Source organism: Anopheles funestus, chromosome 2RL, assembly GCF_943734845.2.
Source record: "Anopheles funestus chromosome 2RL, idAnoFuneDA-416_04, whole genome shotgun sequence".
Classification (NCBI taxonomy): domain Eukaryota; kingdom Metazoa; phylum Arthropoda; class Insecta; order Diptera; family Culicidae; genus Anopheles; species Anopheles funestus.
The window spans coordinates 29,038,985-29,183,163 of NC_064598.1; the positions used below are offsets into that span (position 1 = coordinate 29,038,985).

The following is a 144,179-nucleotide window of genomic DNA, read 5'->3' on the forward strand; positions in this document are numbered from 1 at the left end:
GTACATAAACCTTCCAAGGGACATCGGTGCTAAACGTGGTTTTTTTGTTTTGCACACATTGAACAAGTCAGACACATGTAACGTACTTGGTGGTGCAACAGTAACAACAGTCATTTGTGTAGCAAGTTTAGGACCGAATTTATGTCATCGCTAATGTTGCCTTTGACCTTCTCACACACACACACACATACGATGGGTAGATTTAAAACATACGTAAACTCCTTACAGTATTATTGGACGAAAAAGGGGATAAAGAGAATACTCTATCGCGTCTAACCGTAAGCCTGATAGACACAGATTGCGGGATTAATATATATATTTATATATGTATGTATATATGCATGCACAGTACGGCCCATAGTGTACCACATACGGACACATTTTGTGAGTCGAAAACATAAATTACATTCCGTGCGATCACAGCAATTTTTGCTGATCGCGCTTTGATTTTCAACCAAACAACCCATTTTTTGGGTTTTTTTTTGAATATGTAATTTATAAATCCGAGGGAGTTTAGACTGTTGTGGTGATGCTTCTTTTGCCAAGAAAAAAAAAAATCATTTCTGATTTTGAAGTTCCAGAACTGTCTGATCAAAATTGAATGATCTCTTCTTGTCAGCTGCGTGCTGAGCATGGATCAAACTTTTTTGCAGCAAATGCATATATTCTTAGTGGCCTGAACTGTGTATGTGTGTATTGGATTACGTGACTGTGTGTGTGTGCATGCATGCGTAAACCAATTGTTTTGGATCCTTCATATTACACCATTAGATTAATACAAAATACTCTGGTATGATGATACATATTTATAATAAAAAATAGCTTTTGCTCATTGCTTTACAATCACAGTTCACATTGACGCGTTCGTGTATATGTATGTTTTTTTTGTTGTTGCTTTGTTTTAAGTGTGTAGTTTTTTTTTATTAGTTTGTTTTGTTTGTTTTTTTACTTTTCCTGTCCACTTTCTTTTCCCTCTTGTTGCATTTCAAAAAGTATACCCCCACCCATTACTCATTACAAATATAGCCACACGAACACGAATTTTCAATCTGTATTCCCCTCCCCGTTCACATCCATGCGTACATAATGTACTACGCGAACATACCGACACAAAACACAGTCATGCTTCACACGCGCACTCCAAACCCCGTTCATACGAATTGTCCGATCGATGATAATTCTTCATAGCAAAGCAATCATCTCATATTTGGCCGCCGACAGCCAAAAGACAGCATGTCGAACGGTTCGATTAGAATATTCCAGTCCTGCCTATCATGCTCATTCTCAGTAACAAACGGGAAACTTTCCGTCACAAACACTCTAACCAAACGGGAAGCAAATTTGCATTCCGCACACCCGTTAGAGTTTTTTCTTGGATCAATCAATCTGTCAAGATGAAAACCATAAACAAAATTCAAAATGGCAGTTCGTCGAGAGAAGCAACTGTATGATTTTTTAACAAAATTTGAGTTTTGAAGTCGCAAATCTCATCACCACTGTTGTATTTCGTGTGAATAATGAGTTACAAAAGAAGTGGACACCTCCGTATTCACTTTTTTATAATCAATTATCAAGAAAATTGTACTTTCCGTTGCTTTCGGCTGACGGAAAATTTTCTCTCTAACGGGGTTTCCGTTTGGCACAGGTAATGCAAATTTTTTACTTTCCGTTGAACATCAAGTTATCATTGATTTTTGAAACGTCTGAATGTGCCAAACGGAGAGCCAAACGGAAAGTCATAATACCAAAATGACATTTTCGTGACGTTTGAGAAGACGTTTGTTACTGAGAATGAGCATGTATATCCAGCAAGCGTTCTGTTATGGTAAAGCTCGCCCATCCTTGAGGTTGGACTTGTTGGCGAATGATTTAAAAACAAAAAAAAACAAAAGAAAAGAAACAAAACCGCCAACAGCTCCTCTGCGAGCAGATCCTACGGGTAACTGGAATTTCTTACTTAATCATGCTCATTCTCAGTAACAAACGGGAAACTTTCCGTCACAAACACTCTAACCAAACGGGAAGCAAATTTGCATTCCGCACACCCGTTAGAGTCGATGAAAGCTTCATCGACTTTTTTCTTGGATCAATCAATCTGTCAAGATGAAAACCATAAACAAAATTCAAAATAGCAGTTCGTCGAGAGAAGCAACTGTATGATTTTTTAACAAAATTTGAGTTTTGAACTCGCAAATCTCATCATCACTGTTGTATTTCGTGTGAATAATGAGTTACAAAAGAAGTGGACACCTCCGTATTCACTTTTTTATAATCAATTCTCAAGAAAATTGTACTTTCCGTTGCTTTCGGCTGACGGAAAATTTTCTCTCTAACGGGGTTTCCGTTTGGCACAGGTAATGCAAATTTTTTACTTTCCGTTGAACATCAAGTTATCATTGATTTTTGTAACGTCTGAATGTGCCAAACGGAGAGCCAAACGGAAAGTCATAATACCAAAATGACATTTTCGTGACGTTTGAGAAGACGTTTGTTACTGAGAATGAGCATGAATATAGTTTTATTGTAAAAAGAAAAGAAAGGGACAAAAGCAGTACCATAGTAGCAGCTAGTGTTGAAAGGGCGATAAAAAAGTGATAGATGAGAGTTCAAGACATAAGATTGAGCAAATTGTAATGTGTGTATGTTTCATGTACAGCACCACAGGTCGTGATGCTACGCGTCCCTTTTTTGCTATATAGTCTTTCTTCCCACACATATGCACGATCATACGCTGTTTTTGGATCGACGACTAATGGCGATGTACACCACCCAAAGTGGGGGGTTACAGTCGCATCAGCCGGGTATCGTTTGAGCGTAGCCACGGATAAAACGAAACCCCGAAGGTGAAAATGAAAATGTTTCCCGATCGTGGCGCTTTGCATTTAGCCTCGCTTAAACTTCAGCACCAGCATCGTGATGACAAGGAACAGCGCAATCCAGGCGATCGTGGAAACGAAGCCCATATATACGTCTGGTTCCATTATGCTCCAGCCACGGGCCAGTATCGAGCGCAGGGATGTCGTGGCCAACGTGAGCGGTAGACAGAGCGAAACGTATCGCAACACAAGCGGCATACCTTCGATGGGCCAAATCACACCGGAAAGGAGCAACGTGGGATAGAAAGACCCGAGCGCCAGCTGGATGGCGTTACGTTCAAGCTCACAGATTGCCGAAATGACAAACCCGAAGCACATACCGCACAGACCCTGCAAGATGGTCAGTATGACGATCCAACCGATCTCACCATTGTTCGTTACACCGAATACCACGATCATGAAGATCAGTACCAGTGCCGTTTGGCCGCACATTACCACAAACTGTGTGACGACGTGCGAGAACAGAATTTCGGTCGGTGTAACACCGGCAACCCATGAACGATCGAGCAAACCTTCGGTACGTTCGATGATCAAAGCTGAAGAGGTTAACGCCACTGCCAGGAAGAACACGATACTGTAGACGAAAGGGAAATGCACATTAATGGAGACACTGTACATTATGCTGTGGGTAGAGAAACTTACGTCAAAATGACTCCTGGCGCAACGAAGTCCGTGAACGATGGATCATTTGTGCCGTAGATCGGAGCCTTGAACTGAATCGGTACATCGCCAAGTTTCGGGTTGTTGTCGCACACTCGGAGCAGCTGTTGGGCAAACTCCCGATACGCTACTTGCAGGTCCCGGTTGAGCATGATACCGATCTGCTGGTTAGACATATCGAGCCACACACGAATCTCCGATTGATCCAACGTTTCGTCGTCCGCATCACGTCCTATTAAGGTAAATGGTGTAAACGCATTAAAGAAACAATTTCCAACAATTCTATAATTATTGAATAATACTAACCAAGCGCTATGCGAGCCACAAGTGCGTCGGTAAAGTTGTCCGTAAAGTATAGAGCACCCCAGGCATTTCCATCCCGTACCGCACCGAGCGCCGAATCAAGATCCGTGTAGTACTCTTTCACGATGGTAGTGTTTAGGTGGCTCAGATATCGACAGGACAGATTGGTAAAGCTGCACCCAGGATCGAACGCACAGTCTTCACCGATGGTCGAGTTCATTTCACCGTTTACGATGGCCATCTTCAAGTTGGTTGGGTCACGTCCAATTGCCAAACAGAACAGAATCACCTGCATTACCGGTAGGGCGAAGATGAACAACATCACACCCACGTTTCGCCACATGCGCAGGAAGTTTTTGACGAGCAGTGCTCGGATTTTTCCCTTCGATGTGAACTTTGGAGATGGGAGACAACATAATTTTAAAAATTAATAATAAATTCTCACCAAAAGTGTCATCCAAACGAGTGAACGAATGTGAGGATCAGATGTAACTTACATTGGAACAACCCGAACATTCGGTACAGTTATCGCATTCGACTGCCTGACTGATCGCACCGGGCGCTGACCCATTGAGTCCGTTAATCTGGTGTAAAAAAAATTGGTGGATTAGCTTTCCAACTCCCGCATTTCATGCGAAGGACTTAACTTATTGAAACCGAGGCTCAAAATACTTACAGCAATGGTGGATCCGTTACTGTCACTGATGAGTACTTCCTTGCTCTGGTGGAAGTTTAGTCCGACGACACCACTTTCCTGGCTGACGTAGACTGGGTTATCCTTTTTGTTGCCAAATGCTAGCGCCGACAGTGATATGTTGTTGCTAAACGATAAATGTTCTCTGTTAGCGCTTCATTCGACTCCAGTGTAATGCAATCGCTTGAAGATCTTACCTGATGTTCAACTCAGCTGGTGCCACATTAGCTTGACCCTGTTTGCGTGACAGCTTCAGGAAGACATCTTCCAGGCTGCTGCAGCGATACATCGACAACAGACAGCTGGGTGATTCTTCTGCCAACAGGCGACCAGATCGCATCAAACCGATCTGAAAGGAGGCGAATAACAAGATTTTAAGTAACTGCTTCAAAGAAATTACCGGAATTCTTCCAACATACCGTATGTGCTTGTCGGGCTTCTTCGATGTAGTGCGTCGTAATGATGACAGTTTTCTGGCCGGCCTTGGTGATGTGTACGAGATGATTCCATATACTTTGTCTAAGTAGTGGATCCACACCGACGGTTGGTTCATCGAGAATGAGCAGCTCCGGATCGTGCATCAGGGCAACGGCAAACGAAACTCGACGCTGTTGACCACCACTGGAAGTAGCAAGAAACGTACAAGATTAGTAATGTCTTGACGCAATTTCCTATTCTTTGATATCAACACCCCTTACCTCAAGTTCTTCACCAACCGAGACTCCGATGGCAAATCGAGAAAATTGAGCAAAAACTGTAACCGCTCGACGATTTCTGACGTGTGCATGCCAAAGATCCAGCCGAAGTACATCATCGTTTCGCGGATCGAGAATTCGCCGTATAAAGCTATCTCTTGCGGCATGTAACCTACGCGTGCTCCTGGAACTCCAGATCCTGGATCGGGGGAAAAATGTGATACAATGAAGAAAAGGAGTTTAATGGACGATAATGAGACATCAGCCAAAGAGGTTTTCACTTACCCTTTGTTCCCGGCTTTCCTCCAAGGACCCATATTTCTCCTGAGTTTAGTCGCTTTCTGCCTACTATGCATGATAGAAGTGTCGTTTTACCGCAACCGGATGCTCCTAAAAGTCCATAACTGTAAAGAACGAGCGAAGGTACATCAGAAAAGTGAGAAGATATTCATAATTTGAGACAAATGAAATGTTACACCCCATATTCAACATTCGTCTCGTCCAGTCCCCAATTTGCTAGATAATCACGATTTGGTTCAAGCAGTAACCATTACGTCCAATACGCGGATGCTTGATGGGTACAACGAGAGCTAATTGTTTCCACGGTCTGTTACCGTCAACTACCTTTTTGTTGCGACGAAACAAACAAAATCACACACAAGGGTATCTAAACAGCAATGCTGATCCTCGAAGCGTCACAATACTTTAAGCGCGTTCTGCCGAATTCATTCCGATCACGTGCCAACGATTTATGTACGCCTTTGGACGGTTGGGATGTCCATTTGCGTTAGATGGCCTCCGCTGGTGACTGCTTAAGGCAACGAAATAAATAATCACTCGCCATCACGGCGCAGTGCCAAAGCGAATGGTTCAGATCGCTCTAGACCATTACACGATCTGTAAAATTCCTGTGTGGCTGCTGGTGATATGGCGACGCTTAATGTGTAATAAAAATATTCTACCCGTATGATGGACTCCACTGTAAAGCGGCGTACCGTGGAGGATTTGCAAATAAAACGCCATCAATCAACCAGTTCCCGCCAGTCGATGTTGAGATAGTGTGCGATACGATGCATTTGGGATGCATCAATAGATGCACTTGCTATACGAATATGGTACATGTATGGAAATCATATAGTTGGAAACTGTCCTTTATTCCGGAATGTTTCTTGAGGGTTCACTACACAATGATCATTTCGAACCGTTCGGCTTTGTTTTGTATTGAGGAAGATAGTAGCAATATTGAGCTGATGTTGAACAGAAGTGTAGAATTGTATGATAATTCAAGTTATAGCTCATTGTCCTCACACTTTTTTTGTTGTATGTCTAGAAATCCTATATCTTTCACTTTGTTTCCACCTGTAGCGTGTCATATGTTGTGAAGACGTGGATATAATTATTTGAACATATGCAACACATTACCGTCTATGATTGTTTACACGTAAAAGGTTCTAAAAGTTCCCTTGACCTTTAAAAATGTTGTAACAACTTTTTTGGGGCATCGAAAGGCAAAAAAACCTGATGCTTTGAACGTGTCTTCAATGTGCAACCATTGAACAATGGTCCGGAAGTGGCATAACCAAGGACGATACGGCAGCGAATTGCTAGTGATTGTTCCCTTTCGGGCCAGTGTTTGTTTGGCAGTGTGAAGAAAATATAACCGGAAGACCCTTGCTGTGCAGCGTCTTGGATGATTCCACCTGGACGAATCAAGACCATTGTGTGGTTCGTACGTTGGGTAGGGACTGAGACAAGAGACAATGTACCACTATCGTGCCGTAAGTGAAATGAGCAGGGACGTAAATAAATTGCCCTACAGACGTTACGGTGGTAAGGCCATACAATTGTGGCCATATTGTTATCAAATCATAAAACACGGAAATAAACAAAAAGAAACATCAAGTGTCGTTGAACGTGAATTTACAAGGAAAAAGGAATTCTACCTTCCACAATCTTTGGACATAATTAAGATGATTTGGTCTCAATAATCATGGAACGGAATTTCTGTTTTGACATATTTGTACTTGATCAACATATTTGACATATTTGTGTAATGATCAACTTGTACTTATGATAATATTACATTTTTTGAAATTCTCCTATATGAATTTGGTGGCGGTCTAAATATTTCTAACTACCAACCAATTACTTTTGTGTCCATCCAACCGTTACGGACCGGGTGTACACGTACGTCCGCATTGTATACCCTGGCAAGTCATCATTGCATCGTGCAGCCGGTACAATGGGCTTGAAGAGCATTTCATATTGCATGCTGAAAGTGATGTGTTGCGATCGTTCCTACATTACAGCGTACCGGAACGGGCAGTAAACTTTCGACCTCAGCGAAAGGTTTGTTTCTTTGGGTTAGGATGAGAAATGGTTTAGGGGCCCACAAACAACTCCCACAGCACATCTTGCTTGGGCAGAAAGATCGAAGGTTAATTCTCGCGTGACCCTTACAGATATTTAACTTCACCACAATTCAACACAAACAAAAGAAAAGTACTTTTACATGGTTCGTTGGTTTGAAGGTTTTGTTTTTCACATAGAAAAACACATTTCTCGACCACACGATGGTCACCATAAATTGAGAGTAAAATTGCCACTTTTCATCCGGATGCTGTCGGTTGGAAAAGTGTGTATGTTTGTGTTTGTGTGCCGATCAAATGGTTCAACAGCGGAACACAATGTGTACAGCAGCAACAACAAAAAGGTGTAGAAAAGCATCAGTGGACAAAACGGTAGCAGAAGAGACGTTGGCTGTGGGGCGTTTTTTTTTTGTTTTTTGGAAAAGTTGATGATTAGCAAAGATGAACGCAATCCGTAATTACTTCCGTGATAGTGGCATGGAACGGTTGTTCAAAGTAGTAATGCGAGGGATCGCTTACAGCCACAACAATTCCGTTGACTGTGGCTCGTTTGCGGCGATTGAAAACGTTGAGGAAGAAACGAACGCACGATCGTGCCTTCCCCAAATTGCGTTTTCGGGCAAAAATTAAATGAATGTGAGAATTAGAAAAAAAGTTAAATCTCTTTGATTTCAGTACGAAAAAAAAATATATTGTAGTCATTGCAATTTCAAATTTCTGCAAGTTGTAGTTTCAATTTCTTACTATATTAAGTCTAGTTTTTCCGCCATCTAAAAAGTATTCCTCATCCTCTGATAGTCAAAGTTAATAGAAGAGCATACGCTTGGCACCAAGGGATTATTTACGTATCGTAAAAATTTAAATGAAATTAAATAGATAATTATCAGATGGGAGTAGGGTTTTTAAATTACCAATTGCAATTGCAGATTGCCAAAATATGTTCGAATTAAATAAAATCGAAAACAAAAGCATAATGAGTTTCCCTTTAGTGGGGCGTGTAAAAGTTTTAAAAAAAAAAAAAATCAGGAGGATAAATCAATAAGGATGGATGTATCAAAAGAAATCCATCAAAAATTAAATAACACGCTCTTGATCTTGCTTACGAACAAGTTAATTGGGAACGGTTTCATAAGAAATGATCATTCTCATACTTCATATTACTTTTTTCCATTTATAATATTGGAAATACCTTTCCAATAAGGAACAAAACATACTTCATATCTGTATTGCGAACATTAAGTCTTTTGCCCCGATGACAAATCTGATGAGTAATTCTCATTCACCCAAGAAAAGGCATGATCATCTTTAATGTTTTTTTTGCTGCTCTTTGCAAACACTCATCCATCCATGAAATTAATCGCACCATGAGTAGTAGAAAAAAACAACAACACTTACATAGTTCCTTTGGCTACTGTCATGTTAAGATTCGATAGAACTTGATTTGGTTTCTTCTTGGTGCCGTACGATTTGAACGCATGCCGCACGGAGACGGCATTCTGCTGTCTGCTCCACATCGTCCCTCCATCGTCGATCGTTGCCACACTGGTCTCGCTGCCGCTAAAGGATAAAAAAGATTGGAAGAAGAAAAAAAACATTCACATTATTAATTACTGTTTTTAATCAATGCACAGCTAAAGTAAAAATGGTATGGGGTATAAAAGGTTAAGAAGAGATGTTGATGGCAGTAGTACAGGATGTAGCAAAATTTGATGCATCATAAGTTTGTTGCTCAATACATAAAACGGAATGCAACCGAGTAGAGAAGAGAATACTCACTCTTTTCAGAGAGTTGAAACCAAGTGAAAGAGTGGTTGTAAGGATTTGAAACTTTTACTCATTCACTCATTTGAGAGTCATAAAAATATTACTTTAAACTAATGCTTTAATTACTCCTTGACTTCTCACTCACTCCCTCTGCCGACTAATTACTCACTCCTTGGGGTTTTTACTCACTCACTCTCTGTGCTGACTAATTTTGCGTTTCAACTCACGCAATAAGAGTGAGTAAGTGTTTCGTTACTCTTTTTGAATTTAAATCATTGTACTGCAGTTATTAATTATTTAAATTATTTAAATTTAATTTTTCGAAATTTTGTATTTCATGGCTGGCTGTTGAAACGTACAGAGAGTGAGTGAGTAAAAACGTAAATGAGTAAGTAAATGAGTCATAAAAACTCATTATGGTGAGTTGAAACCATAAACTCCTATGCACGACTAAACTCACTCACTCACTCTTACTCAGTGTGCACATCTTCTACAACCGAGATTGATTTGTTTCGTTAGTACTTTGCAGCTTTGTTTGCTTCATCCGTTACATTCGATGCACTTTTGGTCAGCTTCAAGTCCAAAAAGTAACGAGCGAAATGGTAGATGATTGCTGCATGTTTCATGATGTTTCTTTTTTGCCCTTCTTTTTTTCGCTCCCACCCCGGATCACATCATAGCGAATGAAAAAAAAAAACGGTGGCCGGGTGTATCTCGGTGTACGATTAAATGTGAACCATCACTGACTAATTGTAATTGCACATCTAGCCTTGATCTAACTCTAGCAACAGAGTGTGCCACAGCATCAGCTGCATGCTGGTGTGCTGCAGCGATGTCGTTTAGTGGTTTTGATCCTTCTGATGGTTCACTGTCGCGGATGGACTTTTGATACGCCGAGGAATTTTAACGACCAGCGTACGATGCAGACCGTTTTCGACACCAACTAGGTCTAGGATAGTGGTGTTTTATTGTTGACCCCAGAGTGTTATCTACCCATTTCCAACCAGTGTGTGGTGAAAGGAACTAAAGTATTTTTTACGATTAAAATAGCTGACATTTGGGCGCTCGTTGTGAGTAACATTAGTAACACTAAGTGGGAATGCGTGCTCTTGAAAGATAGACTCTAAGCTAGAGGAAGTATGTTACGTATTAGCTTCATTTCAAGCGTATCGATAAACACCCCAAAACCGATTGATGATATTGGCCTCATTTCAACTTTGTCAAAAAAAAAGTCATCATTTTGACACAAATCGCGAATCGCTGGTCACGCGTGTGCGAAGTTTCCTTTACGCCTAGTCCCTCGTCGGACTTTCCGGGAAGAGAAGGTCATCTTATGCTAATTCCCTGCGTAAGCCAATCATCCTCCAAGCAGCTTCACGGAACGTTTCGAAACACAACCGTACAGTGGATTGAATGCGTAATCGTAAAGCTGTTTTTTTTTATCACGCAATGATCAAACGAACCAATCCCCGTTTTCCACTGGCGTGATCGATACCGCGATGATCGTTGACCACTAAAAATAAACGCAAACGAAAAATACTTCCGCCATTCAATTCGAGAAGTGTACGTTTTGTGGATGAATGAAACGGCGAGGCGGCAGGAATCAATCCCCAACTCGGCTTCACTTTGTACGGCACCAGCACCAGGTTTGAGTGCAACTGCTGCAGTTGCTTTCATTTATGGAAGCTAGCATTTGCTCCGTAAAAGAGCCCGTCCCGAGGCCAGAAGCTTTCGAAAAAAAGAAGAAAAATAAAAACCGCGCCGCGGACCGGTAAGCCTCCGTCGAAGCTTTCCATTCGGCCATTCGGGCGTGCGTGCGAGGTTGAAGAAAACGAGTCGCGCAGAGTGCCAGCAGCAGTGAACTTTCAAGGACACCGGAACGTTGGCCGCATGTTGAATCATCGGCAGTTCGGTTCGCCGAAGGAGCAGTGAAATCATGCCACTACTATCGTGTGCCTATCGTTACTAGAAATGTTGCAAAAGATTGAGGTTTTTTGAGGTCTCGATAGAGGGTCTCGAAAGCTTGTTGTTGGAAATGGATGTTGCACTTCAAGTTGCGTTGAAATCGAAAACTTTGTATTAGAAAAGCATGAACCAAGCAATTTCTAAATCATGCCTAATCATATTGTATTTTAAAGAATCAAAAGATACCACCTGAATAAATCATATTTACTAACGAAACATATCCTGTTTCACACGCAAAATGTTTAAAGGCAAATAATCTGTCTGCAGCGCAAATTTTGTGGAAAAAAAAAACTCAAATTTGCACCAAATCATTGATGTTAGGATTCTGTTTTCCTAACCATAATCAAAGTAAATAGCTTCATTAGCATAGACGGTACGACGACGGCGACACACCGTTGGCAATGGACACGCTTGACGATGCTGATCTTACGTCAGGTCTGGTTACGATCAGGCTTGTTGCAGGTGCGTCCAGAACAAGGAAGTCTCTACAGAATAAAGAAGATGACCGTGAAGCAAACATACGAATCCAATACTGCTGACAACTTTTTGTACGTTGTCCCACCAAATGCCGCCATCTTGTCTGGATCGGTTTTTGTAGTCATATATTTTAGAAGGATATTTCGAAGAAAAGGAACATTCCAAGTTTTTATCAAGTTAATGAAGATTTAACTACTTAATGAAGTTTTTGTCGAGAATTCCAACCGTCTGTACTGCCAGACAAATGGCACTAATTGTGGAATAGATATGAAAACCGTAAATATACATTAAAATGGCACCTGGTTTCGGTATTCAATTAGACACCACATTACGGACAGACACGCTTCGAAAACGGTTCGAATATTAATGGCCGTAAGCTGATGTTAGTATTCTTACCGTGACATGTTTTGATATGGGAGTCTCGGCGTATTTTTTGTTGATCGTTAACTGAAACACACATGCGAAAGAAAAGCGATCCATCAGCACGACGGCACATCACATCACGCGTCCGACGTTCACGGCCCTAAGTACACTCCGGGTGTCTAACCTTGAGGGTTGGCCGCTTATAGTGCGTGGCCATCTCCCACTCACCGTGGTCAAGCCAGTACGAAAAGAGTGAGTGAGTGAGCGCGGGAGAAAAAATATGTACTAAGTGGCGTGATGTGCGTACTTTGTGTCATGAGCCGGAGCCAATCATCAATTGGTTTTACCCGCGATGTGTGCGACCAGCCGTTTTTGTGGACGATAGAAATCTGAAACATTTATTTACCCTTATTACAGCACCGACGCTGCTAATGTGTCCCTTCCACCGCGCCACGCCACCGGTGGGATGTTGGAGGGTCACATTTGCGTTTCGTTAAAACTCCTTCCCACTTCTCCCTTCCTAGCCACCCATGAATTCGGGGCGACCTTTCATGCTCCTCGCTATGCCTCGGTATACCCTAACCGGTTTCTAATCGACCTCTGTACCGTCATTACACCGGCCAGCGCCATCGCCTTGAAGCAATTGGCCCAAGACGGCAAATTTCGCCCCGAAACAGCAGGCTTCAAACATCCCAACTATGAACGATTGCGCACGATACACCCTGTTTGTCGTTTGTGCCACTACACCGCAAATGGTGTACGTAGTTTGAATACAGATTTGATGAAATGTAAAGATTAAAGTACATTTTCATACACATTTAAAGTAATACGCACACACAATTTGTATGTGTATGCGATGAAAAATAAAATCTCGCATGAAAAATGAATTCGAATGATTTGATGTTGCGTCGTCGATCGATCGAAATGGATCGCAGAATTGTGGTACACACACAAATACAGTGACAACCACTGGACTCTGGACACAACCAAACGTCTATTGACGTGCGCACTAATGGGCGCACACGCATATAGCAAAGAGGCTTTCTCTCGCAATCCCATCCGTTTTCCATCAACCCCACCGTGATACGCCACCCGAACGACCGTTGGGGGGTGGGGCCCGGGGGGGGTAGTGAATGTGTGAGAAAAGATTGAATTGAGAAAGAAAAAAAGCGTATGCGCGCGTACGGCTGTATGTGTGCGTGTGTATAAATCCATTGCGGACACTCGCACACACTCTCACACGCCACTTGTGGGGTGCAACGCGAACGAAACTGAATTGACCTTCGGAAATGTAGGCCGTCTCGTTTGTTGTATAACATCGCGATCGCACGCCACCGTACCCGTCGCCTTCGTATGGTGCGGTTCGTCGCCACCACGGCCATTGCAGTCTTTCGTTCGACCGTCTTGAGCCGGTTACTTTAAGCGCGCGCGCGACGATTATTTGGTTGTTTATGTGCACCAATGTGCAAATGATGCGTTTGCCGGTATCCTCGAGAAACATTTTAATTTTTAAAGAACAGCACAAAACAACGGTTTCCACACCCTTTATCAACGTTGGTTTTTGCTTTAGAACTAAATCTACAAAAAAACAACCGTATACAGTGTCAACCTTGCGGGTTTGTTTTTGAACAACCACGCATTAGCTTTCCGCTTACAACTGTAAACTACCAAAAACCTTTTTATGATGCTCTAAGCCTTGCTAGAGATACTCTCGATTTTTTTGCTTAGCGCGTATCTTTTACCGTACAGCTGACGTCACTTCACAAAAAGGAGAGACTTACAGAGAGAAGAAGAGTGATCGCTCTCGCGGTGTCGTGCCGGAATGTTTCTTGTGATCATTTTATTGTTGTGTTACAAGCGATTCACAATTTCATCGCCCGCCGGAGGGTTGTGGCGCAATGGGCACGCGAATAATCACCACCATATCCCATGCGGTCGAACCAAAAACCTCCCCGTGTTTTGTTTGCCCTTTTGCTACACGCCGTCACTTAATGTGGCGCAATTAAGCTAAGAAAGGTGAAAAAGCAGCAATAGCAGTGCCGGTACATGCGCGATGGTGCAAAAGGGCAACGCAGAAGACGAAGCAAACATTACAAACAAAACAATTACTTACAAACCCGTGTATACGGGATTGATACAGCGCTTGGTAAAGTATTATTTAGCATCCGTGAAACAGCGATCAGTTTGGATCGGTGGGTATGGATGAGAGACAAGAAAGAAAAAAATTAACGTTGTAAAACATCGGCAAACGATCGCATTAGCCATCCAGCTGAATGGTTGATGATGGCTCAATTACACAATTGCATTCAATGTACCATCCGGGAGGCCACCAAATGTGCACGATCAATCATGTTTACCGCAATTTCAATGGCATGAGGGCAATGGGGCGAAACAGATTTGGTTGATAAAGTTATTCAAAATCATAATACATTTGTATAAAAAAGCGTAATTCTGGTAGAAGATCGATGAAAATCGGGTGATTTGTCGCGTTCATCGATCGCGATCACTTCAGGGGTCCTGAAGTTTCATTTCTTTTCTTTTATCGTTATCTTTTCTTTAATATTTTTTTTGTATATTTTATATCTTTATTACAGTTCAGATATACAGTAGACATTGTCAAAACTATGGAGAAAAAATTCTTGTTGTATTTTTTTTAGCGTTTTTTACTGTACAGCACTTTAAAACCGGGGCTCAAAACTTTTAAACTATCAATGTTAAGGTTGACGTGAAATTTTCACTTTCCTAGAGCTGGTTTATACATATTTGTTTTATGTTTATGTTATGTTTTATTTGCCTTTGTTCCATAGTCAAAGTACTAATCAATGTTCAGTCAAAAATCTCTTTAATATTTTATAAATATATATTAAAAAATAGAAAATTAATAGAATCACTCTGTGGTAAATAAAAAAAAAGTGTGTACATATGGGTAGAGCAACAATTCTATCAAATCAGTAGCTAGACAATCGTTGCAAAGATAAAGTCTTGTAAAGTTTTGTTGTTTTTTTTAATTTTTTTTGTTAAATGTTTTTTTGCCATTTTTTTTTTGCTAAATGTTTATATTTTTATATTTATATTTATTTTACACTTTTGGATTAGTAAGATTTTTCACTAAATTCCTGTCAGTTTCGCCAATTCAGTTTAATGAGTAAAGCATGCTTGCAGTTAATTAAAATTTGAAAAAAAAAATGTTCAAACATTTTTTTTACTCGTTCTTGATCGTAAATAATTTCACGTGGAGAAAATAAAAACTGAAATTTTATTAGATCAAAAAAATGATCTGTGTTTTAAAACTTTACTCTCAAACCTACAATCACCCTTTCGAAAGATTCACGAATATTTTGTGAAAATAACAGAACATTATTAGAAAAAAAGATCCAGCCAATCATCAAGCTCTTTCCAAAAACGCTTACCAGTGAAAACATTACCCATTTTCATCGAAATAAACAACCACACAAAAAAACGATCTGATCTGTTTTTGACACCGATCGTCGAACAGTATTCGCAACAAACAATAATAGTCTGCTGATTGCTTCCGGTCTACTTACGTTATCAACATTTTATCATGTATTTCTGTGCGTCGGTTCGTGGGTACTGCTGTCGTAACAGTCGTCGGGGTGCTGTTTTTCGGTTGTTTGTGAGCGCACTTCCGTTCCGTTGAAAACCGGGCGCGCAAAGCTAATTGGTTCGCTGCGGCGTATTGCACCACTGGATGGTGGACGCGAAGTAGTGGTGAGTGTTGTCTACAAAAATTTGGACGCACAAAAACGCCACCAAAACTAAACACCTAGGCCACGAACGGGTCGTGAAGCCTATCGTCCCCGTTGCCGTGCTTCGGCAACCACCGACAGTGACACAGTGTTTTGGGCAGCAGCTCTGCCGCTACTGTTTTGCGTAAAAGTTCACCACCGAACAAGTTGCTTTTGTGCTTTAATAATATCACTTTTTCACCATGGATACATACACGCACTCACACACAAAACAACTATTAAGGCGGGAAAATCGATTACATTGACTAAAATAAAAATAATTGCGAAACAAACAACACCAAACAGAATTAATATTTATACACGAGAACGATGGCACTGGCGTTTGCAAATCACACTTCCGAATCGAGTTCTAGCGCTGAACTAATGCTGAAATCTGAGCGCAAGCGTACAAAGCACACTTCCCGAAGTTACGCTCCCACCATCCGTGGCACGGTGATCACTAATCGACGTGGATGATGACGTTGAAGAAGACAAAGTAGCAGCGGACGAGAAAGCGGGGGTGAAATATTGTGGGGTGCGAACCCTTACAACACTCGGCGTAGATCGCTATCACGAACCGGTAGTGTTAAGAAAGTGAGTAAATCATCTCGGAACGGTGATGCGGATGCAGTGCACCCACTATTCTACCGATTGGGTTTCCGCATTTTCAAATCGATTTCTGTATTTTCCCACCAGCTCAGATCAATTCCCAGAGGGAGGGTGGGAGGGAGGGTGTATTGTGGTTTGCTTCCGATGCTACTACGAAAATTTATCTTCCCAGTTTGCACGAGGCAACCAATGCGGTAAACATCGGTAAGGGCAGAATAACATCACAAGCCAGCAAATCCGCAAACCAAAGCAAACGATCTTAACAAAACCACCCAAATCGTTACGACACGCGATCGCACCCCAAGCGTTCGTTTAAGCGTTCGGCTGGTGTAGCTCAGTTCGCTGCATTCCGCTAATGCTTTACGCTGGGCACAAACATCGATTTCGACATTTTGCATCGACCGCCGGCGCGCGCGTCCCCTCCTTAGCAGAGCCCGTCCCGCGGATTCGTTCGGGCCAGAATTAAGCAACGTAGCTGTTCGACTGGTTTGGTGCACAAAACAACAACATCAACAACAAAAAAGCACTGATGGTGGGCACCCCTGAAGAGGGACATGTGTGCATGTGTGCTCGTTTAGGCGAGTAAGTGCACAGCCGAAGAAGGAGAACCGAGCAATCATGGCTTCACACGCATACACTGCCACAACACACAGCACATCGCACGAAGGATTTCTTGTATAACTGGCATACTAATGGCAAAACACTACGGTCGATCGCAAGTCTACTACAAGTGTACCAAGTACGCAAACATCGCAACAGTTTGAGGTCTTTGTGGCTTGCAATCTTTCGTTCGGCTTCGTCGCATGGTTCGCAAGTTCTTTGTTGGTTTTGGGAGGGGGTAGGACGGAAAAAAGGTGAAATGAGTTTTTTCTTTGAGGTAGGGGTGTGTGCAAAACAAATTAACCAACATGATGTTGCCAAACACCAAGAATCGCCGAACGCCAAGAACGGATCCGCCAAATGGTCAGAAAGGGTGTTCTTCAGTGAAGAGTAAATAGATACTTTTGCACACATACGCAAACACTCGAAACCACACAGACACACACACACCCACAAGGAATTGGAAGATTGGAAAGGGTTGTTAGAATGGCAAAATTCTTCATTCGAAGGTTTTTTTTCTTCATTATTTCTTCTTGCACATGATGAAAAGAAGAGGGAGTCAAACGCAAAACATATTTGCTACACCGTTAGGCTACAACGAATGGCACAACCGGAGATGTTTTGCTGCTGGAATGATGAGATTGAGCAACAGTTTGCTTGTGTTTGAAAAGTTTTGACTTTTTTTTTCTCACATATGTTTTGTTTCACTATTTTCTTGCATTGATTCATCTGCTCAGTGTTTTCCAACATCTCATATTTAGGTGCTAGGGAAATTGAGGCCACTCTCTGGTTGGTAACTTTTGAGTAGCTCAAAGTCGTTTGTTTCAGTTGCAGATTCTGCCCTGTCGTGGGCGACAAGAGCTGACAAGTATTTTGCAGCTCAAAGTTCTTTTATCAGTTCCAAATCTCAATTTCAGCCGTTGGAGATATTCAAGTATTTACAAGAAATCCCAGAAATTACAAACCAAAATCTCTGAGGCTGAAGTACCATAAAGAAGACGAAGTACTTATTGGAGATTGAAACCAAATAATCAAATTTCTCCATTTTAATAGTGAAGTTTCCTTCTCTCTTTCGTTTTCCTTCAATACTAACGTCGTTAGACGTAAGACGTTAGACTTTTTATTTGTTTGCAATCATAATAAAACATTTAAAAAAATCTGCAAACTTTTGATATCCAATCGCGTTGCTACGCTTCACATAAACGAGCATGGAGCTGATATCGGTGAAGATTCACAAGGTTTTATGCAAATTGAATGTTCTTTTTGTTTCGTATGTCACCCAACATGATATCATGCCAATATATGCCGGATGCGCACAAAACCTGTTCCAATGATTTGCAAAATCCAGCTGCCTTTGTCACAAATCGCAAGGTAAAAAGACGAGCCTTTCACGATACGCACTTCCTACTGCCTTAACAACAGTTGCAAATAAAACAGGATCCCCGAACGGTGGGAGACAAACATTTTCGTGAGCTATATGCCGTAAAAAATGCGAATGACAAGATTTATGCCAATATCGGAATCGCATTTGTTCCCGAACCCTTATGGTAGGAGGAGAGGAGAACGATGAAATCCAAATCCACCTTTCACACGCGCTTTTGAGGACCATTGCCCAAGGCTTCAATGGTAGTGTACACGGAAACTTTTAAAAACCTTACTTTAAAGATGTAAAAACCTACGAGGAAATGGTTTCTACCATACCGGTTAACAGTAAATGCCAATATGTTTCACTCCTTTCGATTCTTTGTCCAAAACGTTTCATTGTGGTACCGACACGGAAATATATGTATTGCGAAATTCCGCAAGAGGATCGCTTAACCTGTTTGCTAATGCATATTTCAATCATTAAATCGGATAAAATTTGCATTCTCCAGATATGGGAAGATGGTTAATGACTATAATGAGTAGCTAGCCGTTTCCCTGGGTTGTAGTAACCAGTTTCTCTGCAATGCGATGCGAGATGTATTGGTTGGTGTTGATTTTAAAACTTTTAAGAATTTCCTACTAATGAATTCTGTTGCTGTTTTGTCCGAATCACTTCCTTGCTACGTGCACGCGTTTCCTATTACTGTGGGAGGAGAAAATTACTACTAATTTGTGAGCAAATACACGCTGAACTCATCCGCTGCTCCGCTAGAATTTCCACACGTTTCCAATACGGATTCGGTGGCCATTATAAAACCGCTCAACTTAGCGCGTAACAATGATACCACTCGTGGTTGTACTCATGCGTACGAGTTGTTAGTAACCGGAAATTCTGCCACCGGATTGAGCCTAATACCATGTTTCAGGTGTGGACGGTTTCACTACACTTGTCTAGCAATCTTAGAACAAATCGCTAATCCATCGCAATTACCTCACGCAATGTGCACGCGATGGGTTTTTTCCCTATTCATTTCCTACCCGCTGGTTTACATCATTTTCATCTCATCAGTTCGAGGCCACACATTGCGGGAGTGATAGCGTTGGTTTGGTATCGCTATCATACTAAACCCCGAAACAGGGTAGCCGTGTTTGTCAAGCACAAATTGTGCAGTCATACACGCATGCATCAGCATCAAGAAGCAGGAGTGAAAATTCGCACCAAGGGAACAAAGAAAAACAACAACGAAAGAGCAAAACATTGCCTGCGGCCCTACGGCGGTGGCAAGGTTTTCATGAGGAGGTATGGAGTATGGCTTTTCAGCGAGTAAGCTTATGTTGTGCAATGGTCAGCAGTTCCGTGGCGGATATCGTATGGCGGTCGAGTGGAGCGGTAGCAACGAGCAAAAAAAAAAAAACTTCGTAAAAACAAAAACAAAAACTAGGCAAAATATTCGTCACTTGGGGCAGCGAACAGCTGTTGCCACTAATTGCCAAACGGACTGCTGACTAGTGTTCAGCATTTTTCTGCCGAGCCCATTACATGTCCAGCGGACGAACCTAAAGGTCCCGCTGTAGAAGAGAAACTTGTGCAAAAGAGAAAAAAAGAAACATCAACATCCACTACTAAGGCGAGGTTCTAGGAGAGTGTTGGTTATCGAAAGTGGTGTCCCACATTCCAGCCACGGACGGGTGGGGTGGTGGATTATGCAAAAATGTTTCCCAGCTGTACACCGCAAGGAATCGAGGATCTTGTCTTGGTTCCCTAATCGACCAGCCTTCCAGCTACCGTCAGTCGTGAACTTCAACTGCAGCTCCGATCAGCACGGCGGTGACAGAGCCGTTGGGGAACTAGGCCTGGGGCGGAGCGCGGAGGAGAAGGGTGGCAAAAACCTCATCATGTCGCACCCCTTGTGCGGGCAACGGCGGTGGTGTAGTTGCGCACATATATTCGTTTTGGTGTGTGCAATTATTATTATTATGCACGATATGTTTCGAGCACACTCGCAATGCGCACCCGATGGAAAAGAAGTGTGTGAGAGATGGGCGAGTGAGGAGGGTGCTGTGTGAGGTGCGGTCACGAAAAATGAACGGCCCGGGGAATGGAAGGAGGCCAAACCAAAGAGTGGTAGTGGTGGTACTCGACGATTATCCAATTCGATTTGAAATCGTACTTATCTAATTCTGCCATTTTTGCACACGATCGTCTATTTGGTTTCGCACACGCATATGCACATCGAGCGACACACAAACACGCGTGTGCAAAACGTACCCGTCCTCTACCCATCATGGGCTTCGAGCAGCTAAAGAAAAAGCTGTTCCCAACAGTGTATGTGTGCGCGCGCACACACACGTGGGGCTGCATTGGTTTTGCTGCGCAACACAAACCACATTGCACCGTCAATCTGCGCTGCTCGGTTCCCGAACCACTGCAACTGGTTTTCTTTGCCTACTAAAACCTTCGTCTTGCATGTGTGTGCAGCAGCAGCAGCATAAACCATGCCGGTGTGAGAAATTCAAGAAAAGCGCCAACCGTGAAGGCCTTTTAGCTTTACGCCGAGGCTCCGATGGCTTCAGCTGGTGCGCTCCGTCCACCGCCGTATGCCAGCGTTGCCTTACCACGAAATGAAACTTTCAATTTCTGCCGCGGTGCAGATACGATTGCCTCCTTTCGGTTTGTTCTTCATGCTTGCCCCCCTAAAAAGAACGAGCCGAACCGCCGGCAGCCACCGGTGAGCACAGAATCTCGCGGTTACGGGGTGGGGGTGGGGTACGGTTTTGAAGCGTACGAGTTGAAAGTGAATTACCTTCAAAGTTGGTGGACCTGCACGCAAAAGTTGGATGCACTTGTTCGCGGTCGACCCAACGAAAAAAGGCTCCCAGCACAAAGAATTGAAGCACATAGAAGAAAAAAAAACACACACATCACTCAATTCGATCTCAACTGATCGCTTACGGTCAATCGCTACATAACGGTAAATATGCAATTGCACATAGCTTCGGCCAGAGGTTTGTTTCGCACTCGTCTGACGCCGTGGAGTGGGGATAGTAAGTATCCTTACACAACGATCACGATCGTTTGAATGACTCCGAAATCAGTTCGAAGAGGCTTTCTCAGGGGCAAATGTGGTGCGGTTTCAACAACCATTCCACCAACAGCTGGGCTTTATGGTAAAAAAACGGCAAGAATAGTTTAGCTATCTGCCTTTGGAGGGTTCCGATGTCCGGTTGACATTGAGAGCCCAGCATTGTAGCAAGAGGTCAGCCGCATGGAACGCACAACAGGAACGAGTTTTCTCATCGTATCGAAGCGGGGCGAGTTACGCGGACTTTGGGGATGATCTTTTACATGCGTCCGGTTGGGTTATCGTTCGCTAGGCTGCCAAGAGAAATCGAGCACACTTTCAAGGATCTAACCAATCTTCACCGATAGATTCCATCCCAGCCTAGGCTCTCACGGTTCTATCAAGGTGAACCAATTCAACACGCCATTGGTGAAATTGGTTCGATCGTCGCTCGTAGGAATGTGTTTTTTTTTTAAATGAAATACAACTACTCATCATCCGCTTAATGTCGGGTAGGTAGCGCCCGTACATCGGAACACCATGTTGGGGGATCGGAATCATAGCATTAGTTACCATTTACACCCCCGAGCGCCAAGTGATCGGTTGAAGTGACCTTATGTAACAATTCCTTTTTGCTAAGTTGCTCGTTGGCCACTCAACAACGGCTCAGTGCGTCCTTCAGCCGATAGACGATCCGGTGTGTACCGAACGTGTGCTCGAACGAATTAATCAAAGGGGTAGTGTTCCGATCAGCGCTAAGTCCAAGCATGGCGTTGGCACAATCCTTCCACATTGCCGACGTGATCCGGCTGCAGTAGAACTTCTTGTGCATTATAATTTGCTGCTCGGGAGGTCGTACCGATGTTTACACGGTATCGTAACGAATTCAGTTGGTGCAATCGAAACCTGGGGAACTTAATTGCACCGCACAACATTCAACCCCCTTTTCCAACGCTACTCCAAACTTCCAAAGCCTCTAGCGCCCCCAGTACTGTAGAGCGCGGAGTAGAAGTGTACGACCAGCTCAATTCTCAATCGGTGGTTGTTGTTTTAAACCGGTCACATTATCCTCGCCGATGTATGGTTTGTTGCAACACATCCTCGTCGATCGGTTCCCCCCAAAGGAATGTCTGTTTGGTAGCATACGATATGTTTTTTTTCTCTCTCCGGAGCCAGCCCATTGCTCAAGGGGAGTTCGCTTTATGTTCGAGTTGCATAGAAAAGAAAGGAAAAGTCCAACCTATTCTTGCGGCCTAGTAGTTGGCCGACTAAAAGGGCGCCTGCAGGCGTAGGTTTACGATGATTGGTTATGGTATGCTAGAACCGAACGCTCGATTAAGGCCAATCGGTGGTACATAATGATCTGTGAAATTGACCATATGTCGTTAGAAGGAAAGCGAATGGTTGGACAGCAGCGGTTGATAGGAATGTTTTTTTTCTTGTCCAGTTCAAGCTCTGCCAATCGATTTATGCTTTTTTTTTGGTGCATAAAACCTATCAACGTGCGGATATTGATTGTAAAGGTGAACGAAAGATAGACATAATAATTCATTTCATAACGATGTTGTACACGGTTTTTCTTGCCAATTGAGCAAAAATCGCTTCTATTAGAATGGCAACATTTGCTGAGAAATTTTAGCTGCAGTTTTTCATCATCACTCAGATGCACAATCTCTTCGCCAAGATGTCGAACTCATGCTCGGGTTCGATTTAATCTTCAAATCACCCAACAAGCGAGCGGTGAGATAGGAAAATGGGCAGTGACGCAATGTGGTTAGAAATTTAATAATTTAATAACAAAGCCATACTGCGAAAAAAATAAGCCCTTTTTTACATGACGCATCGCAAACAGCGCCTGCTCGTCAATTGCCGAGACGCATCGTCTCGAACGGCTTTTCATTCATTTGCAGCAAATTTTTCTTTCTCTCTCTGTCGTGCCATTTTCCCTTCCACGTTGCCTCCGCTTGTCGTAACCAAAAATGAAAATTCATTCAAACAACTTTTCCTTTTCATTGAGCGCCACAAACACACGAACACGTGTGTTTATATCTTTTCTTTTCTCCCTTTTGGCAGGTACAGGTTTCCATATTGTGCTCCAACCTTTCATGGTTCCTTTTCGTGTGGCTCAAATCACTACCACCACCTGCTGCCGGATGGAGGATTCTCCACCATTCGTCTTGCTACTCTTTACAGTCAACCAAACCAATTTCCCCAATCCCCCCCTGTTGGACACAATTTGCCATTGCGTAATGACAATTTTCTTTCCTATCCGGTGCTTCTCTGGGGAGTCTTCTTCTTCTTCAATGCATCATCCTTTTTTTGGGTGGGGAGAGGGAGTGTTGAGAGGGGGGTGCTTAGAGGTGGGGGGGTTTGAAAGAGGTTCTTCTTTTCATTTCCCGTTCCGATACGCTTTTAACACCATCTTCTTCCTGCACCATACCGGGTTGTTCACTTTTCATTATCCACACACATAGGCACACACGCGCGCACACTTATAAAAAACCACCCCCCAACCCCAACCAAATAGTGGCTTGCACCCCTCCGGGACAGTGTGATGGAAATGGATCGGTGGCGGTACATAGTTGCACTCATTTGCACAGTGTTTTTTTTGGGTTGCACGACTTTGGAGTTGGTAGCAAGAAAAACAGCAAAGGCAAGCAAGTTTTCCTTCAAACATTTTAACATTTGTTACTCTGGCACTAGCGCAGCACTTCTATGTGTTTTTTTTTGTTATCATCTACAGGAGAGGATTCTTTTCCTGGCCATCAGCATCGAAAAAAACCACCCCAAAACGGGCTGAAGATTGTCTTCAGTTTTGTCACATAATTATTTCACAACTTCACAAAAAGACGGCACTAAGAAGGCACAAGATTATTGGCTAATACCTGTTTCACTCTTGCACTCTTGATTTTTTTTTGCAACAAAACCGCAACTCAACACGTAACGCGAAACACAACCACGAGCACGAACGGTCAACAGTGAACTGACTCTGGGGCCGCGAAACCATCATCCGCGGCCCGTCAACCGACCGTGTTCGGGTTTTCGGGACGGGTAATTACCCCCTCCCCGTTGCCCTCGGCGCTCCGTTCGCCCCGAACGTGTGGTGTGGTGTGGGACGAACAAGCTGCTTCTTGTTTGCTGTCTCTCGCTCTTACCACTCATACCAAGATCGGGCCACGATCATCAACAGTACCGTGCGTGCATGCTGAACGGACGATCATGCGTGAGGGTTGCCTTCGGGCAAGTGAAAAAGACGCATTTTCCGCCACAACTGGTATGGCGCAAGAGGCTTGCACTGGAGACTTCATTTTGGTTTGTTTCCTTCAGCGCAGGTTCGGCTTTTTGGGGGATGGTGAGTGTGAGTAATTTGAGAGTGTTCGGATACTCAAAACGAAACTACTGACAGTTGGCTGTGAGTATACTACGAATGGAGACAGATGATGCAGGGTGCTGTCTTTGGCATCCAAAAACCTAACAGAACAAAGAGTAACCGAATCGAACGAAAAATAAATTTTACAAGCGACATTTTTGCAATCTTATTAAGCAATCGGTTGTATAATGTGTGTCGATCAACATGCTAAAATCAGAACAAATTTGAACAACAATCATTACGATACATTTATCATCATTTGCTGGACATTTTTACGCCATTAGGAATGTTGCCTCTTTTGCTATTTAAAATGCTTCTAAAACACTATGCTTATCGTGACAGTTTGGTTTATTAAACCAGTCCCAATCGGATCGTTTAACGCATGAATACAGTTTCCAGCACGTCGTTTAATTACGATTCCGTCCATCAAAGTGCATGATAATGTAAGGTGACCAACAGGGCTTTAATACACACCTTTGCATTAGGGTTAAATTTTGCCTTTGCCGATTCACGTGTCCCCCGGGGGGGTAAAACCGGTCGACCCGATTCCGTGTCCGTACTCCATCGACAAATCAATCAAATCTCGCGTTGTAACTAGGTGTGCATTACTGCAGCGACTTCTTCGAAACTACGCCAAACCAAACCCAACAAGTCAGGGGCGTACGGATGGTCACATACCACTTAATTGCCCCACCCTCGCGCCCCCGCCCGCCGTCAGAACCTGATGAAACGTGCCCAATAGATTGAAGGTTTACGAGTGGCCACACTTTGTGCCGAGTGAACCGGTTTCGTAGACAGATTCATTCACGAGCACCTCAACCCCAACTCGGGCCGGAGGTTGACCGGTGTGGGACACACTTTTGTTACCAGTGCTGCACGTCCAGAGCAACCGGAAGTAGCAGTGATCTTGATAACAGTGCTCGATGCGATCGGTGCCCTATTATCCGATTAAATGATCTAATCGATTCTCGAATCGGGTGAGTGCAACTATGCAACACGGCGACATTGGATATGAGATGTAAAATTTTGCCCACAGAAAAGGGACGACGTGTCTGGAGGTTAGCGGAGATATCACGGTGTTGTCTGAAAGGGTCACCAAGCTACTCGAAAAATGCATCACCGACACGAGCTTCCGCTCGAATAAATTTATCCATAAAACATACAATTCCGATGACGGTGATGAGAAGCACACGTGAACGGCAAACCTTGATGCTTTGATCTTCGCCTGTTTGCAGTAGTTGTTGACCCAATCTTCCTATCTGTTCTCAGGTGGCGTCAGGAAGGTATTCAACTTGACAAAAAATTCCAGAGTTAAGTCATTCGGAAAACTAAGAACTGAACGAAAGCGTATACAGAGGGAAAAACCGGGCCCCACGCGGACATTAGCCGTATCCTTCACACGTTCACCGAGTACACTCATCGATTTGATGGATAAGTAATCTAAATAATAGAGTACTGGCGACAGTCTCTAGTAACCGTGTGCCAAACTATCGACCCTACACACTTCCCGATTGCGGAACTCCGACACCCGTGCTACAACCTCCTCCACAGGCGAACGAATGACGAACGGCATGCATGTTTTTTGTATGTGTGTGGTGGCGCACTTCAATCACGAGAACGCTTGACGCAGAAGGTTCACCAGGTTGTAGGCAAGGTGTAGTACTCAATGCTCCAAGTTCAGCACTAAGCATCAATCCCATCCATCGTCCGAAAGGTGTTAAGTGTAGCGCAAACAGCACAGTACTGTTTGTGGGCAACTGTAGTACGGTTGACGTAGTGTAATGAAAGGTTTTTCATGCTTCTTCCACGCCACGGCAAGACACGGTGCCACCAGCTACGATCGGGATTTAATGGGAGTCTGGGAATCACCACCGGTTCCGGCATAGAGATGGCACTTAAGTCGCGGCAATAGGCAAAGCTATCCGGTAGATCTGTCCCGAGGCGGAATCGCGACGTTGGAATGCAGTCATTGCAAGTAATGTCGTCTAATGGAATGACTTAACTAGGTGGCCACTCAACAATGTATACCAGGGAAGATAGATAGCGAAAAAGTTGTTAAAATTACTCTCGATCGTTATTTATCATTCCTTTTAATGAGACGAAGAAATATGGTTTGAATACTCCCATGAACTGATCTCCGTTTGATGCCTACAACTAAGACAACTTTTACTGCAGCTTATCAGGTTGATTTCTTACAGGATTTCTTAGGTTGAAGTTTACATTTTTAAATAATGATACTCCACTACATGAATCTTCTCTCGAACTTATTTAATTCAAATTACCTAACATCACCCATCAAGTGAAGGTCACTGTCAACATGTAACTACTACCACCCCACCAAAAAAACTACACGAAATGTATTGTCGGGAACTCTAATCACTTCACGTCATGATCATTATGGTGATGATGTTACGTCCCATATCAAAATACCAAAGCCAACAAACAACTTCCATTCCCTTATATATCAGACTTCGGGTGTCCAAAAAATCGGAACCATGGTCACGATGGGCTGGTAAATTGGCGCTACGTTCACGCACACATTTCACCAAGCCATCCATCTTGTTTTGTGGATGCCGTTGGGGTTGTGTCCCTGTCCGGACGATACGATGTACGCAGGTACGTGTCCGGAATAAGTGGACATCGTAGACAATGGGTGGACCGAATTACCCGGACGCCCAGATATCCCTCCACAGTGGTAGGTTTGCTAGTGAAGCCAAGTAACATTGAACTATTTCTCGAGCGATGCTTTAACAGCATAGGAAGACGTGTGCGTTATGCGAAATGCGTCCTACGCTTCTTGTGCGTCAGATGTCCGTTTTTTACCCTCCCTTTCGTAAGTCACCCTCATAGCTCAGGGTCGAAGGTGGACACGGTTTTTGGGGAGGTTTATGTTTTGCTGTTTTTTTTTGGCTTTGTTTTGCTTTGCATATACGCATATTCGTCTTCCAACATTACCTTGTACGGGTAGAAATCTTTCTCCCGCCCGTTCATGGTCATGAACTTGATCCCTTCGGCAAAAGGGTCACACTAACCTACGCAATTGTTTTGATGCATTTAGACGGCTCGGAAACTAAGCAACGATGCGTATGTTTACACACGGTTGTGATTGTTTCATACGATGGCGGCAAGTCCTTGACGTTAGCGTGTCAACCTGTGTGATCGCTTAGTGCGTCGGTTTACGTTGGGGGGCGCAACAGTGGACCATTACTAAAGGACAAAAAGGCAATCCGTGGGCATCGTTTGCATAGTTAACGACGACTCGTTGCTGGATGTCAACGAGCGATGTGTCATTTTTTGTTTTTTTTGTTTTGCTCTCTATCTCTCTTGTACTGAACCACATGGATTATCGCCATTAGTTGACACAGAATGGCGAAAGTTGGTATGACATTTCTGCGTTCGCATTGATCCATTTGGGGATCGTAAAACCTAAGAGCAACAAGGACACTGTCGCTGTCTGGTGATCGTGTGCCAAGTGTGCATTTGCGTATCATTTCGAGGGCACATTAAGACGGTGACGATGGAAAGGATCTTTTATTAGATGGTTTGATGTGTAACCTTTGTGTACAATCGCACGTGCAAAGGCCTTCAAAAGGGGGTAGGTAGAGCGGTTCTGTTTTATCACGCTTCTAATGACCCATGTTACAATCCGTCTTAATCCGGCTTAATGTTTGATGTTCCGTTTATACGATACCTGTTTCGTATGGTTTTCTCCACTATACGTATTAAACTTTGCTTGTGTTTGTGACTTTTTTTTTGCTGCTACTACGATGTTCAATTATTTGCTACGCTTTAACTACCAGCAAACGATGACGAACTCGCACGGGTGCGATGTATCATTGGTTGTACTTTGGACCATTTCGATCTTGCCGTACTTTGTCGAACCAGCTGAACGGGCCACCACGGGTAACAACACTACCACGCTAACGAATGACGAAAATTGTTGCACTACGGTAAAAACTTCCAACCGGGCTTTCCAACCATCACGCTCAAAAGCAAACGAACCAGCTCGGGTCGATCGAGGGGCTCTAGAATGGACCAGCGCGACATGTACGTCATTGGATCGAGAGGCATGATTTGCATTAATTGAAGCCTTCCGTTTGCTGGAGGGCACTTAGTGCGCTTAGCGCAAGAGAAAGGATAGATGATTGTTTTTTTTTTACACTTTACGCCAAGTTAAAGCTAGACAAATTGCTACAGAAAAACGCACCAAGATGGTTTTATTTATTTTTTCTTCTTCTCCGCTTGTCAGGGACTCGAGTTCCCAAACGTTCGATCTACAGTGCAAATGAGGGGGTTTTTCTTCTACACGGTGGAATTTTCATTGAATCAAAGCCACCGAAGGCCTTTGAATAATCAATTTTCTCATTGGAAAGGAAAATTACGTCGCTCGATTGCGTTTGATTGCATCGATGGAAGATTTTCGCAGGTTGAAATGTTTCGTATACTGGTCACCAGCAAAATCGGTGGCCAGGTCAAAACCGTGTTCATTATTCCCGTCCACAAGTGCAGTGGTTACGTTTTTTTCCGCGGGGGGAAGACACTGCAAACTGAAGATGATGTTGAAAAAAAAAAACGGTATGAAACAACAGGTGATGACGGAGTGTGACGAATTGTAGCGGATCGTGATGGGATCGTGTGACGCTGGTGGCACCATGGGAATGTTAGAATCATTTTGGTCATAATTTTGATATTTTTAAGAACATATTTTTTCTTTTATAAAGTACTGCAATATTTAAACTTTTTCAATTTTTTTTTAATTTTTCAAAATTTTGTCCATTTTCTACGAATAAGTGCTCAACCCACTGTGCAGCGACATCATGTTTTTTGGCGATTTGGGTTGGTTGGATGAAGCATAGTAACTTCATGGCGACAGCTGAATGAAGTAGGATGGAATCGCCGGTGGAAAAAGGTTATTGAAAATTCGGTTTTAATTGCTTTGGGGTTTTTTTTCACTCTCCCCCCGGGGGGCCGTACAGGAGTAGAAGGGGAGTCGATTTTTTGGGCTTCTTTTTTTGGGGAGTACAATGAGGAACACTGTTCAGCAAATGGAATCGGTTTCACCGTGCTGGGAGCAAATCCGTCTACCCAGACGGGCAACGGCAAACATCAACAATAATCGTGCCGATACCGATGTACGACCACAACAAATGAATGAACGCACAAAAGATTGTCCCGGAGAGGAGGGATTGGGTCTGTACCCAGGGGGATGAGTGGCGGGTTACGTAATGTCAAGGCCTTCGGTATGACGAGTAGCATTCGCTCGGGATGCCGTTCAAGCCATTTCTTTCGAGGACCGATCGCGTTTGCCTGATGACTGCCTTTATAGATAGTTGAGATACTCCAATGCCACACACACACACACACGGACACACTGGAGTGCAAAGAAAGAGCGTCGTGATCGTGTTGTTTTGGTGTATCCAATTCGAACAGTGCCATAAAACTGCCAGGCCCTACCGTTGATTGGTGGTTTGGTTTCCTATTGTTCCAACCCTGGCTGACAGCTGCCGGACGATCGATGGTTCATCATCCGTGGCCAAATGATGACGTGTTGCCTGGTGGATGATGATTGGATCCCGATGACAAATGGCCTTCGGATGGCTTTGTTCGGTCGGTCCGGGCCCAGGACACTTAAGCTTGACCTTCTTGTTTGATTGCTTCGGTTGCCGCCCAACGCCCTCCTATCGTGTGTGTACTATCGTTGCGGTTCATGCTAAATGAATGACTCAAGCGCGTATCGGATTCTCATTATGTGTTGCTGTTGCTGCTGCGTTTACGATTGCCTACCGTCACCTGGGTAGTTTATTCCGTTTTAGACGATATGACAAATGGAATCCCTTTGGCAATATGCACGGTAATAACCATAGCGAGTAAAGGACAAGGTATCTCATTGAGCTGCAATATGAATGTTATTATTGCGTATGATTTCTTACACATGCTTCCCGTTTGGGAAAATTGCATTCAATAATAATTCTTAAAGAAATACTTATTACAAAAAAATAAATAAATAAATGAAACAAACCCTTATAGCGATGTGAGATTTGGAATGTTTCACTTTGTTGAGAAGTGCAATAACACATTCCTTCTTAGGGGTGAATCATTTTTTTTCCAATAAAACTCAATAGACACTTTCATTGCCTTACATTTGGTACGATGGTGTAAAGCCTCGTTGAACAATCAGACCAGCGGCTTAAAGTGCCCCTGAAGTGAAGGTAGTTTTGTTGGGTGGAAAATGTATTGGAAAATGTCCCAAATTCGAGGTCTACATTTCACAGCCAGTTCGCACTATCTAAGTGTATATACATTTTCCGTAAGGGGTTACCATCGTCAGTGCCCGAAATCAGGAGGGGGCGGTGGGCCGATTCGTCGGGTGTTTGGTAACGTTTGGTAACGTTATAAGCCGGGTGTGGGAGTAGCAACGTTCAGCACACGCGCCATCGAATCGCCGAAAATGACCCAAGGCGGTCCACGCCACGCAAAACCTCCAACAAAACCAAATCACGCACATTACGAAACCCAAATCACAACCGGCTTCGGTTGAGTGTTTTGTGCACAAGAGAATAACCCAAATGGAGTGTATTGAATTCCTTTCGGAAATCGCTTCGGGGTGATCCTCGAGTGACTACATATTTTTCAAACTTTAAAATTTTTGTACTTTTGTAAAGATTAAATACCATTAATAAATATCTCCGACAAGAATTGAATATTTGATGACGATTCGCATACATTTCTCAGTAGCATAAGGGATGGCTAAGACTTACATACCGACCGTGGTAAGGAAAAACACAAACCATGCTGACCGATTGCCATTGGGCTTTCGCTTTCGTGTCACTTTGCGTTGCGCATTTTCTCCACATGGCTCCAGTGCATTCTCCCTTCACGCTCCGGTGCGGGCAAGATGATGATTCGATGATTGCGACGGGGCAAGAATTGCAACAGACCCAACTGTCCACTAGTGGAGACGCACGTAATCGCAGCCTAGTCGCGCGCGTGAACGGACCGCGTGCCATACCAGCTCGTAAACCTTCGTACACCTTCTATTTACACCAGCTTTCGATGAAGATAGGCAGAAGAAAAATCACTTCTCATAATCGATAGAAGCTGCGGCTAAGGGTTGCGGCAGTCCGACGCAGCATCGTTTCAAAACGCCGCAGAAGAAAAAAGATCGTTCCCAACGTACGCCTTTCGCCAGTGTTCCAGGAGTCCAGAAGCTTGTGTAGCCTTTCGAGAAAGGTTTATATAGTCCCTACCCGCGCTTGCTGATCAGCTGCATTTGTTGCTTTCAACGTGGGGCCTTATGCAATCTTCTATCAGACACGTCTCGCACGCCGAACGATGCAGTGTGGTTTCGTTTAAACTCAACTTCTCCCGAGCTGCTAATTCCAGCAAGCTTTTTGGGGAGAAATAATAAGTTTCCTTCCAAACAGAAATAAGGGAGTAATAATTTTCAAAGTAAATAATTTCTTCCCTACAACAACGAACAAACACACTGTTTGTTTGTGAGAGGGCTGATAACTGACCCTTTGCGAGTTGTGCGACCCTTCTCCCTTTTGCTGTGTAGGGCAAACAATGGTCGATGGCCCGGTTAACATCCCGCTAAGTAACGGCAGGTAAGCCATTTACGGCTGGTAAGTGTTAGCGTCCTCGACCTAATTTCATTTCCAGCTCTCCTGCCTTATGAGTGATGGTAGGGAAACGTCGGAAAAGGAGGTTGTGATGTAATATTCATAATATGGCTAGTTCATCGAACGAATGGTTCACTAGCGTTTCGATTGTATCAACGAACTTGTATGCCGATAGTATGGTTTTTGGCTCTATTCCCATGGTCCATGCTATTAAATGTCCCTTCGATTAGCGACAGAGCAAAATTTGATATCAGTAGAAGATAAGTGTTGTCGTCCTAAATTAATGTTCTACCATACTGTGTGTGTATGAGATATTAAGTGTATTGGATGAGGAGTAGATGACTTTTTTATAGATCAGATGAGTCATACGATAACACAGCTCGGTTGGAATGTGTTTTTTTTTTCAAAATAAAATATGCATGACCGTAAGCATGAAGCGTGAAATGTCTAGGAATGTAAGTGTATGATGTTAATCAATCTTATTATTCTGCTTTGTTTCAAAACATTTCTTACTCTTTATGACTGAGTCATTGCAATGTAGCTTTATAAAAATTTTCCTACACCTTTATACTAGAAGATTCTTTACTGTTTTTATTTATTTTTATTGAAAAAGCGTTAACTAATTAAAACATTTATTTTTTGTATTTTTTGAAAGTACAGTGGAACGCCGATTATCCGTGCTCATCGGGACTTAGTCCTAGCAGGATAAGCGAATATCACGGATAATAGGCACATCTGTTTTTATTAATAAATATTAATGTTTAGTGTGTAATGGGTAGACTTTTTTTTCTAAAGCATGATGTTCATTTTCTTATTAACACTTTGCAATGTAAATCTGTTCCTTTTTCCGAATTTGAGTAAGTTTTATAATTTCCTATTAAGGTTTTTATTTCTTGCCATCATCGGTTTTGCATTTAATATGTCAATTCGCCTTCGGAACTGTCATTTCCGAGCTGCACGGATAAAGGGACAGCCGGATAAAAGGTACCCGGGTAATCGGCGCTCCAATGTAGCTTTCGTTAAGCATAGAATTATTTTTCAATTTTCAACTTAAAAAAAGTAATAGAAGAAAAATTATCAAACGATACTAAACAATAATAAAAACCTTTCATTTAGTTCCCTTTCAAAAAGTGCTTCCAAAAACTGTTAAAGAAATAAATGCTCTTAATATGAAATGACATTACTCGTTCTCTGAATGCAATCTAATGAAACACCCGTTTTTTACACCTCATTAACATCCTGTGACACTTTTCCATTAGCACATTCTAGTCGTTCAATTTGAGTGTGTCGACCGTCAAAAAAATGTTTACTGCTTTTGGGTACTTCAAGAAACTACTCAAAAGACAATGTTTACTAGTATGATACATTAAAGAAATAATATAGTGGGGAAGAAAAAAAAACCCCCTCATGACCAGCTTCCCTTAATGTAGTTTAAATATCCTGAAGCGGGCGGAAGTAGACGGGGCAAGGTTAATTAGTGATGGATTCGCACAACATCATCATCATGACTCAGCGCTCAGTGGCTCACGTTTAAAGCGTGGAAAGGAAATCTTAAGTGACGCAAAACAGTGTACTTCTAGTGGGTTTTTGTTTTTGTTCTTTTCCACAAACAGATTCTATTATTAAGTAGATCGGATTAGTAAAGGTCAGTGATCTGATTCACCGCTTCATGTACTGAGGATGCGGGAAGATTTTTTTGTGTTTGATCTAATATCATGCTCCAATATGGAGATAATGAAAGAAAATCGAAATAACATTTTCCCTCCCTTAAATACACCTGCAAGTTAATCAAGATTAAGCAGATAACTAATGATGCTGTTCACCAATTAATTGATCGCATGTAATAACAAAAGTTAATTCGTTAATTAGTATCGCTGACCGACGGTAAAAGGTGAAACATTTAAACAAAACTGACCTAAATACAAGCGGGCATTGCACATCGCAGCAAAAGAATGTCCAACAGCAGAGAGATGGTTGCTCTGGATGTGACATAAGCGGGACCAACGGACCGAACGGGGGCAAATGCAACTTTTACCGGGTGTGTGTGTTGTGGGCCATCGTGCTGTTTGTGTGCGTAGTTTCTTCGTAAACGCACACACACACACACACCACTGGTCCGTGAAAAGCTGGCCCAGTGTGATAGCCGGTGGTGCGTAATCAACACCTTGACAAATCCGATACACCTCCGTGCTTAAGTAGCCAAAACCCACTCCACGCGTCGGCCGCCCGGTGCGTTAAATAATCTAATTTCGTCAGGCTTAAAATGAACCACTGGCCAACTGCGTTCCAAACAGTACGCTTAGCCGAGCGCGACTTCACACCCGTAGCGTCCCTGTTGTGTACTCAGAAGTTCGTACGGCCATTGCAAAATTGTCTACTATTCGTGTACTATTCGTGTACTATGTAAGTGCCGAGGTGAATTTGACATATCGGCTTCACCAATACAAATGATGCAAATGAGTAAATAATATTACGGGAGGACTTTTCCACCACATCTCCACAGTGACACATAGATCTTCCCGATTTTCAAGCGAAAGGTGCGTCCGTTGTGCGTATCTTCTTAAAAGGCTCTACCTCCGACGTGTTTTTTCGGTTACGCTTGAGCAAAAAAAAAAAAACACGACACAACCCACACGAGAGAAAGTGAGACGGCGGTGCTATTTACGGAAAGCGAGAAGCGAAATAGAGAAATGTGTGTCATTAATAATAGCTTCGGCACGAAAAGTAAGCCATTGGCCGAAGCGGAGTAGTTCACTAGTGTTGCTGACCGCGGCACTCATCTCCTCCCGCCGGCCAAAGGGAACGGCTGATCGTCCCATGAATAAAAACCCATTGACCAGCGTGTCTTTTATGGTGGTCGATGGCGTGACGTTCGTTTATTTATTTATCCTTACGACGCGCGGTTGGTAGAAAGGTAGTGTCGCCCGTCCGTCGCATTGACGAAAACGAAAGTGTCGGCAGGAGGAATAACGCGTGGTACCAAAACTCACCGAAAAACCACATCAACCACCATGGACGGAAACAAGCGCACACAAACCGGAGTAACCTGATCGTTGGTTTGGTGGTTTGATGTCGAACCCAGCGTTGACCTGGAGACCTGGGAATTATGTAAACGTCACACATACTGTAATGGTGAGTTCGAGCCACTATCACTTCACGTTTCAGCCCCCGGGAGGGGGGCAACAACAACAAAAACAAAAACATGAAAGAGGAAAATCATACGGAATGCCCATCGTCTTAAACCAGCAGCTGATGAAAATAATATGAAACACGCAGCCAATCGGTTGACCGACAAACCGACAGACCGACTGATCTCAATTTGATGATTTCGAGTCGTCTCCTATGCGTCTCAGGAAACTGTTACCTTTCAGTTTCGGACATATTGGGCTCGGTTCCCTTTTACTCGATGTATTTTTAATGTGTTTTTGATCTTTTTTGTTTCTTTTGTGATGAACCGATTGGATACATCGACTGAACGGATTGTGTGTGTGTTTCGGTGCAGTAATTGTTGTCATCTGTCCACGCGTTAGGTTGCTTTGCCGTGGCCGTCCAAACAAACAAAACCTTCTTTAGGCGCTCGTGCGTAATGCAGTCAGCATCACAGAAAACCATTCAAAGTTCATGTAACACAACCGGTTACATGCGTCTGTACGGTCCTTACTTGCGTGGCGTTAGCGTATCGTGTGCGACGTCAGAAGATCGAGTATCTGTTTAGGTGACGGTGACGGTTTGACTAAACCCCTTCGGACAAAGGACTAGAATTTGTAGTCTTGGCAGGTAAAGACTTAACGAAACAGACCACACTCTCGCGTCCAATCAACTTTCGTCCTTTCGTCCACCGCAGATGAAGCGGGTTGGTTTTTGTCGTATTATATCACCGAAATCGGTACACAACCGACAGCGACAAACTTCAAGACGGACAAAAATCGACGCAGACTGCAAAAAGGAGAACCACACTCGGTGCGGTGTACCGAACGAGCGCCCGCCAACCGCCATTGCCCTGTGTGTGTGTGAGAAAGGGAACGAAAGAGGATGGGATCAATCTGACGACGGTGGCAAATCGGCATAACTATTACGCAACGCGGTTATCTGGGTGGTATGGTTTTTTTTTATTTTCGCAACACCATCTGGGTGACGATCGGGTTCGATCGTTCGTTAGAGAATCGGTGGCAGTACATAAGGCAGGCTAATGCTAAAATGGCTTAGTTTAGTTATTGAAAATATTGTCAAGAATGCGTATGCTCTTGTGTGAATATGCTCCAACAGATGCTAATTTTAGTTACATCTACTAGCTGTACCTATGTCCCAGGTTGTAATCTCATCTCTTTTGGTTACCAAAATAGCCATCAAAATTAATTAAATCTGAGTGTGTACCACAAAGAAAAACCTAACAGAAAAAAACCTAATGAACTCTTCTCTGTCTAGCAGAGTTCATAAATAATGACGTCCAAGGTGTCGATGTGGTGCGAATACACGTTTCGCATAAGCGAATTCCAAATTCGATGCGTCTAGCCATTAAACTTCTACAAGCACAGCCACTGACGTCAAATAATCAAGTATGCTCGTCCAGCAGTGCCGAAACAATCGAATTCTTGAGCTTTCCGCGTTACAATGACTCATTACTTCATTACCCTTAAACGATCATCAAGAGGAAGGCAGATTTCAATGTTGATGATTGGTTCCTAGAGTTTTAGTTCCCTTTATGAACAGCTGACTCCGTTACAACGAAATCCAGTTACCAGAGGTTGTATTAATTTTTCTGTAAAAAAAAATTCTCGTCAAAAATTAGGAAAACAACTTGATGAATTATTTTTCCTGAAAAAAATTCTTCAGCAGCAAATGAAAGCTTTCGAACAAAGCTATGGCCGAGCTTTCGAGCTACAAATAGAAATCGAGCAGCTATATACATACACATTTACACTCACACTGTGATCAGTTACAAATACCATCAAGCTCAATACGTTCGTTGAGTGCAATCTCGCACGCAAGCTTCGATCGCGAACGTACAACAGCGCTGTATCCGTCGCATGCAATACACAATACAAAAGACTGCTACGCTGAGCGCTGGTACAAGCGACGAACCCGGATGAGGAAAGAAGAATCATCGTTTTGTTTGAAAAAAAATGGCAAAAATGTGTAGTACAACAATTCCAATAGAATATATGTAATGGTTTGTGATTCAGTTATAAACGCTGTTGTACATATCATCTAATTTAAATTATTTTTTTTACAAACAAAATTAATTAAAAAAAAAGTTATATCTTCTGAAATGATTTCAAGATTCATAATTATAATTTAAATCGTGAATTACGTCGTATTTTTAGGCATTGCTACTTAATTTAATAATTATTCTAATAGATTCTATGTTACTACTTCCGCACTAACTTAAATAGGTTATGTTAACGTGCATTCCATTGAAGATTGTTGAAGTTAGAAGAAGATGGAAACTTACTGAAATACCGTTGCGCGGTCAGCAAATTATGAGCAAGAAAAACCGGATCTGTAGATTGGTCTGAGTAGTAGATTTTTATGGATGGAATTTGCATAAATGGGTACCATCGGAATGTATCTCCATCGACTAAAGCACGACACGAATGAAGTAGCGGACCTTCCTTCTAGTTCGAACATTCGAATGCAGAACATTTTTTTTGTTTTTACAAATCTTCTTAAAACCCGCAACAGTGGGTTGCATTCGATATAATTTTGTTCTTTTTTTGACAAATGCTCGCAAGGATCGTTATAAATAATCCATCATGTTTGTGAGGTACCTGTTTTGTGCTAGGAGCCTGTCTTGGTTGCACTGTCAGTAACAGCTTCCGCACACAAAATGAAGGGGGGAGTTCGGTGGTGATCCGTCCCTAAAGCACTTTTCAGCGTGCGTAGGGGGTAGAGCCAGACGAGAGACAACTCTGCGCCCAATGACAACTACTTCAGCAGGTCGATAACAGCGGGCAGGGAGATCGAGTTTTCGATGGTCAACTTGAACTTGAACGGCGAGCGGTTTGCGGAACGACGCCACACGTGTGCGTCTTGCTGGCCGCTTTGTAATAATGCTTACGCATACATACACATCTCTTGGTAACTTCCATGTAGTCAAGATCATGCGTCATGGTTGTGGTAAAGTTACAACAACATCTTGCAAGATGCGGCTTCAACAATCCGGAAACGAAAAATACTTTTGTCAAACTCTGTATTTCGATTAATCGATCATGATTTTGATACTGAAGCATTATCAAACATTTTCATTAACCCCGTAAAGGCATGACATTGAAAAGGTTAAAATCATCTTCATCGTACTTAAGAATAGAACTGGGTTTTTTTATTGTGATTTTGTTTGTGTCCGCTTTAATTATAGTTTACCGGTGGCAGGTTTATGGGGAAGATGGCCCATGTGCTTTACTCGAACATGATTCTCATAGTAATTACAACAAGAGAACGAGATGGCAAATCACGTCACCCTATTTGGGAATATCCTGCTAAATGGCAAAAAAACTCAACAACAAAAAACCTGCATTATTTGATCGTTTCTCTTTGCTCCCTTCATTTCTCATAATTCTCCTACCAAGCATAACTAGTTTTGGAGGCACATCTACATAATTACATAATCGGACTACCCTCCACAAGTTCATGAAATTTATTCTCAAACAGTGAATCCGGTTAGTGCCATTTAGTGCGACGATCGCTGTTAAGTGTCAAAACCAAAAAAAAACTTCTTGCCGATATCGGTCGATGTTAAAGTACGGACGGAAAACCAGTTTCATTCAGGAGGATGTCTTTTTCGGGGGAAAATCTAAACCTTCGACTAGGCGACAAAAATCATCGGCTTGCGGACTCCTAGACACAGTGTGGATCGTTAATCGCTTGAAAGAAAACAACCACCTGCTACAGCCACATTACCAATTCGAAGGCTAGGCTTAGATACGCGATCGAGCCTACACCGGACGGATCCGTGGCGAGGTCATAGCGCTCCGAATGTCAAGGGAGTTGTGTCGGGCAAACGCTAATGATCATCACATGCCTTCTCGTCTCCTGAACGAATGAGTGAAGCAATTATTGGTTTAGAAAAGAGAAAAAAACAAAACAACGTCGAAGATAATATTAAGACGGCAAGGCTAGGGCATTAAGGTGTCGAGCGGTCACCCGGTGTTCAATGATTATGAAACACACAATCAAACGATTCTAATTGCTGGGACGATATCGTGCTACTGATGTTATATGAATGGGTTTTTTTTTACTGGATCTTGTTATCTTCATTAGTTTTCTATTTTTTTGTTTACGTCTGATTGACATAGAGTTCTATTTTGTAGAAATAGTTTTAAGATTATTGTAACAAAAATCACCGGAAAAAGAAACAACCCTCAATATACGTGTAACATTGCACCGCAAAACTAAACTGCTGCACTCTGGAACTCGCTTGAAACGTGACACAGCTTAGGTTTTAGTGAAAGTGGCGTAGAGTAGAAAGCTGTATTAGCGCGAGAGTGTACATATTCCGTGTGCATTATTATTGATGGACGTAAACTGTCTGCAGCGCCTACAGCCAAATACCGGCTGTGGCGATCTTCAAATCCAAGACGCGCTACAATCGTCTCAAGGAATGTGTTCGCGGACGTAATCCGTGGGAGACACACCTTTGGCAAAAGTCAATATTTTACTTTGTTCCTTGTGTTTGTTCTCTTCCTTCCCAAAAAAAATCACAACCCCTTTTTACCGAACACAATCGCAACCGTGATCGCAAAATGGGACGGTATTGACGTAAGCTTGGACAGAAACGTAAGTATTTCCAATGTTGTATGAACAAATCTTCCCCCCGGGGGGACTCTTCTTAATGTCAAGAACAGAACAGCGTTTTGTCTTGGCGTTGTACATTTGTGCAACGTTATCTTTTCTTAGCAACAACTTCAAACCGCCCCATCGTTACAAATTGGATACGTTGCATGCTTTCCTCCTCACCCGGGGCGAATGCAGTCGTGATTGATATTGCGCTCATTAATAGTAGCTTTTGCCATAGATCTCCATGACCCCCATGGGGTCACGGACGGTGCAGGGCGGAGCAAAAAAAAATGCCATCCCACATTCACTCCGCTCATTAGATGACGCGTGTAAGATCGCAGCGGACCTCTCGGATGACCCCATTTACATCCTGGAAACTTCCCTCCTTCAAGCCCGATCTGGGCGACGGAATGAATGCGAATCATTCAGCACACACACAGCCACTAATCGCCCTTGCCCTTCGGAGACAATGACTTGTAACAAATTGTGCGTTAGCTTTCCGCGGCGACCGGTACGTTAGCTTTATGCAGGTGAAAACGATCTAGGCGGGTACTTACGTTACTGCCGGTGAGTCCGCGGTCCAGCTAAACATACGCTGAATGCGCCTTTTGTCCAGATCGGGCCGAATGACACTTAAACCATCTTCGGTCGGTTGCGGTTGCGTTCCGGGCGGTTGTGTTGGAGCTGTTGCCGCAGGTTGCTGATTAGCACCGACGATGGTCGTGTTGGTCATCCTGGCGTTTTTTTTTTGCCGCGGCTCTTGGAGACAGCCGAACTTATCCAAACACTCTACACTTTTTTTTCGGGAAACTAACACTCGCACACACTTGTACTATCCTGTGAAATAGTGGAAAATTGTGGTCCTGCCTTTAATTTGCGCACTTTTACCGCAAATCTTCCGAACCCTCCAATTCGAGACTTTAGTATCACTTTTTTCTCGTATTTTATTTTTCTCTTCACACACCTCAAAATGGTCAAGAATATTAGCCGAGCGGGAATAAGTATACACTCGAAAGTAAGCGACCACTCAACGAACTTCCACTGCTGCCCAAATGTGTGCGCTACTTCACGTAAATAGCAGACATTGAATCCACCGTACCAACGGCAGACACAACCGGACACAACCACGGCAACGTACACGCACACTTGTACGCGTGGAAACGCACACAGACGGGCAGCGATCGCCGCTTTCCGCTATGCCAATGACTCGCGATCGAAAGATTTCTTGTTTTTGTTTCGCATTCTCACTTTTGAGCGCACTCAACTGCTACGGCGCTCGGGGGTTCGTCGCTTGAGCGTTTCTTTCGTTGTAAGGGATTTGGTACGTTGAAATCTTCACGGTCACACACAGCACCAAACGATTCGGTTGTTTTTGGGGCTATTTTTTTTTTGTTTTTTGGTTGTTAATTTCATACTTTGTCTTCTTTGCCACCCTAGCGCATCGAAACCACACTAACGTAATCTTTTTGGCGAGAAGCATCAAATTAAACAAAGCAAGCAAGGTTAAAGGAAGGAACCATTGGTTACCAACACGCTAGCAGCTAATGATTGGATCGACGTTTGGACAATTGGAATGGATGAGGAAACGAATTTTACATGTCTGGATGCTGCCCCAAAGCACAAACATACTTGACACCGAAGATTTAACCCCCTTTTCCGGACAGCATATGTGTGTGTAGCATTTTATTGGTTGTTGTTTTTGTTGTGTACGATCACCCAAGAGTAAGTTGTTAACTTTTTTTTTGTGTGTTTCTTCTTTTGATTACTATTGTCCCCACCTCGTGGTTGGGCGCTCTTCTGCACACACTGCACTCACTTTCTTTTGTATCGTATTTTCGGATGTGTGTTTTGTTTTCTCCGGCCTGCTTTCGTCTTTACTACAAACTGACCAAGTTCACGCGACACGCGATTATGCGCTCTCCTTTCTCAATGCACACATTTATGTATACTCTCGCACGATCTCTGACAACACACTTTGTGCTCTCTAGCTTTTCTCCATGTAGCTACAGACGAAAGATACTCTCCAGAAGATGACTAGAAATGTACGTTTCATCCCCAACGCTTGGGGATTTTTCCAAGAGTTCGAATCGTACATAACGAAATGATTTCTAAATAATGGTATTAAAAAAAATTCTACTCCAAACAAATAAAATACAAACTCTAACAATAAAGAATGATCACTAGTCTTACGGTTCAAAATATACAGCACACACAAACACACTGGCGATCGCGAGACGACGTAAAGACGGAAAAAACACTTCATTCACCTACGGCGACTAGAAACGCAATAAACCTGCCAGACCGGTGGAGATCGCATTCGTAGACGATCTATAGCGCCTTCGGACGGGTTGGTGCTCAGCGCGGTTTCGTACCGAAAACAAATCATCGGTTCATCGGGGGAGACTCACGCATGTGGTATGTGTGTGTGTTGCGCCTTAACGTAATCTGTGCATGAAATAGAGAACGTTTTTATTGAAATAACAACCGTGCTATTCGTGTTATCTTAGTAGATCGGAATTCTGTGGTCAGAAACGAAGAGAGCAATTATAGAAAAAGTTAGAGAAAATCGTTGTAAAAGCACGAAAACCTCCAAAATAGTTTTAAGAAATTGTTTTTCTTTATCTTAATGATTTATTTGTTGCAAGAGAACCTCGTATTTATTCATCTGTGAAGTTGTCATCCATAAACGATTTGATATTTCTTAAAACACACCCAAACATTGCCTTTAAATAAACGATCGATGGGGAAATTTATACGAACAATGCAATAGGCATTTCCGATTTTGCTACTTATCTAGCCCCTCGCCATATCGGCAAGCGTAGAAGTAACTCATTTGGGCAACCTGTGCGATGAGCGCAGTTCATCACCGATTATGGGAAAGCGGGCGTCTCCATCGTACCGAACACATTCATTCGTGTCCGTTCGTGTCAAGGGTTCGTCGCTTAATTTGTGTTCTTCCAATGTCACACAATTGAGCAATCAATCGAAACGGTGGCATTTGGTGGTTTGTTTAAACAACATGCCACTTTCTGTTTACCGTTTCACCCTCGAACGGATCCGATCGAGATGATCTCGCAATTTTTCGACTCGATAATCAAAAACACATCATTGTGAGTGAGTGAAGAAAGAAAAAACCCATTGCGACAATCTTGCACGAGGATGAAAATGGGGTCCTCCGCATGGACAGACGTAAACTATGTTTTAATGTTGTTTACAAAAACAAACATTCTATCTGCGTGACATTGGTACGACGCGCTAGGTGTGTTATCTCACAACTCGTTCCATCCGGTGCGGAGGTCGATCGGCCAGAACTGTTAATCTAAATTTAATATATCCACTCATTTCAACAACAGCTTACGGACGGATGCTCGCTATCCTTGAATGTGTTAAACCAAACGCAAGTTTGATGCTCTCGATCGTTTCGATCGACCGTGAAAAACTAATGCGGTTCCGAAATCCGAACGGATCGGAAATGTGCGTTATTGTGCTGTGCGATGGCAATTCCATGTCTTTCACAAAGTCAACGGTGACGACTTGAATGTACGGGTAATATAATGTTTATTACGGTGTAAAACGAAATACAGTAGAACGTTGATTATCCGGGGTGTTCGGGACCGGACTGATGCCGGTTAATCGAATTCCACGGATAATAGTCCCTTTAATGTCAATGTCACTTACATATCTAGATAAAACGTATATAGTATCTATATACAGTGGAACGCCGATTATCCGTGCTCGTTGGGACTCAGCCCTGGCCGGATAAGCGAATAACACGGATAATAGGCACAACTCTTTTTATTGATAAATATTAGTGTTTAGTGTGTAATGGGTAAACTTTTTTCTTCTAAAGCAAAATGTGAATTTTCTTATTTGCAGTTTGCAAAAGAAATCTGTTCTTTTTTTCGAATAGGAGTAAATTATATCATTTCCTATTGAGGTATTTATTTCTTGCCATCAGCGGTTTGCAGTTAATATGTCAATTTGCCTTTGGAACTTTCATTTCCGAGCCGCACGGATAATGCGGTACATCGGATAAAAGGTGCACGGATAATCGGCGCTCCACTGTACTATACTCATGGTGGTCGTTTTGATGCTAAAACTGATTCTGGATCAAGCAAATTATTGTCAAATAACAATTAAAATTCAGAACGAAAAGTTAAATCATTTCAAATACTTCGTTTGGTGACGATTTTAATAATTTTAACCAACCTGACATCTGTTTTCGGCGCACGGTTCTACAGTAGACGTTCTACTGTAGCTTAACTTTGTGCAAGTTGGCTTAAACGATGAGGCGCCCAGATTCAAAATTTAATGCTACTCACCCGATATTTCACGAAGATAAGTTTAAACCATGTACTGGCCAACCCAATCAGTAGAGGCATGCGTGAGAAATGTGTTTAATTGTAATGCGTCAGCAACCGCTGAACGTGTCCAGGTTGTACGGCCATTTTTATCATGCCCCGTCTAAACACGTTCTCTATCTCGTTCGTTCCCACTTTGCCACCGTTCCAGGGTGGCTTTGGGGTCGACCAAAAAAAAAAGGCAACTAACATAATCGGCTACGTTGATCGTCGGTTGATTGCGACCGGTTAGCATGCGCTCGACGAGTGAAAAACAAGTGCATCCATTCCGATTGCCCGATCGAGTTCGTTGCGTCTTCCGCGTTACGTGACACGGGCACATTCGAGTTTGCTTCGGCGCTCCAGCCTAATACCTCCCGATCGAGTACTCGATGTTGAACAACCTGACACATGTTTTCGTATACGTTACCAAGCTAGTGGTAACCTCTCATCTAACGAAAGTAGTACCTAGATGGTAATGTTTACACAGAACCTAAGCTAGGGGTAGGGAATAAGCCGTATATTAAGCAGCCAGTTGGACCCCGTCGTTACAGACGTGACGGAGGAGTATTGAGTGGTGACTAGAAATTCAATCTAGCAACTCTCTCGCAGGAGATTTTGTTGACAAATCTATTGCACAATCTACCTCGCTTGTCTCGGCTTATAGGGGAGATCTACACCTGCATCTATGGTGGATCTCGCCAGCAAAAACAACAACAACCTTGTATCTGCCAACCGACATTCCTGACGATCGATTTATCCTCTCCAATTCGTGCACATACCAGTTTGCAGTAAACAGAAAGTGCTAAAGGTCGTAAGGTGGGGTCATAACTTTACGATTTACCGTGACACTTGGAAATGACTGGTAAGGTGATGTTTACGATCTGCAAATTACCTTCAATTTCTTGCAGCAGTTGCACGAAACGGCGAACGCAGCTATTCTGTCTGCTGCCGATCGGAACAACAGGTTTTCTTTTTAATCAGATTCTAAAAGCATCACCCCATGTGCACACAATCGCGCGTAGATGCTAGTGCAGCAAGGACACCGCCCTCGTGGGGGTCACAACGAATAGCTTGGAGACACCCCGTTTCAAGCCTATTCAATTGACGCACAGTCAAGGCTACGTGTTATTGTGAACGCTTCCCGAACGCGTTCGGTCCGATGCCACAACGCCGTGGCGATTTTTATTGCATTTGATAATGAAAAATATGACAAACGGCAATGCCCCATCGTGCTGGCGAACGGTGAAAAGACCTTCACCAATGGTGCAATGGACGTTGGGGTTTTCCAAGGCGCGGTTTTAAACCGCCAAGTACCAAGTACCAAAGTATGCGCTCCGTCCTGAAACCATCGGACGCAAGAAAACCTGTTTACGAGAAGATTAATTTTTCGTTTTCGTTACATTCAGTTTGCATAGAACGCAATCATGAAGATGATTGCGAGTTATGGTCGTTACAAACTTGGCACTCGGATGTAAAATATTTCGCTTTAAATTGCAACTGTCTGAGAGAATATTGTTTGAAATCAATAAAAAAAATGGTTTAGATTTTAGTGTTCCAAGAGATCTTCAAGTAAATCTATTGCAAATACATTGAACATCGAATTTCTTACAAAGACATCATTTATTCATCTGCAGCTGTTATTGTTGGGAGACAATTTCTGTGTCTCAATCATAGTGTTCATGCGAACCCTGTTATACGTTTGACATATTATTATTTGTCACTTTGACATTTTCTTTTGGCGCCTTCAGCAGCCATTTTTGTAAATAATAATTTTTACCTGAATTCAGTGTGTTAATAAAAGCCAGAGGAAGAAGCTCATATGAAAGTGTGTCGCGTCCTAGCATTCCGTCCGAATCCATTGCATCATTCTCATTAGGTTATGGGCCCAGGATTTCACGTGTGACGGATTAAGGATTACTCTATGAACATCGTTGTGTTTTAAAAATGGATAACGATAAAGATATTGTGCGCATTCCGCTGTTCGATGGTTCGAACTTCTCATCTTGGAAGTTCCGAATTCAAGTGGTGCTCGAGGAGCATGAGTTGCTTGAATGTATCGAGAACGAGATGGAGGAAGTAGAGGAACTAACAGTGAAAAAGGAAGATAGTGACACCGTTCGCCAAGCGAAGGCAAAACTATTGGAAAAGCGTCAGAAGAAGGAACGGCGTTGTAAGTCGATCCTTGTATCGCGGATCCATGACAACATGCTGGAGTATGTGCAGGACAAGAAGACCCCGAGAGCGATTTGGCTAGCACTAGAAAGAGTGTTTGAACGTCATAGCACCGCAAGCAGGTTGTACATGAAAAAGAAGCTTGCAACGTTTCGATATGAAGGTGGCAGCCTACAGGATCATTTCCTGGCATTCGATCGTATTGTACGTGAGTATAAGGCCGCAGGGGCAAAATTGGAAGACATCGATATTGTGTTCCAGTTGATGATGACCATGGGGCCGAAATATGCGACGGTAGTGACAGCCCTTGAGACAATTCCGCAAGAAAATTTGACCCTAGAGTTTGTCAAATGCCGACTCCTGGATGAGGAGATGAAGTGCAACGATTCGTGTGTGGAGGGTGCATCTACGAAGCGTGAGTCTGCTGCTTTTGTTGGAAAGCCAAAAGACGGCTTGAAAAGATTAATTAAATGTTTTTCTTGTCATAAGCTTGGGCACAAATCAAATGAATGTCCTGAGAAGAAAACGAAGAAGATCTACAAGAGCAAGGGCAGTGCGAATGTGACAGGCAAGAGTATAAGTTTTGCCGCTGGTATGGTCGCCATAGAAAACCATAGAGAAAACAAATTGCAATGGATAGCAGATTCAGGCGCTACGGATCACATGTCCTACGATCGAGATCTGTTTGAAAAGCTGGTGCCTTTGAAGAATCCCATTGAGATTGCAGTGGCTTTAAACGGAAAATCCACGATTGCTAAATACTGCGGAACAATCAAAGTGATTGGGAAGATCGGAAGTCGACAGCACGAGTGCATTTTGGAGAACGTGCTTTTCATTCCAAATTTACGATGTAATCTTTTCTCTATCAGAAAAGCTGAGATGGCAGGAATGAAAGTAGTTTTTGAGAACGGCTGTGTTAAAGTTCTTCGTGGTTCGGAAATGCTCGCGTGCGGTAATCGTCATGGTCTACAGTATGAAATGGATTTTTATCGCAAGAAAGAAAACAATTCGATATTATATTCATGTGGAAAGATCCTCAAATGTAATGAGATGTGGCACAAGCGATATGGCCATCTAAGCGAGAAGAACTTGGAGAAGCTTATATCCCACAATATGGTAAAGGGATTGAATAAGCGTGATGGTGATAAAGCTGAAACGATCTGCGAAACTTGTATAGATGCAAAGCAAACCAGAATGCCATTTGGTGAACGTTCGGAAAAACGAGCAAAGCGTGTGTTAGAAATAATACACAGTGATGTATGTGGTCCCGTGACACCTGTTGGTCACGATGGAAGCCGATTCTACGTAAGTTTCATTGACGATTGGAGCAGATTTGTTGTAGTATACACCATACGTACGAAGGACGAAGTCTTCGATTGCTTCAAGATGTACGACGCAATGGTTACTGCCAAGTTCGGTGTTGATATTTCACGAATAGTATGTGATAATGGCGGTGAGTACCGTAATGCCGAGTTCGACAGATACTGTAAGCAGAGAGGTATCGTAATGCAGTGCACGATTCCGTACACACCTGAGCAGAATGGCGTGTCTGAGCGAATGAATCGTACCCTAGAAGAAAAGGCCAGATCGTTGCTGTTTACATCAAAAGTTGACAAGATGTTTTGGTGTGAAGCGGTGGAAACTGCAGCATATCTTGTAAACAGGAGTCCAGCAAGTGCCATCATTGAAGCTAAGACGCCTTATGAATTATGGGAAGGAAGAAAACCTGATGTGTCGATGATGCGAGTCTGGGGTAGTCCCGCATACTGCCATATACCTAAAGAACACCGGAAAAAGCTCGACAAAAAGTCTTGGAAAGGAATTTTCCTTGGTTACCATTGCAATGGTTATAGAGTTTGGGACCCAAAGCGTGGTAAAGTAATCGCCGCTCGAGATGTAATCATCAACGAGATCGGTGGTGATCATAAGGTAGTAGAATTTCAGAACAATTCTTCAGCTGGAACATCGGAAGACGTGATTCGTTTGAGACCTTCAGTTGAGTCCGAATGTTCGATTGTTCGGGATGAAGAAATTCGAGCAGGAGCGGAAATGGAAGCGGTAATAGAGTCAGCTGAACCCGACTTGAGCGAGACCGTTGAAGAATTTGTAGATTGTGGAGAAATCTTTGACGAAGGTGAAAGTTCAGCAGGGGTCAACCAACAACTCGCGCCAGAAATAGACAACAACGTTCGGAAGCGTGCTCCTCCTTCTTGGCAGAAGGACTATGTGATGAACTATTCTGCATATGCTTTGAACGCCGTGAGCTACATCGAAAACTATCCGGATTCGTTGGCAGAGATGCGCAAGCGTGAGGACTGGAATTTGTGGAGCGCGGCTGTAAAGGAGGAAATGCTGTCTCATGAGCAGAACAATACCTGGTCTTTATGTAAACTACCGGCAGGCAGGAAGCCCATTACCTGCAAATGGGTGTTCAAAATAAAGAAAGGTGAAAATGGACTTCCTGATCGATACAAAGCCAGATTGGTGGCTCGTGGCTTTAGCCAACGCTACAACTACGATTATTCTGAGACGTATGCTCCAGTTGCCAAACTGGATACTGTAAGAACAGTATTAGCCGTAGCAAATCAGAAGCGTTTGCATGTTCACCAGCTTGATGTTAAAACAGCATTTTTGAACGGAACACTTAAGGAGGACATTTACATGGTCCCACCGGAGGGACTTGACGTACGATCGGAGAATATTGTTTGTCGTCTGAATCGTAGTCTATACGGACTTAAGCAAGCTTCACGTGCGTGGAACGAAAGGTTTCATCAGTTCGTCGTCAGGCTGTTTTTCAAGCGAAGCGAAAACGATCAATGTCTGTACGTGCGAACGGTACAGAATGAACGGATGTTGTTGCTTCTTTACGTAGATGATATACTAATGATTGGACGTGACGTAAAGATGATTTCGGCAATCAAGAACTGTCTTAAAAAGGAGTTTGCAATGTCTGATTTTGGCGAAGTGAGCTGCTTTCTCAACATGCATATTGAAAGAAATATGGAAAATCAGTTCATGAGAATTTCACAGCGAGGATACATGGAAGCACTTCTTCGACGTTTTGGCATGGAAGACTGCAAGCCAGTGTCCACCCCAATTGAATGCCATCTGAAGCTAAAGAAGGGAAGCGAAGTGGAAAGAACGGAAAAGCCTTTTCGTGAATTAGTGGGTTGTTTAGCCTATGTTGCGCACACGACAAGACCAGACATATGCGCCGCTGTGAACGTGTTTAGTCAGTTACAAAGCTGCCCGACGAATGAGCACTGGTGCTATCTTAAGCGCATCTTGCGATACATTAAGGGGACACTTGATGTAGGCCTGGAATTTCGAGGAGGTCAAGCAGAAGCACCTTTGACAGTTTACTCAGACGCCGATTGGGGTAATGATATCAATGATCGACGATCAATGAGTGGTTACATCCTGCGAGTGTTCGGAGGCACAGTTTCATGGTTGACACGTAAGCAACAAACAGTGGCCCTATCGTCAACAGAAGCTGAATTTGTTGCGCTTTGCACATCCGTCAGCCAAGGAATGTGGATGAGAAGGTTGTTGGTAGATCTAGGAGTCGATATCAAAGGATCTATACCATACTATGAAGACAACCAATCATGTATGCGCGTGGCGGAAGAGCCGCGGGATTCTCGTCGTATGAAGCACGTTGACATTAAGTACAATTTCATCCGTGAACAGGTGAAAGGTGGCTTCATAAACATAATGTACATTCCTTCTGAAAAACAGCTGGCAGATGTTATGACTAAAGGACTACCGTCCATAGCATTCAAGCGTCTTCTGGAGCAGATTGGAGTGCGAAGTTCCAGAAATTGAGCAGGGGTGTTGGGAGACAATTTCTGTGTCTCAATCATAGTGTTCATGCGAACCCTGTTATACGTTTGACATATTATTATTTGTCACTTTGACATTTTCTTTTGGCGCCTTCAGCAGCCATTTTTGTAAATAATAATTTTTACCTGAATTCAGTGTGTTAATAAAAGCCAGAGGAAGAAGCTCATATGAAAGTGTGTCGCGTCCTAGCATTCCGTCCGAATCCATTGCATCATTCTCATTAGTTATGACCTCCAAACGGCGAGAATAATAAAACAACGCGTTAGGATTTCCATTGAAGTGTTACGTTACGTATATCTATCAAGTCGCTACCAACATTTAAAAGTGGCATATGCTATTGGTTTTTTGCATGTTGCATCACCTCATCAAAACGACTCCCGCCATATCATATTGTTAGCAGTAATACCGGTCCGGCTAATTGCCGGAAGTACGGTCAATACTAAACCCTTAATCAACCACGTGGACCGACACAAGCTGCTCGTGTTCGAGGATTGATCAAGGAATTGTTTAAACTCGTGTGCTAGACATCGACACGTTGACGCACCCAATGGACATTAGCACATCCAGCGAGATAAGCACGTAGTATTCAAATGATTGCTTGTACCCAGGTATCAGAATCGGCATCGCGGATGAATGTTTGTTCGGATTGGACCATAGGCGTGCTGTCGTTGTACTAATATTTATTTTCACACATCTTACAAACCTCGCTGCGCTAGCGCTATCAGCTAGGAATGGGTCGCAATTTGTTGTCTTCGTAGCACGGAGGAAGAAAAGAAGACGACTAATAGTCAATATTGGATTGGTCAGTAAATCAAGCAACGTAGGGCATGCTCACGATGGAATTATTAAGCCTTCGCTTTACCGCATCGTTACCAGTTGCAGCACAAGCTTAACAGATTGCCTTAAACCCCGAACCGAGCGTACGATAGCTGGATGTGTGGGCAGTTTGGCTGGTCGTACGTATTACGATGATATCACTGCTCGTGTTGGCCCCCGTTAGGGGAGGACCATCCGCCCGATGGCCACGGATATTCTCGACGAGCTTTATTTTTTCACGCTTCTGTAATTACACCGTTGGAGAAAAGCGTATTTAGAATAAATCATGCCAACCCGGGACATTCGTTTTGTTTGCTACTATACCTCTTTTACCAGTTCCTTCTTTGTATCCAGCAGTGCCTGCTTCAGCTGCTCCAGTGTACAATCTTTCGATTTGCAGTCGAGTTCCTTGATGCGTATTTCTGCTGCAAGTGCCTTCAGCTTCTTTGTGCGCGCAGTCAACGCCCGTTGGGTAGCGGACAACCGTTCCTTGACCTTATGGCTGGGCAGTTTCTCTACCACCTCCTTCAGCGCATCGTACATTTTCTCCGACTGTTGAAGTGTTTTCTCCTGCTCCGACACCGTCACCGACTGGTACAGTACACGGCGCTGCAGCGTTTGCACCTTCACAATAAGGTCCATCTTTTCCGGATCCTTGCCGCTCAACTTGCGCCAACGGTGCACATTCATCGGTGTCAACATTTCGTCCTCCAGTGCACGTGCCTTCACGCGTTCCTGATTCAACACACGATTTAGCTGCAACACTTCCTGCCGCATGTCGGCCGTATTAGCAAGTCCGCGTGTTAGTAGATTGCGCTGCGAACGCAAATTGCTAATCTCAATCTTTAGCAGCCGAATGTCATCCAAACGGTCACGGTACTGGTTTTCCCCGCGGTCCAGTGCCATGTTAAGCATGTTTAACTTTTCCGTCAGATTGTTGATCTCTTCCACGCGCTGGGTAAGCTGCACCTTTACAAGATCCTTCTCGTTGATGGCTCCCTCCAGTTGTTTTTTCAAACGCGTCATATTTGTTGCATCGTCCTAGTGAATGGCAAACAAAATTAGTTTCCAATAGAAAAAAGCGCACACAATCCCACGCAAAACCTACCGAAAGTGTTTTATTAAGCCGTGCATTTTCGTTCGTCTTTTCGCTCAGCTCCGATTTCGAATGTTGCAATGCGATGCTTATGTTCTGCACGTCGGTTTTAAGCGATTGCTTCTCCTTTTCCACCTTATCGATCGTTTTGTTCGCTTTGAACAGGTCCGCTATCTTGTTGGCATTTTCCTCCTTCAGCTGATCCACCGTGCGGATCGCATTTTTCAACCGTTCCTTCAAACTTTCCGTCTCTTTGCTGCAGGTCATCAAATCGCGCTCGAAAATGTTACGCTCGCCACGGGTAATTTCCAGCAGGTTTTGACACTGGAACAGCTTTGCTTCACATTCCTTCAGCTTTTCGCGCAACTCACCGATCAGATTCTGCTTGTACAGCAAATCCTCGTTCAGCTGCTCGATTCTGTCCGACAGATTCTGGACCTCTTCCGCATTCCGGTCCCGATCTTTCTCTACCTTGAGCATTAGCGTTAGCTGCTTTTGGGCCGCGGCCTGGTGTGCTTTGATTTCGTTCTCCAACGTTTTCTGGTGCTTATCGAGCAGTGTCATTTGTTCCGTTTGGTCGGAAATTGTTTCTGAGAGTGAACGGAGTACGGAAAAATTGGAAAAAACAGCATGATATGTTGATATTGTCTACAAGAAAATTACTCACTAGTCGCCTTTACAAGATCTTTTCGAACCAGATCTCGTTCCCGGAGCATTGCATCGACTTGCTTACGTGCCACATCGAATGATTTTTTAGAAGCGTCCCGCTCTTTCTCAAATGTCACGATCGTATTCCTAAAATCATGCGTTTTGTCATTAGGGCGTGTAGGGTGCAAGACTATTCCAATATGATCACAAATATACGTACTTAAATTTGGCCACTTCCTGATCCAGTGTTCCCTTTGTTGCTTCGATTGTTTGTATACGCTTCTGTAGCAACTCTCGCGTCTTTAGCAGCTTAGCATTTTCCAACCGAAATTTGTTGTTTTCGTCTTCTTTCAGCTTCAAAATGTTCACCTTCGTGTTCAGCTCGTTCGTCACCTTTTCCTTCAGCTGCACCATATTATCATAGTCCGCTTGGGATTTGGCCAGCTTCACCTGGGTAAGATTGCTGGTGGTCATAACACGCTCATAGTTCGTGCGTATCGCTGCCATTTGCATGCTCTGCTGTACGATGGTTTTGTGGTTCGATTCTGAAAGTGCTTTGAAATGCTTTGCTTCCTCCGTTTTCGTTGCTAGCTCTGCGGTAACTTCGGTGTGCTGTGTTTGCAGGCTCTCGAGCTGGCGCTTGTCCCGAAACGCTTCGTTCGACGTTTCATCCAGCACCTTGTATAGCTCCTTCACCTTTGTTTCCGACTCGAAGCATTTCTGTTCCAGCTCCTCCATGTACAAGCGTTGCGTGTGGAGACGACGGTTCAGCTCTTCTACCTCCACATACAAGCGATCGCGCTCGCGCAAGATACCCTCCTTATGTTTGTTCATCGTCGAACCGACACTAGAAAGGGAGGATGAAACCGAGTTAAAGCATGTACCCTCAATAATTCCACATTTCCTACTCATCGTCCCGATCACCGTAACGATCACTTTCGGCATGTAGTTTTTCCAGCTTCTCTCGCATCTGATTCATCGCTTCCTGTACGTTTTGTTCGCGCGTTTGGGCAGCATCGGCACGCTTCCACGCATCCTGAATTTCCGATTTCAGCGTCTGGATGGTGTCCTGGTCACGCTGGGAAAGTTGCATTGCCTGTGCCACCCGTCCCGAGGCGGCCGAAACTTCGTCCTGCATTTTTGCGATTCGGTCCTGCTCTTCGATTAGCTGCTGACGCAAATTTTGACCCGTAATGAGTAATTTCTGGAAGTCTTCCGCTAACCCATACTGCCCATTTCCTTGCAGATCTTTCACAGTCTGTGTATATAAGAAATTGTGTTAAACAGTTGGAGATTTAATGGGAAACAAGAGGTCAACTGAAACATATACTTACCAGATTAGCTTTGGAGCACAGCTCCTCGAAAAATTCATCCGTAATTTCTTTCGGCACCAGATCATCCTCGAAGGTGGATTCCGGTGCCTGCGAATCTTCACCACTTTCCTCTATTTGATCCATTTTGTGTTAATTTCTTTTGCTGGGGATGTATCAACCGTAGAGCTTTCACTTAATTACAATTACACGTCCGTGTCGTGTCGAGAACGATTTTGGAGTAAAAATTTTTCACTGCTGTTTTTTCCCAACAAACAACTGGTACCGTTGTTATGGTTCCATGGAAACTTACTACCTCAGTATCGTACGGTGCAGCATGCAATGAGGTCACGCTGGTTTTTCAACCTCCATATATGGGCCAACCTATAACACACAACGGGGAACAACACCGAACAAATAGCAACAGGTGGTGAAGAACTGCTGGTGATTAGTGTAAAATGCGCTTCTACTCATACAGCGAAACGGTTGCTATGTTTTCTGTTGTTTCATTCAACTGTTCTATGCATCTTTGATCTCAACTTCCCTTTTGTGATATTCCTTTTTGCGAACAGAAAATTTTGGCCTTATTGTTGTTATTATTTTCCATGGTTTTTTGTCGGATTTTGAAACACTTCCATACTGTTCTTTTCGTATATATTTATTTACTTTTCATCACGTACGATTCCTTGTCCCAGTACGCTTTCTGCATCTTTTCCTTTGTTTTTTAGCTCCAACCATAAGAGAACCATTCCCATTCAGTTTTTCATTTACTTTATTTTGTTTGCATTTATGGTATCAATTTTAAAAATATATAAAGATATCACTCAAATGATGGGGATGCTTCCTTTCCATTTACACAGTTCGTTCGTAATATATCCGCTTGCAAATTTCTGTGTACGGTCTGTTTTTTTTTGTTTTTTGTTTTTTTTATTATTTTTTAACCCATACTAATCGCTTGCGCATTTTCTACTACTCGCTGCCTTTTATCGCTTCATCGTACATACTTTATTGTTTTGTTTTGCTTCTTTCCGGAAACTTTAAAAGCAATAGAAAGAACGTTGCCTGTTCAACTTTAATTCGATTAACATTATGCTTTCCCCCGTACACGCGCATCACATCTTTTTGGCGGGAAACTTGCACGCTTGAAAAAAAAAATGGAACACGCTTCCGCGTGCGAGTGAATATCATTACTTTTTTTTGCTTTTGTATATCGCGTACGTACGCTTGGAAAACACGTTAATAATCGAAAAAATTTGCTATTCAAATACAATGGTACAGAACAAAAATAAGGACAAAATAAATCAAACTATCAAATCACTTCGACAGCGTGGGTTGCCACATGAGACAGACGGGTACCAGCAAAAAGCACGCACTCATAATTAGACTAAATGACTAAAATTTATCATATCATGCACATTCAAATTCACCTCCACAGCTCGAAAATGCAACAACAACAAAAAAACAAAACAACTGGCATATTAACTGAACCATTTTATAAATCCGTACGTAGTAAAACCGGTAGTAGTAAAACAAAGTCTTTACCGCTCTGTCTATAGTTTTTCGTGTAGCAAACGAGCCGAACGATTGCTCCGGTTTCGGTGCTCGGTTTGCTGCTGGGGAATGTGTTGGAGCTGAACATTTGATAGCAAGTTTAGAGTTAGTGAATTCGTTGGGGTTTCTTTTTTAAATGGAATACGCGTCACATTAAACAACACACACACAGTTTGATACAGTTCCGTCAACATTGGCGCATTGCACTCCTCCGGGTACTGTGTTTTGATTGGCTTGCCTTTAATTGTTATTGAACGATTTTTCCCGCTGCTGGGGAGCAGGACGTTCTTGGTGTCATGAGTTGGTCAAATTATATGCCGTATCCTTATTAAATACGTGACGATTTTTGCTTTTCCTAATAATTCTTCATACAGGTTGGTTTTAGCGTAAATCAAATGAATAAACAATATCAAATCATTTGTATGATGCTAAGGTGCACAAATATTCTTCGGCTTGAGATAGAATTCTAGTAAACATGCGAAATATTTTATCTTGCAACCAAAGCATTCCTAAAGTAATACGGTCCCGGCCATTTATTTTTGAATAAAAAAAACATCAACAAAAAATTATTAAGAATTAAAACGAAAACAAAAGCTGGACCGCAAGTAATGAACAGCAGAACAAACTATAGTTCCACATTAGATGTTCTGTTCATGGTCAAATAATGAAAGTATATCACAAATATTGAATAAACAAAGTAAAAGTAACTGCATTTTATCATAAAAAAGTTGTAGCTTCCGGCACGTCAAAAAAATACAGTCAAGCAGATGAAATAACAATAACGTTTACGAAAAAAAAAACATAAGCACATAAAGCATAACGAAACAATAACCATCACTCACGCGAACAACGCACATGGCGGAAGCTTTGCGCACGATGAGTTGGCTGGCTACCGTGTTCAAAAATCAAAACGTGCTTTTACACTCCAACTTCGTGAATATAGCAATCCCGGCACACGCGAACTGCTTTTGTCAGACCATATTTTGGTAGCGGTTTCGATAGATTGGAACAAACGCCACAGAACACCCCACCACAGTTGCGGCAATGGTGCCTTCTGCGAAACGGTGTAAAAGCCGACGCACAAGACATACACCGTGGTGCATCACAGTCTGGGATCCACCTCGGTGGCTCCTCTGGCATCCTTCGCTGTGACTGATGTTGCTCTATGTGTAAATCTCGCCCAGACGAGGATGTTGTGGTGGTGGTGGTGGTGTGGCCGGAGCCATGATGATTACCACAACCGCTATTACTATTGCTATTGGTTGGACTGTTTGGACTGCTGCGACTACGGCCATAGTCGCTTTTGGACCCGCTTGCACTGTGCCGACGAGTTCCGGCCGTTGCTTTCCCTCCCTCGACAACGATGCACGCTTCACTTAAACTAACGCTACGTTCCTGGGCGGTGCGAGCACTGCCCGTGCTGCTGTGGCCACTGCTAGCACCACCGCCCGGTGACGAGGCTACGACCGATACGGAAACGTTCACCGTCACGTTACGACCCTCCACGCTGGTTGTACGGCGCACGGGTGACGAATCGCCGGACGAAGCAAATACCGAATCCTGCTCGGGGTTTGCTTCCTCGGCTGAGTAGATGCTTTGACTGGAGCCACCGCTGTGGTTCTGCTGGTCGGCCGTTATCACGTCCTGTTCGCTTGCGCGGAACTCGAACAAATCGGACGGATTATGATGGTTGTCCTTTGATTCTTCCTCGTTGGCGTTCGCGTCCGGGGGTTCCTCTGGTTCGGGCGGTGATGAGTTCATGATGAATACGCTTTTTAGCATTTTTCTCAGATCAGCGGCAAAGTTCGTTTGCAGCTGATCAGCCACACCGGCAATGCACACAAACAGACGATGAAGAAGGTTTTCAGTTGTTCTAAAATTATACGGAGAAGGAAACATATTTTAAAACCATATGAGCGTTGTTTATACATGCCAAGAGTGAAAGGGGAGATCGAAACTTCTAACGCTACCGCAAACTCATTTTTTTTAAATAACCTCTCTAAATAACACTTCGAGAAGCAATTTGTCTGTTAAATAATCCCAAAAATGGCCCTTTTTCGAGCTTCTGAGTTTTTCTCCCCGCAAATCCCTTTCGAAAGGCTTTCGTTAGAGGCAACTAAAGTGTAATGAAGCTGTTAAAACTTACTGGAAATTGTTTCGACCGACCGCTCTGATGGCAAGTACTACCTCCTGCACATCACTGCATTCGCTCTGCGTCGGTGAGGTATCACAGCTGGAGGACGAACTGCGCTGATGCTGCTGTTGCTGCATTCGGCTATGGCGAGTGCTACCGTTCGTTGCATTCTTACCGGTGGTCGTCGTGCTAGCCACCGAGCTGGTCGCTTCCGTCGCTGCAGCATAGGAATGATGATGGTGGTGGTGATGATGGTGATGATGCTGATGCGCCTGATGCGGTTTCCGGTATGTCGATGACGTCGATGTTGAGGCCCGTGGCCGATGATGGCTCTGCTTGCGATGATTACTATACTGCGGTTGCTTCGTTTGGCTGGAGCTAGGCCGTGCCGAGATGCCTTTGGTAACATCATACAGCGTGTAATCTTTCGCCGGTCCACCAACCACGAATGTTAAACCCTCCGGATAAATGATTTCTTCTCCCTCTTCCTCATCCTCGTCATCGTCAGCATCGACATCGTCCGGCTCGTCTACGTCCGCCTCCTCATCTTCACTCGAAGATTCACTAATTTCAGGAGCCTTGTGCATACTACCACTTCTCGATCGTTTGCGAACGGATTTGTTCGTATTAGTTTGCGCTACCACCGTCGACAATGGTTCACCAGCGGTGTCATTCGTTTGTTCCACTTTGCCCGTTGCCACCGTACGTTCGGTATCCAGCTCCGGGGACATATCGGTGCTGTGACTTGCCGTACCATGGCCGGAATCGGAATCCACTAGCTTTTGCTGGCCGCTCGAATCGGCACTCGTCAGAATGCTTTCTATGTTGGCTTGCGTCACCGTCGATGGCGACGCTACGTCGGTATTGAGGAGCCGCAGTTCGTCATCCGTCGCAATAAAACTGTCCGTCAGCGGTGCTTCGTTCGTCTGTAACAAATTGCCAAAGTTGGTGTTTGGTATCAGGTATCCCGAAGCACAGTCTGTAGTGACCAGCCCATCCTTCATGTTCGGATCGTTGTCACCTTCGTCGTCTTCCTCCTCGTCGTCGTCCGCTTCTTTCTGTATGTGATTGTTATTGTCTTCGTCCACCTCCGGTATATTGTCGTCTCCCCCGTACCTACTGCCGGCCGGTTTCGCCACCTGTGAGGATGGTCGCGATTCCGACCTCTGTCGCAAATGCCTTTGATTGTGCTGATTCTTCGCTCTGCTGGTGCTACAGCATTCCGCATTGTTGCCATTGCTGCCAGTACCGTTCAGATCGCTGCTAGTGCTCACCTCATAACCTTGACTAACTATATGCAAACTTTTATCACCTTCACTAGCAACGTTCCCATCCGTCTGCCCATCGGCAGCAGCATTTGTCGCGTTCGTCGTCGTGATGGTGGTCGTCGTTACAATCACCACATGCTCCTTGCTTTCACCCACCGGCTCGTGTGCATCGAAATCTCGTACACCTTCACCGCTGACAGCATTACCACCATCGCCACCACCACCATTCTTTTCATCACAGATCAATTGTTCGCTCGCACTGATCTCTTCGTTTGTGCAGAGCAGCTTCTCCAGCTGGTACAGCTCGTGCTTTGTCAGCGTGTGCAACAAATCACGCATCTTTATCAGCAGCTTACGGAACGGTCGAAATATCTCCGAAATGTTATCTGCCGGCTGATCCATATTTAGTGGCCCATCGCGAAAGATTACCAGCCCGGCGATTATGGCCAACCGGGGAATAGAAAACATTAGTGCAGGATCGTACGAATCCACCTGTTCCTGCTCGAGCAAACCAATCTTTAATGCGCGCTGAAGCGTTTCCGAAAACAGTACGCAGATCAATTCTTGCATCTCGTACTCCTGCTTCGTTTTCACCTGCACCATTGCACTGACGTACACCAGCTCAAACTCGGCAAACAGACGATCGAATATCTTTAGGCTTTCGTACAGCTGCTCGGTAGCAGCATCGTTAAAGTCCAGCCGCAAGGTGGGACTGTTTGGAGTGTTGTTGCGAAGGCACTGCTCTCGTAGGCGATTCCGCACTATCTCGAGACTCTTGGTAACCGCTTTTGCGAGCGGACGCATCTTCGCCGACTCGGCCTCGCGGTTCAGTATCGACGAGCCGGCTGCTAAACACTCCGCACCGAACCACAGCTGCCCGGCCAAACTTTCCTGCAGCACCTCCTCGGGGAATTTCACGCGAAAGGCACGCTGTGCCCGATCGTCACCGAGCAACTCGTCCATGATTTGATTGGTGATCGCCAAAACGCGGTCCTACGATGATAAAATGGGGGGTATTAGCGTCTAAATAAAAGGGTTCGATTTTTTTCAATTGCCTTACCTGGCCTTGGCGAAGTCGGCTAACAAGTCGTGTACAACGGACGGGCTCTGCACGTCCATCGAAACTGTCCAGTTCGCTTGCAATCGCTGTCAGTGCACGATCAGCATGATAAAATCGTGCCAGAAGCGATTTGTCGTCAGCCTGTGAAAAAAGGAGAAAATAAAGGACATTAAATATTTAAAATACTAAATAAAAGGATTCTTAACTGCACAAAGCAATCATGAAATTGAACGATAGTTCAACAAAAAGTATTTTTAAAAACATTCTTTCTTGTTTAGCCTTTTTTCTTGATGATTTACCAAACTCTTCCATACTGCACCTCTTACAAATCATAATCGAATTGTCGGCCTAAACGGTTCAAGATCGTTTGTGTTGTTATCGTACCGAAAAGGAACGCATGCCCGATTATGCCTTTGTTGCTGTGTATGATTACGATCGAGCGAAACGGAACTAAGCGTAACCACCACCGCACAGTTGCACCGTTTAATGCGAGGACGCGGCTTCCACACTAAAAACGGTAGATTTGATAGTCAACGGCCATGGATGGTGCACAAGTTAACACATTTCGCAACAAAACCGAAACTGTACCGAGTAGTTGTGGTTTCAAATTTAGTTCAGATACAATAGAGAAAGGCCAGACCAGACCAGTGGAAGGGAATAAGCCGTTTAAGCCCGTTAGTAAACAAACGGTGTTTTACACACCCTGCCAGAAATAATAATCAACGATCATCATCAACCCCGTTGCGTGCCGGGTACCTTCGGACCAGTCGGCAACCAAATTCGGACGCATTTCCTTCCGTCATTCGTAAACTGTAAAGGTACGTCATGTAATTCGACCATTACGATTGCACCTTGCGCAATAAAGCAATAAATCAGGAATGATAGATTTTACTATCATAAATATATAAAGTGCAATAGAGAGCAGAAGTATAAATGCAAATAGTAATGATAAAAAATTACAGATTCTAATGCTTACCCAAACAACAAAAGTCGTGAACGAAAAAATAAAAAAAAATTTAATTAATAAGAAAAAAAAAGTAAGTCAAGCTCTTTAAGCTGCAACAGTGTATCATCACATCCACAGGTCAGTGAAGATGTACGCCACCAAAGCGTGGGACGTGTTATGGGAATAAACACTAATTATTAAGTCCAAATGGTTACTTCCAGTTCCGTGTTTCGTACTGGACCATGTCAGCATTCATATCATTCACGCGAAGGTGGCTGTTTTGGCAACAATGATATATAATGGAGCGGACAGCTTTCTCCACATTTGCCACTGGTTTAACGCATCGTTTTGCGGCGGTTTTTTTTTCACTCGTTGTACCACGATAATGAGTGTCTCCGCAATTGAGCAGTGACTGTTTCCTTATCATAAGAATGACTCATTTGCTCTGCTTTTATTTACTGTCTGACCTGGATTTACATTACTAATAAATATGTCTAGCTATTTAAAGAAATGTGAAGTGATAAGATCGAACTAAGTTGTCTTGATTGAAAAATGTTTGTTAACAATATTGAAGTACTTTTAAAAGACAATCGTACCGATTTAAAACGCAATACAAGTGCAACACACACACACATACAAAGAGTGCAATCAATAGCACGTGCATGTCAAATAATTGATCCACGGTAAACGTATAAGGTTGATTGTTTTACGAATAAATCACTCCACTGCCAGCGATTTGTGGTCTCATTTGCTTCCACGTGATCTTGGGCCCTTCATTGATAAGGTGACACTTACCAGTTACGCCGTACGGAAGATAATTTTAAAATGAAACAACTCACAGAACACAATGTAGTACAAGGGAATATAGATTATATTAAAATAATAATTTGTTTAACACGAACAGAAAAACATATTAAAGTTAGGAAAAAGTTTACTAAAAAAACGCGTAATTGAAATTAGTAAATATTTTTGAATATTAGTAGTTAAATTAATTTTCTTTAGATAACTACACTCATATTACTTATTATTTTTTGTAAAAGGTCTCACAACTCCTCGGTTTATTATTTCTTCAAATGTTTTTACTTTATTTTACATCCAAAAGAAAGACATCCAAACTGCTGTTTGCATGCGGTTCACAGGTTCCGTCTTGGTGGGAAAAGTTGTTTCACTTTGACCAGTTCTGTTTTTTTCCTCGGTGCTCTACGTTGGCTAAGAGCACAAAACAGGGAAAAAGGAAATGCACTGCAATCTCCTCAGACAAGGTAAAAAGTTTCCACGCACACAACGTCTGCTCTTCGTGTCCAATGGGCACAAAGGCTTGGTTGCTGCCTGTGAGATAGTAATAAGCACCAGTGCTGCCGTGGTGCGTTGGTTGTGGATTTACTTTCACCTTTACCAGACCGTTCATCAGCAAAAACCTGACGATAAATGCAATATTGGAGGTGATTTCTTTTCTCTGGTGTGTTTCTCTCCAATGTCGCCAGCACACTTTCAGCAAAATGAGATGATGCTACGAATAGTTATTTATGTATATGTCGTTGTTAAATCGAAAGAACTGCAGGAGATTTATTTCCGGCGAAATAATTTGATCAGTAATGAGTAATGATTATGAAAGCTGTGCTTTTTTATAAACAAAAATCAAAATAAGTAAAATAACTTATTAGTTTTCATAGATTTTTTATTTTGTTTTATTATTTTTGTTAATGATTTAAAATGGCTTCTATCAAAAATCAGCATTAAATGGAAGAAATTAAACGTGTTTTCTTCCTCAAGTTTGATTATTTTCAATTTTATTTGACAAATACTATATTAAATAATAATAATAAATATTTCTGAGTTTGATTAGGCTCTTACTCTTGCCTGAGAATAAATAGATTTTTCCTCAATGTGTTTACCTTATTTTAATCTATAATTGCTAGTAAAATAAGGTAAATACATTCAGCTACAATAATTAATTTCAATATTTATTTTTGCGTACAATTCAAAACACAGTAATGCACACTGTGTCCAAGCTACAAATGCAAATTGCAAATTTTATACAATCAACTTGTCACGTTTTACAATTTTGATCGGTTTTACCAGCAAATTCCCCTCGTCATCATCATTAAGCCCTTTACGCGCGTCTAGGAAATATTATGCATGCAAAAATACAAAAAAAAAACACGTTTAACTCCAGCATTGGAAATTACGCGATAAGACTGTCGATTGTCATCAGATGACTCACCAATTGCAGTGAATTAATTGAAGGGCCAGATCACGCAGATATGCAAATATGTGGTTTGTTCATTCTGAAATTTCATTTCTTATAATTTGTAAAAAATATCAAACAAAAAATTGTTTTTGTCTAAATGAAGCGTATTAACGCAACAAAAGATCGATCAAATTGTGACATAAAAGAACCGAACTAAACAACAAATCTTCTGCAGAAAAAACGCACAATACCCCTCCGGCGTCGTGAAGGGAAAATGAAAGTGCTAATAACGACCTCAATGAGGAAGACACTTTCCATTACTTTCAATTATTAACATATTACAAATGCGAAACGGGACACACAAGAAAGAAACCCTCTTTATTAGGGCATGTGCGGTGTGTGGCTGTCTTCTGGTGGTCCGTCGTCTCCAGTTTGATCTCGAGCGACTGTCATCGAATGCAAAACACACGCAACAACAGACCAGCAAACATGACGACAAAGGGGATGTAAGGCAGATATACTGTAAGGTTCCGATAATAGAAACACAAGGTGGAACTGATGCAGGGCACGTTGCAGAAAAATGAAGTAAAATACCAAAACAAAGAAACAAAGCAGTGCTTCGCTCGTGTGTGAGAATAAAATCGGTGGTGGAACGTAATGCAAAACACAGAAGCAACATATTTTTATTGCTTTTTCTTTTGTTGCTACTTTTCATAAACCAGTGACGTACATACGGACGAACAAAAACAAAAAAAGCAGAAACAAAAATAAACACAAAAATTGTCTTCAACCGATTCCGCACGAATAAGACCCAAGGGTCCGCGCGGATCAGGCTAGAAAATGTACTTCCTGCTTCCGCAATGATGACCACCGATGGTGGTGGCAATTCCGGTGTACCATGCTTCAGGTGCGCCTAGAGTGGCGACACGAAAGCTCTGAAAGCCGCGGGCACAAGTTTCGTTCCATCCGTCTACAGCCGTCGAGTCTCGGCGTCAAGGTCAATACGCAAGGAACTCGTTAGCGGCTACCGGTCCGTGAAGGCGACACAATGGAAATTTATCGACGCACTCTCCGGCAACGCAGACCGTGCTACCGTCGCAGTGGACCGAGTCACGGAGTTCGGAAAAGGGTCCGCGCATGGTAAAAAGACAACAAAAAAAACGTTCTGTCCCCGAAGACGTCAACGTGCTATTTAAAACCCCCCCTTCGTCCGAACTGACCTCCCTAACACGCGTGGAAATAGTTGACACTCGATTTCCACGTGCCGTTTTTCGACGTATCAACGTGGCGCTCTACGGGGGAACCGTTAGCCTGGTGGTTAGAACCACGGTGCCGCGTAATCGGTGTGACATTTGTCTTTAAATGTGGTGCTTTTAAAAAAAATAAGCAAAAAGCCAAGGTGTTCCCTTTCAGGGCTAATTCCGATGCATGTGATAATGGGTATGGAATTAGATTGCACTACAATTAACCGTTTCAATGTACTACTCTTATGCTGTGAAAGTATTGTAATCTTTTTTTTATAATTTTACTTTTTCATATCATACAAGGTTTTTTTTACAGATTATTATTAAATTTATTACTTTCTAAAAGTGCTAATTCTATAATTGAGTGTGTAGAATAAATTTTAAATATTGTTTTGTTTGAATAAATTTAAAAAGTTAAAGCTAGAGTTTTTTTTCTAGCTTCAGCCAGAATTCCTTGTTAATTGCCAGCTATCATAGTTGCCTCTTTTAATTGTCGGATTCTTTTATAGTCTTATTCTACTTGAATAATTTGTTGAGAAGAATGCTTTAATCATACTGAAAAATTATCACACAACATTCCGTACACAAATAAAGGAATTCTTTAATTAGTAGATTTCGAATTTAACACTAAAACTACCAAGCGTTTAAAGCGTTTTTCCTTCATTGTTAATTTTTAAACAATTAGGAAGAGTTGGAGTATATTTTATTGTTAATTTGAGATCGTATGCATATATGTATAAGTAAAACTCATGTTTCAACTACCCTAGGATTGTTTAACGCCAAAAAATAATATGATGAAAAGGAAGCGTTCCAGTCAAAATGACTGGTCGGGTAGTTCTAGTGTAAAGATCAGTTTCCTACTTCATTTTTATTTTTATTTGTTTATTTTAAATAGGACCGCCAGGCCGTTTGACACTTCGTTTTTATTTGTAATAAGTAAATTTTTATATTTTTTTCCACATTTTCTGTAACGTAATATTCATACATCAACGAGTATGAAACGCTGTTCTGGACGACAAAATTATTCTGGCACGAACTTTACACACATTATTATTGACATATTCTCGATCACGGACGGGGGAGGAGTATGCATGATAAAGTAGAAAACTAAACATACAAATTGAAAACACACGAAAAGATGTGCCAGACGTTAAATATTTTACTTTAGCCAAGCCCCGTCTTGCCATATGCGTTCGTTCCAAAAGGGTTTAATATGCTGAACAGACACCATGACGGAGTGCCAAGTGCCAATAAGAGGGAAAGAATATACGTTCTAATTATTTAAAATAAATTAAATGTGATACAAATACAGCTATCTACTTGCTTTAGTAAAAGAGCGAAAAGAGCTTTAAGCTGCTAAAGCTGATGTGAAAACAAAACCACAAATGATAAGGGTTTCTCCCTCCTGTTAGTAACGCATACTAATGAGTGGATGGGTGGATTAGTAGATGGTTCCACAACAAAAAGGAAAAAAGTACACCACACGGATAAGGTGTGGAAAGCTTCGGACCCAGGTGTTAGTAGCTCTTCCTATTGCGTTGCAAAACTCTCCGAACCAAAACTGCTTCTGTTCCGCCCAGTTAAGGTGGATTGCGAAAGAAGTGCACCGGCTAAAAACAAAAAAAAAGGAGGTTCGATGAGACGCATTTTTGGTTTCACAGTTTGGCCGTTTTTCGCGCATTATCAATTATGGAACCCGTCGTGCGTTCGTGTGCGAACGGCTTGAAATAAAAAGAAATATGACTACGGTCGTGTTACATCATCAAAATACATAAGCCACTCGCTAACCCCCATATTCGTTATCTTCTTACCCCGCAAAAGCAAAAGCTTTCACATTTATGCGTTAAGGGGGGTTGTTTTTATCGCTCAGTGAGTAATCCTCACCAAAGCATGAGCAGTACAATTATGACACTGGAAGTGAGTTTTGTTCTAATTCTGTAACTCATATCAACAAATTTGCATCTTGTTGTTGATAACAACAGCTCTTATATGCTGCTATATTTTCGACTTAATTTTTTTTTAATTAAAACTTCACCAAAAGTTTAAAAACAGTCCCCAGGCCAAGGGTCAGAAGTTATGCGAAAACAAAACCAAAAAAACGGCTCAATTTAAATGTATTCCATCCGTTCGTGCGATCTTGACGAAACAACCAGACCAGAAAAGGCCATAACACAGCTACATGCGCATCGCAAACGCATAACACAAATACACCACACAGTTAGTTGAGGTGGCCTCCTTTAAAGAAACCTGTTCGAAAATGATTTTTTATGGGGTGTATTTTTGGGGGGGGGGGGGTGGTGGGCTTGGTGGGTGGTTGTGAAATAACAATCGTACCACCTTCACGCATGTCGAGCAGTTTCAAAACACACATTATTGCTTGGTGGATCATCAATTGCTTCTACATTACTTCCATGCTAAGAGCTCCCGCCGCCTTTATTACTATTATTGTGGATATTTCCTTTTGACTGTCCTTTGGAGGGGGAGTGGAGGCGTTCTAATCCTTTTCCCGATCGATGTCCAGTTTTTTTTCGCCTCCCTTTCACAAACACCCTTTTATGTGACAAGCGATGATTTGAATTCCATTCAATCACAACTAAAGATTCTCCAAATAAGAAGGGCATTAGAACGGCAGCACTTTAATGGATTACCGGGTTAAAGCAATTCCCCGTCCCATTGAGGATTGTGTGATGAGGTCTACAGAAATCGAACTGCAATTGTCCAGCGGCCCTTTTGGTCTCTGAGCCTTTGCTATGGCTTGTATCAATTAGCGGCTACTCGAGCTTAAAGAACAGCAATTGACGGTGCATTCCGTCTGCCTTATCACGAATCTGCAGCGAAATGCATTGACGCAGTATCAACCGGTTAACTACTGCTGCGCATTTACATGCATTTAAGGGTGATTTTCTTTTTTTTTTCGTATCCAATACGCTGTGTGAATATAATATAATATTAATGGGTACATAGAATTCCATTGTTCAAAGTTTAAAAAAAAAAGTTTCCAATAATTTCGTGACAATAAATGACTTTGTTCAAATTTTATTTGAAGAATTATGAAAAAAAATCCTTTTCTCGGCAATACATGGATAATTCCATTTCCAGCATAATGAAGTGAAGAACGAAACGAAGGGACTCAATTCCCGACCCAATAGAAGCAACTAATACGATCTCACCGTGTAAAGCCTCCCCATCCCAGCATGACTCGAGAGTGTCCTCGAGTAGGAACGAGTTGAACAAGCTGATAAGAAGGTTTGTCGAGTGGCCCTTTACCGGATGTGTCGGAGAGAGGGATTGGAGCAACAAAAAAAAATAAGAATCTAGAGCTGGAAAATTGACAACCCATTAAATTATGTAGGTTATCAGCATTCAAATAAGCGGCCGAATGTCTGATGACCGAGTTGGATTAGAGCGCGTTTTCATCCACAAACTATTTGCTGAAAGTTTCAATTAACACTGGGTTTGAAGCACCTTGGTGCTTCTGTAACTACTGCGTATATTATGAAGAAACACGTGTAACCCTCTGTATGCTTGTTTACCCTCCATTTTTACGTGGCGCGTAACACATACGCAGCACCGTAACTTCACGAAGGTTTATTTACACTTACGCATACGATTTGGTTCAATGGTGAAGCGAGGGAATTATTGGGACAAAATAAATTAATGCATGAAAAAATGCTTGATTATAAATAAATGTATCAAACTCATTGTTCCCCTTTGGAGTCGTACGTTGTACTGCAGATTCTGAATAAAAAAAAAGAATGGAAAGGGTTGTTTTATCATGGTACATATTTTGCCAGCGATAAGATACAGATATCTGTTTACTGTCGCGTACAAAACTGCAAGTGCACTCAACCCCCTGGTCTAACCTTAAGGGACAACAGGACAACAACAAAAACCTTGGACGAGGTTGATGGCAGGAACGCAAAAACACACAAAAGGACAACAACATTTAACGTAAGGGTGGGGTAGGAGATAGGTACAGATCACACTTCCTGAGGTCGAAGACAATTTGTACTTTTTCAAGGTGTTTTTAACGTCATAATCGAACAGATTACGGGGATTTCCGCGACGTTCAAGAGCAAGCGTTCAACTCCATCAGGATAGTTTTATTTGACATAACAAAAACTTCATCAGTTTTGTCTAAAATCATCCAAGCAACCGAATCTTGAAAACACGTGCGTTTGATAGTATATGTGCGTGTGTGCGTGTGAATTTTCACTTCTTGCGTGTTTATTTATGTGGCGATAGCAGCCAGCCAGGTCCGCCGTCCAGACTTGTCGAGACAACAGCAGAAATTGTGTTGTGGCGCGTTGGTAGTGCCATTTGTGGTCGATATACCGTACGCAACGGCGCGGACATGAAACATTCGCCGTTCGAACGTACGTGCCCGTACGTGTTTGCTTTGGTGTTGGTGACGCAATTCGCTCGCTCCCCTCCCCGAAGGCCTTCTCGGTCGATTTGCCGTCGCGATGTTATATTCATAACTAGAACGGGGTTCACAAACGTTACGCGATAAAATTTGGCTAAAAAAAAAAAAAACAAAGCGCCCAAAGGGCCATCGCATCACTATTTATCATCAACATTCACAAGAACGTACAGTTTTGTGATAAAAGTTTCGCCATCCCTGACCGAGCCATCGCAATGATACGCACGCAACGCAACAACGCACACACACAGAGAGAGGCGCGTGATGTTTCTGTTGTTTTTTTTTTCCTTTCTTCGCTCTGACTCGCACACAGCCTTCTCGCGCGCACTACGTCACAGCAGACGGGGGAAAAGGAACAAGAAAAACAATACTCCATTGCATTTCTGGTCGTTTCTGTGGCGCCCAATAGTTTCGCTTTTCTTCTTCTCGACGCAAATGAAAAGTGTTTCAATGCCCCCCCCAATCCCCCTTCTGTTTGGTTTGCAAGGCTCCCCACGAACCACGAGCCAAAGAGGAAGTGTATGGAAAAAAAATTAACTACCACCATTTAGCTCGGTACGTGAGAGCAAAGCAGAAAATGGTCGCAGCCACAAGGACGGCAGCATTGAGCCCATGAAAAAAACCATGACTTTTCCTCTTGTTGAGACAACTTACCTTTGGCTTGTTTAACCATTTTCGCAACGAATCCATTGCTGGTACTTTTCTTCCCTTCTAATCGCTTATCAATTGAACACTGCTGCACGGATTCCGCGGGGTTGACCCGCGTTTATGTTGCACAAAGCGGGCCTTGCGTGGGTAATACAGTCGGGGATGGTTATGGAATTACTTTTTTTTTTAGTTTCTCACCACAGCAGCAGCCACAACCTTTTTTTGTTTTGTTTTGCCAGGTGGCACACACCTAAGTCGCCTGTTTTTTGTTATGTTATGCCTTCCTTTTACACACTGCGCGGCACACATAGATTTGTTGTCACAGTGATGCACTTCATTCACGAAAACAAAAACACACACACGCACACGGGTACGGGCGCACCAAACAGTGAATGCACGACACGAAACACGACTTTCTCGCACCCTTAGCCGTACATCTTTTTATTCTTAATGGTCAGCGAAGTGGAAGGCAGTGACGGGTTTTTTTTTTGGTGATAGGTGATACTTTGTGGACATGCAACGCGCACGGTACTTCCGAATTCGATCACCATGGTGTGGACGATTTCACTGAATCACTTTTCTCACATCATCACTGCAGGCGTGATGTTCCATTTTTTTCTCGCTTGTGAATGAGAAGATTGCGTTCTAGACACTTTACTTTAGTGTTTTTCCCCCTACCCAGCAATGAGTCACACACTACGTGGAAACGTGTTTGTTCACATAGGGCAGATTGGAAACGGTGAACCACAATGAAACTGCACAACACACAGTGCCCGTCTGACGATTTCCCTCAAATTCGCGTTTTTTCTGCTCAGCGCCACCATCCAAGTAAGATCATCGGGCACACAAACCCACACATGGCAACCGAAGCGTATGGAGTGAAGGTCTTCTTCTTCATTGCAAGTGTGTATGCGATGGTGTGAGTGAAGCTTGCTGTAAATAATAAAAAAACCAAACACACACACAAGCCAAGGGTTCCCGATGATGGCTGAATGCGTATTCGAAATAGAACAGCTGTCAAATCATTAAATTCGAATGTCAAACTTCGAATTTAACAGAAATTTGCCGCTGCGTTTCGTTCAAGCTACAAAACAATAAGAATTAAAAAAAAGGATATTTTATTTGCAAATTGTTTCATTTATAATTGTTTCTTAGTAATGTAAAACAATTGCACTTCCTATTGGCGATTTGGTCAAAAAAATAATAGTGGTTCGGATACTTACCCAGTGTGCAAACTAAAGAGCGAGAACGAAAATCTCCCTAGAAAGAGCTCGAGAAACAAGCTGTCAAATCATACACAATCTTGGCGCTTCTTTTCGGAAGCGAAGAACACACCGTGAATTTTCCTGTACGAACAAACTTGCTCTGTAACCGGTAAAATATTTTCACTATGTCCACGATAAAGAAGCTTGAAATACGAGGTGTACGTAGTTTTGGCGTTGAGCGTGACGATGTACAGGTAAGCAACATTCGCTGAGGCTGGCATGTGATGTGTACCTAACTGGCTGCTGTCCCATTTTCAGCAAATAAATTTCCGGTCGCCGCTTACGTTGATCGTGGGGCAGAATGGATGTGGTAAAACCACCATCATAGAATGTCTGAAATATGGTCTTACTGGAGAACTTCCACCAGGTACGAACCGTGGAATTGGTTTCGTACACGATCCCAAAATATTCAACACCGTAGAAAGCCTGGGACAGGTGAAGCTGATGGTGAAGGATTTCACGGGAAACACGGTGACGGCAATACGTTCGATGAAAATTACGCGCAAAAACAAGACTCCAAAGTTCGAGACGTTGGATTCCACCATCACCATGGAGAATGCACAGACGAAGGAAAAAATCACTATGACACGTTCGCGAGTTACAGACATCAACAACGAAATGTGCGACGCAATGGGTGTTTCGAAAGCCATTCTAAACAACGTAATATTTTGCCACCAGGAAGAATCCTGCTGGCCACTGGATGAACCTAAAGAGCTGAAGAAAAAGTTCGATGCCATTTTCGGAACCACCGAGTACAACCGGGTCATCGACAAGCTTATCAAAATCAGCAAAGGGTACAATGAAGAGCTGAAGGAAAAGATGGCAGATTTGAAACTGCTGGAGAACGTAAAGTCGCAAGCTGAAACAAAACAGCTGCAGCTAGAAGATGGTGATAAAAAGCTAGGAAAGTTACATCAAACTATTAGCGAGCTAGAAATCGACATTAAGCCGATCCAGGATAAGCTCGAGCAGTTAGCAATAGTTGAGCGTCAGTATTCTTCACTGTTAACAAAAAAGATAGAATTCAGCTCCAAGTAAGTATTTCGCATCCGACGTGTATTTTTCAATTTTTCATTAAATGTTTTTTTTTCTATTTTTTAGGATAAAGAGCAAAAAAGAGCAGAGCCAACAGTTGCAGGCAAAAATAAACAAACTTTTTGATGGTTCTTTGCATGAGTTGGAAGTAGAAATTAAAATATTCCAGCAAACTTCTGCCTCAAAGCATTCCGAGTTGGAGGAGGATGAATCGGAACTGCAGCGGTTCAAGTCGCAGGATCGTTCCCTGCAAAGCAAGCTGCAGTCAATAGATGGGCAAAGGATTGAGTTTTCCGAAAAGCAGAAACGAGAACGCGAACTTCAGATTGAGCGGGGCAAAAAGATGAAGACCCTTGGCGGTAAGCTTACTCTCGCTTTGTCCGATAATTTGGGCGATGCTTCGATTAGTGCTAGCGTTTTAGAATCGGGTCTTAGCTCGATCCGTAATGCTTTGAAACAACAAGAGCTTAATTTACAATCGAAAACCAAAACGTTCGAGGAGGATGATGTACGGGCTCAAAAAAGTATCGATAAGTTGAGGGAAACCAAAGCCACACTGGAGAGCGATTCCACTTCCAAGCGCAAACAAATTGCTCAGCTAGAACGAGAAAAGCTGCAAGCTATGCGTGAGGTGGCTGAAATTGAAAGTTCTGCCGAATCGCTGAAACGATTGATCGACGAAATCAACCGGCTCGAACAAGAGTACGAAACGCAGGTGGCGGCAACCAATTTACCAGCAATGAGAAAAGAGCTTGGCGAACGGAAGCAATTGCGCGATCAGCTGCAAGGTGAGCTAGATCGTTTGGAAGAGCGGATCAGTTCGTTGGATAAGGTAGCGATGAAGGAACAGGAGCTAACACTGAAGGAACAGCAATGTACCAGCCGTGAAAATGAGTTACGCCGACTGCGCAACAAGCATGCAGATAGCTTACGCCGTCTATTTCCCGATCGTACAATTGAGTCAAACTATAAGACCAACCTGCAAAGCCTATACGATGATTTGCAAAAGGAGGTAAAAACTGTAAATGAGAAAATACGTCGAGCACAAGCGATTGTGACCGAAATGGAAACTACGCGAAAGAACCAAAAGACTCAGCTGGAACGGTTGGAGCGTGATTTGGGAGAAGCGGAAGAAAAAATTTACAGTGCCTGTCGGGGCAATGCTTACGAGGACGTGTTGGCTAAGCTGAACGATAAAATTGCCAAAAACAATATGGAGCATGGAGAAGCACGATCGGCCGTAGTTTTGTATCAAAAGTTTATTTCTAACATCGAAAATGATCGCTGCTGTCCGGTGTGCGACAAGGGGTTGGAAAGTGAGGACGTTCACGATGTTAGTAGCAAGCTTTCCGATGAAATCCGACGACTGCCAGAGAAGATTGAAGCACTGGAACGTACGCTCAAGAAAGATCGTTCCGATTATGATAAGCTGTTAGCATTGAAGCCCATTTCCGAGCGGTTGGAAAAGCAAAAGAAGGAACTGCCCCAGTTGAAACAGCAGTTGCAGGATACAGAAAAGCGGCTCACTACTGCATCGGACGATCTGGAGGAACATCAGCTGGCTGTGTCGGAACCGACCGCCAACATGCAGTTAATTAATACGATTGTCGGTGATATGAGCATCCTGGATAAGCTTGGTCTCGAATTGGAACGCATGAAGCGCGGTGTTGAGGAGCTACGATCCCAACTGGGAACTCACATTACTGAAGGAGTAACAATTGAATCACTCAAATCGGAACGCGATACATTGCGCACCAATTTTAAAACGGAGCGAAACGTTGTGGATGAGATGCAAAACACAATCGATACGAAGGCAGAAAAGCTCAATAACATGCAATCCCGCAACAATCAGATGAAGTCGAAGAAGCTGAAGTTGCAAGAAGCGGTTCAATCGTTGGATCAGAAGCGCGCAAACGTTAGTGAGATGGGTGCAAAAATGACTACACTAAACGCTGAGCTCAAAACTGCCGAACAACAGCTGAACCCCGTGAAGGTGCAACTGCAAACGGAGCTAGAGCAAAAGCAGCGCGCAAAGGAGCAAAACAACCGGGAGCTACAAGTGTTGCGCAAAACATTAGATGCGCTGCGTTGGGAGGAGACGGAAATCGTTCGGTTGGGTAGCGAATTGGATGAACTTGCGGCACTTAACTTGAGTGCAGAGCTGAGCCGGCTCCAGTCGAAAAAAGAACAGGTACAGCAGGAACAAGACCAGCTGAAACGGAGCATGGAGTGTAAGGCAAAAGGCATCGAAAAACTTAAACAGGACATTGCCAATCAACATATGCAAGAGCGTGATCTGATAGATAACAAGGATCTAAAGCGTTTGATACGTGAAACGACCGATCTAGAAGCGGAGCTCGCAGTGTTGCTTAAGAACATGGGCGACATGGAAGTGGGAAACGTACAGAAAGAACGCAACCGGCTTATTGACCTGCGTGATGCCTTACAGGCGAAGCGCAGTGAACTGAATGGTCAGGCGAGTGAACTGAAGCGTCAGCTAAACGAGCTCCGAAAGGAGTTGGAGCACAGCGAATATCGCAATGCTACTCGAAACTATTTCAAAACTTTGGGCGAATCGATGGTGCAGCGAAAAATCATCAGCGACATTAAAAAGTACCGGGATGCACTCGAAGGTGCGTTGCAGGAGTATCACACCGAAAAGATGCAGGAGATTAATCGTACGATTTTTTCACTGTGGCGTGATATCTATCGTGGAAACGATATCGATTACATACGCATCAATACGGTGGACGATGGTGTCGCGGAACGGTCGGACCGACGGCGTATATACACGTACGGTGTGGTGCAGGCAAAGCATGATGTAGAGATCGATATGCGCGGTCGCTGTAGTGCTGGACAGAAGGTGTTGGCCTCGCTTATCATACGCTTGGCGCTGGCGGAAACGTTCAGTAGCAACTGTGGTGTGATGGCACTGGATGAACCAACTACTAACTTAGACCGGGAAAACATAGAGTCGTTGTGTGAATCTTTGCGTCGGATTGTTTCCGAACGACAAGGAGGTAACTTTCTGCTGATCGTCATCACGCACGACGAGGAGTTTGTGACAAAGTTGGAGCAGTTCGAAACGTACTATCGAATTTCGCGTAATGGCGATGGCAAATCGATGATTAAAGAGGAGAGTCTCTAAACACCATTCCACACGTAAGATGTTAATTGTTTCTTATTTACTACGTATAATATTTGGGTTAACAATAAATTCTACATTGTTCGCCTGAGGGCGAATTCAATAATGATGTACTTCTCAAAATCTCTTACTGATGGATGATGTATAACTAAATCCGTCTCTCTGATCCGGATCTCTAATTTGGTCCGAATTCTCTGGCTATCTGGCGAAAGTGTCTTTCGATTTCGCATACAATCTAAAGTAATACTAGCAATATAAGTATGATAAGTGTGGGGATCTGACGACCAGAAATATTGCGTCTTTTTCTCATTTGTTTATCTCGGCTATTTCATCCTTTCGACACCTTTTACTTCTAAATTGTATAATGATTGAGATATTGGAACAAAGTTTTCAAAAATCTTCATCGAACCAAAGGTTTGACCTTGTGCAAAACGATGTGACCGTTGTCGCAAATCAACATGTTCATGTGTTCGAAGATGAAACACCAAGGAATCGGTATTTATGGATCAACAATAGTCTCCTAATTGCTCATAACCATATACACGCACCATACACACGCTTCCTTAATGCTGCCTCGTACTTTCCTCCCACATGGACCGGTAGAGGGGAACTGTTTAAGATTGAAGCATATCTTCGGTTATCTATACCCTTATGCAAATGATACACATCTTACGTTCGCTCAACAACAACCTTGATACTCCCGTCTGCCGGTTGCCGTACCATCCAACAAAACACTGCTCTCGTTGGCACGTCAGCAAATCCGTGGAACGTAATTTAGATCCTTTTGTTTTTCAATCCCACTGAAAGACATCCACCCATCCGGATCCATATCCTGCAGCTTCAACAGCAGAAATTCTGCCCTTCTACACGCTATCGTATGATAATAACAAGGATCAAAGATGCTCATATGCTTCTTGAATGCGCCCGGGGTGGTGGTTTTGCAGCGGGATGTCTGTATGGGATATGGAATTCTCGCTCTCCCCCATTTGCTCCGTATTGACGGAATTTTCGCGTACGAGCGGTTTTTGGTCGGATTTTTGAGTTTGGCTGTGCCATTTGCATAATTTCAACTCTCACCACAATCCGATTCACTTTAATTGATTGACTTTGATATGCTGATCCGCCGCCGCTGTCGGCTGGTGAAGAGGTGTTGTCGACGTTACTGAGGTGCGATAATATGCGTACATGCGTATTACACTGGAAGGATACACCGGACAGGTTGTGGAAGAGGGTGTTCAGTACGTGATTTCGTCGAACTGATTTGTTGATGCGTTCGAGTATGAACCGATACATCGTAGACAGGGAGAAGATGCTGTGAATAGTATAAAAGCAAGCTGTTGGACAAGGTCTAGCCAACAGTAGCAAATCGAATTTGGACTAGCGACAGTCAGTTGGTGGCACCTGTTGCACCGTGTGGTGTAAAGTGAAGTTACTTGGTGTAGCACGTTGGAATTCAGATTTACAATTTAAAGAAATCCGAACAAGCGAACAAGTGCTTTGATTGTGGTGTGATAAGGTATAGGTATAGGCAATATTGAAAGATATTCTATAATTTTGAAAGTGGTCTATTGGTTGGAATATTCACCAGCTCCGACAGAGCCTAACTCTTTGTGTCCAGTACAAAGGGAGACGCCTTGGTTCATTGATATTTTCCACTTTAGATCTGTCGTTCAATATGCTGCACATTCGCACAATTGCGTTCCTGCTAGTTGGGTTGATAGTGCTCGTGAATGCCCAAACGTTTCAGTACTCTCGCGGTTGGACAAATGGCAAGCGATCTTCATCGGTGGAACCTGTTGCTAGTCAGGGCCCGGTATCCGCGATGTCCTCCGGGACATTAAGCTCGTTAAAGCCAAATGAAAAGTATGTACCAATGAGACAGTGGTGATGGTTTACAGCTCAGTTTAATTGTTCCGTTTCATTCTCTCCCAGGACTTTACTGCGACGGTTTTTGCGGAATCCCTGCGATCTACGGGTCGCCAACCTGCTGGCTGGACATCCGAGCAAAGATCTCTACCAGCTGGCCGGTAATAGCTACGACAGCTCCGAGTCGGCAGGATCCGCATTCATTTTGCCGCAGTTCCTAATGGATCCCGATGAGGGCAACGGAAACAGTAATTTGCCCAACGGCGGTCGTCCGATGGAGGATGAATTGCGCTTTAAGCGCGGTACATCGTCCGGTATCGGTGATCCTCGTCAGAAAATTGCCTAAAAACCTATCCATCAGCCGTCATCATACAACCCATCACAGTCAGTCTGTCTAATATTTGAAGATGAAAGAAAGGAAGAACGGAACAACAACATCCAAATCTGCGGAAGCAGGTGCCTACATTACTGGATTGTCCACGTGGCCATAATTGTTCGCTGAAGATGGTATCCTCGAATTGCACGCACGCCAACAGAAAACCGATGATTCAATAATGATCCACTGGAGCAGGCGGACGAAGCGATTATTCATTTGTTGCAGTTTTGACACGATGTCCCCTGGACGGAACCCTCGCGATGCTTTTTTCTCGTCTGTGCCGGGGTTGAGGTGCTGTTTCCGGTTGGTACAGTCGGTACAGGTTTGCAGCCATATAGTAAAAAACCGTGTCCGTGTACCCTGAGAGCACCTCAGCCCATGGTTCAGAAGAATATCGTTGTATTTTACACACGCGGGGGTTCATGTAAGCAGCGGACTGTTGCGAAAAAAAAGTGTATTATAATAGAAGATAAAGGCAAGGCATCTTGTCGCGTTGAAGCATAGTGGGCGTTCTGTTTGTTTTCTGTTTTGGGCTTGTTAAGGCAAGCAAGATCGACTTGAGCGGAAAGCGTCGATTAGGGTTTCAGAAAAAAGAGGAACTAAAACTGACCTGAGCAGAATGCCGAAATTGAGTTGTCCCTGCCGGTTGAGTTGGCCGGCAGTTGCAGGCGGTGCAGCTAATTGAAAGGTTTCGGCTGGGTGGACGAGATCGACCTTGGCGGTTGTTTGGGAGTTGGGTCAAATTATGGGTTCTTTTTTTTATGACCCTCATCCGATGTGAGTTAGCTTCTCTTCCGGTGATATGCATGAATTGTTGGAAAAAAACGTATGATATCGTCGATGGTGGCTTGTACAACTATTTACGGATGTAAAATGATAATTTTGAAGGAATGTCCGGTTAAGCGTGAGTTGACGGCGGTTCATCAAGGCAGAAAGCAGATAGCAGGTATCGAAAGAATGAAGATAATCGTTTACATTTAGATGACTAACGATCGGAAAATTTACGTTGAGGGTGGTATTTTAGAAGCTTTTGTTGAGTGATAAGAAAGAGATACAATTTAGCACGCCTGTTGTGTAAAGAAAATCAAAAGAGAAATTAATTTACAAAGTTAAATGATTCACTAAAATACGACGATGAAATATGCCAAGATTGGGTATATTTTTTTAAATTTGATTGGTTTGAAGAAAAGACTTATTTCTGCAAAACTCTGTAGCTTAATACTTCACGCCCAAAATGTTTTTTTTTAACACTAGAACTACCAAGCATTTAAAGCGTTTTTCGTTTGTGGTTAATTTTTAAACAATTTCGAAGAGTTGAAGTTTATTATATTGTTTATTGAAGTTCGTACTATAGAATTTATATATGTATAATTAATGTTTCAACTACCTTAGGATTAATTCCTAAAAAAATTTGATGAAAATGAAGCGTTCCAGTCAAAATGATGTCTGGTCCGGTAGTTCTAGTGTTAAAAAAGACAAAATTCAAACCTGAACAAGATTTAGCTGAGGTAAATGATAATCCTAATGGCTACCTATAATCTAGCAGTACCATTGAGAGAAATGGAACGGATTGGATTGCTCAAACGAATCATTAATTTATCAAACTGACAAAACCTGACGTGAATGGTGGATCAACCAATTTCGTCTATCCTAACACGTGTTGTTCCAGTTGTCCAATTTTCGCATCAAAATAGCCAATCGTCCTGGAAACACTTGCTCGATCAGTATATGGGAAAAACAAAACAAAAACGCTTCAAAACATTCGTCCAGTTTGTAATTTGATCGGCGTGAGTACAATGAGGATTTGTTGTACAATGGAGTTAGGGTACGGTCTCTTACACTAGCAGTTCCTAGATGCTGTAAAAGATACAAAAGAACTGATCTATTAGTGTGGGACATATTTTTTCATTGCAATCTAATCGTCCGTCGATCTCACTCCCACAGCGCATGAAATTGCAACGGAACGGATTAGCAAGAGCGTATGCCACGAGGGCGAACGAGTACCGAACTCGATTCATACGGTGTGAGATATCAAGCCAAACACTTCAAAAAGAGCAACAACGATCAAAATGTTTCTTCCCTTACCCGATGCATCCTTCCGCTTTTTTCCCCCATTTCATCCGTTAGCATGACCTTATTCGAGGGCTGGCAGAAAAGACCCCTTTTTTCACATCGTGACCCGGTTTTACGGTCCCTTACTGCAATGCCTTGAACAGGTTCGTATTACTTTATAATTAATTTATGTGGATGAATGATTGCCCGTACCGGTCGCTGTGTATCTGTGTGTATGTGAAGCGTAGCTTTTCCCGTGGCAATTTTTCCTGTAGGGCACAAATTTTTCCCTTGGGTATGTTTCCGTTTATCCGTTACTGTGACAGTGGAAACAAGTGAATCTTTTCACTGGACAGGACCGTTTATCACTATCCTGACGAGACATATTCTTTGTGACGTTTGAATGTCATGCTTTTTTTTGCTACGTTCATGCAAGAGCTGTACGAAACGGATCAGTTTGTAATTTAAAGAATCAACGCCAATTCTCTTTTTGACCATTACATTTTACCTGGTTTTCTTTTCGCCTGTTGATAGGAGATTCTAATCAAAGAACACAATCCACGCTTAGCCACTTAGTAACAACCGGGTGGTGAAAGAAATGAAACAAAAAATAGAAACGATTTTGCTTTTTCACACCTTTTTGATTATTTTACAACACCCGCAATTCCTTTTTTCTTTGGCTGTGTTTTTTTTTCTCCGTTGGTCAGCCTAAGATACCAACCAGGAGAATTGTATTCTAAGATATTTACCATGGCAAAACCGTTCACCCAGCTCAGGTGAAATTCATTTATCTTTAAAGAATTCAATTTGCGAGATTTTAATCAACGCTTGCAAAAGGGCGAAGACACACGGGTCAGACGTAACGTGATTCAGACACGCCGAATTAGACGATCATATTTAGGGAGGCACAAATATGCCTCTCTGAGCTCTGATGTAGGATGATGCTTCAAACCTGGGTGAATAATTTATTTGCATTAAACAAAAAAAAAACAACAGGAAACAAATGAAAGGAGATGGACAACAAAATGAGGCAAAATGAAGGTTGGAACTGAAGAACCAAATCGCTAGAATTTGAGATGCAAAGCTGCTCCACTCTCTTGGGCGTATGTTTTAAGCAAATCACTGTCTTAGGGGATTGCTAAAGTAATTCGAATACTGTCCAATTTACTGTAAGTATAAGAAAAGTTGAAGACCCGTTGCTAAATTAAGTTGGTTTAATGATGCACTGCTGCTGTCTGATTGTGGAATTCTTATCGATTTCTTTTGGGTTATTTAGATATTGTGGCTTATTGTGTGTGTTAATTGAGGTTTATTATTTTTTTCTTGGCTTAATTTCTTGCTTATTAGACTTATTTTTACCTCGCAGCCGGATAGTCAATCCTTGCTACGGGGGGACGGTCCGGATGGGATTTGATACTAGGTCCTGTCTTGTAGAAATGACACCGTTTAACAAATACACCTCCTGGTCACCCCAAACTTATTGAGGTTTGTTATATTCTATTTCTTATCTCCTATTATATTTTTTCACGTATTTAATGCAACGTTCCATGGAACCCAATGAATCGGCAATTATTCAAGGTATCCTCAGACTCTTCTAATTTTTTTGCTCTTTGCCAGAACATTGCACCTTACACGTTCGTAGTGTAAGTGCTCTGCTGCATGGTTTATGAGAAAATAATTCAATTAGCTTACTCACGCACCATCTCCAGCTGCAACGCGTCTTGGGATCGATGCATACGCCAAGCATACTGAGCGGTTGCTGCAGTTGCCAAAAACCTCCAGGGACTCATTCGTGCACGGGACTCATCCTTACTGTTCATTTTCATCCACCGAGCGATGCAAGGGAAAAACCAGACAACTCAATCAACCGACGCGCAAACCGTAGCAAAAGCCACGTGACGATACCCGTAACACACTGGTTCCCGGGTGTTCCTCGTCGGAGCTAATCGGGTGCTCTCAAGAATCATGGGAACCTCATGGAAACGGCGTACAGCACTGCTCCGTACACTTGTTTGGCAAATGGTGAAGTGAATCGACACCCTAACTGCTCGTACCGATTAATGGGTCGAAGAGGCACGTTTGTGTGTTTGGAAAGTATCATTTTCGCGTGTGATTTTCCATCCCTCCCGGAGTGGTGCACGCAAGGGTCCACGCCCTGGCACAATGAAAAGGCAAGCGAAAAATGATAAACATATTTATAATGTTATTACGGTCGTGTAGAATGGAAGGAAGGAAAACGGATCGCGGGTAATACTTTGCAGCCATGTGCAATCGTGGAAGTAGAGTTAATAAATTTATGAAATCAAACTTCAACCCGCCACGTATCCACCAACAGCACTTACCGTTTGACAACGATTGTTTCACGGGTTTTTGTTTCCCGATAACACTTGTTCCGGGTTTCCAGGGAAAAACCTGTCCCAGGAACGCGTGGCAATTGAGAAACGAGAGGGACACAATCCAGAAGCTGTATTCCTTCGGGACCTATACACGAGGGTAGAGTGCTGAGAGACCCTTTGATAGGATGATCTGGCTGATGTTTGATGATTTTACGGAATAGTTTTCCTAGTTTCTGTGCATTCGCTTCATCCATCCGGAAATCATTGCGTGTATCCTGCTTGATAGACCAATTGTTGCTACTTGCCCCTTCTCGGTAGTTCTCTATTTTCCAACAAAGTCCAATGACACAGTGTCTGTGTGTGTACGAGTGTACACGGAAATTGACTTTTCCAGTACTGGATTGAGTCCGTTTAAAATGTATCGCTAAATATTTAATGCACTTTACGTCAACAACAACTGAAAAAAAACCCGTCCAGTTTGAGATTCGTAGCCGTCGTCGTCGTCGTTGTGTGAAGCTGTTAAAAATGGTAGTTGATGTTTTGAACAGTTTGTTGTTTTTCCTCCTCCCTTGTTCATGTCTCTCATCCAAGTCACTTGTTTTGTCGCTTTAGTTTGCTAGATGGTTCTAGGAAAAAATACATCAGAATGATTTCGAAAAGCTGTCAGAGCATTTTGTGAAAAATTAATTGAATTAAAATAGAGTGTAAGACTTAGACTTATCCACAGAGTTCAGTTTAAATCGTGGTCGACTTTTTAGCTTTTTTTATAGCAGATGATGTGAACGATTCCTATAACAGTCCAATCCATTTTATTTCTGTGTCTCTAAACCCAGCACAAAATATCACCGACGAAGGAGACATAGTACAATTGTTGTTAAATTTAAATGTTTCCGTACAAAATGTAAAACAAAAAAAAAACAACAATTGTGTAGAGGGACAGAACACATTCCTGGCTGTTTTTTTTGAGACCATTTTTACCCAAAAGATAAATTTCAACACAAGTTCGAAACAAATTGAATTGCGTTGTTTTCCGGATTCCGGGTTCGGACTGATTGGCCCACGGTCGTTTTTATACGTTTTTTTCCTGACCATTCGTTTTCATACGATTCACGAAACCCCTCGTTTAAAAGGAAACGATTGACCATTGGCGAATAAATAGATCGACGCACATAAAAAATGTATTGCTGTAGGATGTGATTTTACAGGTTTCGGCCAGCATTGGTGCTGTTTTTTTCGGACAGAAAACCGTTTCGTTTTATGCTTTTCTCACTTATTTTATTATATCCCATTTCGTTCGTGATTTCACACAGTTCGTGTGTGTGTGTGTAGAGCAAGTGGTATAATTTATTGATTTAGAAAAAAAAACGTTTGATTGATTCCAATTAACAAATAGGAAGAGCAATAGTCAACCAAAAGGTGCGAGAATAAATTTCTAAGGAGAGAAAGGATATGGGTTATGGGATAGTAGTGGTAAAAAGAATATATGTTTATTAGAACAAGAGAAAGAGAGAGGGAAACGAGCTCTCTAACTGTAGCGAGGGAATGGTACACATGGGATTTTGGTACTGATACTATCGTGTGAATTAAATCGTCGCTACCACTGAACCATAGCATTGAAGTTTTGGAAAACTTGTTCTTCTTTCTCTTCCCTGACCTGCTCATGGTCGAGCTCGTCGCGAAGACATGGTCGAACTCGGAGTCGACCGGACTCGTCAGAGTCAATTTTGATTTTTATTCGAAGTCAGAATCAATTTTTCATTCGCGGAGTCGTAGTGGATCCACGATTATCCTCCGGATTACACTAGCTGCAGTCCCTCATTCGCGGCAGCATCCGATCTTCGACAGGTTCGACTCCACCTGATCCAACCAACGGGCTCGCTGTGCTCCTCTAAGTCTCGTGCCGAACGGGTCGCTAACGAGCACCTACTTGGTGGGGCATGAGTCCTTACCACGTGTACCAGTCATCGGATCCTTCCGGCTTTGACAACCGTCAGGATGTCTTCACCACCAAACAGCTCAGCTAGCTCGTTGTTCATTCTCCTTCTCCACACGCCCTGCTCGCACACTCCGCCAAAGATAGTCCTTAGCACTCGCCGTTCGAAAATAGCGAGTACATCCTCCGTTAGCACCTGTAAAGGACTACCGGACGTATCGTGCAGTTCGTGTGTTGTTAGAATCTTAGAAATCGTCGGAGTTGTGTTTGTGGAGCCCGTAGTAGACACGATTTCCCTGAACAATAATTTCGCTGCTCTTGTTGTTGTCCGAAGTTACGGTCGTACCAACGTAACAGAACTCCTCTAACAACTCGTGATCTTCTCCGTCAACTGATACTCTGCTTCCGAGTCGGGCTCTATCACGGTCAGAGCCTCTTTGTCTACGTCACATTGATCATCAATCTTATTCTATCGGCCTCGCGTTTTAGTCGGGTGATATTCATCCGATTACGTCGATGTCATCCTTGAAGCTGAGAAATTGGAGAGAACGGTTGAAAATCGGGCCCTTGATGTCGAAACCCGCGTTTCACAAGCCACCTTCCATGTTAAACAGCAAAACTAAACAGGGTACTATTTAGCGAAACTTTACAGTTCTGAAAAAGGTCATTTTCACGATTATGTCAAACAACCGTTACCTAAAATATTCAATTATTGTAAAACATACAAAAATTTAAAAGAACTTTGTTTGAAACTTGGTTTGTTTGGCGCTGTGGAAAAAAAGCGACAAAAGTTAAATTTTTTTATAAATAAATAAATATAAATTTTAAATAAATATAAATAAATAAATTTTTATATTAAAACAAAGAAAATATGATTAACTATTTATCTTATAAAATATAAAACAATATCGATTGTAAAAAACTAAAGCTCTTAAAACAGTGTTTAAAACATTTGATGAAAATTTTAACTCAATCATTTTACAATTAAAACTTTTTTTTGATGAATTGTTTGAAATGTTTATCAAGCATTTCTGAGTGTTTAAGCTTTTCTAAATATACAGAATGTGTATCTACTTTAAAATAAAATCCATAAAAAATAAATACAATAACACTGAACATTTCACATTGACCCAAACCGTTTTAAATGGTAAATCTCATTAAACCCATATTGAAATAAATAAAGTGATTGATAATGTTTGTTTGTTTTTTTACACGATTCGTGTTTAACAATCCATACGTTTCTACTTAAAACCACGAAGCGCCACAAAATTATGAAAAGTCACCCAAATGGTATCGTCGCTTCATAATATCCCTTTTAGCGACGATACCATTTGGTGGCTCCGGTGAAATGGTTCGCACATTTAATAAATGGTCCATTTTCGCATAAATCAGTCACACGGTCGTGCGGAAGGGATTACAAAAATATATACAATTTGGCAAAACCACGAAAACAGAGAGATACAGGCCCCCCGAAAAAAAAACAAGTTCCACCAGTTCGAAACAATCGAAACCCCATTCCCGTGTGAAATTCGATGTGCAAAATGAGATGAGATTCGCAATTGTATTTGCAATATGTTTTTTTTGTTCGATTTTATTTTTCCTTTATATGGTTGTGTTTGTTTGTTGTTTTGTTTTTCTCTTACACGCCGATGTTTTAGCCGCGATTTCGCATGTTTCCTTTTTTATGCTGCTTTGGAGATAATAATTAAGTGTTTTACTCTCTCTCTTCCTCTCTCTTTCTCTTGCCATTGTTTCACTTGCTCTTAAAAAGCAGTAAATTAAGCTTACTCTTACTTTATAACAGTTCCTTATGCTGGGCTGTACAATATGTTCACTGTAAATTTCCAGCTACCAGATGATTGATGTCTTTTGTTTTTGTTTTTCGATCGTCTCGGTTGTAATTTCGAACCAGTAACACCGGAACGTGTGACATTCCTGCCAGCGAGTACCGTGTATGGTATACCAAAATGAGTCAAAATTTACATTGATGCTGCTAATATTTGCGGCAATGGTTGATCGCCAAAGCGCCTCACATCGGAACTACTAATAATTAGGCTAACAGCGCTGAAGCGACTTTGATGGAATAACTGCATTCTAATGCAATGTTTCCGTTTTGTGTATTATGTGGTATGGCGTCCCACTTACTGTACCATTTTTCATCCTCCCTCCCCCGGTAAATCGCTGTAGCATAATAAATGGATGCACAGCATAGTAAGTAGTATAATATATACAACGCGGCCACTGACAATACTGCATGTGTAAAGATGCCAGAGTCTTTCCTAGTCTAGACTAATAATCGTAATCGTTACTTCTCTCATCCCGTGAACGTATTTCGCGCTTTTCTTAGTGGAAGTTTAATTATTAATTTTCCACCTTATGGACACTATTGATTTTTTTTATTGTAATTAAGCTTCTAGTAAGGATTCATTTCCTTTATCGACCCTAAGCTAAGTTTGCTGCTACGAACTCGATGTTTAGCTTTCTACCAAAAAAAGGTTTCCGTAATCGAGATGAAGCAAAGTTTCGTTGTGTTTGCCGTATCCTGGGTGAATTCGTTTTTTTTTTTACAATTTTTATACAACGTTTAACATGTAATGAGATGTTTTCCGCGCTTTTTGCACAGCTTCGTTCTCATTTTTTAACCTTTTGCCTTTTTTCTTGTATATTACTAAAGCCTTTTGGGGGCTAATGTTATATTACACTTGATGCTGACAAATCCTTTCTGACACGGCGAATGATGTTTTGCTATTCTCACTTTCCCTGTATCACAACGCATGCAACAATATGCATTGTCGACCATTTTTTGTATCAAGTTGGTCATAATTTGTCTGTGAAGCTTAAGTGAAACTTATTTCCCACAAAAAAAGGTCAGTTGAGTCGATGAAAGTTCGTCGCTTCTTCGTTTCAGCGTTTTATGCGAGTCGAAAGACTTGTTTGTGTGATGAGACGCGATTCGGTCGCCCTTTATCTAACAGCCGGCCGTATGTGCTTCGGCCCACGGTTGTAGTCCGTGTAGTGCTGCTAGTGGGGCACCGGGGGTGGCGGACGATGGGGCAGCAGCGGAAGGGGGTGGTTGGCCAAACCCTTTGCTTAACGCTTCTGCTTGCAGCGAAAGCATCAATCGGTTCGCCGCCTGTCGTTCCGCTTCTCGTTCTTCGGCTGTTTGTCGTCTGTGGAAAAGGAAAGCGAAAAAAAATTGTTTAATGAAAATGTTTAAATCATTCAATGCGGAAATGACATAATTTCTCGCTTTTCAATGTGTTGAAAATTTTTATGGTGAAAAAAGATGGAGGAAGACACTCGAGATTAGATTTTAAAGAAATCATACAACAAGAAGGATAATGTATGTACAACGATGTTGCAAAAAACATGTAAAATTCCCCCCAGAAACTGCGACTAAATTGTGTGTCTCTCGTCTCGTGGTTCAAGGTTTGATACAAAAAAAAAACACTCACTTACACACATGTACGTCAACGGAAAATGAAGAAAAATGTTTTGCACCCTTAAGCATGTAATTTGACTGATTGGTGTTTTGTTTGTTTTTGCGCTGGTTTTGCGCTTTTCGGCGTGCATGCTTTTCCCTGTGTTTTGTTATTTAGAGTTACGCGAAAAAAAATTAACCTCCTGGCAGAGCAACTCAATTTAAAGTATCGCATGTTTTCGTCAAGTTAATGTAGAAGCTTCGGCTTTATTGGTACAAATACGAAAACGGATCCGTTTTCCCTCATTTCCTTACTGTAAGCAGCACAAATGTTACAACAGGACGATAAACTCCTGCTTTGAGTAGTGAAAAAAACAACAGAAAAGTGAAAAAAGTAAAGGCGCTGTTAGTCATGATCAACTTACCCGCGTCTACAGGCTCAAGCTAACCCCGTGCAGTGGAAAATAAATCGATCTTTTTAACAAGGCGAAAATCGTTGGCATTTTGGGTTGGTTGGAGCACAAGAAAAAAAAGGTTTCGCAACGGTTTCCAACACCGCCCGGCATTAAATATTAATCGGGGCTGCCATCTTTTTAAGCGACTTTCCAGTTACACTTTGACTTTGTGGAGGGTGAAAAGCGAGGAAAAGCTAAGTGATTCGAAAGGAGCGAGATAAAGAGTTTTTCCCCGACTGCGCGCGACTGCTTTTTTGGTGGAAAACTGCACAATGTTTTCCACGATGGGAATTGGTTTTTTCGTTTTTTTTTCTTGTTTTGGTTTTGCTATTCTGAGACTACTTTAAATAGTCTACTTTTCTGGTTTGTTTTTGTAAGTATTTGACGAAAATATTTGCTCCTGGAACAATTTTTCTCCTTCATCTACGGTGCAATGTATTTGGCTATTTTCTAAACTTTTATTTTCTCCAAAATAATATAATCCTTTATTCTTGTTTGAAAATCAGAAAATGGACAAAATTTGTGAATTTTTTTTAAGTAAATTCTCAGCTTGCCCATAACAAACACCGAACCAAATTGAGATAGGGAAAATGGAAGAAAACTCACGCTTGTCAGTTTTACATTTTGGGTTTTTTTGTACTCTTCTTTCGTTCGTTGTCGTTCTAAAAAGTTTGATATGAATTTTTTATACGCTCCGTTTTATACCAAAAACTCTCGCAACATACATTTATGGTGTTCAGGGCGTAACAGAGTGGAGAAAAGAACAAAAAAAACCCGACGCGTCACCGAATCTTGCTGCATTATTAAAACCTTCATAATCGTTATGCCAGAAGATGAATCACCGATATGGTGGAAAAGGAAAAGTTTTGTTTGTTTTCGTGTTTTTTTGCTTCTTCTTTGTGGTAAAGCAAATGATAATATAGCAATGATGTGACGATAGCTTTAAAGGCGTTCATTCATCGTGTTGTGTTCCATCAAAAATGGGTATTTTTGAACTTCGATTTTTTGGAGTTCTTTTTTCTTTTCAATTATTTTATTTATGTATTAAAAACTGAACTAAAAAATTTGCAGCTTAAAAAAATTAGCTTTTTCTTTTTTATTTACAGATTATTTCTTCAAGCTGCAATCAAATCGAATAAAGGGAAGCTATATGTTGAAGTAAGTATAATCTAATAAAAAAATTAAAAATTATTGTTTTACGGATTTTTACAGTTCAAATTTGCAAGAACATCTCATGAAAAATTAGTTCCTTACACCGATAATAAGTAAAGTTTTTTTTAGTAGAAACAAAGTTTTGGCATTCCAAATTCTGGTGTCCAAGAGCTTCTACAAAACCAAAAACCATGGTTAAATTAAAAATTTTCTACCGGTATTTTTCACAAAATTCACTAGCGCTTGGCAAAAGGCTTTACTTTTAAATGGATTACTCTATATTTTGTACACAAAATGCTGACTAAATCAACACTGAATTTAAAATATTACATCAAGAATATGAAACGTTTCCTATTTTATATCAGTTATAGAAACCCTTATTCAACAAATACCAGATTTCCGTATTTTTTTAAAAAAGGGACAAATAGCTGATATGTCCTCCTTATTCATTCGTTTTTCTTTTCTCATTAAATGTTCAATGATAAACTCCCTGTTATATTTTTGACGATATTTTGAGGATTTAGAATTTTTATATTTTGAATTTTTGAGTATGATTTGAGGATCATATTTTCCCTTTTTTAAGAGTTCCTGAGTGCCCTCAGATAGACTTCCCTAACATTGTATATTGTGCAGCAACTTTTATCTATAAAATCCATAATCGTATATAAATTCCCGGCCTATGTTCCCTTTCTTTCGTAAGTGATGTAATCGAATTACTTTCTCCCGTAGTTCGATTGTTTCGTGCATTCGTATTTTCGATTCCTTTGTCACGTAACACAACACATTTGTACTTTTTCTTTTCCATTTTGGAAACCTCCAGCGTTCTTTTCGTCTTTGTCTGCAGAATGGCAGAAACATGTATTGCACCTATTTGTACGGGAATTAAACGAAGTACAAGGTAGCAAAAGAAACACAGCCTAGTTACAACCTGCCTACCCATTACTCATTCTGTCACATCGTCGCTTCTGCTGTCACATGGAAACATTAGGGAGGATTTTTTTTGTGTTTTGTTTTTGGGGGCGGGTTCTTTATGCTATTTTTGGAAGGGTTTTAATTGAGTTGCCCAGTGGGAAAACGACACCAGCACACCGAACAACCATCGCGCTGGAACCATGTCTGATGCTTGATTCACTCTCACCCTTACTGTTCTAGCCAGTACTGTTATTTAATTATCAAACAGCAGTTGATTATTTCGCATTTAATCGCGTTCCGTAGCGTGTATGAAGTGAAGCAAACAGGCCAAGAAGAAGCGACCGGATAATGTGACGCATGTTTATTGTCACAGCGCATTAAAACTACCACCACAATCAATGCAATGGGGCCGCCTGGTGGCGTTACGGTACGGCACAAACGTTTATGAATAAGTAAGAGCGAATGTAGCTGCTCGTTAAATGGAAGGAGCTCTCAAAGCTCTGTTAACTATTAAGAAGTGAAGTGTGTTTTGTGCAAGAACTTTGTCCAGTCCGTCCTCCGAATCCGAATGGGGTTTTTTTGGGGGAGACAATTTTCCTTAAATCTTCTCACACACGTTCACCGATGGGAGAAAAGTCGATCGTCTTGTACGTGGTGTTACAGGGATGTGTCTTTTTACTAGCCCTTTGGCGTTGAAATTATTTATTCAGCAGGTTACAATCTTCGACGATTTGGGAATCGATTTAGTTTCGATAAGTTCGGTGGAGTTGAGGCACAGCAAACCAAAGCTGTGGCGGTGCAGAACTGTTGGGAAATCGATTTCAAGTCAAAACCATCACCCCAATCGCTAGAGTAAAAGGAGTGAAAATTGATGTTTGGAACGATTTTTACAACCAACATAAGCGATTGATTTGCAACTCTTATGGTGGGAGATAGCCATTTTAGATTCATTTAGAATTAGATCGTTTTTAAGGGTTCGTCGCTTAAAGGCAGTCTTTCTGTATAAGTTTTTTTTAGTTTGAAAGAGCTTTAAAAATCTTGATTTTGTATAATATTGCAAATACTTTCATTAGAAAATTATTGGAAATATTTAAAGCCAATCTGAAATTCGACTCATTCAGATCTTTTTCTGTTCTAATCTAATGATCTGCTCTACATCTAAACATGTTGTAAGTCACTGTTTCACATACATGAGAAAGTTTTGGAAATTGCACACCAGCATAAGAATACAGAGTGTCTGATAAATGATGCATTGCCGAAATGTGGACAACCTATTGCTTAAAACGTTATCTGCACACATTTCTCGGAACGATTTGCCAATGCGTTCGGGCAACGTAGTTCACAACTACGGACGGAAAGTCCCTGTCATGACATACGGATTACGATGCATAATTAATCTTGTGCAAAGTTTCAACCACTACCTATACATCACCCTAGCACGAAACGATCCTAACGATCACGCTCGTTGTCGCACAACCATGCGCTTCATCATTTCAGCTAGTGGTGAAGCACCATCAATAATTAAAATCTGTAAAATTAATTTCCTACAAGGTCTCTTCGCCATTCCAGTGCCACGAACGGCCAGTTCTGATGACTTGGTTGAGGGTTTTTAGTGTGAAAGAAAAAAATGCTCCGCTTAGCTGTCATCGGTGGCCAACTGTAAGCCATCGTTAAACGCTTCCAACTATTGCTCAGTCTGTCGGTGTGTGAAATGAATGAATTAGTACGCCAAAAAGCCCCAAAAACTAACGTCTGCATCGGTGCGTGACATTGGTGCCTCGACTGGATTGCAATCGTGTGTGTGGTGTGTGGTAATCAAATTTAAATGCGGATCTAACCTGAACCTAATTCACATATCGGACCATTTGTACCGGAAAACCCGCGTGTAGATTGAGTATAATCGTTCGCGCAAACCGGTGGAGGTAGGACACACAAGGATACATAAATCATGCATACGTGGCTGTCAGCGAATGAATGGCTGATTGCGAGCGCATCGAGTGCAAACCTGACCAGATTCAATCCATGGTTCACAACTATTTTGCCATAATCTGTAGCATGCGCTAGTAGCATGTGCCTAGTGCGGTCTGGCGAGCCTAGAACGATGCGTGGAATAATTTATGAAATTGATTAAATTAAATCCCAAATGCAATTTACTAGTGAATGGGACCGTTTTCAACCAAAATTCCGGTATTAAAATCGCTTCAACACAAGCCGTTTTGCAAATTCGCGTTCTGAGCATTCCACCGTGATCGTGTTAGCAAAGTTTCAATGACTAGCATTGGGGTATGGGTCTAACGAATTTGTTTAAAATTTGTACTTTGTGTTGATGATGATGAAGCTTTTGCACACGAGCCAGGGTTCATCATTTGCCAGCTGACAGATTCCTCAACCAAATGTGATGTTAGATCAAGGTTTGGGTTTTTGGGGTCTAAGTATTAATGTTTTGCATGTATTTTGTATCATTCTTTTGCGCTAACATATGCTAAATTAAACCGTATATTAAAACTCTGAATCTAACTATACAACACATCTGAATGATTAGGGTTGCAAGAGAAGCCTCCGGTAATTCAAAACTGTGAGACTTTGATGAAAAAGACTGACAGAAAATGACTAATTAATTTAAATCTATTAAATAGCAATTCGAATGATTCTACATATAGAAACAAAGAAAATGGTTTGCTTAACACTAGAACTACTGAACTAGTCATTTTGACAGGAATGTTTCATTTTCATCACATTATTTTTTTAGATTAAAAAATCTTAAGCTAGTTGAAATATTTGTTTCACATATATATTTTATAATACAATCTCCAATAAACAATATAATATACTCCAATCGATCGATTTTTTGTTAAAAATTATCCACGAACGAAAAACGCTTAAATCGCTTGATAGTTCTAGTGTTTAAGGTTATATTAAAAATTCTCACTTCTGAAGTAGGCTTGAGAAATTTCTCAAGAAGAATGAATTATTTTACTCCAAGTACAGCAATAGCAATATATTAATTATCGTAAAACGGTGTGTGTGTGTATATCAACTTGAGTAAGAAATAAAATGTTTTCTAAAGCATATTTCAACCCCGTTTGATCCTCCCCCCGGGAACAGACCAATATCCTTAAAACTTCCGTTTGTAAGGGGTTGAAAACTTTATCTCACAACTTTTACCATAAAGATTAAACAAAATGCAAATGAAGATGAAAATTACCCCATATTGCCACGGCAAACACTTGAAAAGTTTGGCAGGCAGGTAGCTAGCGGTGAATAAGACGTTTTTGCCTTCTTCCATTCCACGCACAGGCACCTTTCAAAGCGTTGTACGAAAATCGGCTAGAATTCGATTTGACAACCGTCTGGAAGAAAAAGGATCAAGAAACACCCCGGATTCTGCGTGTGGGCCACTTAGCGAAAGGTTGTTGAAATTTAATGTAATTACCCTGCTATTTAGATAATTAAGTTCTGGGTCCCCAAACACCCCGTGGCACTGCTAGGCACGTTATCAATCTCCTGCCCAAGCCACGAGGATATGGTATATAGGCTGAATATTAAGATGGCAGCTACTTCCGAGACCCTGGGTTCTTCTGGATTTCTTTTCCCTTTCTTTTCAACGGCAGCCGGGTTATTAATTGATTTTAAACACTCTGCTGTGAGGAGGGAAAACCGCAACCGTGCTTTAAATGTGCGCCAGCAGTCCAAAATGGTTGCCTTGCTTCCGTAAGATGGATGTTCCAAATTTTCTCTCGTCGCGCCTTCCAAGGAATGTGGCTAGGATTTAGAGTGATGAATTAACCGTCCAGCGTAGCCCACATCATGAAAGTGGCCGTTTTTATGGAAACCCATTTTATCAAACACTTTGTCGACGGAAGCTTAAGGATAAGCGACGGAAAACGGGAGCAATTGGGCAAATACATAAAAGAACCACCAAAAAATGCATAGTAAAAGTACGAGGAATGTGCTTTTAAAACCAAAAAAAGGAAGGAATTTCAACCGTTACGGCTGTTCGCGTACAAACGGGCAACAAAATGGGGTCGAATTACTCCATTTTGCTGCGATATAAAAAAGCAACGAAAGGCAGTAGTTTTCGTCCTGACGGTGGGTGTAATGAAAACATGAATAATTCAGAAATTGTAATTAGCTATGTTAATCTAGTAATTGTTCGTGCCTCGCCTAATTGTTCCGCATAAATTATGTTACGGGAAGAGCCGTGTACCGCGTAATGAAACATTCCATCCTTGCCGGCTCCAAACGGATTGCGAAGTGAAATCGGACATGCTCATGAATATTCGCTAACTAAATAACAAACTGTGGACCTAAAGTGTTTTATTTTTGCTTTGAAAACGAAAAACCAAATGTTTGTCCAATGTTTTATGTGCCGGATCGTAATTACACTGTGAAAAGGCGAACTGATTTTTGCCATTAGAGTGGATATTGTTAACCAAACAACGAAACAAAAAAAAAATCGCATGCACTTCCGTTAACACTGACCATTGCGGTAAAGTCGCGAACTCGATTATGGCAGAAGGATGTTGTTTTTAATTGAATTTCAATTACCAATCAAATGGCACCATCCATTGAGTGAAGAAGTGCAGCGTTATTCCAAACGCACACCTTTCACCGTTTTGCCTTTCAGTCGTACCCCGACGTTCAATGTTCTGTACGGCGCTATTTATCCATCACAAACGAACTCAGAGCTGGCAGCGAGTCCAGAGCTGCCGGATTTCGAAGCGATTATAATTGACAAGACACGATGGTATGATAGAATAAGCCCACCCTCCGCTTGGATCCGCTTAGCCAAATCCGCCCGAACACCGATCATGGTTTTGGCCTCACCGACGGGTGTGTTTCGCCGAGGATTGAGCTGAATTTGATTACGTGCCGCCGGGTAAATGTTGGCCAACAGGGTTCGGAAAAGAAATTGAGCCCATAGCTGAACCATCCGTTCGGCTAAATTGGGAAAGAATTTCTGTGTCCCAATGTTGTTGATTAGATTTCTTTCGCTTTATGCGATTGGGATTGTTAGATGTCATTCTGGGATGTCTTTTGTGGTCAGTGTTGCACATCGAACATGCAAAAGTACACCGACGGCGATGGTATGGCGAAATGTTCTTTTAGTACTGCTCTGTACATCGACTTAGTTGTTTTTTTTAACACTAGAACTACCGGACCAGTCATTTGGACTGGAACGCTTTATTTTCATAACATTATTTTTAGGGGTTAAACAATCCTAAGGTAGTTGAAAGATGAATTTTACATACATATTCTATAGTATGATCTCCAATAAACAGTAGAATATACTACAACTTTTCGAAATTCTTTAAAAATTAACAAAGAATGAAAAACGCTTAAAACGCTTGGTAGTTCTAGTGTAAATCTACCCTAACTGGACGATGTGTTGTGTTGAAATGCGTTTGAAAAAAAAACCCCAACAAAATGTCTGATTCTCAAATGAAAGTTTCTGTTTAGAAAAATAAATTTTCAATTCAAAATGAACAATAGCACAATAATATCTCATTCGTTAACGATCAGTCAAGCGTGTTTCCCCTGTCAGGGGATAAAAAATGACTAACCCAACCCAAATCCCTATTCTGCATTCGCCGTGTGCTCCCCGTATGACAAGTTTTGGATATTAATTTCGAACAAAATCGAAACGTGTACGTTACTTGCAAATATAAATGTATTTTTTCTTCTTCTTCGAAATCAATTACCTCCACACCGGGGGTCGGTGTCACATACACGGATGGTTTAATTCATCAACAAACACATACGTCCCAAATCATTGACCCCTGTCCCCTGTTTAGTGCGCTATTTTCGGTACAAACGCTTCATCAACTTACCTCCATTTTGTTCGTCTATTCTGGAACCAGGTTTTCACTTGTGCGTCGGTCATTTTTAGACCCCGTGCAAGGGCCGCCCGCTCTGCCGACGCTAGGTACTTCTGTTTGTGGAATCGCTTTTCCAACTCCGCCACCTGAATGCGGGTGAAGGAGGTGCGTGGCTTTTTCCGCTTCGGGGGTGTCCTATTCTGGTACGGATGGCCAATCCGGCGGGCAATGGGAAATGCTACAATGAAGGGAATGGTACAGAAAATATAATAGTTAAACACGAACAAACTCGGCATGAATTAAATGTTACTACCATGTGTGGTGTAGTGTGTATAAATATAACAAAAGTATACCCCCTAAACTAGTAGCTACAGCTTAATGCCCTTTTTGGTGGCTTTTTTGATGGCTCGACGACTTGCTCTATTAAAGCGCCATTAGCTTGATTGTCTTATGATGCTATTCACTAAGCGGATGAAAGCAGACACCTTAAAGAGTTAATCAAAAAGTATTTAATTTTTATTCTGCTTGTTGATGATGGGATGTTATTTTTGGTGCTTTTTTTAGTAACGAACAGATTGGTTTCTTAACACCTGGAGGTAATAGAATGATGCCAATGATTATCTATAAATGTGATTAGGATTTGATGTATTATATTTAGGTACAGATTTACAGTCTTTGCTTACAATCATCAAGAAAATGGATAGAATATGTAGTGTTCTACTGAGTCGTAAGAACGAGCTTAAATGGCAAGAATCAGCTTTTTAATTCACTGAAAAAAAAATTTGTTCCGGCGTCAGACGCTCAAATCTCAGGGCAACAAATTGAGTCATGAAGGCGCTGTGACCAATATGTAATGGATGTCAGTAAAACAAAGAATTTTAAACATGACTTTAGTTCTTATCTACAAGTCTCTTCATAGACTTCTTCAAGTTTACTTGGGCGACTTTAAAATCAGGGTTAATGAAATTCGTACTCATTGGACATGACAAACACATCAATCAAGTCTTCTAAAAATTGTATGCTCAACCTCAATATTCTCTAAATACGATGCCTAGTAACATAGATTATAAATGTATCTACATTAAATCTAGTTGTAGCAAAATGTTGGACACGATTTCATAGTGAACATTTTTGACAGTTATCATGATAATGATAACAATTTTGTTTTTCGAAACCATTATTTTAGCTTGTCGTGCATATACGTTTTGAAAAACAAATTAAATTTAGATAAAAAAACAAAAATAAATTGACATTGATTTAATATAAGCGCAGGAAGCAAACAAATATTTGGAAATTGATAAACCCCAAAGTCGCCTAAGTTGCCTAAAGTTGCCAAATATGTTGTATGTTAACGATGGTGTAATTTTCTAAAACAATAGATAAAACTATAATTTTTGTTGAGGAAAATTAACTAGCTATGTTTTAATTGTTTTTTAATTATGGTACAGATAAAGTCATTCCTCGCTAGTTAGTATCTCAATAAGTACTCTTATTAATAAAGATTCATCATTTTATGTTTATCTAAAATGGTATACATGATGTAGCATTTATTTTTTAATTTCAAAAACAAAAGGAAATATAGCACAGGAAACAATGTACTGAATTCCAAGCTGAGCTAGAGTTTAGCTCACATACTCTTTACTATTTGCCATTCCTCTCATTTATATCGTTCTTCTCAATAAAATCAATCAACAGATTGTACAAAAGTTTTACATTAAATGTATTTAAATCAAACGATATCTAAATCAAAATGTTTTTTTTTAGATTCGTGACTTCCATTCTCAGGAAATTCGAATACCATTATAATTCATCATTAAAATGTACTCAAATGTTTCCGTGTATTGATTTAAGCAGAGATTCTTTAAATCCATCTCTTCCCTCGGGCAAATCTCAAACAATTAAACTACTTTGGAAAAACATACAAAAAAAAACCCGGGATATAAATGTTACTCGGACGCTATAACGCCACGCTAACTTAACCTGTCATGTTCATCATAATGATTACGCAGAATAAAGGCACTACACACGGAGCTATACGCTTAGCTTTAGTGACATGCACGGAGACAGGAAAATTGCACACCGCTTGTCCGAACACACATAAAACACACGGAGAAGCAAATTGTTATTACTGTTCAGTCAGCTACCTCACCGCCGTTTGTATGTGCATTTTATTTGTGTTGCTCACAGCATGCAACTCGACTGCAACTTCCAATCCAAACATGGTGGCGGTGGTGGTGGTGATGGTAAACATATTTCAGCGCTGTTGCGGTTCGTTGACGGTTGCATGTTTTATCAACCTCTTAATGTATGAATTTAAAATAAATGAGTTCAATTATACGGCCTCTTTCACGCTTTGGGCACTCGTTTTTTTTATTATTGAATTGTATTGCGTTGGTTTTTTTTCTTATACAAAAAAAACTCCGGACATGGGAACTGAAAAACGGTGGTTCAAGGTGTTTCTTCAAACCTTATCCGATTATTGCAGTACAGACACATCATCATTTCAGTGTAATTGTTTCGGGGTAGATAATCATTTGGTTAACATTAACAACCTCTTTGGAATGGCTTAAAAATCATTAAAATAAATTAGGTAAATATTCACCAAGAGATTACACCCGAATAGCTTCTTAATTTTCGGTACTAACCCACGGGCAATATTTTTTAAATGTTTGTTTTGTGCATCAGGATCTCAACTTCTTAAAGTGCTCTAAATTCTAAACATCTCCCAAACCATTGCATCATAACTTGGGAACGAGTAACCACCAAGGCGCTGTAAATCCGTAGTACAATTTTCCAACCTCCGAAAAATACCTGTACTTGTCATTAAAACACCAAACCAAACGACGGGATTTTACGACCATGCACGCAAAACAGAGCTGTGTTTCTGTAGCGCATGGGTTCGGTAAATATTGGTTTGCTTCAATATATGGAAGCGATCCGAACACTCCATAAACACTTACGGTGTTAAAAGCATTCAGCGTTTTTGCTGGAGCGCCCTCCAAGAAATATCTCCTCAGCGCTCCTAACGCTTATGTATCGTTTTGTGGTGTAGAGGGCAATTCCTTCATGGCAGGCAATTGGATACACGGTATCGGTTACCACCGGTATGGAACCAGAAATCAATTCACTTACATTCTTAGACAACTCCCTCACCTGGGGAACGCTAAACCAAATCCTTGACGATTGCTCCCCATTCTTCAAGCTCCTCAACTCCCAATGTCCAACTCCCAACTCCCTCCAGGGGGAGGTTTAAGGCATTGCCCATCGGTAGAAGAGAATTGTAAATTTCTGGTTTTATCGGGTGAAATAAAATATATTATTTATAGTTATAGGATGATAACGCCTCGTGTACCGCAAAACCTTTAAGCCACGCACGGGGATCGCTCGAATCGAAACGGTTTGAAATGGCTGATGGTCGTAAATGCGTGGTCTAGCAAATGGGCCAACTGGTTGCGGGTTGTTTAGCGATGGCAGCCGGTACGGTAGCCGAGGGGTGTAGTGGAGCATAGCGGTTCAAGCTCATGTACAACTCAATTACGCCGAGCAATCCAACAGGCGCTAAAACGTTTTGAGCACGGGTGCGATCGAATGGTTTGACGCCCAGAACTCAATAGCGCATTGAGCCGTAGTTACTCCGGAGGAGGGACATGAACTAGTTTTGTATCAATAATGGTGAAGTGGACAAGTTTTGTCTGCGCAGTAGAGCTAAGGATATCATCACGATAGAGTGTGCCTAAGCATAGTATTAATGGTAAATAGCGATCAGTACATTTTGCTTGCGAATAGCGGCAAACGCAGCCTGATTGTCACGGCCGTACAAACCCATTTCAGTGCAACTGAGTACTTAATTCCAATTAATTGCCTCTTTCACGCAACCCAACAAACAGGGTAGTAAAAGTAGTGCAAAAAGCTCTCAAGGAATTGGTCACATTTGTTTTGCCACACAAATTGGGGGCAATATCGTTGGTGAAGAACCTTTCCTTTCCACGAATCTTCCCCAAAGGGATGATGATGAAACATTTTCCGTTTGGTGAATTGCTTTTATGTTTATGTGAGCACCCTCTAGAATGAAGCGTGTTCGATGGGATAATAATCTTTACAATAATCGGCCATGTTGCCGCAGGTTGGAATGAAGACGCTATAACGATCGATTCCCGTATTTGGATAAATGGTGTTTGGCTGTTTGGATTATTGATTGTTGTTGAAATCGTGTCTGACGTTAATGGTTTTTTTTGAGAAAAAAAGGGGGAAAATGTTTTTCGCCGCTTTTCCAAAGCCATGATAAGGTGAACATGAAAGTGATTTCGGTATCAATAGAACCAGAAAATTTATTTCAATCATTTTCTTGTTTAAGTTATTGCTTTTTAATTTGAATACAACAGATTACTTGGGAAATATTTCAATATGAAAGTTATTCAGTTGTACTGACGTTATGAAAATATAAATATAATTCTTATTCTTAAACAATAGAGAAGTTGTTTAACACTAGAACTACCGAACCAGTCATTTTGACTGAAACGCTTCATTTTGATCACATTAGTTTTTGGGGTCAAACAATCCTAAGGTAGCTCAAACAACAGTTTTATGAGTTTTATGAATTTTAGTACGAACTTCAATGAACAATAAAATACACTACAACTCTTCGATTTTTTTTAAATTTACCACGAACAAAAAACGCTTAAAATGCTTGGTAGTTCTAGTGTTAAAAACGCGTCTTTTCAATTGCTTTCTGTGTTAAGCATTTATAAAATATTATATTTCTCCTATTTCAATACGCTAAGATCGCTACCGTTCCCATTGTGGTCCCGAATACCTTCGCTCGGGAATCTTTTAATCGCCATGATTCACCGTAGCGTGCAATCTTCCCATTACACAAAACAACACGAAAGTCGCTGCGACGATCACATATATTTCCTTCAATCAAAATCCAAAACAAAAACAAAAAACGGAAACAAAGTTGTGCATCAGATTGTCCACTTCCGCTGGCCGACGGGTATGCGTGCCGACCAATCCAGTGCGGATGACACGAATCAAACAAGGCTCCGGAGACACCGAACAGCAGCTTCTAATCATGCACCGATCGGCCGCGCAGGAAAAGGTTCGTTCGGTTTCATTCAAGCACCGCGAAGGGTCGGTTGAGCTGGTTCTAGTTCACAACTCGCATGCTATTGCATCACTTAATATGTGACCCACGAAAAGGCAAGCTGGGAAGGTTCGTATCAAGATTGAGAGGGAAAAAAACGATCCTCAACCGACGCGTGTTGTGGCGTCAGATTGAAATAACAAAGCGGATTGTGACTTTTTTTTTTGGGGTTTGGCAGCTTTTAAGTGTCCTTCCTGTTATTTGCGATTTTCTAAGCTCTGGTCGTGTGGCGGAAGACTCCGGTGAAATTATATGCTTTCAGCGATTGCCAGATGTAGTCAACACCCTTGACATGGATTTGAAGGCTTCAAGCGCTTCAGAATAGCAAACGGCTGACGGCTTAATGACGAAGGTGTGGACTATCCTGGACATGTTGTGGGTGAAACCCGTACGGACTCGTGCAGGTGTATATTTTTTTTTGTATTTTATTTGTAAGGAGAAAAAAATTGGAAATAGGAATAGCTTAGCAAAATATTCTTCACAGTTTTAAATAACTGATCGATCGTGTTGTATTTAAACAAGTACTTACGTTTTTTTGTATTTTTAAAAACGTATTATTTCAGTTCACAATTAGAGTATATTTGTGGTGTCTTTTTAATGCCAGCCAGATACATAATGGGAAGTTGTTAAAAATTTTTTTTTCTCAGTTATTGTCTTCCCGGCGGACATTTTCTCGTTCTCCCCAAGACAAGTGCAATCAACAGTAATAACCGACTGCAAATCGTTTGTCGGACGATTTGTGTTTGTAGTGTGCCCCATCACTTGAATCACTCCGAAATGCCGGCCATCGTGTGGAAGGAAATTGACCACCAGTTGTAATTGTCGGAGGTTTTGTTTTAATGCTATCATTTGCTCGTTTTTTTTTTAATTTTTTTGCTCCATAATTGCCGCTACCGTGCGTAAACTGTCGACGTTTTGTTTGGTTAAAATATCATGAAGGAAAAATCAGCTTTATATATTCCCCATTTACGTGTAGGGCAGTGTGCTCATTTGCTGCAAGCATAATAGCTGGTGTAATGCTTCCCCGTTTTGAAACTGTGACTTTGCGTTTGCGTGGCTACAAAACCCGCTCATCCAACCGGATTCTCAACTCCTGCCAGGGAGTGGCCAATCAGCATGTTTTTGTTTTCAATGATCAACGCAATTTCTCTATGGCGGTATCTTGCCGAACAATCGGACAGTGTATATGTTGTCAGAGCGCATAAATTGCCTGCTACTGGGCTTTCCGCCAAACAACTGATAGTGTGATACCTTTCGATAGCACGACCGTTGAAAAATCACAATGAACAAGCTTTTGTTTGGTGTTTTAGGTTAATTTTCCGGTCGGTTTCTCTGGTTGATAATTTATCGCAAAACTTGTACAAGCCACAAACATTCTCCCCGCGGAACTGTGTGGCAAAACCTGTAAGAAAATTATGCAAACTCAACATTTCTTCGCGTTAGATACTGCCGCGAATGACCGAGCAGAAGACGGTACCGAATCTCAATGATGCGCTTGTTAGACGACCGAAAAAAAAAGATCGAAGAAGCTACAGCCCACGGCAAGGGTCAACTTTGCCGGTTAATCTTTTAAGTAAAGAAGCTTGTACCAAGCCCCAGATAAGCCGGCGAACACTGCGGGTGTGCCCGGATCGTCGTCGGGTGAGGTTTTCCGTTTGTAGTTTTTCGGCCACTCCTGCTGCTGGGCACGGAAAAAATATACTGGGTTCCGTCTGCGGGTGACGAAAAGGTGCAAAACGATCAACAAGAAATGTCAGCTTAATTGGTTCCCTTCCCACCTCCCCCCGGGGGTCCCACCGACCTTCGGGCGCATGAATGAAGGCAGCCTCCAGCAGAAGGTATACGGTTTTTGGAATTTGTCAACATGGTCCCGATTGTAGGCTGTGGCGCTTCCTCTTCCGTCCGGCGCTGGACGGTAGAGAGAAAGTGTGGACATAAATATGTCAAACGGTTTTCGATGTTGAATCATTTTTGTCTGTGTTTTTTCTTCTTCTGGGTCTACACCCCAACATTCAGTCTAATTGAAAGGACACCTACGAGACGGAAACCTAAGACTTATCGTTACATTATCAGCGAGCGAGCTCACTACAGCAGGAATGAGTCAGCAAACGGATGCTCGAGAACTCGTGAAGGTTTGATTGCTTCAGGTTTTTTTCTTAGCGTTTCGTTCAGCTGATAAAATTGATCAAACTGGTTTGTCCACTTTTATGTTTGTATGTTTCCTCACGCCGCCCCCCCCCAAAAACACCAATTCTTCAGTTCTTCAGTGCTGATGATTAATACGCGATTTAATAAATGTGTCTCCCGGCAGATATTGAATTAATTTTTATTGGAATCTCCTCACCGGTGTTTTTGAGGTCGTAAACCGTATGTTTACGATCGCGCGGTGATCGGATCGGCAGCCGATATTAGGTGGAAGCAACGTCACGCTGTCGAGGAAAACCTAAGTGTCCCCGGGGGCAAGATGGGTCGATGGTTCTGGTTGAAAATTACGGGAGCTCAACCCAGGCAGCTTAACATTTTACGATCGATTGCTTACTCGGACTGAGGTCGAACAGTTTTACTAACCGAAGCGAGGCTACTCCCCAGGCCATCGATTTGATCGTGTTGCGTGAGTTTTGTCTTCGCCCAGTAGATGCCGGTTTTGAGTAGCTTTTCCTCAGTGAGACAATAATTAATACTAATAGCACCGGATCTGAACGATCTTGTATGTTGAGGTTTGATTTGTTGAATTCCAATTTCTGCCGCACTTTTTGTAACTTGACCAATTTCTTTAAGCATCGTGATACGGATTACATCCTCAGGACAAATATGGAGCAATCCGAGACACACGCACCGGCCTTGATCATCGGACAGCTACCGGGCTTTGAAACGTTTGCCCGTGTCCAGCATCATAGTTGGACCAAAATGTTGATTTCGATTATCGTTTCCACACGCATCCAGAAGCTCCAGAAAGTCATAAATCGGCGTTCGCTTATTCCAATCGGGGTGGTTCATTTTATTACTTTTCCAATTATTCCTTCTAATGGTTCCCCGGTGATAAGTGGTTCAGACATAACACTACATTCAGCCCAGGTTCGAAATGATCAAAACTGGAAGATCGTAAAACCAATCATAAATTTCTGTGTAATCGTATAACAGCATTACTAAGCCATAAAAGGTAAGCCTGTTATAAGTTACTGTCCCGCATATCAACGTGTCATTCCAAGGTTTGTATAACAATTTTATGGCATAGTTAAAACAGGCTTAATAAGTAAAACTTAAACTAAATGTCCAAATGTTTCACGGTATGTACATACCAGCAAGTCGATCCTTTACTGCTTGGTGGGCGAGTGCGGCAGGATGTAGCGGTGGCAATGTCCAGGACAGTGGATTGCATGGACCCCGTTGGGGAGGTACTCGCAACACATGTCCAGCAGGGTACATGGGATAGCTGTACAGGGCACCGGCCGCATACTGTAAGCTGCCCGCCGTACTGACCGTAATGTGATGTCCATTCTTGATGAGTCCCTCCGGGCTGGTGTCCTCCGCGTGTGCATCCTTATCCTTCTGGTCACGATCGTACGATTTACCCAGTAACCGGGATATACTGAACGGCAGGTTTTCGTTCGGTGATCGTGTTGTTGGTTCTGTCGAATGTGTTTGATGATCACTAAATGAAATTAGACAAAAAAATAGAACATCAAAGTAGTGAGTTCTTGAGAGATGTCTAAAACTTACAGGCTTAAAGAATATATCCGATAAAGTCCAGCGGGACCTAGAGAGGTACTTCATAAATTCAATCAATCCTACTGGCATTCATATCATAAAAAGGATTATTTTACAACTTGTTTTATTGAGGTGAAACCCACCCGTGCAACGTATGAAAATATGATACATTTTTAATGAATCATTTTGGTTTTTAGCTTGAAGCTACATATCTTTAAGAATCGCTTGTTTTTTTTACTCCCAGAGTCCCAGAGAAACTCCTGTTTTTTTTACTCCCAGAGCTTTGTGGTTCTTCCGGTAAAGCGAGGTGAATAAAATATGAGTTAACTCCTATCGGAAACACGACGGAGAAGGGTTACCGAAAACTTCTTCCGTTTTTTAGCAAAACGATCTCCTTAAATCATATCACTTCCCGAAATAGCTTAAAGGAAGGCGTTTTGGAAATTATGGATTATTTACTAGCGAGAATCCCACTGAGAATGGTGGAATGGTATAGACCGATTCCCGTAATCGTTTGGTAAGGTAAATGATATGACTAGAGGTAACTATTTCTAACCAAGCTACGCATAGTGTGACCCTGACGCGACCATCTACATAAACACAAACTGGTGCGGTTTGGCGGGGTATGCGGTGGACGGAAAGGTTTTGGTTATTCAAACGACTATTTCATATGGCATAAATTAGAGCTTAATTAATTTGTTAAAATCTGGCGCGATCTAGTTCAAGCATGCAGAATAGTTGGATGGAAAGAATAAATTGGCAAAACCAGTTGAAATGATGTGCTGTTTAGAGAAACAGAAAACGAAAAAAAAACCTCACAACACTAACTGCGGTACTGCGATGGGTAAAAGCAAACAGGCGCAAATGAGATTCACAAATCCGCAAAGAGCACTAGCGTCGTTTAGTGATCTTAATTGGATCGGATAAGCTTGATGCACACTATCGTGTTTTCATTAACCTAACATTGTGTGCGCAAAGCATAAAAAACCCGTCCATCAAATCTGGATGGTGAAAGGAGTTCCCCTGGCAAAGCAGCAGCCATTGTCAATCATCGCGAAAATCGTACTCAATTAGGGGAAATTATGCTAAGATGTTACGCTATAAATACGCAAATGTTGCGTATAAATTGAGCTTCCAGAGCGCTCACTATCGCTGCTATCATAGAATAGCTTAATTGACTATCTTTTTCTATTTTTTCCAATTATTCAATTTGCTTCCACTTTAGCAAACTCTTCATAATGCGCATAATCATGAAAATGAGCTTTCATAGAAAACTAAACCAAAAAAAAACTATCGACATGCAACATTGTTTTATTTTTGCATAATTAGACAATTTTGTACGTAAGAATGGCAATGGGAATTTTTTAAGACGTTTTTAATGTTCAAATGTCCAAATAAAAACCCTTTTTCTGAATCTTGTTGCTTTCTAAAGCTTTCCATTATGAAAGTTACTTAACTATTGCTTTTAAATCGTAACTTTAGTAAACAAAAAATAGGAAATATATTTTGAGTATTTCCATTCCATCCATTTTTCCATCCATTTCCATTTCAAGAGGAAAATTTTAATAGTTTTTTTTTCATTTTTACGAATGATGATTTAATTTTTATGGTTACAGGATGAATTATCTATCTCAAATTTACTGAACTTTTTTGTGGGTAAACCATTAACCTCTTTAAACTATTCATCCTCTCATACCTTGCAATATCGGATTCATCGTAGCAGGATACATTTCCATCTCCATCCAAATCGATATCTTCCGATCCACTGTTGTAGGATACTCGCGACTGACAGTCCGAATCGGCGTCCACATTAATCTCTTGATCAAGATCCTGATCTTCGTCCTCGTGCGGAGACGACATTATCGTTAGTGGCGGAATTTTGAATGTATTGTGAGCTTTGGCCCAGCACAACTATTTTCACACTAAGATCGTAACACTACTGCAATGGAATATGGAGCACTTCTCAAGGATTTGGACAATATTTTTTATCACCACTTGGGATTTTGTTCTTCGTTTCTCCAACAAAAACACACTACACAGAACAAACTTTTGCTTCTAATTATTTCGTCGAGTATCTGTATAACTTGTAATTACACCTCTTTCTATTGCTTATTAATAATTCATGTTTTCATAACACTCGTTCCCCGGACGATTTTTTGCACCGGGTGTTGATTTCATCAATAATATCGTATGATCACTTTTGTCACTCTTCACCGTAAAGTTATATAATTGCTCTGGCCACACTGCGCACCGACAAACGAAAACACAAAATCACTAGAATAAAAAGAGTTTCACGGCTTTTATCTTCCATTCACTCCACATTCTTTAACGAGGCAGAACGTAATCGCTGGCTGCTGAAAAGATTGCGTGTTTTCGAACAAAAAAAAAAAGGTTCACCGTTTCCGCTGCGAGTCAAAACAATGCGAGGCCTGGTCACGCGCCAAAGAAAAACACTTTCGTCAACAACCGTTGTTCTAAGCGTTTTGTTCGCAAGTGAAGTGAAGAAAGACCCGCAACTATCAAACGCAAGCCAAGACACGCCCACAGACAGCATAATACATAGCGGGTTTATATAAAAATCCTTAGTATATAGCCGTACGCTCGCATTCATGCGAACGGTTGTGGTGGTCGCCCCTTGTTTGTCGGATTTGTTTCACCTACAGCGGGGTACAGTGGTGCGAACTTAACTAGGGACAGCACAACTTTTTTGGACGATTCAACAGAATATCATTTGTTTCAAATATTGCAATTTACAAACAATGTACAAATTGCATAAGCATATTCAAAATGAATCTATAATATTGTATCTAATATTTTTTTATGTTTATTAAAAACTTCTTACTTACTACTTTTGGCAATGTATGGAATACATGAAGGGATGGCGTACAGGGATTGCAAAGAACATTTAAGGATTGTTGTATCATTCACAGCATTATTGTTTCCAACAATATGGATGACGTAATTTGCAAACAAACGGAGGATGAGAGTCCTCTTACTTTAACTAATGTTACTTAAGACAGGTAAGAGGAAGGAAAGGAAGTTTAGGGAATTGTCCGGAACGATGACTGCTATTTTTGCAACATTATGCTTCAAGGATAAAATACCCTAAAACACTTGGGCTTGAGCCGTGGAATTTGAGCTCCAGGGTCTCCACCTAAACAACGGAAATGAAATTTTAGAAATGTTCAAGCTTAAGAACAAATTTTTGGCAGCCCAATACTAACAAAAATTGTATATCCACAAAAATTGTATATTCATTTGAGAACAAAATATTCGATTTGAAAATTATTTTATACTATAGTGTGGACTGTAATCCATTAAGAAAAAAAAAACATTTCCACTAATGCTTTGTTATTTCGTTTAATGTTTTCGTGAGTCATTATCAGTACCAGTGCGTTTCACTTTATTTAATTTAAATATATCAGTTACATAACATCCCGTCAGAAACTTAATATTAAGTAACTATATAAGTGTGATCCTGGGTATACTCGTACTTACTGTGCACTGCCGAAAGTTGTTTCTGTTAAATCGTGTAAATGTTTTACCTGATTTTTTTCTGTATTCCAATCATTTCTTCTTCTTATATATTTTATTTTTGAACTCTGTTTTTCAAAGTTTTAACAACATTTTAACAAAGTTTTTCTTATTTAGTATACCTGCTCTATGTGGTTTGTTTTTAAGCAAGTTTGTAATGTAATAGGTAGAATGGAACAACAGTCGACCAGTTTCGTTAAGTTTAAGTTGATAGGTCGTTGAGGAAGCTGTAGGGTTACTCAAAATTACAAAAAAAAAATCGAAAAATCGAAATATATAAAAGCGTACAATGGTGATTATTTTGAGTTGAATATTTTATTTAACAGCCATGTTTGGTTTAAATACCGAATTAAAAAACAAAAATGATTAAGTATCATTCCTATCTGCATTACTAAGATACACAACTGGTAGCAAGATATAAATAATAGTATCAATCTTTATACACAAACGGAATTTTGACAAGACAAGTGAGCCAAGACAAACGGAACTTAGATTTGGATCATGAAACCATTCTTGTGAAAGACAAGATTCGTCAAATTTTTTCTTTCGTTAAAGCTTTTATGCTGCAACCATCGATGTGTCAAACCGTTCAAAATCAAAAAAAAAAAAAAACTCCCTTCACTGTTAGCTTGAAAAAAGATTGTTTGTTAAATAATTGTTTAAAACATTTAAATGATTTTCTCCTGCTACGTAAGTGATGATAGCAACAGTGAAGAAGAAACAACGGAAGATCTGGCACAACAAAGCCGATTCCTTCGAAGTGTTATCGACCCTTTGCAACTTACCACCCAAGCGTGAGTTATGTATGCGAAATATTTGTGCAAAAAATATTTAACTTGTTCAATGCCGTGCTTATTAATTACAGATTAAGGACAAATTTTCTTGTGTCGAAGGAAATATTCCTTGACATTCAAGGAAAAGTTTCCGCCGGTTAAGGCAAAATGGCTTACTCCAAAGGAAATGTCGGAAGTTACGCTGGGATTTCTAGCTAAGGGTAGTTATCAAAATAAAAAGATTTCCATTTAGCGATTGCTCAATCCACTTCCTCCGTGGCGTTTGCCAAATGTTTGGAAATTGTGGAAGAAATTTCAGGGAACAAATAGATTAGCTAGGCTCCTTGTTGTTTCTAAATATATGCAATATTCTGAGCGAAAACATAAAATTATTCATATATAATTATATGCTGTTTGGATGTCTAAATAGTTACTGGTGTCCGGTAACCATTCAACAACAGAAGCAGTAACAAACACAGTACTTTCTTGAGCAGAAACAACAGTACGATGTGGCGGAATCTTGCCAGCCACAAGCAAACATATTTAATTTTTTTTTCATTCATAAATGTTCATAAATTTATGTTTTTACAAAAATACTTGTTTATTCCAATAGTTTCTGTACTAAAATATAACAAAAATATTACAAACACTCTGAAATTGGCGCCTTTCCGTGAGAAAAAGCTAACGGAAAGCTGTTTGACAGTTTCGGCTTTCCGTTTGTGTATAAGGATCCCAATCTTGGCAGTTTGTTTGTAAGATTGCCTTTCGTCAAATTTTATTTTTCCAACAGATCACAAACACGACTGTCGTGATCCAAACCACCCGTTTTTGACAACTTGTCTAGACAATTTGTGTATGAGGATTGAGGCTAATAAGTAAAACAAATTTCAGCATTATCTTTTTTATGCGATCAAATGATGCATTTGATTGAAATTGTTTGGACAAAAACAGACAATCACAAGCTGCGTGTCCGATATCATCCTCCCATCACTGTACATCGCCACCGGTACGCCCAAAATGGTGGTCGAACGAACGAAGGCGGAGCTTAAAAGCGATGCTTTAAGTATATAAGAAGTTCGAAACAAATTCATTCATTACGCTGCAATGTTTTTACCTTTTTTAGGCCCCGAAAACTTTTACCCATTGCATTCGATTATTTTCAAAATATAACTGCAAGTTTATGTCAAACCAGTTAAATACACGGAAACATATTTCGCAGTCCGAAACATTAGTTACCCAATTCCGTTGGCTCACGTTTGCTTATAACACGCGCAAAAGTTGTAGTTTAATTTTTGTTTTTCTACACACTGTTTCACTTGCACAATGCAATGTTTGGTGCTCACTCACTCAATATCAACAAGCTATTGCGTTTTGGATAGTGCTGATTGGTGCATATTTGTGCAAGCATGGATGAAGTGCATTCTTGTTTGCTGATGTTAGTGAGAGGCGATGGTCCATTTTTGGGACGTGCGCAAACGCCACAGCAAGACGACGAAGGATAACGATGTCAATCAACCGTTTGCTATCTATTATCAGCCAAATTATGAAATGCTCACGGTGTTCATTTGAAAATGTGTTACCCTAATGAATGGAAACTATTTGATTTTTTTTTGCATAGTGTTAAAGTAATTTTTTGTATGCATTTTTTTGGCACAATTTGTTGGTTTAAGCTATTACATTGGCGAAATATTTATAACTTTTTATTTAAAACATAAAGACATAAAGGTTGGGCTATCTCGTGGATTGAAGGAAAATGTTATGAAGCTACTTAAGGTTTTCTGAGTTAAAAAAGCCAACAAATATATCTAGTTTAATGAACTAAAATTCGTTGGTTTTTTAATTGAAGAAATATTTTTTTAAATCTTATTCCATAAAACAAGAAATAAAAACAATAAACTTAAAAAAATCCCTATTTTTATAAACTTTTTCAATTAAATACATTCTATAAGGCCTATACCTTGCGATACAAGCGACGAACCCAAAATTGTATTATTCGTATTGCTTTCGATTACCAACTTCTTCAACCAACTGATTGCTAAACCGTTTCAGCAGATTGAAGCTCTGCTGAAAGAAAATAGTTGCAATTTATTCTTTCCCCCCGTTCCTAACCGTATTAAAATGACCTTCGAGCATCGATCCCTCGTGCCGCCCATTCCGAAACAATGTAATGCAAATCGTAGTAATTGAGCTACAATGTACGCACATGAGGTCTGGCAATGCCGGAAAATTCCCGGTACTGTGTGGTAAGCATGATGTGCGGCAAGGAAGAACCCATTTTCATTCCTTTACTCACTTTACGAGTGGTACCACCATTCCTTTTTGCTCCGAACGCTTTCATCCCCTTTTACTGGCATTAACCTTTTTCAATGCTCCAGTGCGGCACACGGAACATGTTGCCGTTCAAGATGTTCGCATCGTCATATTTTAATCATTTTTATGATGAATATTTTTCCGTGCAATCATCATTTATTTCAATTGCGCCGAGAATATCCGTTGGCCTGTACGCCGTAATTCCGATTGTGATTTGCTGCTGCCGTTTCCCAGCGACAAACGGCGGGGCGAACGGGCCTTTTTTTGGGGGGTGGAAAGATGCAAAAGGAGGGTGGAAAAAGGTAAGGAGAAACCAGGATAATTTGATTCCTTTCATTCGTTTTGGAAGATGTCGTTGTCGTATCTTTTTTTTCCATAGTGATCGTGACCCCGGGCGGATGGGAGAGGTGGTAGATCGCTACGGTTTGATAGAGTTGGGGGCAGTAATGCCACAATTTGTGGCTGCTAATTTGATACAATGTAGCCAAAGTAGCTCGGACCATGACTTTGGGTGACGTGAAAATATCCCACAGTGGGCAGGCCAGGTTTTGTTGCAAAAATTTCATCATTTCCATTGCGTCGAGGTTTCACTCATTCGCTTGCATGATGGAATAACGTATTCAATTAAGCATCAAATATTCATCCACGACCCTGTCCGCGAGCCAGTTGTTTTGCATTGACGATGCTCCATTGCATTCGGCTACAAGTTTGATTGCTTCGCTCGTTTGTATTTGCCTGGTTTCAGCGTTTCAGCAGGATATCATTTTTTGTTCTCACTCATTTCACCCCACCGAGAAGCACGTGCGAGCCACAGAAGGAAAGTACAGAGAAGACGTGGAAAAATTGCGGTACCCCCCACGCCCCCGGGTCCCCACTTTCCTCGGCGGCCGAATTGACCGACGACGTGTTGTGCGCTTATCGATGGTTGGATAGCGTTAGTAGTTGTAAGATAAAAGCTTTCATCCAGTCGTCTCTATCGTCACAGGAAATTTTCACGCAAGCGTCCCTGATTGCTGCTCCGTTTCAGCAATCGGCAGCACTTGCAGTGCACCAACACTGCTGAGCATCGAATGTTTGCTAAAGCTCTCATGCGCTATGCTCTCGTGCTGCGTTCTTTGCTGGGTTTTGCAGTTTTGCCTGGCAAACATGGGGTGGGTTAGTGCTTATGTGCTCCAGTGTTGCTGCTCACCACCTTCAGTAGTCTCAGCACGGATGTGTTTGTAGCTTCAATGAGCTTCATTTGGTTGTGCCTTTTTTGCTGCACGGTACCGATGGGAGAGAATGCAGCAAAGCATGTTAAAAAAACACTACCGGCAGGCAAAAATGGCTGTAAACGAATGTGTAAAGTGTTATTAAGGTAAATGAAGAATGATATAAGCTTAATTTTGCTAGGTGAGAAACCAACCGACGTCTTGTCTTCGTTTTTTTTTTGTCGGAACAATGAAACCACTTGCGTGCTGTTTTGTGAATCCTTTGTCTTTGGTAATTCGTTACGAATGTTGTTCTATTTTGTTGTAACACTTTACGTTGATTTTGATGAATTTATTTAAAAGAAGTTCTTCTTCATCTCATCTCTCGTTGTGCGAAGGATTTAGAATAGTTTTAGATTAAACAACTACTAACAAACTTGGTTTATGAAAGAAAATTGAATTTAATTTGTTTTATTGCAATTTCTCAGTTGGTTTATACCATAAAATTTTATAGCAAATAAGATTTCAATTGGTAGATAACACCTTCTACTTGCATCCCTTCTACTTACATAAAATTTGTTAAATCTAAATTACTTTAGATTGTTATTAAAATTATCTTTCGATAAGTCTCTTGAAACGCGGAATATATAAAAGGTAATTATTGGAGTCGACTCTATAACTTTGAAGTATAAACAAATCCCGGAATTCTTCAGAATTTGCTAAAATAGTGCATCTTCTCCATTATCTGTGTCTTGTAACACAAGTTCAAGTCAATTCACCGACAGGTAACCAAGGTAAAGTCCAAAGAATAAACTGGTGGTAAAGAGAATAAACACTTGTTCAATGTTTAATACTCGTTTCCCTCATCTCTTGCAAATCAGTTCCCAGATTTTATTCAAAACTTTGGAACCAATTTACTTTAAGCTTTCTTCACATATTCTTTACACCAATTACTAATACTTAATTAGAGTGATTTATATTTTCAAGGCAAAATTCTTGACAGGCTTTAAGGCAAAAAAACATTACAACCTTTGTAGTTTTTAGTCAATTGAACTATTTTTTCAATATATATTTTTTATATACTATTTTCAAAAGTAGTATCAATATAATATTTCTTAAACATAGTCCTAATTTAATAGTTGAAAAAGTTCTTCTTTTGAAAATCTTTATGGAACTTCTCAAAGTATATCTCTCCCTAACTAGATTATCAACAGTTTGTGATCAAATAAACATGTCTCTCTACCAAATTAACAAACATTTTCAGTAAAATATGTTCACGACTTTGTAGCTTTTGTCCCTTACCACCGGGCATATACAAACGTAATCATTGTTTTATAGCGTATCGATTGCAGTTAATTTGTGACAGCGGTAATTCTACCGCGATCGAAACAAAGCTGGCCTAATCTTCTCCGTGCCCAGTTTGTCGATCAGCAGCCACAAAAGCTCCCATCAACTATAAACTGCCAATCGCAATAACAATAATTCCTTTCGATGAATTATTGATCGCAGTTACGGTTGGTGGTGGGTTTGTGGGTGGTGATGAAAAAGGGTAAATGTAGACGCAGTTCAGACGCGGCTCGTGAGATGAATGTGTGTTGTGCCAGAATTCCCAGATGGGCAAACTGCTGCTGTTTGAAGACGTAGGTTCCCACACCTACGCACGCCGTTTCTCGATGGTGTTTGGGGCTATATTGAGCTGCGTTTGTTATTTATAAAATTGATCGTAAAGTGGTAATTTGTTTTCGCTAAATATAGTTTACTATAAGAATACTTATGGTACCGGTTGGAAAATTTAGTCCAATGGGTTTTTTTTGTTTCATTCCATAAACGTTTTTATATGCTTTATTTTTGTTATGTGTTAGCTCTTCAATACAAAAAAGTTAAAATATTTTTATAAAACCTGTTATCCATTTTTTTGTATTGTTTCTAACAATATAGCCTATTACTTTTACCTTCATCCTTAAAACAGCACCAAGGTTCTTCTTTGTTCACTTCGGAAGCAATCAAACGAAACGGTGCTCACTAAAAGAGCAACCATCTCGGTTTGGCATTTCAGAGCTACAACCGAAATGAGCACGTAAAATGGTGTGGTTAAGGGCATGAGGTTAATGGGGGGAGAGCAGGGGCATGAAGGAGGAAGGGTGGGGAAAAGGGCATAGCAGCAAAGATGGAATATCAATCGACCGATATGTACGTACGGGATGGATACCCCGGTACAATAATCAACTAACTGCCAGAATGGGAAGGAAAATTCAATCAAAGAGACAAGAAAACAAAGGAAATGGCATCCTCAAAGTGGAAAAAAACAAAACCCTCCTCCATTTGATAGCGGTGTGGGGAGCCCAGGAGGTCGTGGAAAACCGAGGTGGCCAGCAAATGGAGGGGCCGGGAGGAAATAAAAAGATACTTTGTATGCTAGATCCGTTCTCGTGGTGCAATAAAATAATCCTTCGCTTAACTGCCATTGCAATCATTTCTGCCGAAGACAATGACGAAGTGGTTGGATTCAATTTATTGTTTCGACAGACCCTTCCCTGTGGTGTTTGACCTGTTTTTTTGTTGTATGTTCTCTCCACAAAACCAGTATGGCGGCTGGATGCCTTCCTTCCACCTACAGATGGCCGTTTCGGTCGGTTACGATGGGGGGTTTTGAAGCGAGAATAAACTGACTTAGTTGTACAACGTTGTTTAGTTGGTAATTATTTATAAACTTCGCAGAATTGAGCATCAATTCAAAGGAAAGACTTGGTTTTTACAAACACATTTCAATCCTCGCTTTAATGGCACGATCGTAAGCCTGAATAAAGTGAAGTACAAATATGTAGGAAACGAATTATTAAATGTACCTTTTTTATACCCCGCAAAAGGTATGATTTTTAGCGTTTTTGTGAAAAAAAGAAAGCAAAAACTCCACTTTTTCTCTCTGGTGCACAATTTTCAATTTGACAGTTTCGAGTGGAGCTTTGAGTTATCATAAGTACGTTTACCGCAAAAAACACAGCGTGCACTAGTTCCACTACTCAAAGTGATCGTTTTTCACTGGGCAAAGTATCGTTTAAAGCACTTTTTTTTGTTTGCTGCAGCAATTTACCGTACGACAATGACCATTTGGCCGGAGTTTTACGGCCGTGAAAGCAAAGGGCTGTTTTCATTTCAATTTTATAGCCCATGATTGCGGAGGCGATCGTGTTGATGTTGGCTCCGTGTAACAGGGACCATGCCGCAAAAACCGCACATTAAAATGTTATCTCGCGTATCGCGCACTGTTGTTTCACTCTGCCCCGTCTCACGCTGCTGGCTCCATATAGTCCACCGAACGAGGAAATGGTCGCTGCGAATAATTCCTCGCATTTGGCCGAAACGAAACGGCTTAGAAGGTGCGGAAAATGGGTACAACTAGAAACGAAATGTTGTGCGAGGGGTGCTCCCGGGAAACTGTCGGAGTCGGAGGAAATCAATTTCGAAATAAATATACCATTTTTCCCGAAACGTTCTCCGGTGCTCTCCGGACCGGCGATTTACGTTTCGTGCGCTTTGTCTGAAATTACATTTAATCTTTTTGGTCCGCGCTCACTAAATAAAACTCCCATTGGATCGTGTAAGCAAACACGGGCGCGATTTTTTCAGCGGCCATTTTAGTGGCTCATTGTGTTTCTAAGAAAATGCTCGCCCTCCCTTTTGCCAAACGAGGATGAAAGAAGGGAAACAAATTACGTGCCGGAAATAAGTGCCAGGGCCGAAGTATTTTATTTCGGCCTGTAACTCGTGAAGGATGTGGTGAATTCTCTGTTTAAATCGATCGGAAGATTTGGTCGACACATTTGAGAGCCGATGATGAAATTAAGATGTTATTTGAAACTTATTATATTAATGGATTTTTTTTTCTTCATATTCTATGTTTTATGGAGCAAATTTTTATGATGCATAGTTAATGGTGTGTGGTTAATTTGAAGTTGGCCCTTTTTTGGTGTTTTGAAGAGGAAGTTGATGATACCTTAGTTATGATCAGAATAAAATTCGGACATCGCAAAAAAAATGAATTGATACAAGTTTTTATGATTCAATGCCTGCAGTAGAGGAATTCGGAGTAATAAAGTTGGAACCATTTTTGGATTCGTTTCAAGTTAAACTAAGACGTGTTCAGCTAAATTTGGAATTCTTCGCAATAACAGATACCTACTTTCGCAAGCTGAAATCAATTCTTCACGAAGAAGTCTCGATTCTTAGAAAGCATTGAGTAGCAAAACTTGAAGATAGGATTTCTGATTTCAGCTTGCAGAAGAATTCTACTTAAATTTAAAAAGAATTCAGAAATAACTCAAAACTTTATATATACCTTACAAATTTAAGACATTCAATTCTTGCAGAATTGTAACTCCCATTGTTTCCAACATAAAAAAATAACTTACTTCTGTAAGTTGAAAATAGAGTGAGTTGAGTTTTGGAAAAAATGATTTCTTGACATTTCGAAGCTTTTTTTTTAAATATTAGTAAAATAACAATTTTCCAAAATCCTATAGGCTATATGGCATCAAACAATGGAGCTTTACCGCCCCAAACTCTTCCATACTCATTGGACTAGATCTGTGGTTGGGGAATCGGTGGAACTAAGCGCTGCGGTTTTGTAGAAAGTAAACAAATGCGAAAGTATTGAAACAGTTGTCCAAACGATCTGCTTCGTTGTCCAATGGCTTAGTCTCTTGTATTTACTGTGCAGTACGCTGTGAGTGGCTATTGAAGAGAAAGTTCAACAAAGCGAAACATAATTCGTAGTGTAATTTGATGCTAGACATAACATGAAAGAGTTGACCAAATGTTTTGGATTTTCAAGGTATTATGTATTTAAAGTAATTAAAATATATATGCTGTGAATTTAAGTTCTAAAGGACATATTCTTATTTTCTATATTTGTTAAGTTATAATTCCTAAGATAATAAATAAAGTTTAAGGAACTTTTAGTAAATTTTTTGTAAAGAAAAGCAAAGCATCGTGAAATCCTGAAGTTCGATTATAAACGATAATAATTAAATTAAACAGCGACAAATATCCGATTGTAGATAATCGTAATCATCCAACCGTAATCGCGGATTCGATTACAATCCAACCCCAAATAATCATAACGACGATGATGATAATAATTTTTGTTCTTAAGAATTTGAAATCCAAAACTCAAAACACGTCGCAAAGAGTTTCCCGTTAAGGCAAAATCAAATCCCAGAACGGAACCAACCCATCAAAATAAGAACGATCTCTTTAACATCAAATCGGTCAGCCAGACCGGCAGAAGAATCGATCACGTTCGAGGTTCGTTTCCGTTGACAATCAAACCAGCGGAACGGTTTGGGTGTGTTCCGGCTGTTGGCGATTTGCGTCCAATCGCATGATCAAACAAACGATCATGGTTCAGAACACATACACCCAGCGAGAGAGGGAGAGAAACAAACTATAAATTAACTTCCTTCTTCCGAACAGCCTACAAGATGTTCCTCTCCCGATGCGGTACATCAAACAATCTAATCATAAGGAATGGCAAGAAGCCCCCCCAAAAAACTACGAACCGGGCCAAAGTAATGACAGGGATGTTGGTGGTAATGGTTGGTTACGAAATCACTTCGATGGTGTCGGTTTCGATCCCTAACTACACGATTCGTAACGATCTGCTAATAGGTGGTCTTTGCTCGGGCAAACTGCAACAGACATTCGTGTGTGGAGCTTCACTTTCGTTTCGTGAAGAAAATGTACTTTAAATTCGCTGTAGAAAATAAACAACTGAAACAGAACCCACGCCGAAGGGACGCGTAAGCTGCCCGCTGGTATCATCATAATGCGACGCCTTTAAATGCAAATTCTTTCCGATCGTTGAAGAGAGCGTCCCCCAAAAGCGTCTTTCCACAATCCAATGATGTGTGGATGGATTTTTTCCTTATTGATTCGTAGGGAAGAGTGGACTTAAGCAACGAGAAGATACATACGAAAAGCTTTTCAATTAGCCACCAAACCACCGATAAGGGACGTCACATAAATCCATCGGCATTTAATATTCGACTCGAAGGGAAAGTGGGATGAAGATCATGCCAAAATGGGGAGGGGCTGGGGGGAAAGGAAAGGATATGAATGCCTTTTTGGCGGGCTGTCCGGAATCCGTTGGAAACGATTTTGGCTGTCGTATTGCGTTTAGCAGACGGAGCAGATCGTGATCAACGGGAGTGTTAGAGTTCTCTGGGACTTGGGAGTGATTAATGAACAACTCAATTCCTTAATCCCTGGCGCTGGCATCGCTTGGTTGGTTGGCATCAGGATTTTCAACGGAGAACAATGAACTTCGTTGACGAGTCACCGAGTCGCTGCAATAAGGTCCCCGTCACATATTGGGTATGTGAAAGCATGTTTCGCAAAAAAAAAAACCGGGTAAACAACTAAAAGTAAAGCACCCAGGATCTGTGTAGGATCGCCTTAATGTGATTACGCCGTGACAGTTTGTGACACGCAACGTTAGAGTTGGAATGGAAAGTGACTTGAGTAAAATTTTTTTTGGTAAAACATTACTCTCTTCTCATGAACTTCATCATTGGAATATTTAGATAATATCGAAAATGTTCCAAAATGTTTACCAATCAAAAATCTGAGTTTAGGTACTTCATTTAGACTTCTTAAAAAAATGTTTCAAACGTACAGAACTGTTCAACATGCCCTCCGGTCTGCGTACGGAAACAGTCAAATCGACCGCAACACATTTCTATAATCTCTTGATTTACTCATTAACATTTAAAACACGTGTTGTTTAACGTTAAAAGCTTTCGGGGCCGATAGATTAAGCGATGGTGGCAACGCCTCGCGAGACGCAGCAAACAAAACGTTCCGAGCTCGTGCGCAAGAAAACGCTTCGCGCAAGAAGACGAAGACGCACTCGTTGATCGGTTGCGGTTTGAGACCGTAAGCTTGGTTTCGATTTCCCTTCCATTCCGTCCTGGTAGTCATCGAGAGAATTTGTCTCTTCTTCGGTGTCGGCAGCAAAACTTAAATGGGGCAACAACAGAAAAACAAAGAACAACAAATGGGTGGTCAATGGTTTTTCACTCTTACCAAAAAAAAAGCAAACCATCGAAGAAACACAACAGCTGACGGTGTTCAAGTTTGCAGTTTGATTGTCCGTGATTGTCTCTGTTACCACCGTAATTACCGCAGGAATCGGACACATCAAGCAGGGACGTAATTTATGGGAAATGGTACGAACGAGCTCATCGTCCACGGCACCATTTGTACGGGAAATAGGGAGTAAAAATTATGACATTAAATAAATCGTCCTTCCTTCCGATTGCCCACCACGATGTAGCGCCGAAACATGGACACCCCCCGTTCCTGTGGCAGGGTTGTGGTACCTTACCCCTAACGTTCCGAAACGTGTCCCAAACGATTCCCGCTGGTAAAGCTTGTAAGGTGGCCACTGTCTTGAGTTCATTCATCAATTTTAATTATATTTTCTTCCGCACGGCGTTCGGGGAGGATGTTTATTTGCTTTCGACGTTCCAGGGGACGAATTGAAACGATTTTAAAAATGATTCCCTTAAGATGGGTTTTTGCTTGTTCTGGCTTTCTCTGGTGAACTGTGTGGGGGGTTGATGGGCTGTTTCCACCGTCACCTGTCTGGCATGAGGAAAGTCGTGGGTAATCAGCTGGAAACGTTTGATGGGAGCATATTTGTTTTAGCCTATAATTAGATACGTTTGTTGCCGAAGGAAAACAACCTGTCGGTGAGTGGTTAAAATGTGTAAGATAAATGCATTTCCTTCCTGTTCTCGAATGGTATTACTGTAGGAGAGGTGGCCATGTTTTTGGGTGCTGGAGTTAGGTTGGAAAATGACTTAACTTCAATGTTGGTAATTATTTTCTTTATCATATGTTAAAAACTGAATTAGATATTTATTTTAAAGATATACTATAATCTTTTTTTTATTTACTTTTGGACGACAAGTCCGTATGTCTATCATCATGAATTTTATTAAAAATATTCAAAAATATGTTTGATTTGTAACTTAATCTAAGGTATCTAGTAAAAAAGGTTAATTGATATGTTGTTACCATATATCATTGCATAATTTTCATAACAATTTAGCTAAGGAAATTGATTGGTAATTCTGATTACTCAGGTAATAATATCATATTAATCAAATATTTTACTAATATTAGAACGTATGTAGAAAAGGATGAAGTTAAGGATAAGCTAGAGTGTAATAAAAACAATTGAAAAAAACTACCAATTCGAATAGCAATTCTAGAGAGCACTCAGATATTCGGATGGGAACGTAAGCTTAAGAAAGATTCCAACGTTGTTCATTATTTGAGGTTCCGCGTTGTCCATTATGATATTGTACAACTGCAAGCATTTGTAGTAGATTATATTCTCGTAGTAGATTATATTTTTCTCAAAGATTCTTTAAGGAGGAATAGATGTCTAAGAAATGTTTTATTTATGTTTTATTACATTTAGAACGACCAGAGCTTATCTACGTTTATAATGTTCACCCATTATCTGTTGATTGATGATATCTTCATTTTTTGTGGAACTACAATCCCCAAGAGGTCTTAGCCTTCGATTACATGGTTTCCTTGAATTTATTTCAAATTTTTGTGTTTAGCCCGGATGAGATTTGATCACCGCTTCTGTCGTGTAGAGACCGGCGCCTTTGCCATCTCTAAAACCGAGTAACTTTAGTTAATAATTGATGATATTTCAACATCGAATTTATACATTTTTTAAAAAAACGAATGCTTAGAAATGCTTCAGAAAAAACAGATTTATTCAATAGTTTGAAGACTTCATTAACTGAAGATGAACAAAAAATAGTGAAAAAATCAAAATTGATTCCAATGAAAGATGAAAGTTTTGTACAGTACATTTGCATTCGATCAAACTACCGTTTCAAATGTGGCTCCATTAGCTTTTCGAAACCCCACTACAGGTCGCCCATTAATAGGTTGGGCGGATGAAGCAGTAGGAAAAACAAATAACAATTCGAAAGCTTTCGTTAGCTGTGTCCACCCGGCACACGATGACACAGCCACAGCAGTATACGGGGCGAGAATGAAAACATTAAATCGATCGCTTTCTTATCAGTGAGCTGTGTGTGAGAGTTGGTCGAGAATGTTGAGAAGGGCGAAAAGCCATGAACTAAATTATTACACTGTCGGAAAGATCGGACGAAGGGATGAAGAAAGAATAGCGAAAATCACGCGAAGATCACGAAACGATCGAGCAAAGAAGTTGCCCCAATCTCAGTCTCGTACGTTCGATGAAACACGAAAGGACGAAGAGACAACCAATTTAAGCATTAGTGTCACGCTTATCGGTACTCTTTCCGCACATCGTTTCACCCTCCTAAGGTTTGTTTGTTGCGCAAAAAAAAACTCCCTAAAATGACCATCTTTTTTCACTGTTTTACTTCTTTACTCGCTCCATTCTTGCTTGTTTGGCAATGGGATGAGTCGTTAATTTACTGGGTTTTTAAATTCGTCCACTTGTGTTGTGATATCGGAGTGTTATTCGGTGCTGTTATTTCTCTTTATTTTTGGCTTCCCTTCCTATTGTGCAACGGTTCGTTTTTTGTGCTGTGACCATCCATGATCGATTTGTGGATGCGAATGGAAGGCAACGAAATGGGAGCAGAGGGAAGAACAATAAAGGTAAATGAAAAGAATGTCTCCGATAAGAGCGCGACGACACGGTCGTGCAGAAGCGGAAATAAGCTAAACCGCCCGGGGAGGGCCCGAAGGAAAATGGTCCTGTGCTGCACATTGGTACGTGCTGCTGATGGGCCACCTAGGAATGTTAAAAGCATTTTCTGCTCATCGGCAAACGGACGTTTGTCGATCGTCGAACGATCTGTGGATGGTTTTTTTCTTTCTTTCGGACCCACTTCTGTGTTACGCAGCCCGATCGATCGTCACTTCGGGTTCGTCGCCTGCTCGAGGCAGGAACTCCATTTCCAGTTTCGAACAAGAGGATACGAACCCATCGATCGTTCGACAGTAATGAAGGCTTTAAAGCGTAAGTAATTGAATATAAACCGCCCCGATAAGATAAGCCACGACGTGTACGCATACGTAAAGGGACTTGGACCATTCCTTGGGCCGGGTGTTTTTTTTTCTTTTCTTATTCAACTAGCACCCACCCCACCCTTCCCCTCTCTCACCAAACAAATATCATAAGCACCGACTCGGTGGTGTCCGTTTTTTGCGAAATAATTAAAATACCGCTGCAACCGTTGCATTGCCGATAGGGTTGAAATGAACGGTGAACACCGTCCACCAACACGGAGAACCACGTAGCGGAATCTCAGCCGATCTCGCATCAGCAAAACGGTCGCCAACAAAATCGGGCCACCAAACGCGACTGGTGGCGGCGATCGTCATCAAATTAACGACGATCGAGGCGATTTGTAAACATTTCAATTGCTTGGCTCCCGGGTTTGCGAGCCGAAACGCGTGCTCATCCCCCGTCCGGAAGTTCTCCCGACCGTAGCTAATGGACGTTCGATGTACGATCGCACACGTGGGGCTGTTTGAATTTTGAAAGCACGGGTTTGTCGGGGTTTTGCTTTTTGGTACCCTTTGCCGCCCATCGCATTGTCGGGGCCGTGTGTCGGCGTGTTGTTCGCTCGTTAGGCATTATGCAAAATTTGCAAAAAATAATTAAAGCCCACCGATGGGCTGGCCCATACGGAGAAGGAGGGCTAGAAGAGAGGGTGAGGTCGCCCAAGGAGTGCCACCCTATAGACACCCTTTTCGGCGAGGCGGCGCTGTGCACGAGCCAACATAATTTGCATATTCCGAAAAGTGTTCCATGTTGCCTAATTAATAAGAAATTCATTAGCGTGTAGATCAGTGGTTTTCAGCGGTATGGGTGAAGTGACTCGTGATGGTGCGGCTTGGTGTAAGGGTGGTTGGTATTGGGGGTTTGTTTGCAAACGAGTTGAAATAAGTGTGTTTTTCTCTATTTCATCAGCCGCTTATCAGGAAGAAAATGAGATTAAATACAAGCGTGTATACTAAGTAACTAGAGCTTATGCTGAATAGCGCTATGCTTTTGCCAATTACCTGACATCATGCGCATATGCTTTGAATGTGGCTGAAACAGTAGCAAAAAAGAAACAATGTTTATTGATGTGATTGTTTGAACATAAGCTTCTAAAAACCTAATATTTTGTAGTAATAATAAAAAGAGTTAGTGTAAGGAGGAGCCATTACTACTATAATTTTGCATATTGACGTTATGGTATTAGGAAAAAGAAATCTTATGTTCTCAGTGGTCTCTAGGGGATAAACGCAAATCTGATATCAAAGGTAGGGTATGAAAAAACGGATAAATTATAAAAAGAAATCCTTCTCGCGATTAGCAACATGAAATAGAAGGAACAAGACAATTAAAGAATAAGCATATAATGCATAAACATACTCGAATAAGAGTAACATAACATTGTAATTAGAGTTGGTAAAGTTCCTATTTTCATGTGAACTTGAGCGAACTGCTTCGTTCATTTTGAAGAACTGAACGAACGGTACAGGTTTTACGTTCATTTTCCGAGGTAATGACAATCATAACATAACAAATTATTATATTTTTACATTTATTCAATTTTAAATTTTCATTTTCTTAATTTTTAGACGAGTTCATTTCAGGCAGTTCATGTTTAAAGTTCATATAACATTTGTAAAATTTAAAGTTCATGTAAAGTTTAAAGTTCATATAACATTTGTAAAGTTTAAAGTTCATGTAAAGTTTAAAGTTCATATAACATTTGTTATGAGTTTTGCTGAAGGAAAAGCATTTCTTTTATCTTTTTTGCTTGAAGCCTTGATCTTTTATCATTATAAATTTGGCCTGCCTTGGAAAAAACTCTTTCGCATGGCACTGAGCTACCAGGAATACATAAAATATTTTGGGCAATTGTATTTAAAGTTGGAAATCTTTTTTCATTTTCTTTCCACCAAAGAAGTGGATCTTCGTTAATTTCTATTGCTCTATTATTTATAAACTCTTCAATTTCTTTTATGGCTAGTTGTTTCTGGCTTACGGACTCAAAATAATCTGCTTCTCTGTAACAACCAAACCAAACAACATCTCAAGGTCTTCGTTTTTTGAAGATTTTGTAGCTACAATTGAACTTGTTGAAGCTTGCAATGGAATCAGATCCGCCAATATTTTTTTATATATTGCATTATACTTTGCAACTTCGTTGTGAAAACCTAGTTTTTTTATTCTTGGATCTAAAAACATTGCTTTGCATACTACATCACTTTCGCGGTAAACTGACAGTCTTTCTTTTAATCCACCAACGATCAAAGAAATTAAGTTTCTGACCTCATCAGTAACAGTTGAGTTCTTAAACAATTCTGACGTTTTGCGCACTAGTGTAGAGCTCAAAAGACCGACGTGTGATATAGTAATGAACTTTTCACCTGATACTAATTTAGTGGCCGAGTTCAGATATTTTAATGCTTCCAAAGATTGTTCGATTACATCCCATTCGTGGTTTTGTAGAGTTATTTTAAATTTTAAAGAATCTATACAAGAAAGTAATGCAATTTTGTTTTTAAAAAATCTTTGCAACATGTCGAACGTGGAATTCCATCTAGTTGGAACTTCTTGTTTTAACTTTAGTTCTTCTAAGTTTAATTGTTTTTGAACCGCAGTTAATAATTGAGTAGCTTTGGAACTTTTTTTAAAGAACATTACTATCCTTTTCACTTCATCCACAACGTTTTTGATGCTATTTTTTACGGCGTCTTGTGCAACCAAATTAATCGTGTGAGCGAAACAAGGAATGTGGGTAAGGTTTAGCTCAGTGGTCGCAAGCTTCATATTAGCTGCATTGTCCGTTGTTATGGCTACTACTTTTCCCTGAATATTATAAGTTTCTTCACATTCTTTAATCCAATTGGCAATATTTTTCGCGGTGTGCGCAGTAGACAATTCGGAACATTCTAATAAATTGGATTGCAGTTTGAAATTCGAATCCATGTAATGCCCAGTTAATGCCATAAATTGTAAATTGTTCGAATTACTCCATCCGTCGCAAGTGAGTGCAACAGCCTTCGCAGAAAGCAGTTTTTGATTAAGCAGCTCTTGTTTTTCGGTATAAACGCTTGGTAATAAAGCGTTCGAAATGGTTTTCCGACATGGAATATTATAATAAGGGTTTAACTTGTTGATAAATTTCTTAAAAAATTCGCTCTCTACTAATCTAAACGGAAGACATTCCTTGCATATCATATTTAATAACAATTCATCCAACTCTCTTTTTGCATGCGCACTCATTGGTTTTTTCAAAAAGTTTTCCATGCTAGCTGTGTTAAGTGTTGTACGGTCGGGTTGTGTGGATGGTCCAGGTTCGGGATCTTCGTCTATGTTGATTGAAGTACTAGTGGTTGTTTTGGTTATTTTATAAGGAACTGTTTTGTGTACTGTGGTTAAATGACGTTTTAAGTTGGAGGTTGAACTTTTGGAATATGAATATATTTTCAGGCAGTAGCGGCATTTAGCTCCTTTTTCGTGTTGAAAAAAATGAGTCCAGCTGGCACTAGTAAGAGCATTGACAGGAGCCATTCTTCCTACAAGTATATATGTATATTTTAATTTTTTTTATATATAAGAAGTATTACAAGAAATTACCTTTGTCTGCCTCAGAAAACTCCAGAGCTATGCTTTAATTTTAAAGAAATAGATTTATATTTACGAATATTCTATCACTTCACACTTTCTATAATGCACTTTCGTTGTGTGTCGAAATGGAAGAATGTGTCCGAGAGGAGCATGAAAGAACGTTCACGATGAGCCATCTGACACGACAGCCACTGTGAACGATCAACATTGCAATGCTGACTAAAATTAGCAAAAAATTTTGTTTTTTTAACAACATTCTTCATCCATAATGTTATAAACACAAAAGATTATTTTGAAACATAGGCATCATAAACAAAATAATTATGAAAATTATTCATATAAGCATTTTGGTTCAACCACAAAAAAATTAAGTAAAAAAGATCTTTAATTTCTTTTTGGAATTTATTTGCGCATGGAATATTATCAATAATATGCTTCTTCTTATTTATGAAAAATTCATTACTAATCATCTACAAGAAATAATCCAGCAGTATGCACTAATTCATGATGTTTCACCAAAATAATCAGTATTTAATTTTAATCGATCATGACTATGACGAAATTTGAATGTGCATATCTCAGTGTGAGCGTACTTTTCCCGCCTCTTTTTTAACTGTTTTTCCAATATTTAGCGGTTGAAAATTCGACTTTTTTTTAATTTAAATATTATTTGCCTATAAGAGAGGGTCTCTCTCAATTACTCACACGTATGCGTAGCATACCGTTCGTTCTACCTGTCGTTACAGTTCGCTCGCGACTTTGGACGTGCTATTCGTTCTACCTGTCGTTACAGTTCGCTCGCGACTTAGGACGTGCTATTCGTTCTACCTGTCGTTACAGTTCGCTCGCGATTTTGGACGTGCTATTCGTTCTACCTGTCGTTACAGTTCGCTCGCGATTTTGAACGTGCAGTTCGCTCGAACTGTATTCACAGTTTTTGACGAACGTAGTTCGTTCGTTCATTTGATTGAACTGAACGAACTGTACAGTTACCGTTCTTTCAACCCAACTCTAATTGTAATGTAATTTTCTTTGCGGGTGTTTTTCCATGTCATCAGTAACCCTACAATTTTTTCGTAATACGTTTGAAACGTCTGACGTTTCTAGTTTTCCAAGTGAGTGCCCTCTATACGTGGAAATATAAAGCTTTCATGCAAACGATTGCGCGCAGCGACATCTACTGCACAGAAATGTAAGCAAAGGTTGTAATACCGACATCTGTGTGTGAAATCGTTTTTGTGGTGTTTCAATTGGATGTATCGGTGTTGAATTGTTTTAAATATTTAACACGTTGTGTGCCACGCTTATTTTGGTGATGTTTCCTAGCAGGCCACGGCGTTTTTGTTTACAAATTGACTGTCTATCATTTTTGATAGACATGGCCCCCCAGGAAATGTAAATTTCAAACTGTTATTTCTCCGCGGAGATACCACATTTTTACAAAAAACCTTTGGTAAATATGCAGATTAGACTTTAATGAACCTAATTATATAGTTGGTTTTCAGAAACCCTTAGTAAATCAATTTATAAAAGTATATTTTTGGGATGCCTTTTTTCGAAAATTCTGACGTTTTGTTCATATTGCTATCTCTTGTGAAGCGCCGTTCCATCGTCTGTTGTTCAAGCATATATTTGTCTCACTCGCACTGCAGCCGATCAAACGGCGCGACATAAGAGATAGCAATATGATAAAAACGTTAAGATTTTTCGAAAAAAGGCATCCCAAAAATATACTTTTATAAATTGATGGACTGAAGATTTGCGAAAACCAACTATGTAATTAGTTTCATAAAAGTCTTATCTTAATATTTGCCGAAGGTTGTAAGTAGAGAAGTGCAGCCACCGCGGAGAAATAACAGTTTGAAAATGACGACTACTGTCTATCAAAAATGATAGACATGGCCCCCCAGGAAACTTCACTGTCTATCAAAAATGATAGACATGGCACACAACGTGTTAAGCAGTTTAAACCCAAATATTTGTAACTAAATCTAATAACAAAACTAAGAAGAATTTAAATCTGGGTATCCTTAAATATTCACCAGATTACGATCAAACGCTTTCTTTTTTATACAAATTAAGATGTTAAATTGAAAAAAATATATAAGGATAAGCTACACAATGTAAAGAAAACGAGAATGGTTTGTTATTAGTTATTGGAAAGGAAGCGAAAAATTACACTCAGTTTAAAATTTAAATTATTGAAAATTCCATTGCTGCTGTGAGAACTTCATTTTCTTCACTTTACAAAACTCTCCCGGTGAGAGGGATTAAAACATCTCATACTGGTTTTCTCACTGTTTCATATCTCACTATGGCGATATTTTATTCATCATAGGTCATTGGACTGTCTCATGCAAGGATATCTTGTGCCTATTTTGAAGTAGTTTTTAAAATATTGCTTTATTTTCTTTCACTATTCGACCAAGCCAAATTTATTAGTTAATGAAAATATCCAATCCAGTGAAACAAGTGAAATATGTAATGCAAAATTTTTGTTCGAAAATCACATATGAAACTCTCACACGAAATTTCAGATAATTTAATAATTTAAGTCACAATTGTGATTGCTGTAAAAATAATAATATTTAAAACAAGTTAACCAAGCCAACGCCACTTCTTGGTGGCATTTTCCTCTCAATGCTAGATGAGCGCTAAATAATTAAATTGCTGCTTGATGTTTACGACGTGGTAATTCGCATAAATATTCACTGTCTTACGAATAACCGTTTTCTCCCTCTCTCTCTCTCCTTTTCTCTCTTTTGACTTAAATCAACAACTCGGGAAAATACAACCCAACTCACTTGAATGTTTTTCTTGATACAAACTGTTTCAGGTCTTATATTATTGCAAGACAAGATTGTGGTTTGGCCATTTCGTACGACAGCTCTTTTGCGAAGAAACTCACACAGCTCACTATAACTTAACCTCCTCGGGTCTTACTTTGTTGCCTGTATCACATTAGACCAGGTGATGAAAAAGGTACGAGTGCTTAAGAAACAACAATTCATGAGTACCGTGCAAATGTGTACTGCATTTCAATAAAAAAGCAAAGTACAATGGCGTCGTTAATTACGAGTGTCGTCAAAATGGGACACTTTAAATGTAACTCTCGTATTCTCAATTGGTTACGCCGTTGTAGAAAATGAGGGCAATAGTGTTCGAACACATTGAACGCACTGCGGCGATTCAAAAACCCTATTGCTATTGTTTTCTGGTCATTTTTTGTGTGACAGAATGCAAGCAGATAGTAGTGTTCAGTGTTGAAAATGCTGTAAGCTAGTGTAGAAAATTTTAGATACTTTTTAAATACTGTTCAAACCCCAAAACGAAGTTTCGATTGCAACAACTTGTTTTTTGAACAAAAAAAAAATCATTCCAAGCTTTTTAATTGATTTATGTGCACTTTCGCATTATTTATAGAACTATTTGTTTTCCTTCAATTTTTATTTTCTAGAACGCAACATCCCAAGATATCATTTTAAAGCTGCCGTACATTTACACAGTAAACAGAATCTAAAAAGCCGATTATATCGTTAGACACCCAATGGTTTTGAGGACGGTTCTCTTTTGATGGTGTAATTTTCGGTAATATGCATTAATCCTTAAAAGATTAATCATAACAAAGTTTGCCCCTTCGTCGCACGACTGCGGTTTTGTAAACTCATCCTGTAAAGTAATACGCACAGGCACAAATAGTAGAAAGAAATGCTGAAAAAACAACATCAATTCCATTGCCAAACCCTCAATTAGTTCACACTCTGTTCCGTTGGGATTCGTTTCTGTTTTTTTTTTATTTTGGTATCGGAAGGATCAAAATGTGCCTAAGGACGGCTCAAACAGGCTATTAATTAAATTGCCAAATGCGATCTCATCATGGAAGATCACCTGTTCTGGTGAAGGGAAGCTCCTATTTAGCTGCTGACTAACGATTTAAGTAGAAAAAGAAACGTCCTTTAAAATGTTCAACTTAAAATGTGTTTTAGTTCGATTTAATAGTAAATAGTTTGATGAGAATTTTTTAATTTAAAATAGAAAAATGAAGAAATGATCATTAATACATTTAGTACTATGATCTATTTTTAATTTTAATTTTATTTTTAGTAGCCTTAAATAAGGAAATTTTTAAACGTTTGAATTTGTATGAAATATACTTTTTTTTAAATACGTACCCTCCATAATAGCCGTCATGATGAGATTCCATTTGTTTCCTTAAATTATTCCATGTAATGTACTGCACTTCGCCTAATCTGTACCGTTTAAACTTTACATTCATTCGCCCATACCAGGCTTAAACATTTTTGTTTAACAAAGCAAAACTACACCAACGTCTAATGAGGAAGAACATTTAATTACATGGTTCGTTGCAGGCGCCTTTACTAAATGAAATGAAAACAAAGCTTTTTCCATGCCGCCGTACCATCAAGCCAACAGTTTTGCCAGTGGTTCTTACAATGCACAGCAATGTTGATGTGTGTGCAGTACATCATTTAAATAATTCCTTGATTAATATTGCTGATAAGAGTGCGTCGCTTCTTACGCCCCTGTTGGCACCCACTAATTATGATCATTTTGGGGTAGAACTCGCTGCTGTCTGTTTGCTATTCTTGCTGCCAGTTTCGTTTCACATTTTGTCTATTTTCGTTGAATGGTTTTGTTGAACAAATGGGAAAAGTGTATCGTTTGTTTTATGCTTGTAGAGACAGCTTGACCCTATTCGTCGCGGGTTTGTAGCCGACTGCTGTTTGATCCTCTGATCTTGAACCGGCAATTGGAAGGAAAAAAGGTGCACCGGGGTCTTTGCTGGAAGTGCCTGTTATCGATTGGACTGTATTATTTGGGTAATTTGTTACGGTTTGATGTTACCGGAGAGGTTTGATAGTTTTTGCTGTCTCAAACACTCTATTCATTAATGTTCTATTTGCCTTCAAGCGTTTGTTTTCGAGCTTCTTTAGAGTCTCTCCTCCCTAATCTATCCTTTGTTTTGTTTAAATATGTACTTTACTTCGATGTTTTATATGAATAAGTTTCTTTCACAAATAAAAGATCTATTGCATCTTCCTAAAAGTGACGTGGCCATGATATCACTGAAAAGAAGCTGATTAGAAACAGTTTAAAAAGGCCTGATCTTCTAAGCTCAATCCTGCATCGGATTTATTAACACCAAAACTAACAACTACTCTATAAAACATGTCGAAGAGCTGGATTACTTTTTCATGTTTTTTTAAGTTTATATTATGGAAAAGACATTTAAAGTTCTGCAGCAAAATATTTAGAATTATTTAAACCCCATAAATAATGTGATAAATGAAGCGTCCCCGTCAAAATCACTAGTCCAGTAGTTCTAGTGTTAATACCTTTTTTATCAGGATATACTGAATGTAGTAAGAATTACTGCTATTTGAGTTGGTTCTTTAGCAGCTTTGGACTCTTCTAGTGACCCTACTTTTAAGACTTTGGAACTTCATTAGTGCTGATATATGCATGTGAAGTGTGACCATTCAAGACAGTAAGTCACTGTCGGTGACGTTCTGCAGTACTTCGGAATATGTTGAGGGTTTTCATTTTAACAATTTTTGCGAATCAAATTTTTTATCACATAGTTTTATGCTTTTTGAGTGTTATGTGATGCCGTTTACGTATTAAATGAGTCAACTAAAATAGGAATACTTTATCAATGAAGTTTGACGACAACTACTCAAATTGATCACATCGGCGAAGTATTGAATTCTACTTTTATTTCTAATTGCACATTGAAGGCATCATCGGATAGTAAAAATTGAACACTAGTCCTAATATTTATGGCTCATCTGATTAAAAACAAAAGAATGTTCTATTTTAGAGTATAATTCAATCATTTCGTATCTTGAGATCCAGGATTCCTTGGAAAGTAGATTTGGGAAGATCAAGAGAGGAATTTCTCAACCATAGTCCGTTTAACTTCTTGACATTATACGAGATTTTTTTAGCATTAGACTAGAAGCAACCATTGCTGAGGTGTTCGTATAGCTAACTCTTAACACTTTACAGAAAACGTTGATTAAGGATTTGTCATACCAAATAAAAAATTCAATTAATATGGTGCTCTCTTTAGACTTGTTTGGTGTGTGGGAAATTACTTTACATACAGCTATAGACTCCTTTTTCAGGAATTCAAGAAGCTTACATTTGTAACAGGTTTTGGTTCATAAAAAAATGTAAAAAAACTGAACAAGCATCAGCTTGATTAAGACACAAAAGCTAAAAGGACAGCTTTTCTATATAATTTAAAAAATGATAAAAAAATGAAGTAGAACTCGGAATTGCATACATTTTACCCGCCTTTAATTATCGTAATTATCCTTAAACGTAGTTATCACTTGACCAAAAAGCCACAGCACTAAAGTAAACGAAAGTAAGATGTCATCAGCATGTCCACCTTCTGTGCTCGATCCCAAACAGCACGAAACCAGCACAAAGTCAACTTAACCTCAGCCGTGCTGTGGTAATGGGATACGACGGTCGTTGGCTTTTTTAACGCACGCAGCAGCTAAAGAAGCAATAACAAAACTAAACTGAAATTCCCCTCTCGAATTTTTTGTTTTCCTGTAACCGATAGCAAATGGTTAATTAATATTGAGATCTCTTCCGAACCGAACCAGCAGAACAAATGGTACAAACCCCTTTTTCCCGTACAACCGCAAATGGTGGAAAAGTTCAAGTTCAGAAAAATGGACATAGAAAAAAAAACCACACCACAAATAACCACCCCAGGTGACGATCTTCTTCCTCGTTCCATTTTTATGTGTGTGTTTCTACAGTGAAATGTGTACATTAAGTGTGATATTTTTCTTACCACCAAACGGTACGATCGGGTGAAAAATGCAAAAAGACGCTTTTACTGTCGAAAAAGAGCAAAAGGGGTCGACCGGCGAACCCGCATAGACCATGGGATCGGACGCCATTTTTGTTCGGTCGTTCTCAACAACCCATTCTTACACGCCAAAAAGGCCTGATAGTTAGGGATAGCGAACGAATCTTCCTTAATGATGACATTTGTTTGGGAAATTCGTTACCAGCTGTCAACGGTGGACGAATGAATGTTGTTTTTAGCCTCAGTCGTGCAGTGAAATGGAAGCGGTCGTACAATAAATACCCAAGGCCAGTAATACATGGCAGCGTTCATGTAAGCGTGAAATCGAACATAAACAGTCGCTGTGGGTAATTCTTTAATTCTCGCTAGCCGGTTAAGCTAATGAAGTAAATATTTTTTGTTTTGCTGTGTGTTGCGAGATATGGTATTTTGCTTGTAAATCTGTGTTGTGTTAGCAAAATGGAATGTATTTTATAAATAAAATAAGCTCTTTTGAAGCAATGAAAATCGTCAGTTAATTATTTCCATTTCCATTGCTTTCTGTGCTGAAATGTCTTAACTTATTTTTCTATGTTATCAATTCAATTTGAAAGATAGAAACCAATACACAAATGTTCGGAAATGATTCAACACCATCACACGACAACGCACCAGGCACGGAACATTAACAGGAAAGCATCGGGCCGGAGGCTGGCAATAAATTAAACCATAAACAAATTACACTTCCCAAAAACTCATTTATCGAACGTGTGGTCCAACCATGTGGGGAGAGCCGTAGGGTAGGGTGATGATCGTGCCCAGTGAAACAAGTACATATTTTCGTCAACATCAATTAGTATTGGATTCTCTGTTGATGTTTAGAGGCATAGCAGCAAACAAAAAAAAAACACACACACACACACGCAAAACTTATAGATGTGGAGAACCGTTCTTACGGAAATGATTCCATGGCTTTAATGCTTTGCTCTTCGTGCTGGCAACACTGCCGCGAGGGGAAAATCATCATCACGTCTCTCCATCTCGCTTTGGTCCGAACGATGGAAGAAACCTACCATTGTTTTGTTTCGTTTCTTCATTGCTGTTTTGTGATTGGTGCGTGCCTTAGCTCCTCCTTATTGTAGCCCCAACATGAGCTGATTGTATGTATGTGTATGTGCGCGTTTTCGAACAGCATGGAGGAAATAAAACTTATCTAGATCACTTTGTGCTGCTTTTCGCACCGTTTTGGTGTAAAGCATAAAGCAGCACGTGGGAGATGCTCATGGATTTGAGTTTCAATTAAATTAAAAGCGGAATTTATCGTTCCTTTCGTTAGCTTTCGCCGACAAAAACGTGATACAGCGAACATTGCCAATGGACAGGCAGCATCGAATGGGGACGTGGGGGCTCTGACGCGGTGGTGGTGATGGTTTCTCACACGACTTATTCTGGTTTCGTCTTTAATAATCCGCATGCTCGTCGATTTGGCTAGCTCGGAACGAATAAACACCTTCTTCGAGCACCGTCGGCGCAACCGTTTCCATAAAACTCGTCGATCACACTCTCTCTCTCTCTTTCTGTCGCTCTCGTTCCCGGTCACGGCACCACGGTACGACACAAAAGCGCAGCACAATTAAAAATTTACTAATCTTATTCTGCAAAACGGATGGATTGGATGTTTTGGTTGTTTGGTGCTGCTGCCGCTGTTGGACGAACTCATAAGACGGGGGGTTTTTTTTTTGGTCAGCAGGTGCTTGTCAGCAAGCCATTTTATTCGGTGTAATACGGCGAAGCGGTACGCTTACGATGACGATTACGGCAACGATGGCTAGCGACGACAAACGAGCGATTCATTCCGCAGTCAAGGTTAATTTAGTTGCATTTTTAAGGCTGGCGGATGGATGGAACCGGCCCCAAAAGCAACGCATGACAGCGCGAACATAGGCGCGTCGAACCGTTAATGATGCGTCCGTTGAAAACTACAGCAACGGGGCAGGTGCTTTCGTTAATTTGGTTTGTTATCGAATAAAAACACGTTTCCAGCTAACAATATTTTAGTTCCTTTTTCGTAAATCAATAAGTGATCTTTACGGGGCTAGGAAAAATTGTTTGTGCATGTTGTTTAATTATTCGCTAAGCGGTATATGAACTACTTGCCCTAAAGCAATTGAAATGCTCAAGTGTCTGGAGTTTTGATTTACAAATTTGTAAGGCATTTGACAATTATTTCCAACAGCCGCGATTTGTCTATGAATTTTGAAAACAAGAAATTTACGCTATTTATTAAAAAAGTGTTAGAAATGTTCGTTTTTATTATCCAAGAATATGTAGACTTTTTATTTTTCTCGTGTTAAATATTTTTACATTTAAAATAATCGATCCATATTTTCCGCACAATCAACCTTATTCAAGTATTTGAAAAAAACAAGAAACTGCGAACATTAAAAATTTAAAATAACAAGTTTATCATGGAAGGAACATTTATCCTTGAGCTCTTGTAGACTTTCGGCTTGAAAAATTTCCTTGAATCATTTAATTCAATAGAAGAAAACTAATTTCAGAAACCGTTGTTCATAAAAAAAAACTATTCTACTTAGAAAAAATTTTATTTAAAAAAACTGTGACATTGACGAAAAAGTACAAAATAATGTATGCATAAAAATATTAATGCATAAAAATAATTCACTTCAACTTAAAAGTTCAATTTCAGAATTTATATTAAATCTACCAAAATCTATTTCCATTTATACTATTATTTAATTCTTTGTAATTGAAAGATAAAAGATTACTTGATATTTATAGCAATTATTCTTCGTTTTCCAAAATTATTCACAGTTTTAATGAAAAATCTGAATAAAAAATACTGAACGTACTTATGTTATAATTAATTAATTGATTTTTTCATCCCCGTGGAAATCGATTTTCCAGATTGCTGTAAAATCTTCACATACAAAAATAAAAGCACCATGTACACAATGTACAATCTCGCGTACAAACCGTTGTGGTGTAATTCAATTTCCAAAAAAATGCAAAAAAAATGCTATATTTTCCACCAAAGTTGAAAACTACCCATCATCCACACGTTTACCACGCGAATCCAATTTTCCTCTTAGCAAACGATCAATTTTCAGCTTGACAAAATGTATTTTCTGCTATCTGTCTGCCCTACCAACCAAATCACCAAACACCAAATCTCAGCCCCTCATCCACACAGTAAATAATGAATTTGCGATCAACGGGTATATGTATGTATATGGACTAAACATTGTCATCGACACAGAAAACACCCTTCCCAAAACGCGGGCGTAACGAAAACCGCTACTTTGGGGGTGAGAAAACTGTCAAATCACCACCCGAAACATAATGGCGCTAAACATTGTAAACTTACCGGCAAACTTTCTGTGCCGTCATTCCCGAACCCGTGTGTAGTGAATACATCCGGCTCCTAGAGGGGAGGGATTCCTTTTTTGGCCTCGATACACTCCGATACCTTTTCGGTTGGTGGCCAGATCCATTGCTGGTACGGTGTGGCCAGAACCAGCCGAAAACCCGGGGGCCACCGAAACATGTTTAGTGTCGGGGCGTGCTCCAGTTAGAATCACCCTCACGGAGGAAAATGCCCAGAAACACCCCAGGCCACTCGACAATCACTCAACCGAAGCGAAGCCTGAAATCTTTCCATCGCCCTCGCATCGTGATGCCGTTGCGTACGGGTGTGTGTGTGTACGTGTTGGCCAAAATTGTTCATAAAAAGGTTGAGAAGAAAATGAGAAAACGTAAAATGTGCACTCACTTGGAAAATCAACTTCTTGTCGCCTTTTTGACACTGTTTTTGTGTTTGAAGGCGTACAGAATGCTTCAAGCGTACCGAGGCAACAAGGGGGAAGCATGGTTGGGGAATGACTTTTGGTCGATTATCTGTGAGATTGACAAATTCTTGGTCTAACCACTCGGTCGGAGTAAATCTGTTCTGTGCAGAGTTGTGAAAAAGGGGCGTATAAAATCGTGTCTGTTATCAATTGGATTGTATATGTTTTTGTTTTTTTTGTTAGGAAAAAAAGCATTGAAATGTAGGAATTTATGAACATTTATTGTAACAAATATATTAAAGAAAAGTTTGTATTACTTGAAGTTATTCAGAATTTATCAATGAAAAGAAATTAAATTTTCTAAATTCCATGGAAGTATTTTAGATTTTATTTAAATATTTAAGAGTTTCAAATTCCCAAGAACCTTCTCAGTGTAGAAAGCATCCAATATGCTGTTTTCTATATACTATGTACAACGATTATACACCAACTTGGCGTCACGCATTCCAGCCAAATGTTGCTGTCCGCAACGAATTGCATCCTTCAGTTCATTTGAAAGAAAATTTTGTTAGCAAAAAACCACACCAAACCGATACAAAAAAAAACCGATCCGATAGTCACGGCATTCGACTCAAACCTCGAATGCACTGATGACCCGAACCCGAACGAGCGAAGCTTTTCATCAGCGTTGCGCTACGTCAACGACCGGACGGAAGTATAAGAACGCCCCAAAAAATCTTTCAAAAATTTCCTCCTTAACAAAATTTGCCACAGCAAATTTTCCGCCAAAAAAGGCTCCGATAGCAGATACAAAAGCTCTCATGCACGCACTCAGAACAGACAGAACCACCACCACACACTATCGGGCGTAAAAACGGCCACCTTTCTCCCGGGGGACAGCAACGTACAGAAAGCTCGAAACGTACGAACAAATGACTCGATGGAGTACGGTTTTGGAGCCTTCCCGAAAATAAAAAAAAACCGAACGGGCGGTCCCGCGCTTGGCATTCGAACTTCCATCATGTTTTTTAAGTGGTCAAAGGAAGCCGCGGCCTTAGGTGTCGGTTAAGCTAATTGGTAGAAGATCAAAGGCGCCGACAATGTGTTTAAGTACGATATAATACGGTAAAAGAAGGAGGCTGCCGGGCGTCCAACATTTGCGTCCAACCACCCTGCCACACACTGCCAATCCATCCGTCCGGTCCCGCACTCAACAGGTAATAACTCTATCTCACTCATCGCGCAATCTGGGAGGCCTCCGTGTGGTTGCTGCCCTGCAGTGCGCTAACGTTTTGCAGGGCGCAGGAGCAACCCGCCGAATCTGGACCAGCGCGTATAGGGAGCCGCACCAAACAACCGACTGCATTGATGAGCCCGGCGCAACTCGTCGATCGATCCCGATTCGTCGATTCGGTGAAGGTACCGAATGAACACGCATCATCATAATGTAAATTAAAGTTCAAAGAGATTGAGCTATGTTATTAAAGAGCGGGCTTCGTTTGGCGCTTATGAGCGCCCTCTCACGCGTGCGAATTTCCGTAATTTGGCAACGCGATGGGGTGAGCGAGAGATTGCTCAACACCGAAGCATAAGTGCAAACAGACGATTAAAAGTGATTTTTTATTGCAAATAATAACAAATATAAAGCAAGATAGGTGTAAAAAGGCAACAAGTTTTTTCATATAGAAAGTTGTTTTTTTATTTAGAAGAAAACATGTAAATTTGTTGAATAATTTTACGCTAGTGAAGAAACGAACTCTGCATTTTAATTTACAAATATATTCGAATGAATGCAATCATTTCGCAGTTTTCAGTCAAATTAAATTTAATTTAAGATTATAAATTTAAGTTTTAATTCGGTATAAATAGTGTTTCGTCTTCTTCTTGGCTTAACGACCTTACAGGTCACGCCGGCTATTTCTGGCTTAATAGACTTATTTTACCACGTAGCCGGATAGTCAGTCCTTGCTACGGGGGAACGGTCCGGATGGGATTTGAACCCGGTCCGGCCGTGTGGACTGGCGCCGTTTATCACATACACCACCGGGCCGCCCCTTAAATAGTGTTTATTTATTTTAAATATCTCTATGAGATGATCACAGAAATGAAGAAATCAGAAAAAATAAATGATCACCAACAATGCCCCAAAGTGCTCTTACGATTAAAAGATATTTTATTGTGAAAAATAATAACAAAAAAAAAATGCGACAAGAGTAATAAATAAAACAGGTTTTATAATATTCCACACTGTATCAAAAATTCAAAATATTGAAAATATTGCATAAAATCGTAAAATTTGTAGTCAATTTTACACTAGTGAAGACAAACACAACGCAATTTTAATTTACGAATATTTGTTATGTTATACATTTTGTATCTTAATTTATTAAACGTAGTTTTGAACAATTAACTTATTTTTTCTGATATTATTTATACAAAGTATCATCGTAGAACCAGAAAGAGAGAAACTGACAAAAGTGTAGATAAACGATCATAATTTTGTTTGCTAATAGTTAAACAAATTGCAAACAAGATAATTGCACAAGAAATAATTGCACAAAAAAATTCAAACTCCAGTAAATGCTGTGTTAATAAAAAAGCCTTTACATTTATCTATCCTTATTCTACTTAAGTAAAGAACCTTATACATATATTTGTTTACTATACATAAATATATCAATGAAATTCGATTTATTCATATTATTTTGCATTAAATTTGTTTTTAATTCTTCGCCTAGGGTATTTCTATAAATTATTATCATTTTTACGGTACCAGAGAGAGAGAGAGAGAGAGAGAGAGAGAGTTGAATTTACACATTAATATACTTCAAACCCTTCAGAAACAATTGTTCATTTCATCTCGATACCGATTGCTACCATTACGCATTGCAATGGTATAAGAGAATTTCACAAAACCAAAGAACGTAATGTAATGAAACGGTCATCAAATCGATACTGAACGGTACTTAATTTCAACAATCAAACGTTTTTTTTTTGTAGCCTCTTTCCTCTCCATCTTAATTGTCTTTCTTATTTTGCATTCCGCGCGAACAGCATCTATCGGCACGATCGATGAGATTGCACGTGGAACATAAGTTTTCCCCCGCCTCGCTCAAAAAAATTTCATTCTCCAACCGTTTGGTGTGAGTACGCTAAGGCTACTGCTGCTGCTACTATTACGGCTGTTTTGGTGAGTGATCCATCTGCATGCACACGGAGCAGTTTTGATGTTTTTCGGCTCCGTTGATCAGCAGCAGCAGCGCTGCAGCATTTGCTGCTGGCGAACCATTTTCAGCATCATCAGCATAAATGGATAATGAATGAGCGGCAACACGAAATGAGGCCCTGTGCCATCGTATTTTACACTTCCTACTTTATGTGTTTGCTTCGGCCAGGCTGCACTGATTTCACGTGTACGAGTAGCAGCCCACCGTGTGCGTGGATGGGAGAATTTTTTTTCTCAGTAGAGTTTGATGGTCAGGTGTATGGCTGCAGAGTGATGAAGTTGATCTGGTATTGCTGGAACATAATTATATTTTTGCGAAAAACATTCCACAAGAAATGTTGTTGAATTAGTGTTATAAATATGGTCCGCCACCAGTTATAAACCTTCTAACTATTTCGAGAATGTGTTATAGTCAATCAACCCTCAATATCAAGCTAACTCTAACCACTCTCCCATGTGCGCACCAGCTTCCATAGCACCAGAACGCCAGAGAAACTGTAAAAAAGAATAAAACACTTGTAAGCAACATAATTAAATTCTTCAAAAGCAAACAATCGTGACAAACAATCGGTAGAAGATAAATTATCAGCCATCAACACTGTCCTATCTGGCTACTATCACTGTTCCGCGTGTATACTGTTCCGTCCCGGAAAAAAGGCTTCAGCGACACCAGCTACATGATATAAAAAAGTGTAACGTACAAGTGTCCGTAACAGATTCACCGATTTGTGTTGGTAACGCCTCTCCAGGCGGGGGGTGTACCCGGTGATAAGAATTTATCATCTCGTACACCTAAACTAATGTACACGAATTCCAGCGAGTGTAGCAAAAACGGAACGGACGGAAGAAACAAACCCTGCACAGGGAGACGCAAGTGCCTCGTCATGGATTGTCACGAATTTCCCAAAAACCCCCGGGTACGAGGTTCGAGGTTTGGACGAGATTGAAGGCAATTTTTGATGGTCGATTTCACGCCGGCTTTTTATGAGGTGCTGAAATGAAGTGCCCATCCTATCGCTGACGCGCAAGGGTGTTTTTATGAGCTAAAGGCATATAAATCTCATCACGGGCAGCTACCGCTTGCAAGAGGGGACGATCGTTTCGAAGGTCTTGCAACCCCGGGTGCAACAGTGATAGGAAGGGTACGTTGCAAACCAGACGCCGTGGACGTGTCTCACGTTTGCTGGAAAAACTTAATAGGTTGAAAATAATCACTGAACACGAAACGCAATTAAATCAATGGTTTAAAGGGAAATTTACTTATATGTAAGATTTATCAACACATTGTCTATGAGTTAAGCTAATAAAGCAGTTTATATTATTTAAAAGCTAAATTCAGATAATATTCTTTTCGTGTTTTTCATCCATTAATCTTCTCAATGTGTATTTTCCGTTACTGAATACATTCAGAACAACTTCAATTCTTAACTAAAAAAAATCAAATTGTACCGACACTCATGATTGTTGTCCATAGCCGATTTGAATTATATTAATTGATGCAAATAATATAAGCTTAAATCCATTTTAATTTCCAAACGGCCGAGGCAAAAACCCCTCTATTAGACATCATTAAACAGTTAAACAAACAAATAAATCACTTTGCTGTCTCGGTTGGTCTTTATCCAATTGCCTGGCAAGCGTTAATAAAACATTAGGGGTGCAGAAACTACGCTCAGCTACCGGTGAACCCCGATACACGAGCGGGAGGTTGTCTCGTAGAAATCTTCGAAAAACAAACGAAAGGTTTAAAGAACAGAAAAATGTACTTGTTTGCTCAAAATTAAAAATTTCATTGTAATACTTGCTTATTTTTATATTTTTATATTTCTACTAACATTTCTAAGTTATCAATCGGCCTGGCCGTCGTTCTATCTGAATAAAAAAAAAATTAAGTTTAAGTTTTATTTAATTTTTGTTCTTACCTCCAAGGTGAAAAGAGAAAAAAATTAAAGTAATTTAAATTAAAAAAGTTAAATTTTTTATGTTCTCCGTTATGAACAAGTAAGAGTTGGAGCGGCCCAGTGGTGTATGTGATAGACGACGGAGGTCCACACGGCAGGACCGGGGATCAAATACCATCCGGACCGTCCCCCCGTAGCAAGGACTGACTATCCGGCTACGTGGTAAAATAAGTCATAAAATAGGTCTTAAAATAAGGCCGCTCTTAACAAGGAAAAAAAAAGCCTGTAAATTTATTCTATTACACGAATGTTTAAAAATACATTTTGATGAGCAAGAATGACAAAAAAATAGATAAAACTGGACAAAAGATAAATTGAAATCAACCTAGTTTGAAATTGTGTTAGACCTGTATCTAATATACTATTTATTCAAACATACAATATTGTATAACGTGCAAATAATGATAAGTAAAAGCAAACAAATAAAAAAACATATATTTTTTATTTGCTTGAATAAACGATCACACTTTGGCAAACAAAATTTTTTTTAGATTGCATTGATATAAAACACAGTATATTGAATGCTTTAAAAAAACACTAAAAATGTCGTTGATATTTATATTTTTTCATTGTGCAATTTTCAACCACTTAAACAGTTACTAAACAGATTAAATGGTAATTGATTTATTTTCTTATTTTTTCATTCCATGTTTCATATTTTCATAATGCGTGGTGTATTATGAATCATCAAGAACAAGCATCTCGGACACCATTGTGTTGGGGAAACGAGTTTTCCCATAATGTGCTGCAGCTGGATTTATTTGCCGGATAAAAAGGTATGTACCAGTATTCTCGCGGTCTTTTTTGACAAGCTCTTTTTGTATCTTCCTGAACAATGGTGTTTCCAATTTACTGTGATCCAATTTTTTCTCGAAATTCTTCGGTTTATTGCTACTAGAACGAGTTGGACCATTTAGGGACTCCTTTTATTTGTTTTACGCCATCTTGTTATTTTGTTGCAGTCATAAATATGGAAAAGTTTAACTTTGCTTCAAGTTGATTGTTTAGCTTTAGCAGATATCGCTAGTTTAAATATTACTACAGTGATCGTATTGCACCGATTTCCCCTTTTACTGTGCTTATTTTCTATCAAGTAGAAACGGAATAAAACAAAAGTAAAAAACAAATAATTAAGATTGAAATCTTTAATTAACGATCCGCCAAAGAAAAACGCAGCGTTAATGTTTTGTTGTGCAAACACTGTACCGCTGACGCTGCTGTTACTGCTGCCGCTGCCGCCTTTGACTGCTAATCGAACGTAAACTTCAGCTCAGGCAGCTCGAAGCTGATCGTTTGAAAATTGGTTTCCAAAGCCCAGCGTTGCAGCGTCGATCCATCATAAATATGCTTCCGACCCGAGTATGCCACCGTCTGGCAGACCGGGTGTTGCCGCCACGGTTCGGTTTTGTGGTTATTTGTCGAATTTCCTCCCTAATATTGCCGACATCCTACCGCGATCATCTACGCTGATGGCTGATCATCGCTCAAAACGATCATGGCTAAACGAAGGCAATTACCAGTGCCGATCGACAGCGGCTACAGGGCGGCCTGGGACCATCGTTGATGATCATTTTGCGGAAGGGAAAGCAGCAATAGACGATCGATTTGAAGTTTTCAGCGATTTTGTTCGATTGTAAACGCGCAAGTGGAACCTTGTTTCACTGTAACACCAGCAGATCGGCTTTTGAACGGTCGGCTCGGAAGCGATATTAAATATATTTTTAGCAATTAGTAAATCGAGATGAAAAGCAGATGAAGTGTTGTTTCTATTTTCATGTGGCTTGGTTGCCTACCAGAAGATGCGAGCGTACCGGAGAAATAGGTTCCAAATTGAGATTTACCGCATCCTCACTTTTCTAGAACGGTTTCGGACAAGCTCTGCACAGTATGATGTGAAGCAAATCTTTAATTTAGCAATGGGAAATATCTATTGACCTTCTCACAGAGTACTGTTATGTGTTGGTTTGTAAAATGTAAATGATGATCAAAACAGAAGGATAAACAAATCGAGTACCTATTTGCTTTACATGAGGATAACGAGCCCAACTCTTTCGGTGAACTTTTGATTGGTATTATGCTTATTTAAATGAAGACGGAGACTTACTCAGATCCAAGACTAGAATCCTAGAATTCGATTTGATCGGTAGTACTTCTGGACAATTTTTACCCAAAGTATCTTTGTTTTTCAGATTTTTATCAAAATTTCGCTTCAAGTGCTGTGGGAAGGAGTTCGCAGGAGTTTGAAGTTGTTTGAGTGGAG

General features: G+C 40.9%; 6 protein-coding genes across 12 annotated transcripts; 2 read left to right on the forward strand and 4 right to left on the reverse strand.

Annotated features, from left to right (window-relative positions):
• Positions 1 to 2,509: 2,509 nt before the first annotated feature.
• Positions 2,510 to 42,896, reverse strand: LOC125761474 (ABC transporter G family member 23). 6 transcript variants are annotated; one of them, XM_049422619.1, is made up of 12 exons: positions 42,504 to 42,896; positions 40,871 to 41,150; positions 8,993 to 9,154; positions 5,514 to 5,632; positions 5,232 to 5,427; positions 4,953 to 5,154; positions 4,731 to 4,882; positions 4,516 to 4,660; positions 4,337 to 4,423; positions 3,843 to 4,233; positions 3,519 to 3,768; positions 2,510 to 3,450 (listed from the first exon to the last, which is right to left on the reverse strand). In XM_049422619.1, the coding sequence occupies exons 2-12, from the start codon at positions 41,044 to 41,046 to the stop codon at positions 2,883 to 2,885; spliced, it is 2,448 nt and encodes an 815-aa protein (XP_049278576.1). In that variant the 5' UTR covers positions 41,047 to 41,150; positions 42,504 to 42,896; the 3' UTR covers positions 2,510 to 2,882. The 6 variants fall into 6 exon arrangements, with proteins under 6 accessions (XP_049278576.1, XP_049278578.1, XP_049278577.1 ...); XM_049422621.1 differs by lacking the exon at positions 42,504 to 42,896 and adding an exon at positions 42,130 to 42,220; XM_049422620.1 differs by lacking the exon at positions 42,504 to 42,896 and adding an exon at positions 41,278 to 41,759.
• An 8,438-nt stretch (positions 42,897 to 51,334) lies between these two features.
• LOC125761471 (cilia- and flagella-associated protein 58) lies at positions 51,335 to 55,051 on the reverse strand. Of its 2 annotated transcripts, none has more exons than XR_007418113.1 (8): positions 54,566 to 55,051; positions 54,140 to 54,489; positions 53,452 to 54,078; positions 53,251 to 53,378; positions 52,596 to 53,173; positions 51,812 to 52,528; positions 51,507 to 51,731; positions 51,335 to 51,421 (listed from the first exon to the last, which is right to left on the reverse strand). XR_007418113.1 is itself a non-coding variant. In XM_049422615.1 (8 exons), exons 2-8 carry the CDS (start codon positions 54,686 to 54,688, stop codon positions 51,561 to 51,563), a joined length of 2,694 nt encoding a protein of 897 aa, XP_049278572.1. In that variant the 5' UTR covers positions 54,689 to 54,707; positions 54,858 to 55,051; the 3' UTR covers positions 51,335 to 51,560. The 2 variants fall into 2 exon arrangements, 1 of the variants encoding a protein (XP_049278572.1); XM_049422615.1 differs by having other exon boundaries at positions 51,335 to 51,731; positions 54,566 to 54,707; positions 54,858 to 55,051.
• A 244-nt stretch (positions 55,052 to 55,295) lies between these two features.
• LOC125761470 (lateral signaling target protein 2 homolog) lies at positions 55,296 to 70,904 on the reverse strand. Its single transcript, XM_049422614.1, has 4 exons — positions 70,013 to 70,904; positions 60,555 to 60,695; positions 58,239 to 60,487; positions 55,296 to 57,965 (listed from the first exon to the last, which is right to left on the reverse strand). Exons 1-4 carry the CDS (start codon positions 70,046 to 70,048, stop codon positions 57,011 to 57,013), a joined length of 3,381 nt encoding a protein of 1,126 aa, XP_049278571.1. The 5' UTR covers positions 70,049 to 70,904; the 3' UTR covers positions 55,296 to 57,010.
• Positions 70,905 to 71,233: 329 nt separating this feature from the next.
• Positions 71,234 to 75,552, forward strand: LOC125761469 (DNA repair protein RAD50). Its single transcript, XM_049422612.1, has 3 exons — positions 71,234 to 71,465; positions 71,530 to 72,305; positions 72,373 to 75,552. The coding sequence occupies exons 1-3, from the start codon at positions 71,397 to 71,399 to the stop codon at positions 75,452 to 75,454; spliced, it is 3,927 nt and encodes a 1,308-aa protein (XP_049278569.1). The 5' UTR covers positions 71,234 to 71,396; the 3' UTR covers positions 75,455 to 75,552.
• Positions 75,553 to 75,649: 97 nt separating this feature from the next.
• Positions 75,650 to 78,196, forward strand: LOC125761490 (pro-corazonin-like). The gene is made up of 3 exons (XM_049422649.1): positions 75,650 to 76,967; positions 77,113 to 77,314; positions 77,384 to 78,196. Exons 2-3 carry the CDS (start codon positions 77,127 to 77,129, stop codon positions 77,661 to 77,663), a joined length of 468 nt encoding a protein of 155 aa, XP_049278606.1. The 5' UTR covers positions 75,650 to 76,967; positions 77,113 to 77,126; the 3' UTR covers positions 77,664 to 78,196.
• Positions 78,197 to 85,151: 6,955 nt separating this feature from the next.
• Positions 85,152 to 107,285, reverse strand: LOC125761484 (T-cell leukemia homeobox protein 3). The gene is made up of 4 exons (XM_049422642.1): positions 106,321 to 107,285; positions 104,216 to 104,568; positions 95,786 to 96,011; positions 85,152 to 87,184 (listed from the first exon to the last, which is right to left on the reverse strand). The coding sequence occupies exons 1-4, from the start codon at positions 106,482 to 106,484 to the stop codon at positions 86,983 to 86,985; spliced, it is 945 nt and encodes a 314-aa protein (XP_049278599.1). The 5' UTR covers positions 106,485 to 107,285; the 3' UTR covers positions 85,152 to 86,982.
• Between the last annotated feature and the right edge of the window lie 36,894 nt (positions 107,286 to 144,179).

Bases quoted from the DNA above. Each gene is read 5' to 3' on its own strand.
- LOC125761474 (XM_049422619.1), bottom strand. From the start codon at position 41,046: ATGACCAACACGACCATCGTCGGTGCTAATCAGCAACCTGCGGCAACA. The intron at 5,428-5,513 runs GTAAGTGAAAAC...CCCCCGATCCAG, and splicing joins AGGAAAGCCGGGAACAAAGG to GATCTGGAGTTCCAGGAGCA. The intron at 3,769-3,842 runs GTTAGTATTATT...TTACCTTAATAG, and splicing joins TGTGGCTCGCATAGCGCTTG to GACGTGATGCGGACGACGAA.
- LOC125761471 (XM_049422615.1), bottom strand. From the start codon at position 54,688: ATGGATCAAATAGAGGAAAGTGGTGAAGATTCGCAGGCACCGGAATCC. The intron at 54,079-54,139 runs GTAGGAAATGTG...CTCCCTTTCTAG, and splicing joins TACGGTGATCGGGACGATGA to TGTCGGTTCGACGATGAACA. The intron at 53,174-53,250 runs GTGAGTAATTTT...GTTCACTCTCAG, and splicing joins AGATCTTGTAAAGGCGACTA to AAACAATTTCCGACCAAACG.
- LOC125761470 (XM_049422614.1), bottom strand. From the start codon at position 70,048: ATGGATTCGTTGCGAAAATGGTTAAACAAGCCAAAG. The intron at 60,696-70,012 runs GTAAGTTGTCTC...CTTTTTTCACAG, and splicing joins AATGGTTAAACAAGCCAAAG to GCTGACGACAAATCGCTTCT. The intron at 60,488-60,554 runs GTAAGGCAATTG...TTATCATCGTAG, and splicing joins GCCGACTTCGCCAAGGCCAG to GACCGCGTTTTGGCGATCAC.
- LOC125761469 (XM_049422612.1), top strand. From the start codon at position 71,397: ATGTCCACGATAAAGAAGCTTGAAATACGAGGTGTACGTAGTTTTGGC. The intron at 71,466-71,529 runs GTAAGCAACATT...TCCCATTTTCAG, and splicing joins TTGAGCGTGACGATGTACAG to CAAATAAATTTCCGGTCGCC. The intron at 72,306-72,372 runs GTAAGTATTTCG...TCTATTTTTTAG, and splicing joins AAGATAGAATTCAGCTCCAA to GATAAAGAGCAAAAAAGAGC.
- LOC125761490 (XM_049422649.1), top strand. From the start codon at position 77,127: ATGCTGCACATTCGCACAATTGCGTTCCTGCTAGTTGGGTTGATAGTG. The intron at 77,315-77,383 runs GTATGTACCAAT...ATTCTCTCCCAG, and splicing joins TCGTTAAAGCCAAATGAAAA to GACTTTACTGCGACGGTTTT.
- LOC125761484 (XM_049422642.1), bottom strand. From the start codon at position 106,484: ATGTCGTCTCCGCACGAGGACGAAGATCAGGATCTTGATCAAGAGATT. The intron at 96,012-104,215 runs GTATGTACATAC...CCTTCATTGTAG, and splicing joins AGTAAAGGATCGACTTGCTG to CATTTCCCATTGCCCGCCGG. The intron at 87,185-95,785 runs GTAAGTTGATGA...CCTTTTCCACAG, and splicing joins AATAGACGAACAAAATGGAG to ACGACAAACAGCCGAAGAAC.